The sequence below is a fragment of the Halichoeres trimaculatus genome, unplaced genomic scaffold (assembly GCF_033239565.1).
Source record: "Halichoeres trimaculatus isolate MK-OKI-2021-1 unplaced genomic scaffold, fHalTri1.1 fHalTri1_scaffold_2, whole genome shotgun sequence".
Classification (NCBI taxonomy): Eukaryota; Metazoa; Chordata; class Actinopteri; order Labriformes; family Labridae; genus Halichoeres; species Halichoeres trimaculatus.
Genome location: NW_027437180.1, coordinates 21634244 through 21756139, shown reverse-complemented (window position 1 = coordinate 21756139; position 121896 = coordinate 21634244). Strand labels below are relative to the sequence as shown.

Sequence of the window (121896 nt, the reverse complement as noted above, 5' to 3'; positions counted from 1 at the left end):
ACCCAATATTTCTCCCGTCTTATCTGGTGTTTGAGTTCATACCAACACATATAGGCACAATCACAAGGCAGGGGGTTCATAGGCAAATTCAGTTAACTTTCTTTTCTGCAGTGAAGATAAAACATGAAGAAAAGTGAATCCTTTTTTAAAAAACAGTGAAGCCTCAGTGTGTAATGGTAAGTCTTTCCACAAGGTTAGCAAACATTCAGCTATACAGATGAGTCCTCTTAAAGTATGCACTGGCACAGCACAGAATCTGATAGGTTTTTAGTTCAAACTAATGTGTAAACTCACTGCATGATGCCCTCCAAATCTAGCATGCAAGCCTTCTATTTTTGGTGGATGTCAGGGCATTGATCAATGTTGGGCAGTTACACCTGACAAGTAACGTGTTGAATAATATTACTTCGACTTATGACAAATTGTGTAACAAATTACTCTTGAAATTCCATTAAAAATATTGCAGTTACCTGTGCAAAAAATAACTCTTTACTCCATAACTGTTGTTATTTGCTAATGATTCAAACTACAACAACCATCAGATTAATTTCATCAGCCGAGTAGCATCTTTTTATGTGCTGCTGCAGATAGTTTGGCTGATGGGCTTGTTTTTTCACTTGTTGTCATACATACCTGGCAACCCTGGTTAGCTTGAAAAATGGAGCACTATACATTTATGCTTATAGCGGGTAAAAATATGCCCACCGCTTTTGTTGAGAGGAAAGATGACAACAACATCATTGTCAGATGTAAATTGTGTCCCTGTACTAGGTCTCATTCAGCTTACTGGGTTTCAAAAACTGTCTCTCTTATTCTCGGTTGACCCAGATGTGTATTTCACAAAGCCTGTTACTATGATGTGTTAATAGGCTGCAGAAAAAAATGCAGCTCCTAGCAATTTCACTTATGGCATTCACTTAGAGGCCATGTACGACCTTGGAATCAAAAGGAGAAAGGAAAAGAAAAATAACATATTACTTCTTTTCCATAACGGGCCCAACACTGGCAATGATGCATCATTTCGCACAAAGCAGATTAAGCGGGATAGGTAGTTGGGCAAGTGAATTTATTTTCAAAATAAAACAGCCAGTGTCATTAGCAGATCATATTTCACTACACTGTACAATTTATCCAGGACTTATGCTTCAAACAGTCTGACAAAGTGAGACAAGACCTCAGAAGGAAGAGGACATGTTCATTGTTACAACAATGTGACACTAAGTATTGATTTAAAAAATGATTTATTAATTCAACAATTATTTATTCATGCAGAATAGATAAAGGTCACTTATTTTGGACTTTTGGTAGCGCTTCTTTTTTCATTTGTATGAAACCAATGAATCCAACACTTTCAGCTCTTTTTAATTATTAGAACAATCCTCCTTTGCTCTTATAAAATAGCTAATATCTGCTTGTGGCAGTCACCGTGTGTTTCTGCATCTGCACTCAACAGCAGGTTTCATGAGTAAGTTTCAGGGGAAGAGCTCCTGAAAATTTCCACAAAATGCACAAGGGCATAAGGGAACGAGACTTGTGTGTAAGAAGATGGTAGGGCCATTTGCATTTATGGAGTGAGATCTTTTGTTCCTCTCCATTGCAGCAGAAATGGTGAGTTTTAAGAAAGGGAGGTGAAGTTTGCTTTTATATTTGTTCATTTCTTTCAGATCAGCCTCCGAGTTGCCTATAGAGCTAGGACAACTGCAGAAAGCCTGAATTTTGACTGTGTCTTCAATTCAGTGCACAAAAATTTAATGACTTGCAAAATCCTAAAGAGACTGCAAGGACAAGACCAAATGAGATGAGACCAAACTTAGATTTAATACCTCAAAGAAAGAATAATAAAAAAAAAAAAAGAGTAGTTTCAGCAGATTGCTCTTAGAATACCTTTGCACTTGTTCGGACAAGCTGTAACCATAAAGCATTTATGTAAAGCCTTTTGTAAAAAGATCCTGGAGAAAGACCGAGACAAGAGAAAGACAGAGTGAAAAGAGTCTGCAAAGCCTCAGCCTTGCAAAACATATCTACTGCAGATACAAAGAAACACAAAAAACCCTGTGGAAACAGAAACAAGCTGCAAATACAAATAAGTGGCTTTTGTGCTTTATAATAAAGACAACCTTGTTGTGCTGTTCGGAAACATGTATTTCTAACAGTTTATTGATGAAATATTCAGAGGACAAACAGGGGGCTGTGTTAACCTTGTGAATGCACAACAAAGATTTCCATGAAACAAAGAGTTCTTTCCCCACAACACAGCAGACGACAGTGTTCATGTCAAAGAAACACCGGCACATTTCCAAGGCTGTGTGAATGTCATAAAAAAGAGTGACAGACAAAAAGCAAAGAATTTAGAAAATACAGTTATCCCATGTGAGGTTTTACACCCATGTGTCAGTGGTGGTGTCAGATCCCTTCAGACTGTGGTTTGTCGGCTGAAGAGGTCGAGGGTCACAGTGGAGAGAAACACAGGAAAGCTCTTTTGGTGATGTAGATGAAGCGCAACCATTTCTCCAAGAGTTTTGGAGAACTCTGTTTCCATGAGCTGCATGCTTCCATTGGAGCTCTACAAACACAAACAGAAACACAGAAACATCAAACGACGATGCACAATATCACACAAGAAGAGGTTTTCCTACTACTTCAATCTCAAGAGACAAACTTTCAAAGTGAAGCAAGATCACTTAAAGTTATTGTCCACAGGGGATTGTCAAGTGTGTATGCGTGTATATTGTGTGTTTGTGAGTGAGTGTAAGTATTCACAGCAGGGTGAAGGTGTCTAAATCTGTGTGGATTAATTAAAAGGAATGAGGAGCAGCTCGGGGCGGTGGAGTGAAGGAGAAAGGGATGAGGAGAGAAATGAGGGATAAGTAATTAAAGCGTCGCAGGGAGGGAGGAAGGTAGCGAGGAGCAGAGTCCCACAACTCGCTGCAAAGATATGGAGACGTCTGAGAAATGTCCTGTGTCAATGTGTGGAAGAGAAACAGATCTTTATTTGATAATTATCTCGAGGAGGCTTATGCAGCAGATGGCGAAGGGGAAGGAGAGATTAGAATACAAAAGAAAGAATAGGAGGAGATTAATGTAGATTAATATTGAACCACATTGTTTGCTATATGGACACTTATTTAAACAAAACATTTATGCTTAAACTCAGCAGTTTACTTGAAAATCTGATAAACTTTAGCACAGCAACACTGAAAATTGGGGAGATGACGCAAGTGGGGGAAAAAAAAGAAAAAAACTAAATCCTACTTGATAAACTAATTAGTGTGCTTCCTCACACACATCGGGATGAGGTGAGCTCAGCTGTTCACTTTTGTGTGAACAGCCACAAATCTCTAATGGGTGACAGGAGAGGATAACTGAACTAATGACATTTGCAAGCTGGCTGCACAATGCTAAACCCAGGCTAAACGCAGAGTGGAGGCAGCTTGAGAGAAACAGACACAGACTGACTTGCGCTTTTAAGTATTTGTACAGAAATGCACCAAAAGTTCTGCAGTTTCAAGTCAGAGACGACGTCAGGCTGTAGAGCTGCAGAGAAAAGTTTTTGAGGTTTATTGATTGATTAAAAGCAAAGAAAGATCTTTGCTCATCTTCACTTCAAAAGGCTCGATCTGGTTTCTGTGATAGAATTTCTTTCATGTAACAGAAGCCGATTTATGTTATTTTGACAGTCTCCGCTCAGTGAAATTCAGCACTAAATCTTATTTATGTTCTTCTTAAGAATATTAAAAGAGCATTCATATTATCATGTGGCTAACTGAACATGCAAAAAGTGGAAACATGTTTTTAAGGAAGCAATCTGTTGCCTCTTCTGTTTATTAAGAACTGCATTTCAGGATACAGAGACAGATCTGAGAACTTTTTACACGCAAAAACACCACATTCACTCTGATGAGGGCCCTGTTCTACGAAGCAGTATTACTGCCTAGCGAGGTAGCTTTGAGGATAGGTTTCGGATTCCCTGTTCTACGACACGGGATTGCTCCTCAGCGAGGCGAGTCTCCGTGGCAACTTACGCTGAACGGCTAACCTGCTCCGGGGCAGGTTAGGTTCCAGATTGAACTCGCGGACTATTAAAACCCCGCCCACTGACCAATGAGCCCTCACGAAAAAATGGCTTGTCCGTTCTTAGAGGATCCCATGGACATTGGAGCTTGCATTGTCCGAGGTGCACTCCGGCGCGCGAGAGTTTTCATGGACCGCACTGACCCACTCTCTTTTTTGGATGACCACCTTTATGAATGTTACCGATTTTCCAGGGAGGGGTTGGTAGTACATGACACTTTCTACAGGTAGTTAAAAGGAATGAAGAACTCTCATTGCCGTAATAAGATCTTTGTTGCCAACACTTCTGTTCCATGACAATATTTTATTGCCCGTATTAAAATTGTGACAGAAATTCATGTAGGGCTCATGTGGGCTACATATCACACAAAAAATGTAAACACAATAGGAATAAACAAATGAATAAATTCATCTATGAAATAAATTAGGTATGGTGCATGTTACAGTAAAAGTGCATATTGAACAATTTCAGGATGATAATGGCACAAAATATTTTTTTTGCACTACACTTACGCATTTAGACTGTCAGCAATTTTCTGCCAGCACTCCTTTCGTGCTTTAGCAGCGGCGACGGTGTTGCTGTTAACTGCTCCATGTTCGCGATTGGTCAGATGCAGCGGGCAGCGGGCTGCGCCTTATATGTGTGCACGCGCTCATTGCCTAGCTGGATCCACTTATGAGGCTGACAACCTGCGTCGTAAAACCGCGTAGCGAGACCGCCGGCTACCACACTCAGTTCAGCGAGGTAGCTCCAAGGCTATCTCGCTAGACTGAACTTGCTTCGTAGAACAGGGCCCTGAGCAGCGCCACAAACAAGTCACATATCTAAACTTTGCACTAAAAGTAATGCAATTTGTGTTTGTTAGATTATTGAACAATGCTCCTTGGCATAAATCTTATACTGTGGGAAAACTGTTTACTTCCCTTTTACATGGTGTCACATTTGTAAGAAACATGCATTTGTATGAAGAGCAGCAGAGTTGAGTATGTGGAGAGCGCACATTTTAAAGACAGTCAGAGTTTCTCTGCTAATGCCAAACAACTGATCCTACCATTGACTCTTGTTTGGTTGATTTGATGTTTGCAGTCTGAAGAAATGAGACAAATTGCAATCACATCCTACAACCATCATGTGTGGTTCCTTGTCATGGAATTAAATTTAATATAGGAAAAAAAATGTTGCTGTTTGACACAAAAAGCAGAATAGTTTCAACTATGTGTCATTTTCTTCAAGCAACTGGCATGTCTTTATAGCACACAGTCAAGTTAAGTGGATAGAGACAGGAAATGACTGGGACTGAGAGGATGACACGCAGCAAAAGTCTCAAGTCGGATTCGTCGAGGTTGCTTGCACTACTAGGCCACTGTGACAACCATTGGGCTGTTTTTCAAGATTAAATGTGTTTTTTCGTCTTTAACTGGCATATTATGAAAAATATGAGATGAAAAAGAATTAAGTATTTAAAAGTAGTTTCTTCCTCTGTGTGACGCAAAACAATTTGTTTGGACTTCTGTTTTCTAAACAAAGAAGTACAGTGAAGAGGAAAGGTCCCCTTCTTTAAAGCATCTTCATTTACCAGCTCCTCAGTTTTACTTTAGGTCTTTTGATGTGAGGCAGCATGATAAATTGCCTAATCATTGAAAGGGTCATAAAATTTCTTTCTTACATTCACAGGTTGGAACATGGCAAACAGCAGATAGACACAGGGACTGAGATCTTAGCCAAGCTGAAAGCTGTTAAGAATTTGTCTTTTTGTCACAATTTATACTATTGTTGCTACACTGTGAGCGTCTTTCCAGGGAAACAACGTTAGCATTAACACTAAGAACATTATAAATAAAATAGTTCCAAAGTTGACATTTTCAGTGTCTATAGCTGCATTTCCATTACACCTTGTGCTAAACCTAAATATCCCAATAAAGAAAATGGTAATGGAAACAAGATTTTTAAAAACCTCTCAATTTTTGCTAAAAAGATTTACACTCTCATGAGGCCCTTTTTCTGAATTTTTGATATTGAATCCCAAAAGTGCAATGGAAAGACTTTTTTGCATACAGACTCTGGCGTTCATATTGTAACAGCTCTCCTGTTAGTTATGTGTTCAGTGCAGATGTTGGTATTTTTGACCGTCAGTGGCAGCATCAGAAAGGCTGTGAGCGGGTCAGAGTCATAGTGCAGCAGCAGGGAGGGGCAGAAGTGTGTGTGACTGAGACAGCAGTTTGTGCCTGTTGGTGTGGTCAGTTTGACCAGTAAACAAAAACACAAATGTCCACAAATCAGCCTGATCATCAGTGCAACATCCCAACGGACATTATGTATTATTTTAAACAAGATGTGCGCAATTCCAGTCACAATGGAAAGACCGGCGAGGCAAAATAGCACTTTATCAAAACTTCTGATATATTGCTTTTATTTTGTGAAAAGGTGTAATGGAAACACAGCTAATATTTCACCAGAGTATCAGATTCTGTTACATCTTCATTTATATGTTCACAGTGCTATCGCAGCTCTTTGGTGTACACTTGTGGGTTCAGTCTGAAATCGAACATGTGACATCTGCATGACTGCCCAACACTCATCTCTATCAGCCACTGAAACCTGGAGACATGCTGAGGTCATCTCCTGTTAAATTGATGTAGCAGTCTGCCTGAGCATGTAGTCTTCTATTTTCTCCTACAGCTCCCTGCACAATGCCCTAACGTTCTTTTCAACATCATACAGCACACAAAGAGCAGGGTTCATGATTTTAGTACGAAAAAGATTGGGTGCTGAAATGACATCTTTTTATAGGCAACATTTTGGCCATCACTGTTAAATTACTTTGGAGATATGACATCAAAATAATAACTTGTGTCCTCTTTTGAACGTTAAAAATGGACAAGCACTTTAGGACATATGGACGATTTTCACACCAGCACAGCTCCATGCTGGTACCAGTTCCCAAAATAAATTTTGAACCTTCAGCGTGTTCAGACCACAAGAAACATTGTTCAGAACCTAAAAAATTGGTTCACGGCTGGAACCAAAAGAAAGTTGGTTCCAGCTCTAAAACCGTGACATGGTTGTGTCATTCTCTGTTGATACAATGAGCAGGTATAAACTGGTATAAATGTGGGCTGGGTCCCTAAAAAGCTCCAAGGAACTATTTCCAGAAGAAGAAACATGCCAGTGTAAAAGTCCCTATGATGTTCTAGTTGTGTTTTGAGTAAATGTGAAGTGAATAACGGCTAGAATCAGGTTTAAGTTCCAGTTCTGGTTTGAACCTGTTTTAAATGTTGAACTCCTGGTTAGCACTTGTAAGGACAGCATTTATTAGTCTTTTTACAAGACTTCTCATCCATATGTCCCCTGATATATTTCAATAAAGGAAAAAAATGAACAAAACACACCACACACTGAAATTCTTCTTATTGTGACACACCCAGCTGGCTTCAAATCAGAAAACGCTAGTTTCCACAGCTGCCGGCAGGTCTCTGTAAAACACTTCATACAAGAACAACTGAAAACAAAACATGTCTAGTGACATCTTCAAGCATCACCCTTTCTTTGAATTTGTTCTGAATCGTCTCAATAGCGCAGCGAAACAAAGCAAAGCTCTTCCTGATCACACCGGCTCTCTCAAGTCTTCTGTCCATCGCTCTGTTTCACTGCCTCATTCTGTGGCTCTATTTCATGACAGTCTCTGGTGTTTTCTTTCCCTGCACGGCTGTCTGAAAGCTATGCCATATCCTCAGGCTGCTACTCTCATCACAGGCTCACACACAAACACGGGAGTGTGTGTGTGTGTCACTTAAGAAACCACACAGGCTCTGGGAACATGGAACACATACATCAAAGTAAAACAACACTGTGAGTGGTTGCCATGGAAATCTTAAGGTTTGAAACACCTTCTGGCCGAGTCTGTCCTACCAGTACACTTTGAGTCTGACTGTTTGTGTGTGTTTGTGTGTGTGTGTGTGTGTGTGTGTGTGTGTGTGTAAGGGGGAATCACCTCACAGGCCTTGCTAAAGGCCTGTCAGAGATGAGGTCACCATCATTTAGGAGAAAATAACAGAGTTCTTAAGAGGCCAGCTGTGTGTATAGACACGCAAGCAGTAACACAGATAACCAAAAAAAAAGGTTACAAGATTAGCAAAGACTATAAATAGTTAAAGATCTCAAGTAAAGCAGCTGTGCTCGATCGAAGACAAAAAAAAAGGAGAGTTGGTTTAAGAAGAAATCCTTCACTGCCAGAAGATCCACTATTTTGACTAATAACCAAATTCTTACAGCTGCTACAGAAAAAAAAATGAAAAAGAAAAAAAAATGGTGTAAAACTCCACATTCATACAAATTATTATTTGTATTAAAGTAGATTACAACTGAAATACAGTCAATATTATTTCAAAGCTGGTTTGACAGATATTTAAAAGGGAAATACTGAAACAGAATGTTAACTGTCAATGAGACTGATAACCAGCGTTGAACAGATATGCATTAGAGTAAAAATAAAAAACTTACAGTCAAAATTTTAAGATTTTAAAAAACTCAACACAATTTTTTTCTAAATTCCTTTTGCAAATAATTAACTTAAACTCAGACTTTCAATATCATCATGAAAAGATTTTAAATGGCTGAGAATAAGCCGCATTCACCTGACAAGTCTAAGAAAATGTCTTTACAAAAGGAAAACACAAGGCCTAATTTCCTTGAAGTGAATAAAAATGAATCTGCCAATGGTGAAATAAGAAAAATGCTCTTCAAGTTTCTCAAAGTAAGAATGATGTATTATTCAAGAAACTTAACCCGGAAATATATCTTACCCCATTGGGAGATTCCTTTTTATGTACTTAAAGCATTTCCTTATTTTGTCTTTCATGTCTTTAAATAAAACATTTCTGGACTTGTGAGGTGAAAGTGGCTCATTTTGAATCAGATAAGATGTTTTAGAAAGAAATAAGACTGGCTTCACTTGCTCCAGTTTTTGCCATGTGCTGCCAGGCAGCTTACTTTAAGGACGTCTTTTTGTGGTACAAACTAAGAGTATAAGGTTGCACATAGTGGTCATGTCAAAGAAAATGTTGGCAGAAATTAAAACTCTGATCAGTCGCTGTCCCCTGCTTCTATCTGCTGAGTTAACACAATGAGACAAGCTTTTGACTGAAGAAATCTCCTATGTCTGCTTAATTCTTCGAAAGCACATATAATTAAATGTTTGACATAAAACAGAATGGACAAAGAAAGCCCCCAAATCCAGATATCTTTATGACACTATGTGCAAAGCGTTCACAGAAGCATTTCCCCCACAGGACAAAAGTTTGACTCATTTTTTTCTCTTTCTCAACCAGCACCCTTTTTTTTCAGGCCACAGAGTTCATGACATATTTTTTCTCTCGCAAATGTGTAGTTTCTGCTATTAAAGAGGCAAAAAGGTATGGAATTTCATTTTAATATTTCCACACCATCTTTTTGGAAATAATGTATGATATTACTACACCTTTAAAATGTCTATTTACCTGCATGTGATTTTTTTCCTCAAAGTTATGGTATGTCAGTAATAGAACATCAAGGCCAGCTTCTTTTCTGATTTTCAAGTACAGCTGTAAGCTGTGAACACTTAAACTTTGAAGGCCAGATGTTAAGTTTTCAATGAAAGGAAAAATACACAAGTCTTCTAAGTTCTGAAGAGCTGTCCCTATTCAGATTTGTGGGAACCTGCAGAACAACAGCTCTCAAGAGCTGAAGTGTTAAACAAACAATCCAGCTAACTTGTAAATTATATAATTTAAAGAGCAAACCCAGAACGTTGAAACATTTATTTCCCTTTTTTTATGGCATCCTCTCTATGCTCTTTGCTGCTGCTTCAGGATGGTTTAACTATGCATGCAATGATCATGTATGGAAACTACAAAGCTACTGAAATGTCTGCTGCTCAACCCTTCGATGTATGGAACAATGAGTAGGGAGCAAGCTGTTACAGTAGAACAAGATGTTGATGCAAAGCTGGTGCATCAGCACAAAGAAAGAAAGAGCAGATCACTTCTATCAGCCTGATCTGATAGTTACACTAATTACAGCAATAACAGAGAAACTAAACTTAAGCTATTTGGATGGGTGATTCACAAACTATTATTTGATCATTTTCTCCAATATAAAAATGATTATACATATAAATATATCCGGTTTGTTGTAGGGATTTCTGCCTCCCACCCCCTTCCTTCGATTACCCACAGGCATTCAAGGTCAGGCCTTCAACACAACCTTGTAGAACCCTGTAGTAGAGACAGTCTTCACCTGTGTGGTATAGACAATGACAGGCCCCAGTGGAAGTCATACCCCTAGCATATTTGTGTCCTTTATTTGTGCTGACATAAGAAAGAAGATGTGTTTTGACTGTTTGGCACAGAGGAAAGCCATGTTGGTAGAGCAATCCTACCCTCAATCTTTATTGAATCAAAGCCTATGCTGTGTTGAAAACTGAGGTGAAAATGAAACAAGACTTTAAACAAATATTGATGTTTAACTTGACTGACAGTTGCTACATAAACACCAGAGCAGCTATGATAAATGAATGAATAATTAAATCTGCATGCTTGTTTTTGTTGTTAGTTGCAGAAGTCTCATTCAGGCTGTTTAAATAAAAAACACATTTTGTTTTGCCTTCTGTGGGTGGACCTGCCAGTCAACTTGCACCAGTGTGTATCTCTTCATGTAGACTGAAGTGTCCTGCACATTTAGATTTGTTGACTCATTTATTTTATTTTAAATTAAATTTGCCCATCACTAAACAATGCTGGTTTTTCTAAAATGTGAAGTCTCAGGGTAAGCTCATGCTGGCTCCACTCCATTTCGTCCAGCTACATATCAAATCCGGCAGGGCCTTCTAGATCAGGATTTACTCAAGATTTTCAGTTTTGCTGGATGCCGAAGCAATAACCCATTAACTTGCACAGAGCAGATTGAGCAGGACAGGAAAACTTACTCTGAAACAACATCAAGCTGTCCGGTTGACTTTCAAAATAAAATACACTGATGCTGGATTGTGTTTCACTTTACTGCAACAACAAGCTGACTTGCACAAAGTGCTACACAGCAGATGAGAGAGCACAGTTGAATATCAGCGAAGCAAAGACAGAATGGACACAGATCTAGTGTAAGTCTGGCGTTTCAGGAAAAAAAAACAAATTTTCATAGTTAAAAATGAAGCTGATTTGAAACAAAAGCCACATCAAAAGCAACATGCAAGTCAACACTTGTTAAATTTTTCTCACATACCTCTTTGGTTACGCAGGGGCAATTCAACAGAAGTTGAGAAAAGGTCAGGGGAGGTTTCTTTTGAAATCATCTTATTCAAATGCTGACCTTATCAATGCTTATTTGCATATTCACATTTCTCTAAAAAGTGTTTTAAACAATATGTGACCTTTATGAAACAACACATTTCTGTTTGTCTTGAAAAACAACCAGATTTCTGTCATTCTCCTGAAGGGGTGAAACAAGAGAAAGAAAAAGTAAGGTGAGGTTAAAGTAAACACAAGTACGACGTGTCATCAACCTCATCTTGTATTGAAACAAACACAAAACCACTTTTAGAACCTGACAAGACAAACTTTAACACAAAGTCTAAGGAGGACAGACCTCAACAATGGAGAGGAGGAGTACTATCCCATTCTTCCTCTGTTTCATTTGTCTATCCAATTAAAGGAAATCAATGCCTCCTGGCTTGAGATGCAGGGCGGGGCTTTATAGTGACCTCATCCAACCAAGAGACAGCACACGGCCTGAATGACAATCATGCTCTTCTCCCAAAGCAGACAGGGTCAGAGTAAAGGTGCACACCCACGCCCTGAGACGGCTCGACAGAAACACATGAAAGAACAGGACAACTAAGAGCAAAGACTAAGGTCTGTTCTCCTGCCAACACAAAGATAAGTTGAGCTACTTGTTTTTCTGACCTTCAAATGAGCCTGTCTCCACAAGAAGTCAATTTCTGGATTCATATCATTTTGTTAATTTCAACTAATTTTGCTGCACACTGCTCATTAGAAGGCTCAGAGTTGGGTGAATATTAAAACTATTATTTTGATAATCAATCAGACCAAAAATTACTTTCTGTAGTCAATTCAACAATAACAATTTAATAGAAAATTAAAATGAGAAAATCCCAACACAGCTTATCCAATCATAACGTGCAAAAAATCCCTAAGCTAGTAAGAAAACATTTTTACTATGAAAAAATAAAATACAAAAAAAACCCCAACCAATTAAAATCTAAGCTGTTTGATTTTGATATACTAAATGATACATAAACAAATCCCATTAGATGATTTGGTCTTGTGGAATTTTGTTTTCAGGATAGGCATTATAAATTAGCATCAACATTTGAAGACTGAAAGCAAGAAACGCCAAAACTCAGTGAGAATGTGCAGTAATGAAAGCTGTTTTGGGCCTTATCTTTTAAAAGCAACAGAAAGGCTTTATACTAAAAGCACTCTGTAAAAAAAATGGAAGATGTGTGTTATACCTGTAGCGTCTAATCTAAAAAAGAAGCCCTCAATGACATCAGGGGCTGCAGGAGATTTTCCACCACTTACTGAAATCTCTTCTGTTTAGAAAATCCTGTGGTCCATGAAATATTGATTTGTTGTCTTTTTTTCCTGCTGTTCCTAAATGCAGCACTTTAACAGTTCAGAATATTTATGGAAGTTTATGTAACTGCATTGTAAATGCACTTTGTGGGTTGTAATATCAAGTTAGAGAGGGTAAAAGCCACATCTATGAGGTGCCACTAGGGCCAAATGGTTTGGCCGCTCATCCATGCATGTCAGTCCCCACTCTCACCCTGCTTCTTGCTCTATCCACTGTCTTGTCCTATGTCAAAGTATAACCTAAGAAAAGAAAAATTACATGCATACTTCTTTTATTTGCTGTTTGATTTTTCTTAAGTGAGATATGTTGTTAATTGTTCCATATGTTGATGAAGTTGGTGGGAATATGTTTGTTTGATTCAATAATGGAGAGTCAAAGAACAAGCTGTCATTAATGTTTAACCCTTAAGTAGCTCTGTAAAGTCAAAAATGATCTGATGGTGACTGTAATGATGTTTATTACTTAAAATTGATACAAAATGTTTAATTATCAATATAATATTCCTGCAATACAGTACATTTTCAACATGAAGTGAAAGTAATACTTTACTTTATGTTTTTTTTTTTCATATGGAAACCATGCAAATGTGCACCAAAAATATCTCCTAATCTTCATTATTGACGAGTCAAGTTAAAAAAAGTAAAAATACAGAAGTAACTGTCTGCTAAGCTGTGTAGCTGAAATAACTATACTATTGATTAGAAGCTCACAAAGCTGGACAAATATTTGTCAAAATTCCTCCTTTTCTTACTTGAAGCTTTTTTCTGAATTGTTCAGTTCATGTTAAGTTTGTGCAGGAAAACAAGCTTTTTACTGTGCACTCACACCAAAAGCGGTCTGAGCGTCGGCAGTGTCCAGCCTCCATTCATTTTCAATGATCGCCGGCGTCGAGGGGCGTTCGAGGCGGCGGCGATCACGAGTGTCACGAGCTTGGTGGAGCGTCGCGTTGCGAGCGACGAGCTGAAGTTGTGAGAAACTCAACTTTATGCAAATGAGCAGCAGCGCGAACGAGGCGTCAGCCAATAACAGGTTGATCTGTATTCCCGGGCGGAAGATTTTGAGGGGGAGAACGAGGATAAACAATGGAGGACAAACTTATTATTGATATGTCCGGCTTCCCGGAGCTGTATGATGTGTCTCTGTTTATCTACAGGGACAAAAAAAAAAGAGACATGCAGAAAGAGACATGGTGGATCCCGCTCTCCTGCAGACTGATGTAGGCTATATGTGTGTGATGTGATTGACAGACCTGTGAGGAAAAATGTGTTTACCCCTGATTTTGTATGTTGCTTGTAGTTGATTATTGTAGGAAGAGGTAGAAAAGCCTGTGGGACACCTACAGAAAGGGAAAAAAAAGGGAAAAAGAGAGGTCTAGGAGCGGGTCTGAACGTTGTCATCCAAAGCACAGCTGATCCTCCCAGGGTGACACATCTGCACCGAAGCTTGTAAGCCCCGCCCCTTCGGCAGCTCGCAGCGCTTCCCCTGCCTGCATGCTTTTGTGTGTTCTCAACTGTCAAGCAGCGCAATGAGAGCGGCCAGAGCCTCGACACGCGAATTTGACCCTTCTGGTGTGAGTGCACGGTTAGTGTTTAATTGATAAGCCAGTGTTAGCCAGTCAATAAAGACATTATGAGATATGAGCTGGATTCTACTTTGAATGAAAATCATAAATATTATTGTTCCCACTAGAGCAACCTTTTTAGAGTATCCATCAATCATCTCTTAAAGAAAATGTAGAATCTTTATAAAATGTTTTCAATGCTGAAAGCCAATCTATCTGATCACATGGCACATAATAAGTATTCTTGTCTTGCTCCTGAGACCTTGGGCAACAACCGTTTTTTCTTCTACTTGGAGAAGATCTCGGTATTACCATTTTTATCTAATGAACCCTTTCATTCATGTGTAACTCTGATTGGCTGGACCTATAGTGTGACTGAAGAGATGATTTAATCAGCACTCCCTCACTATCTACATTAGCCCTCCCTTCCTTATACAAACTGAAAATGCTTTAAGACAGCTTCACCATCCTTCCTGACAGGACACACTGCACCTCACTGGTCTGTGGGACTTCACTGTAAAAACCGAAGCCTCGGACACCGTGTGATAGATGGCTCCATATTGAGGTGGTGACACACAGTTCACGGATCAGTTGACCTCTGTCTCCACTCCTCATCGCTAATGAGGGGACTTTTCTCCTCCGTCTTACTCTCTCCGTCTTGCTCTTAACTCCAACAGCTGAATAAATCTCTCCTCAGTTCTAACTTATTTGATTCTTGTTTACACTTTAGCCTCTTTTCAGACACTGCATCCATCCTGCTTCCCTGCATAAATCCACACACCTATGAAGTATTCAAGCACACACACCAGACCGTCCCACACAGAGCAGCATCATCCACAATAAACAGCTTCACTGCACTACATAGCTGCTGATTGGTGGGGCTAAAAAAAAAGAACCAGACGACAAATTAACTGAATAATCAAAAATATGCAGATGCATAGCTTTCAATTTAAATGCAGATTTTGGCATTTTTTTCTGCAGTGAGGAGATGGATGTCAGAGGCAGAAAGAGAAGTAAGAGAGAGACAGAGTGGAGCTTTCACATGAAAAAAAAAATTAGCTGCTATTTGATCCATATTTATATTCTAATCAACACTTTGTTTACTGTTTGTTTTTAAAGTATTGTTTGTGCATCTGAGCAACAACTGACTAATGACAACATGCATCTAACAGGAAACTATTTCTGTGAGGCGCATGATGATAACTAAGTGAAGCACTAACGAGTCACACTAGCATAACTGCATAAAACATGGGATAAGTTATAGTTGTCAATTAAAGACACCTTAAAACTAAACATGGGCCTGGATGTTCAAAGGAGTCTTTGTTGTTCTGTTAGCTAAGTATTTCTCTCATCTTTTTCTTCAGATTCTCAGAATTTCAAAGCCAGACTAAACTCACACCTTCCTGAATTTAATTTGAAAGATGTGAACTGTTTTTTTGTCACATCAGCTGACAAAAATACTATCAATTACCTCCTTTCTTTGAGCTTCTAACTGTGGAACTTTACTGTATCAAAGTCCTGGCTCTGAGGATTGGTTTTGAAATATCTCGGCTCATTTTGTTAAGGAGAGAAAAATAACTCCAGAAACACATTAATGCTTGCTCTTGGCTCCATTTTGATGTTTGATCGACAGGTCATTAATCAGCTAGCTGGAGTTGAGAGTGACACTGTGCTGACCTCTGAGTAGTGTTAAACAAAACTGAGGCTATCTTTGGAAAAACACGTCCAAGAGGAGTTCACCATTAAAAAATTCCAACTGTAGAAGACATTTATAAAGAGAGAATCTGTGATTTCTGCGAAACATCTTACCCAGTATGCACTTTAAATAAGACTAAAACAAAATAAAATGGGTATGATACTTGAACAGTCAGTATATCTTAAGTGGAAAACTGACATTTACTTAAATTACACGGGACACTGACATTTACATTAGATGTGTATCACATTGAAATAAGTATTTAGAATGCAAGTGAGGTACAGCTGCTCTGAGTGTTAATCCCTGTGTGACAAAGCTCATTGTCGATGATACTTATTAGGTGCATGAAAGTCTTTAAAACATGCTCATCTATTCAGTGTCAATGATGTTATGCTGAGTTTAAATCATTATATCAATAGTAAGTGATACAGTATCTTACTAGATGATTTAACCAGGTAGTGGTGGATTAGTCATCCAGTCTTTTCCATTTTATTGACAAAACAGGCACAACACTGACTGCATCTGTGTCAGGACGTTGCTTGTTCCCAAGTGTATGCATGGGTTTATTTGGTTTTCATCCCACCATGATGACTTGGAACAAAAATTAATTCTCATTTCAGCAAACTCTACAATAATTATGTTTCTGAAAGGTTTGGCTTTTGAAGATTATTGTGATGTATTTTTTGATTTTTACAAAGATTATTGGGCTGTGACAGAATGAAATGCTGTATTTAATGAGTGTGTATCTGTTTTGGACATGGGAAACCCTCACACTGTCCTTACAGTGTGATTTCTTCAACACAGATTATGATAACTACCACCTCTTAGGAACTTACTGAGATGTCATCAAGGGTTTGAAACATTAGTTGGAAGTTTTGTGTGATAGCTGAAGTTGAATTTATACCTCAAATAAAATTATTACTTCAAAGGTAGAATTCTTCATAATTCTGACATTAGACCTCCTCTGTTTGAGGGTTTTAGAAATGTTTAGCCTAAATGAGTAAAAAGGAGCCCTGAGTTCTTATCACTTTTTATTTTAGTAGAGTAATTCAGTAGTATTAGTAAATTTGGGTCTTAAAAATAACCTTTCACTATTGAAATGACTTCAATCTAAGCCAAACAATGCCCCTTACCTCCTGAGACCTGAGCTTTTGTGTGGTGTGCATTTTTTAAATTCTCTTTTCTATTTGAGATAAACAAGACCTAGTAAGTACAATGACTAAACTTTCATCCCACAATGGGGAAATTTACATTGTTATAGCAGCAAATATTAAAGTTTATAGTGAAAAGTATTGCAATAAGAATATGTCAAATAGAATATCATAGTAGAAGTAACTTAAAAGAAAAAAGTTAAAGCCACGAATGGTGATAAGCCGGCCCTCGCCTGTCAGGGCATGGCACGGCCACAGCATGTGCCGCAAGATCAGTAAACAGTAAACAGTCATGTATACACAAATTCACTTCATCGGAGTGTACTGTCTTCAGCCTCAAGTAGGGATGGGTACCTTTCACATTTGAAACGATACGGTACCGATGCCCGATACCTGGCAATCGATACCTGGCAATCGGTACCGGTACTCAACGTTACCACTTTTCAGTACTTTTTTGTGTTTATGTGGTAAAAAATATTAATTTGTTTAACAATAAAATATTACATTTTTTTCAATTTAACATATTTATTCTTCAACATATAACCTTGCAATACTGTGTTCATGTCCAGCATAGAAAATCGCCTACTCTTCCATTCCCTCACAGTCACAAAGATGCATTTAGGTACCTAAACATGGTACCTTTTGGTTTTACGTGAATCGGTACCCGGTACTTTTGACAGAATTTGGTCGGTACCTATAAAAGTACCTAATTCAGTACCCATCCCTAGCCTCAAGTGACATCACTTGAACGCAATTTATAGGTGCACACATATCTCCCTCTGAAGCAACACAAAGTTTTCACAAAAAATTTTTTATACATGCACTGGCTGTTTTTAAAATCTGTAAACTGAAAAAAAAGCAAAATAGTCCTACCTGAAGGGGTTAATCAATAATACTTAATAACTTTGACGTACACAACCAAAGGAGACACGTTTTGATAGATGGAAGTAAAATGTACACCGATCAGTAATCTCGACTGCTCATAAATCCAGCAGCTGACTGGGTCAAGTGATGAAGTCATGAAGCCAAGGTTAATGTGTGAAGAGCTGAGATTGTGTGACAGAGCTGTGCAGGAATATTTGTGACCTCAGGTGGACCTTTGTGCACTTCTGATGTATCACGTTACCATGGAGACAGCAGACATATGTTTCACACATCAACCAGAGGAGCTAGTGATGCCAAGATGCATGCACACACACACACACACACACAGACACACAGACACACACAGACACACACACACACACACACACACACACACACACACACACACACACACACACACACACACACACACACACACACACACACACACACACACACACACACACACACACACACACACACAGAAACTTGCATGCACAGGGACAGACACAAGCACACATACACACACACACATAGACCCTGAGGGTGGGCAGGACAGCAAACTGTCAGGAGAAATCAGAGTCAACATCCTCTTCTTTCTCCGGGAATTCAACTTCAAGATTTCTCTCTGAAGGTTTAAACACATAGAGTCACATCCACAGAAACAGTTCATTTATTCACTCTTGTATTCCCATTGGTCTTTGTGTTTACTGTTTATTAGTGCTTCTTCCCTGTTCATCTTCCTAGCTATCAGCGATACATCAGTGAGTGTTTTGTTTCAGTCAGTAAGTAAAGTGAAATTCAGTCCCAGCATGCCTTCCGTCTTTTCTCACACACCCACTCATGCATCTTTTTTTTTTCATTTTATATTCATATTATTGCTTTCTGCTCCATCTGAGACCCATGAACGGAGGCTCACGTGTGTGAAGAGAGATTCCAGAATACTAGAGCCAATGTATGATGGGAGCAAAACAGACAGTAATAACACAAAACCCATTTTCTGCCAGAAAAACTCACAGTACACACATGCTCTTCTATTCAGAGCAGCTCAGCAATATCATGACAGATTTTTTTATTACAGCTTTGTTGGTCTGCTGTCTGCTCTGACCTTGTCTGATCAAATTGAGCTAAAAATAGGACTACTACAGTGCTACTGCTCAAACTGTTTCAGGAAAGAGTACAGGAAGCACAGTATCCATGATTGAAGTTTGATTACCTCAGTATGATTCATAGTCTTTATATATGAAAATGACACTTTATATTTATGGTAAATTGTAGTATGCTGCATCTGTATAAGGATTCAAGACACTTTCCAGAGGGGTTTCCTGTCAGAGGCTAATACCATTAGTTAGGCAAAGCTGATAAAGGCAGTTCACCTACCATCCTCCCTTATAAAACCAACTCTTTTAGTATTTTAACACACTACTGGCAGGTGGTATAATGTTGAAATTAAGGTTAAATCTTTAAAAAAAAACCTCTAGTACACTCCTCTTTACTCTCCAATCAATAAAAATGGTTAAAATAACAAAAACATCTTTATCAGCTCTTGAAAGTGGCTGCCACCCTGCCTGCTACAAATAACACCCAAGCTTTCCATGGGCATCAAGTGTAATTGTTTGGGAAATGAGAGTCATCATAGGGTGAAAAAGAGCGACACCAGATGAGACTCTGGCCGCTGACCCAACTGGACCACAATGCACACCGTACCCATGGTTCAGACTTTCCTACCCCTGTAGTCAGCAGCATCAACCCTGTCAGCTGAGCTGTACTTCAAAGTTATTTTAAAATTAAGCTATAAAAGACAAGTGACTAAAACCATTCATGCAGCGATGGCTTACACTCTGTCTTACACACACGCATGCTCTCACAGGCAAACACATTTGTGCAGAGTTAATCATCCCCAAGTGGCTGATAAAACAGAGACAGGTCATTAAGGCCCGACAGTGTTCATAAACTGTACTTTATTAACTGTCCTCTTTCTTCTCCCACCCTCACGCACAGTCACAGATACAAATAAGTCTGTTTTTTCAAGGGGAGTTATTGCTTTGCTTCTGTTAATCATCGCCATCTTTTCTTAATGTCTGCTCTGCTTACATATAACCTCCCTCCATACGTTCCTTCCTCTCCCTCTATCCCTCTCTTTTCTCTCTTCTGACAGTTAATTGGGAGAACGTTTTAATGAGCTGGTCCTGAGATTCTATCTATTCCTTTCATTAGGGAGGAAAGACAGGGGAGACAGTCTCAAGAAAGTGAAGGGTGAGAGATGAGAGCAGGAGGAGAGGGAAGAGAAAAAAAGAAAAAGAGGGAAAGAGAGAGGAGTCAGATGGTCGGTAGAGAATATCTAGAAGTTTTAAGTCAGAGCTGCAGAGAACAGCTCTGTGCGTATGTGTTTGTTTATTTGTTAATGAGCTAATCAATAGCAGAGGTGTGTAGGCCCAGCAGTGGGTCTGCTTTGGGAGATTACTTACAGAGACGCACAACTTGTACAACTTGTTTGTCTACAATGAGCCTCTTTTGTTTTTTAAACTGCTACGGCTCAACTAAAGTTCCTCAACTAAAGTTTCTCAGGTGCAAATTAGAATAACACACACATCATGGGCCAATTTCAAGTCTTTATCTGACAACTGCACAGCTTCATTTCAGCGGCTCCGGCCAGCATTATCTTGCAAAGAAAATAATGTACTATTTTCTTACAGCTTAGAGGAAATTAAACAGAAAAAAAGAAGAAAACAAAAAATCGTGTTATTTCTTGGGACTGCAGCAACCTAATCACAGTTTGTGCAGAAATAATTTACCACAGAGTCCTTTTGCTGTAGTGTCAGGCTGACTTTTGGACTTTATGTTTATCTGAAGCTTTAAATTGAAAATTTCAGGGTTGTATAACGCAGGCAGTGCCTCTCTCTTGCTCTCACTCTCTCTTGCTCTCTCTGTGAAACTTCAGGAAGAAAAATGTCGAAATGACTCAGTCGCTCACACAGCTAAGGTGTTTATCTCACTGATTAGCAGGGCTTCATAAATACCTAATCACTGATGCTAATCAGCCCTCTCACCTAGGGGTAAGCTAAAAATACTAATTTCACACATGCTCAACTCGGGCTAATGCACACACAACAACATTTTCTGCACAATTTCCCTATCAAAATACTTCTGGCATCAAAGTCAATTAACATAACATTGCATTAATCCATTATTAAGTGACAAACAGCAGACTAAGTAGCTTTTGCACAACAATATAAAAGCACTGCACAGTTAGTCAACTTTGACATCCAGAACTTTTTACTTTACTCTGAACTTGATCAAACACTACAGCATGGAGCTGTCATCTAAATGAGACTCATGTGGCTTTGAAGTCGACAAATGTTTAAAAGTATTTCACACTAAAAGCTGTGGATGTGTGCATCCAGATATACCAAAATATAGAGATAGGACAAAGATAGGAAAAAATACCTTTGATGAAAAACTAACAGTCTATATGTTCACCCTAGAATGATAATCTAAATATTGAAATGTAAAATGTCAATAGTTGCTTCAAGCCTAATAGTACTAGTCTTAAAGGACTACTGAGTTTGGAAGCTATTCAAATGATGATGATGAATTCTTCATCATTTTCAGGCCTCTTTACAGCCAAAGAGAGATGTAAATGGAGAAAAAAACTTGCCAAACCAGGCCCCAGATCAATGCAATTTTAAAGCACAATGACACAGTCAAGTTTTAGTCAATTAAAAACCAAAGCTCACCCATCATCTATGTGGCGACTTTGAATGTGGTCTTTACAGCACTTTTGTACCTCATTCATTATAGATTTGGGTAAACACATGGCTACCATGAATGGAACAAAGAGTCTGATCTCTGCTGTCCAGGACAGTAAAACTCATTGGTTGCTTTAGTTAGCCCGTTCTGCACACGTTAATTATGGATATCCACAATTGCTACTAGTGCTGCACAATTATCGCAATCGCCATCGCAATGTCAGCACATGCAATTACGTAATCGCAAAAGAGGTGCAATTGTGCAATTATTTAAAAAAAGTGTAAAAAAATGAGCGTGTTTGTGTGAGTGATGTGTGTGTGTCTGTGTGTGTGCGTGTGTGTGTGTGACTGAGTAAGAGAGCGAGCGTGAGATGACTAATCAGTCACTGTTTCAACTGGTCATGTGACTACCTGCCCCCCTGGTACGGCAGTTTAATCAGACAAGGTGGAGCACGAAGAAGTAAGTGAGGTGCTCAAGGCGAAAAGAAACTCTACCTCTGTTATTTGGTGTTATTTTGGTTACCGGTTGAATAACACAGCAAAAAGATGTCATTTTCAAAACATGCAAAGCAAAAGAGGCATAAATGTGCTATTTTGAAAACAAACAAAACAGTACTGTTGTGCTGTACATTGTTGTTTGTATACAGTAAGTTTGGATGTTATGAGAATAATTACACAATCAAAATCCTCAGTAATTCATCTCTGCTTTTTTCTTGATTTTTCTCCATGATAACCAAGCAAGTCTGTAGACTCATGACACAACTTTTTTTATTAAATCGCAATCGCAATATTGTCCACCTAATCGCCAATCGCACCTTTTCCCCAAATCATGCAGCACTAATTGCTACTTTATATCCATGCTTGGAACATGGACAAGCATAGTACCCTTCTTTAAAGGGGTATCGTGGGTTTACTCCAAAAGCACCGTAGACTGTCTGGTAACTTCAGGAGCCCTGATGAGTCAAGTATAGATCTAGACCTGAATCAAGACGCCATCTCATCTCCAAATACATTCAGCTAAGTTTTGACCGTTTTTTAGTGGGATCTTTTTAGTTTTATACTGATCAGTAAGTTTGGTTAAATAACTAGAAAATCAGTTGAATCCAAACACTGCTAGACAATGTTGTGGGAACATCTGTAACATCTGCATCATCTTCATCATCGTTCAACACCAGTGGAAGTAGAAGAGACTCTTACTCCTCCCCCCCGATTGACCACACAATTAACAATGAACTAACCACAAAAAATGTTTTCTCTTCTGAACAGACGAAAACATTTTTAGTATACTTCACACACTCTAAGGTTTTTGATCTGTTGGTAGCTATGAGGCAATCATCAAACTCCTCCTCTGGGGTTCATGAATGCCTGCTTTAGAGTAATGGTGCTCCAGACAATAGTGCTTAAGACATAGACTGAATCCTTAAAAATCAATTTTCTTTCTATCTAAAGCACAAGTTTACACACAGTATGATCACTAAAGTATTATTTCAGTTGCACTTTGTACTCCGAAACCCCTCAATTAGAGTTTGACTGTTCTGACACTTTTCAAATAAAACAGAAAGGCAGTCATTTAAATCACATCTGAGCCAAGTTTGTGACAAAGCTTGAATAAACAAAACATTTCCTGTGGTCATAATTATCTCCATCTTTTTGTCTCTCTTACATCCCTGTCGAGACTCACACGAGACTGAATGATTAAGAGAGACAGAAAGCCTCTCATTAAACTTGAAACATTTCAATTAACAAATCTGAGGGATGTCGAAAGGCTGAGAAGTGATGAATAAAGAGGAAACAATCTGAATGCTAGTTTGGTATGATAAATTCACGAGGAAAGGGAAGAAGAAAGGGACAGCGACAGACGCAGGTTAAACAGCTTACACTATATTGGGGAAGTTCCTCTGCTAGAGAGGGGGATATTAGCAGGATTATCTGGCAACCCTGTTGCTGAGGTGAGTAACATAAGAATCCTATGTGTAATGACTGGTTTGCTCCCTGTCTGAAATCCTTAATTTTAATTCTCTTATCCTGCAATTAGTCTACTTTTTATTCTTGTAACAGATTACACTCACAGGGACTGGCATAGAGCATGTTATGCATTTATACTGTATTCATGTGTGTGTTACTTTATTTCTTTTATGTGTGTGTGTGTGTGTGTGTGTGCGTGCGTGTGTGTGTGTGTGTGTGTGTGTGTGTGTGTGTGTGTGTGTGTGTGTGTGTGTGTGTGTGTGTAAGTGTTGTATTCCATTAGTAGTACAGGCTTCTGTGCTCCCATAGGCCACCAGGCATGTGTGTCATACACACTCAGACAGCGGCAAACACCCTGCATACTAATGCAGGAGGTGTTAGCATCTGCTTTGTGTGTACTTGTGTGTGCATATGTGAGTGTGTGTATGTGTGTATGGCTTTGTACATCTGTATGCATGTGCGGCAGACAGAGAGAGGGTGAAGTGTGGTGTGACGGGGAATGCAGAGATTGCAGTGAGTATGTGTGCATTTGACTGTGACAGTGCACACTATGAGGGAATAACGACTATATGTGTGTGTGTGTTTGCATTTACGTGCCTGTGTGTTTGTGTAAATGCATGTGTGTATGAGCACGGACTTCTGAGGTTAATAAATATTGACAGGGAATTATCTCTTCTGGCAGGGTCGCAGGTGGGTTCGATGGGGCAGATTGGACACAGCAGTTAGGAAAAAAGTTCATACAGGCACGCATCCACGTATAAATACCCTATTTCCTTTCCTTCTGAATCTCTGCATTCAAGTGAGTCCTTGAGCAACTAAGGAATGACCAGAAACAATTGTCTTGCACTTGACCACGATAATTACCATGCCAGGATACTAAAGCTGTCTTCCTTCTTGCCAGTAAAGATTCTCCACGCTCTCTGTTCTAGCTGGAGGCCTCCCGTATCATAACAAAACACAGCAGCAACACGGTGATTAGCTTCCGCTACACACTCAGATCACAGAGTTACACTGAGAGGAAGGTGGGAGAGATAAACAACAAGAAAGATAAAAAAGAAAATGTGCAGCAGTGCAGGATGGAAAGAGGAGAGAAAGAGGAGGGAGGTAAGTGCAACTGGAGCACAACAGGATGTTTTCAGTGTAAAGCTACTTAAGAATCAGATTTGCTAAACTGCTAAGGGACAGATACACAGAGTTTTTATTTAGCCAGCTCAATGAGCGTACGGGGAGTGGTGATCGATTAATGCAGCCCAACCCTGTGACATTGCCCAGTCATCACACCACCACACACACACACACACACACACACACACACACACACACACACACACACACACACACACACACACACACACACACACACACACACACACACACACACACACACACAAAATCATTCCTCCACTCATGAGGCACACACACATTCATTTCACACGGCAGAGGAGAGAGTCTCTGTCGGCAGAGTGCTCCTCTCCCTGCATGGCCGCGCCAGGCACAAAGCTATAATGTGGCGTAATGGTGCATAAACATGAATGTGAGGAAACAGTAAAAATGGGGGAAAAATCTTGCAAGGTCACATTTACACTTCCTGTGGCTTTATGAAAAATCACATCAAGATATCAGCGCTGACGCAGATGCTGCAGCCTGTAGGAGTTCTGTTGTTTACAATGTTTCCTCTGAACTTCAATTTTCTACGTTAAAAACTGCAGCGCAAATATTAATCAAAGAGTGTGGCTTACAGACACCTGCAACCATATCTGTTCTCAAAATGTGTTCAGGTAAAGAGATAAGTTAGGATATGAATAAATCATTTTTTTGAGGTAACATCTTAATTAAGTCTCAAAGTTTTTTTCTCTTTCTATAGGTGCAACATGCTTTTGACTTTTCTTATATTCTCAGCACAATAGTAACTTCTTTCATGAAGTAAAACTTTGTCTGTAAAGCACCAACTTTATTACACTACATTCTTCATTCATTACATTCTTGTTATTTAAAAAGTGGGCTGCAGTCTATGCACTGAGCTACTTTTACACCAATGAAGACAGCTGTGTTTTAGGCCCCGTTTACACGACAACGTTTCATCTGCAAATGCTAAAACGCAGTAAAAAAAATCTGTGTTTACACGGAACGCGGAGGGACTGAAAACACTGTAGTAAGCATGCCAGGCCTGTAGTTGGCGCTATCACTGTCTTGTCCACCGAAGTAGAGTTGGGCCGATCATCTGGTGCCCTGAGAAATACTAAGTGCAAAAGTGGAGCAACAGATGCACATTTTGTATAAAGACAGTCAGCAGATTAAGCAGATTGAGCAGCACAAGAACAACACGGTAGTTTGTGACGATAGGTACTCTTGTCCAGTTGTAAGCACTCGCACAAAGCAGACTGTGACGTCAGTGTTTCCACTGAAAACGGCAGCTTACTGTTAACACGGCAACAGTGTCAGCAGGGTTTCAGAAAAATCCCACTCTGGTTTTCAAAAATTTGCGTTTTAGGTCAGCTGAAACGCCGTTTCTGTGTAAACCTGAGGCTGAAACGCAACAAAACTTTTGCGTTTCACCCTAAAATCGTTGTCATGTAAATGGCCCCTTACTGTGTAACAGTATTGGGGTCTCAAAGAAGCATTGAGCTGCCTTGCTGAGCAAAGAATGCTGGGTACAAAGTAAGAGACTAATTTAGCAGCACAACTTTTTCACTGAAGGGATTGGAATATCAGATTATACAGGAAAGATTTACAAATCTGCATAGAAACTACACATAACTACACAACCCAGAACAGAGTAAGGGACAAGTTGTTTTTGCTGTGTTATTGCTTTTGGTACTACTTCTTTCTTTTCTCTCTCAGTGATCAAGAAGGTTTCACAGCGAGAGGATCAATCTGTATTTTTCTCTGCTGAAAGTATTTCTTGGGTTTATTTTGTAGTAATGGTGAACACCGGAGCTGAACTTTTAAAAAGAGAAAAGGACAGAAGAGCAGAAGAAAGCTAAATGGGAGGGTGACAGAGCATAAGCTAAAGCACGGAATAAGCTGTTTGTGATAATGTGCATTTCAACCCACATTCAGAAGTTACACTGCAGTGGTCTGTTCAAACTTGAGAGTAAAATGAGGAGTGATGAGCACTAGTAGGACAGGGTTTACTGGTGCAACACTGTATGGACACATCTCAGAGCACTAGGCCGTGAGTAGAGCAAAATATAGCCGGCAAGTCAGCTACGATACAAACATTTGTTGTCGCGTTTCAATAACCGTACTTTAATAAATACATTGCCTCGTCTTGTCTTTACCTAGTTGTCCTAAACAAAGAATACTGTAAAAAGAAGATCTGTGTCCTCAAGACACTGGGTGCTAGTATTCATGGGAAATTGAGTCTTCATCCCAGAAAAACACAATTTTTTCCAGATTATCCTCACTGTGTTCCCAGTGTTCTCCGTGGACTATACACAGCTGTTTTAATGGTATGTGTGTCACAACTACTATACATCAACACATGTCAGGAAAAAGGTTGTAAAAAGTTGTAATTTTCCAAATTACAGCATAACTGACTAACTATTGTTTCTGCTTTCCCCTGTGCTCTGTCATAGTCTTTACCAACCTTTGTTCATAGTCAATACTCAAATTCCCATACTGATGTTGATACTGCCTTGAATGTTAGTCAGGGAGTACTACTCTAATAAAAAGGGAGCCTTATTGTGTTGAGATTCACTGTAAAACTCTAACAGGGGGAAGTAAACATGGGCTCTTGGGTTTGCATGCCTTAAACAGCTTTGTTACAATCTCACTGGTGACAGCAGTGACAGGCATTGAAAATAGCTCTACAGAATAAGCCTTAATTTCTCAATGGTGGGCTGGTTTTTAGACTGAACAAGGTATAATTATGTAATTAAGATTTATTCATTACCACTCAAATCTCTTTCCAGCAAGTGTATAGAACCATTTCATTGTGTCCACGTTGCTCAGCCTTTGTTGTGTTGAATATGTACCTTTTTGAAGAGCAGGGAGTCATCCATATGTTCCGCATAGACTGAGGAGAGTCTGTACTGGTTCTCAGTGGTGATATCTATTTGGTAGCCAGTCAGGAGGTAACACACAGTGCGAAACTCCTGAATCTTCTTTTGAAACACCTCCTTTAGCCTCTGGTTCCTGAGCTCTGAGCTTTCCATCTGTTTACGTAAATCTGAAACACACCGACACCGTGGAAAAACACACATTAGGGGTTGGCAGTTTTATTTTAAGAACATCATTCTCTATGTATAACAGAGACACTCAGGCTCAAGACTCCTTCCCAATGGAGCTCTACAAGTGAGCTCATCTCACTAAGCTAACACAGCAGAGATGGACAGCTCCATATCAAAAATACACTCCCTGAGGCTCTCCATCTGCTCACTTAGTGTCTACCAAACACTCTGATGCACAGTGTGTAAGGTGACTGAAGCAGTCAGCTGTGTCTCCTCGCTGGGAGCGAAGAGTCACAGTGAGGAGAAGCAGGGTGGGGGTTCACTTTAATTTGTTGAAAATCAATTTGAGATAATTACTTTAATTTGAAGTCTTGATTTGAGAAGGCAGAGAAATGAGCTGCCTGAGTAAAAAGATGAGCTGTTATGGGGGGAATTATTTACAATGTTATCACTAGGGATAAGGCTCAAAGTCAAACGTGTGCATGTGGATGTGCACGTGTAAAATATACAGAATGGAGAAAGGAGTAAGGACAACAGAAAAAATGCAAAGAAAAGCTTAAGGGTTTTTTATTATTATTAAGTTGCTGAAAGCATTTGTCTGACTAAAACATGTCTGATTTCAGCTGCAAACATTGCTTTTATCTGAGTGCAGACATTTTTAGCAGAAGTGCATGCTCTATCATTTCTAGAGAGGTCCTGGTGTCACAAAAAGCAAAAATATTGCTCCAATTAAAGTAATACTGTTTTCTTCATGTTATCACAAACTATTTTCTTCAATACTTCCCTTCAATTTACACTCACACATGGCTGTTCCTCACGGTTGTCAAAGTCAGAATAAGAACAACCAAACTGAAAAACTGTTAAAAACATGAAAATTAAAGATAGACAAGAAAACTTTGTTACAAGGTCAAAATCCGATAGCTGTCAGAATCTTAACCTTCATTGATAAGGGATTAATTGTATCTAAACAAAAGAGTTTATTTCCCATATCAGTCCTTTCTCGTGATATCACACACACACACATTCAGTCTATACAGTATTTGATATTCATGTAGGAGCAGTTAATAGAAACAGTGGTGCATTTTCATAGCCCAGGCCTCTAACCTTGCTATGACTAATAATCATTTCCACCCATCATTCTCCTCTTCTATCCATCCCACCCTATCACATTTTTATCCATCAGTGTTACACAAGAAAATGGCTCAAAAGTAGAAACTTAAGAGTCTGAGAGTGTCTGTCTGTGTGCCTGTCTGTCTCCTGGGTGACTGCCCTCCTCTTGAGTGTCAGTCAGTGCTGATAAATACTGTTTCAAGACTTCAGCATTGTGACAAAACTGTCACTCTATGACAGCTATTCAAAGTGCTCAGAAAATGGCGGTTAATCCTCAAGTGACAGCATGAAGGAGACGCTGTTTAAATGTACTGTAATACGCAGACAAAGGGCATGTACACAGGAACACAGACATGCCTCTACAGCTGAATGGGAAAGGGATCGATGCACATGTGTGCCAGCATGTCTTTTGAGTTGCCAAATCAAAGTATTTTGTGATAAAAGAGTTTTACACCAACTGTCAAGTTCTGAGGAAGTTAGTGACTTCTGACTCTTGCCCTTAATTGGTCTCTCTGGTCTGGGAAGTGTGGACTACAAGCTGTCAAGGAAATTCCACAGCTGAGGGAGCTTCTTCTTTATATATTTCTGCCCACTTATGTTTCAACCTGAACTAAGGCCAAAACTGTTCAAAAATGGGTAATGATACAAAAACATTTCTTGTACCACCAGGGGAAAACATCAAAAGTTTAGCGGTGTTAAGTAAAGTTTAGAAGTGACCCATCTACCCCATAGAACCCAGAACGAGCAACATCGGCAGCCCAGTCCATATCTGTTGGCTAATGTAACGAAAAGTAAACACTGTCAGTATGTATGTAGTCTACTAGCAGTCTATATATCACACAGCTAGCAGCCTGGTTCTCTAAAACATGCCTGTAACGTGTAACGTTAGCGAATCCCGGTTAGCTGTGTCCTGCCAGACATCTACCAAGCAGAGCTAACGTGACTTCACTCTTCATTTTAATGATGGACTCTAAAGTTTGTACAGACCACTGCAGAATTACTGCTGCATGTGGGTTGGAATGGAGATAAACACTAACAGTTTAGCACCTGTGTTAGCCTTTAGCTTGGACTATATCACTCTCCCCTTTAGTTCTCTAATGCACTTCTGTCCTTTTTCTGTCTAACAGTTAGACTCCTGTGTCTACCATCAAAATTAATTACAGAAATTGTTTTTAGCAGAAAAAACACAGATATCTCTGTATTATCTCTTCTCACCACTAAACTTCGTTGGCTGGCGTGGTGTTGTCATAGAGACCAGGGTGTGTCATAAATCAACGCAACCTTGAAGCTAAGAAGTAGCAATTTAGAACAACCTGTAACTAGCAATATTGGTGCTGATACCCTCATTTTAAAGTGTGGATTACGATCAGGCATATATCTAGAAAGGAGACTTTTTCAAGATCACTTTCAAACTCCTCACAGCCCCTTTAATTAGTAATCATCTGTTTGAAAAATTAGAGAAATACAAGACAGCAGAGTTGGTCTACTGCTGTCACAGAAGCAGGGAAGAACATAGCTGTGGCAGTTTTATCTGAAAAAATCTGGTCCAAGCCCTGGATACATCATGGGTCATTGGCAAACCTGTTATCTAAAAGCCTTATGGCAGGGGGTCTATTGAATTGTGCTGAAACCTATATATTTTCATTATTTTGGCTCTGTAATACAGTAACCCCCAGGACATTTCCAGTAAGGAGTGAGGGGAAAAAATCATTCACAAAATGCATTCATGTTTAAAACTGTGAGGTAAGACTGAACAGCAGCACCTCAATTCACTGCTTTAAGTCACGCGTGATGACTTTTAATGAACGGGTTTCTAATGTGGTGCATTAAAGATACATTTGAATATCAGTTACTGTGTCTTTAATCCTCCGCTTTATTTTCTACATGTTTTTGTATTCATGATAGTTTAAAATCTCATTAAAACACTTGACTGTAGAGAGTACTTCGCTCTGAGGTCACTGGCCCTGCAGCACTGATCACCTATACACCCGCAGCAACACAGGCTGAATAATTTTAGCTCTTTTTTGATTTTATGAAAGATTTTCATGACCCAGGGTTCAAAATGTTAAAGCAAATACCATTACTGCATTACTGTTTCTGTGCCGAGCAGAAACCTGCAGTCTTAAAATAAGGAGGGAGTGAGGCAGGGAGATACATACACACTCACTAAAAATGGCCTGTCTCATGGTGGTTATTATTTCATGGTACCTTATTTTTAAGGTTAAACTGAAAGTTTTGCCTCTTTCAGGACATGGCTGACCTGACTGATAGGCAAGCACAGGTTGAGTCCCTATTTTGGATACGGCAACTATTGACAATAGACTCCAAAGCTCTGCTTTGAAGGGTGACATCATGGAGACTTTATCCACGTACTATACAGACAAAGGTTTGCGCTAAGGAAGTTAAGAAAATAATCTTAGTGAGAACATGGAACCAACTATCTTCTCTAAAATTGAATGCCATTTTTACATTCTCTCAATGACTTAAATAAAAACTCTGTAATCAATCTGTGCCACCTTTAAAGACATGAAAATGATTCCATTCATCTTTGATCCTTTCTCAGACCTACCACTGCAGTGGCCCTGGTCTGAAGATAACAACAGATACCACACATTAGGTCCATATTATCTGCTCGAGTCAAAAAAGAACACACTGTTAAGAAACTCAATTATTGCTTCACGTGGAGAATAAAAGAGCAGACAGACAAAACTAAAGATAGAGAAAAATGACAGAGGAGGAGAAAGATGTAGAAGAGTGAAAAGGAAAACAGAGGACAGAGTTAAAAAGAGAGGAGATGAGAGGAGCTAGAGAACAGGAGTGTACTGTGAGCTTCTCAGAAGACAAATTAGACTTTTGGCACTGAACTGCCCTGAACCCCAATTAAATATTTAACCCTGTCATAACTACACTTCCCTGTTCCAACTGTCTGTCATATACTCCTGAGAGGACAAAAGCCTCAGTGGCCTCTAATATAAATATCAATGAAGCAATTCCCCTCTTAGTCTGGTGTTCTCCTGTTTAATTCTTTTCATTAGTCTCAAAGGAAACAGAACCTGAAAACCTGTTAGAAATGTGCCGCAGAGAATGAAGCAGAGAATCAAACTGCCTCCTTCATGTTGACTTTGACAGCCCAAACTAAATTTTCTTTAGTAACCATAGTAACTTTCTGTGTGGGTTATGAAACAAGTCACCATTCATTCATGATGTTGAAAACTGAATACCTTGTGTATGATGGTTAAAAAAAAACAGGAAGCATGCTGGACTTGCATGTCAGACATCATTTGCTAACAACTGTCAGTAACTAATTAAACCTTCAGCTGTGATCTTTATAAGCATGTTCTTTCCCTGTCCTACATTAATGTGGTCTGTGTTAGCAAAGATTCATTCCTCTAATAATGTTTTCGCTGAACTAATCTCAGCTGAGGCACCTGTGTTCAGCTACATAAAAATTTATGGTGATGGAAATTTGATGGGCAATGAAAGAGGCAACAAAATTGCTCAACCTGGCTTCATTTATAACAAGGCGTGCACAAGATAATGAGGCAATTTAGTAAAGAGAAGCCTAGGTTGTGGTTTCTTACCCAACACCTCTTTGGATGGCGGCAGACTGAGGCCAAGGCCTGAGATCTGCATGCTGGAGTCGTCCTGAGAATGCACCAGAGCACCCCCTTCCTGCAACGAACGCACCAGTTCTCTGAGACTTGTCACTTCCTCCCGGAGAGATTCAACTTCTTGCTGGCGCTGTTGTTTGGCAACACTTGTTGGGTTCATTTTGAAGTGGAGGACTCTGGTTTTGACTGGATCATAGTCTCCCTGGATGACAGAAAGACAAACATCAGCTGCTGTAAGAAGAACTGTTTTTATAAAGAGTGTTCTTAATGTAAAGGAATTAAAAGTTAATCGTTTTTTCTGAACTCTGGAAGTCTCAAGTGTTTCCAGAGAAAGACATACAGAGTTGACATGATGGTTTATTTTCGGGCATATAAGGCTGTCAATTTGACACATTGTTGAAAAGTTGTATAAACATGTTATCATTATGCAACTGCAACTAACAGTTCCAAATTATATTGATTATCACATGTTAAGTTCACAAAAAGCACACAGTCACGTCACATATTATAAGCTAGGGCTGCATGATATGGCCAAAATCAAATATATAGATATTTTTGAGGTATATCTTGATACATGATATATATCTAGATATTCTGATTTCTCCTCTAAATCACTATATTGATGTTAAATCCAACCCTTTGATTAATAAAATGACATCAGTTTAATGATTCAAGCTGACCTTTCAGTTGGATTTTTAAAATTTGCAAGAAAAAGGGGGAAAATCTCAATCAGGTAGTTTAGCAAACCTTTTATTTTACACCAAACTTTATGTAGTTACATATTTTTAGTTCCAGTAAAATAATTCATTCAGATTTATTTAACTGGTTGGTTTTATTTCATTATATTATATTATATTATATTATATTATATTATATTATATTATATTATATTATATTATATTATATTATATTATATTATATTATATCTTATCATATCATATTATATCATATCGTATCATATTATATTATATCATATTATATCATATCATATTATATTATATTATATTATATTATATTATATTATATTACATTACATTACATAGTATTATATTACATTACACTTTGAAAATATCATGAACTGAAGTTCGAGATAATATTACTTTCATTTCCATAAAGCAGCTACCTGGATAATGTTGGTCATGCTAAAAGGACTCTAGTGACTTCTGTCTTTGAGCCTAGGGTCTGGTTGAATTATATTGGATTTGGGTTTGTCTTCTGATAATATCCAAGCATGCAGTATTTTGGTATTCAGTTGTAAAAAAGCATCAAACTCCTCTGCCGTCATGTTTTACACACAGCTGAGTGCCGTGGGGTGGGCTGAAAAGTGAAAATGAAAGTCAACAACAAATCGCGTTTGTCCCTCGTTGTGGAGAGCTGAGAAAGAATCAGGGATCATACGGACAGCTTAGCAAGCTCAAATAAGCAACTAAACTTTAGAAAACAAGCTCCAAGAACGTACAACCTGCGACTGATAAGATGTGTAAGTGCAGGAGAATTTTTCTGGGTGGGCGGGGGAATGTGATGCTCGCTGTGAGAGGAGCACCAGCTGAGCAGCAGAGAATGAAAGGAGCGAATCACCAAAAAGATTTACGTACGTTTGGATGTCTGAAAACATTTTGGTTACCGTTTGTATTCGATAATTGGGATATGGTTGTTTTATACATCTCACATGCAAAAACCTGTGATACATCGAGTATATTTGTTCTGTCCCCCAGCCCTATTATGAGCACAGAAAGATATTATGTTCACTGAATAGCACTATGCTTGTATACAAATTTATGAGATCACTAATTGTGTTCAAAAGTTTAATCTTTGCTTGAGGGAGCTGTACACCCTACGCTGTGATTGTCATCCATGAACAGCTGTGCGTAAATCCATGTGAACTTTATGTGAACGCTTCGACTTATATCCTGAGGAGAGGTTTTCCCCTGGATGATGAGCGGCCTGAGGAAATGACCCTCTCACCTTTCTTGTACTCGTTTTCTGAGAGTGATAAAAGACTCTTTCGAGGTACATGTAATCATAAATGAATATGCCTGTTGTAGTGTGAAATATATTTGTATATGGGTGGACACCAAGAGGCTATAAAAATGTACACTGAGGGGCACTGTGACCATTCTGCCGCCGCCTGCAAGTCAAGGCATAGGAGGAACTTTTCTGACACACATCTTTGACATTTAATCCTCACATTACTTTGTATGCTGCAGATCACTGTAAGAATTGTCGCTTTATTTTTTTCAGGTTCAACAGTTAAAACATGTTTTATACCTCAAATTTAACCTACAGTTGAATTTTAAGAAATTAAGTATTCTTCACTTTTTTTTAAGCTCATCCATCTTATTGGAAATAGGACCACCAGTTTAGTATCAAAGGCCATCAAAAGAGCCATAAAAAGTAATGATGGGCTCCTAATACAAAGACAACTAAAATGAAAAAAAAGAGAAAAAAAAGGACAAAGACTGCTTCAACAAGTTTCCACTCAATTAGCACTTATCAACAAAAACATTTAAAAAAACATTATGTGTACTTAGTGGTATGTCAGCTTACAGGTCAGGCTTTTGTTATATCCTTTTTCCCTTGCTGACTGAGCAATACATACTAATCTAGAGTGAACATCCACACAAAGAGGGGAAAGAAGTCTCTTTGGATGTCCGAAGGTGCATTTCATTTAGTCTTCAGATCATGTCTTCAAATCAGGTAGTCAATTTAGATCTGTCTGGTCTTGGATGCAGACACAGGGCTAAAAAGTATTGATATCTAGAAGAGAGTGTCTCTCTGTCCTTCCCCACAGACTTTTCACTCCCTGTATTGATCAGGTAAACTGCATTTGAAGTTTTCACATACCTCACAAGGCTCAAAAATATGGGCAGTCTCCAAAGCTACTGCACTTCAAACAGCAGATGCATCTGTACAAGAATTAAAATCATTCTTTGTTCACAGTTTTTCTGTAATAGTATTTCTTTGGTATAAAACATGCACAAATCATAAAAGCCTGAAAAGAACAGACTTTCCTAATGGAAAGGCCAGGAAGTGTTTTATGGAAACTCTAAGAGATTGTGTGCTGACTGTGATTCAGAGGAGGCAGTGGGGAGGAGATGATAAACGAAGTGCATCACATAAGTGCTTTCCAAGAAATCAATCCTTGCTTTAAGTTACTGTGACTCAAGACAAATAGTACAACTTAAACGCCAGAAACTTTGGTCATTTATCATTTAACTACACTTTTCTGTCTCATTTTATCATTGAAGAGCTGCTGAGAAGCACTTGAGCACAAAGACAAGCTTTCATTCCTTTTTTTTTTTTTATTATTAAAGCAGTGGGAAAAAAAGATGGATTGTTTTTATGTGATGCCCAAGCATGAACACAGTTGATGAACAGTCTGGATGCTGTAAATAAGGTTACTTCATCACAACAATATCTATTTCACAGTATTTTGGTTTATTGGACTGGCTGCTGCAAGCGGTTGTAAAAGTCTGACCTTTTTTAGTTATGCATCAAAGCAGCACTGACGAGGTAAATGTACAAGAATATATACATCTTACAAAGGGAACAAAGGTCATCTGCTTATTCATGTTGGTGCAGAGTCACGCAACAGCAGCACAGTACAGTAGTTTTGCAGAAATATACATGCATACAAGCATAACATTTCTGAGGATTCGATGCAAGTCGCATGTCAAGTGTCGATCCATATTTCTATAAATTTAGAAAAAGAAAATGCCGCTCGATTTAAAGTCTTACCTACTGCTGTGACAAAAACAGAGCTCATAGTCCTTTAGATGTTCAGGTAACTTGAAGAAATACAGCACCAAAAACCTTTAGAAGTTGAAAACATATAACTCATTTCATACCAAAGTTTAAAAGATCATAAATCAAATTAGTCTCATCAGCACAACTTGATATCCTCTTATTTGCTTTGAAAAACGTTGTGATGAGAGCAGCGTCACACGTTATACTCCATTCACACTCAGGAGATTTTGAGGCTGTTTTCTAACTTTTGGTTGAGTTTGCTGAATGTCAGCCTCAGTGGAGGTGGAAAGACTTACACATGTATGAAATCATCCAGTTTCTCAGGATATTGCAACAATCTAATGAGTCACTTAGTAGCTTATGTTCACATTTTTCTGTTTAACAAATAATGATGCCAGCATTGCAAGGATGAAGCAATTCTCCTTCACGCTTGTGTGGGAAACAGGGAGCTTGGATTTCAATCAAGAAGCTTTATTTCCAACTTTCTGAACCTAAAGATATGTATTTGCTGTAACCTATGACTGCTCTGCTTCTTACAGCCTGCCAAAGCGCTCTCTACAGAGGCTGGAGTGAGCAGTGAAGTTATGAGCATCAAACTGCCTACCTGCTTTATTTCCCAGCGTGCCAGTCTTTGCCCTCAGCTCAGACTTGTAAGGACCGCAGCAGCAGAACAAGCTGCACTGATACGTGGTGTGCAGAGCATCAAACACATCTGATGTGTTCTTTAAGAGAGCTCTCAACTGTGAATAAAACAGACAGTGTAGGACACACAAGAAGCCAAAACAGCTTTTAATGAATTTGACATCAAATTCAAATTTTGAAAGTCTGAACTTGCTAAAACATAATTCTCAGTCTCATCTTCATATTTAGGAAAAGAGAATGTTAAATTAATGCAGGTATCGGATCAGCTCAGCATTAGACAAAGCACAGGTACCAGTATTGGCATCCAACTATTCCAATTATTGAAAACATATTTCAAACCGATCTTCTTTGAATCATGCCGTACAACAGCAAATGTTACCATCTTAACTCAGTTGACTGTGTATGAAAACAACAGGCAGTACTCTGACTAAATAATTTTATATTGGGATTTTTTTTTCATCAGGAAATAAAAGGACTTGAGCAGCGTCTGGTAAATGATTTTCAAACAAACATAATAGCACAGCACCTATTCAAAGTATGATTGTTCTCATATTTTCACTGTCAAACACATCTGTTTGGTTAGCTGTTAGCTCAAGGGCTCCTGTTACTTTACTTTGGAGTATGCATCAGCTTTCTGGGTTGTGGAGCCAAAAATCTCTGGAAGAATTACATCACGACCTTAATTTTAAATTATTGCACCAGAAGAGTTTTATTATATCAATGTTGCACTGTAATATTTTACTACAGGCTAACAAGATTTAAAGGTAGTAGTGCAGCCATGAGGCATAAATCCAGATTAATGTTGGCGACATGGGAAAACACAGATTAAGAAGCTTATGGTAAAACAATGAGGACGCTCTTTCCTGGAAACATGTTTCTTTTCTTTTTTTGTTTCTTCCAGACGTTATGTTATGAGGTCTGGATGAGAAAGAGGAATCTCTCCAAGATTAATGCAAAAATAAAACACACACACACACACACACACACACATACACACGCACACACCCCAATCTACGCTCTTGATTAGGGGCTAAATTAGATTTTGTGTGCCCTCAAGTGACAGCTGCCAAATAAACTGCAGGCACGCAGGAGAGCAAGAGGCAGATGAGCAGAGAGGGGATGTGACGACGGGATGTGGGGAAGGACATGGAAAAGAACATGATGAAAAAGCAAAGGGGAGGGGTCTCATAGCTTCCAGCTGATGGAAAAAAAGCAGCATGGATGGAGGGGAAAAGCCTCACACGAATAAAAATAGAGCTTTGTATAATTCAAAAGGAAGAAAAGCACAGAGTGATCCAAAATGAGGAAGGAAAAAAGTGTGTATTTATATCAAATATTTTAAAATTGACCGGGCGCGTCACTACTAAAGAAAGTCCTGGCTTTTTTGCTACTTGAATACAACTTTTTGATGTTTCATATCTGTATATGGAGGGTTTATGTAAGGATCTTTCTTTGTGTGTGTGTGTGTGTGTGTGTGTGTGTGTGTGTGTGTGTGTGTGTGTGTGTGTGTGTGTGTGTGTGTGTGTGTGTGTGTGTTGATAAACAGTGAGGCAGAGTGGAAAGGAGAGCCAGATAGTGTGAGACAGATATGTAGATTAGAGTTGTAAACTCAGCACAAAAAGGCAAGTTTAGTCCTAAAAATGCAGCCAACAGCGAGATGCTGTCAAAAAAGTTTGTTCTCTTTCAAACATACGTCCTCAAAATGAGGTCAAGCGGAAGAAAAATTTGAATGATTTGGCCGCAGATGTCATCTTTCACTTTTTTGATGCCTGATCTAGGCTGAAGAGCAAAGTTTTAATTGACTGCTTACAAGCCAAAACGAAGACAATTTATTACTTTCAGCATTTGAGCACATTGCTTTTACAGGGAGCCAAAAAACAGCTTATCATTCTTTTAATTGGCTAAACTCTCAAATCAAACTTAAAGAAAATGGAAAAATGCCATTTCCAAGAACCAAGTTTAAAAAAAAACGTGAGGGCCAAGTGTGAACCTTAAAACCAGAACAAAAAGCAAACAACCAAACGGAGATAGTAATCCATAAGATAGAAGAAGCTACAATCGCCATTAACTGCACACTCAGGACGCAAAAGAGAGAACATTTCCCTGGGTGTGGATTAACTTGGGACAACATAAACTTTATCAGTTACACCTGACATTTCCAAAAGAAGATATCTATTTGGGCAGTGAGTTTCCTTTGCCGTCTACTTAAACTTGAAGCTTTCTTAAGGGAACAATAGTTCCTTTTTATGTACAGGGGACTTCTAATGATGGTTGAGTTTTTGCTCATTTGTAAAGCATCGAACAACTTTCCTTAAACAGATAAGTCAGCCATAATGGATCACAAGATCAAATAATTTCTGACTTTAAGAAGAGTTTTTAAGATAAGTCTAGCTGGGATGTATTTACGCCATTTATGTGGCATGTAATTTAAGTAAATGCCCAAAAAAGGTCTACAATTTGATACCGTTGCATACTTCTAATATGAAGAGGACTTGAGGCTCTCTTGCCTGAAACTTGCAGAGATGATGACTGCAGATTTGTTGCTATCTCCACTTTGTGTATAAACCTGGCAGAGCTGCCCTGTTGCATTGGGACAGCACATAATTGCGATAGTTGCTCCACTGCAGAGAGGCCCAGTTGCTAAACAGCATTTCCACTGGTTGTTCACATGAGAAGCTTTCATCATTGAGCTCGGTGCTGATAATAGTTCTAGCTTTGTTTTTCACAATTTGGACTCAAAGGTAAGTATATATTCAGGCTGGTTGGTAAGACATGAAGTTAGTGGGTTCTGGACCACCTTGTAAGACCAGTGACATAGACAACAACCTATTTTAATTTAGACACACTGCCGCAGCCAAATTGCTAGATTTTCAAAGTGGTTTAATACAAACTGTTTAATATTACAGTGCTGCAGATGGCCCATTAGGTGTGTGTGTGTGTCTATATGTGTGCTTTGGGGTGGGGGGTCTGCGTCTGCTACATGCATATATACAGCCTTTTGTTCCACACAGTATTTACAGGGCAGCAAGGTGTAGTTCCAGGCCTAAGGCTACATATCTGTTATTCATAGAACAACAATAACAATGCTTCACATACCAAGGAGCCTAGTCTGTTTTTTTATTTAAAAAAAAAAGAAAAAGCACAAGACAGAAAAGAGAGAGCAGCAGGGCAGGGGATGAAGAGAGGGAGAAAATAAGAGGGATGGACGGTATAGAAAGAGGGAGAGGGACTGAAAGTCCAGGAATGATGTCAGCTTTTGCACAGCTAAACAAATCACTCTGGAGCATTCACTTAGGTACTATATCGAGCAGTGACCACATGGGACACATGAGTCACTGACGAACAGGTGACATGCTGATGGGGAGTGAGTGCATTAGCGCTGGGATACCAGCATAAAAAAGGAACACAGATACACGTAACAGTTTTTTTTTTTTGCATGAACTGTTAGAGTAAGGTCAAGTGATGAGGCAGAGGAGACTATTTCAAGCTGGGACACATTTCTAAAAACAGACTGTCTTTCTTTTTTAACAACTACTTTAGAAAAGTTATTTATACTTAACCTGGGTAGATGAAACCTTGGTGTTACTGGTTCCATCATGGAAAACTACATACTGGGTTTCGATGTCTTTTGCGGGGACTCGATACAGCAACTTCATTAAATGAGCTCAAGTAAGGGAAAGCAATGTGTCAAAAAAATATTTATTTGAAGAATCTCATTATTACTTTTCTTATATATTAGTCTTTTTTGTTCTATTTATTCATATTACTTATATTATTTTACAGACCAGTAAGATCAGGCTATTTTCTCTACCTTAAAAAACAAAGCACTTAGAGAATAAATAATAATCTATTAAAGGAAAAGAGATCGTTTTTAAAAAGACCTCATTTGTGGGTGCATTTTTTTTCCCCAAAAAGTAATAATGGTTTGAACAGGTAAACAACCAAAGTGCACAGGTTGATAGCCAATCAGTCCATCTTCTTCACTTTTTTTCATGATAGCACCGTATCAAACTGTTCATTTGGATGACTTCATTTTCTTTTCAAATTCAAAGTAATAGTACTCACATGATAATTTTGTGATACTAATGAGGCAGAAGGTAGTTTTAGAAAATAAAGCCAAAACTAAAACTGTTGAAATCACATTATCTGTCAAGTTGTAAATAGAAAGGGGCTGGTAAGCACTGTAGTGTGACTATTTCTTAAATGGAGTGAGATTCTTCAAGTTAGCTATCTCTGCAGAACATCATGTGTATCAGAGAGTGACATGTACACTGCTCTGTTACAAACTATAAAACACTGTAGACGTGCAAAGAAAACTTCTAAAATGTTGGCCTTCCATTTGCATATTCAGTATTTGTAGCACAGTTATGCAGTGGATTGACTCAATATATGAACACTGACATGTTTCCATGTATGAACACAGAACTGTAACAGATGACGACAAAATGTGCCTGTAATGATACTTCTCTGGATTCGCAGATCGTGTACACATTATAACTCTTTACAATCTAATACCATCCAGTTTCACATGCCAAGGTTCAACCCACTGAAATTCAAAATGGATCCATTTAACGTAGACATACACATGATTTTTGAGGATGGAAATTTTGTGTTGTCGTTTTTTAGCAACATGAAAGATTAAATAAAAGAAAAACATCAATAGAGCTCATATGATACAATATGTGAACTTACATATGGCAGAAGGGTACCACAGTGTATCTAAGGGCTCAATTTATTTATTTTTTTGATAATGATGCAGCAGGTACTGAGCCTCTGTGCCTTGTGCAATGTGGATATGGATACTTTTTGGTTGAGGTTACACTTTGGTGTTTTCCTGCATGGGTGAGATTTAAGAGGGCCAGCCTGTTGAGGAAAAGATATCCTGATAAAGAGTCTCTCAGATGGGGCCCAGTGAGGTTGCTTGGTACCCTAGTGGAAGACAGACATCAGCCAAATGGTGCTTGAAAAGGCAAGATGGAGCTCAGAGTAGTAGTCGATGTGCAACAGTATGCACTTTGCACTGAAAATGTTTTGTTGGTAATGGGTCTTTCAATGAATGGTTTGTCTAGAACAAGTGTCTGTGCAATCTGATAAAATTGTCAGTTTAAGGGCTCTTGCAGGTCTATTCAATGGTATGTAGTAGTGGTTTCAACCACAACTGATACATGGAATGCATTTTCTTTCTAAAAAGACATCAAAGCTCATCTTAAAGGCAAGTCATAATCTTACATTGCATTTGTCAATGATAACCTTACAGTATAATTTGTGGTCCTCTTCCTTCTCTGGATCTAGCATCACTTCAACCCTGCCTAAGATTCCCTCTGGAACAGTACAATTGTGCTTTTTTCCCTCATCACACAGCTTGGTTACATGAAACCCTCTCACCTGTATGAACCAGGTGTTGGAGTGACCTTTCTTGTGTCTTTGGGCTCGTAATTGGACTCACAGTTGTTTGTTGTAGCATGCCAGAAGCTGGGCAGATGGTTTTCCTCTGAAATATGAGACTGCATAATAAAATATAACTGTAATTACTGCAAGGAATCGCTGATAGTGACTTAAAAGTCTGTAAAGAGAGAGTTTCTTTGAGTACTTGGGATCTTTCTCAGCTGTTTTTCCCCCCATCTGTAAGTTGTAAAAAGGCTGCAGGAAAATACTAACATGTTCAATCAAATGTGCTTCAGCATAGATGTCATTACTGACATTTCTCTCACAAATTGCATCTTATATCGAGTAGGCTGAAGGAGGCTAAGGCACTTTTTTTTCTGAAGTCTTGAATCATTTCACTTATTTTCTAAATGAGAACGGAACCAGACTGCCAGCATCTCTTCTACTCAAACGTCAGAAAGCTGCCATCAATTTTACTTGGAAACTCAATGTTTTTTTTACTCCTACCAGAACGAACAGTATACCAGACAGAGTGCGATCGAAAGGCACAGGCTGGTGGGATAGAAGCCTACACAATAGGATACAGTAACTGGGTACTCATGTGTCATAGTAATAAAAGAGTGAAGACAAACTCAGAACTGAGGTTGGCATGTGGAAAGGCTGATTTCTTCCGTCTACTCAGTTGCAGCTGCCATTCTTTAGCTACTAATATCCTCATCAATCTGAGATAAACAGCTCTCATTCATGGAAAATGCCAACCCACAACATGAAAAATGTCCATCCCGATGTGGTTTAGTGCTTTTGGGGCTCAGCTTCACATTATTTTGGATAATAAATTTCACTTTAAACAATGAAGTGCGAAAAAAGGCACTTCACGGTGTTTCAGAAAGTTGTAATTTTAACCCAATGGGAGCATAAAAGAATAACTCCATTAGTGATGTTAACTATTAATCGAGCATCAGGAGATTTATTGTGTAAGAAAGTGCATAAAAAAACCCTTTTACCACATTTCCTACAAGGTAAATATAAAAAGTGTTTGTTCTCACATGACACTCAGCTGTCACAGTGGTGCCAATTCACACTTGTTTCAATGCAAACCAACTGGCCAGAGGTGTTGTGCCTAGTTGAAAAACTCGGCCAGGTGCTGCCACCTTATAGAAGGTTGTAAGGGAGCGATTCACAACACCTGCCAGTGACAACACTAACAAGGAGGTTGGGGACTGCTGGCTCTGCTGCTGGACTGATGGTAACTTGGTGTTGCTACCACCTGACACCTGACCATGATAACATCCTTGTATGTCAAAAACAGACACTGTGAGTCTGAGAAATCTTCTTGTTCAGTTATCTTTGTTGCAGTAATTTTACATCAAGTAGTTTGAGCATCCGTATGACTGTATGTCCCTAAGAATTAATTTTGTAACCCTGCTCTACATGTTGATATTCAGCATGTTAAACAATTTGCATGCCTCATCTGTTCGGTAGCTATGTGATGCTGTCAGGTACATGCATTATGTAACAAGAAAAGTAAAAAAAAAATCTTTTTGTCAAAGGAAAACATGGAATGTAGTTGCTTTTTTATTAACAAACAACAACAGTTGATAGACTTCTTTGTAGTACACTTACAAAATACAACTACAGGTCAGGTTTCAAATATTCAGTTTCGTTTTCATGAAATCACCATACAAGCAAAAAGGTCAGGAACATTGTATTTGTTCTTCCAATTAACATGTTTCTTTAATGGTAAGACCACACCAAGCGCGAATTTGCGTCGCGATTACATACAAAGTCAATGCAAAGACGCTTTTATTTGCCGATTCGCCTCGGGCGGCGCATTTGGGGCATTTGGGGCGGCGCATTTGTGCGTTTGGAGCGTTCACGCGTTTGGGCGGTAGACGCGAATTCGCTTGAGTTCAAAATATTGAACTTTTGACGCAAATTCACGTGAATGCTTGCAGTGGCTGCCAATCAGATGACATTCCCCCACGACGTCATTGATTTGATGACGTTGGGGGGGGAAACCGCCCCCATCTCCGGCTCCAACTCCGCCTGAAGATGGAGGAGAAAATAATCTGTGTGGTGTGTCATCATCCAGAGTTATACGATACGATGTGTGCACTCTACAGAGACCGGAAAAAAAGGAGCAGGCTTGGGTGAAAGTCTCTGAGGAGACAGGTTTTGAATGTAAGTTCTGTAAACATTCGTTCCCAGCTGGACTTGCCTGCACGGGCTATCACTGTGAGTCGGACTGTGTTTTCCTCAGCGGAGTTTTGAGCCTGACAGAGCGGAGGAAAGAGCGGGGCAGGGGCAGAGCCAGGGAAAAGATGGAAGTTCTCTGCGGTCCTCTCTTTCCTCCATCCCTCCATTATCCCCAGGGAGACCTCCGGGAACATGGGTTGGGGGGTCGGGGGTTTGGGTGGTAGGGGGTTCGGGGGATCGAGGATGAGATTGTAGGGAATAGCCAGGCAGGGCTGGTGGAGGTGGATTACCAGGGAGAGGCAGCAGGCATTGATTGTGATCTCCAAAGCTTTCACACACTCTCCTGTCATACTTTTGAAACCACAGCTCATTGTTTTCAGATGCTTTTTTGGGCTTTCGGTCTTTAAATGAATGGGCTCTCTACTCCGCATGCGCAGTACCGCGCTAACTCTTGTTCGCCCCTCGGCTTGTCAAAATAGTCCAGCGGCGAGACTCAGGCATTCACACGGCGCGACAGGCCATTCGCGTGAATAAATTTGCGTGTTTGTGTTTGGTGTGGCCGCGGCATAACACGACTGCTAGCAAATGTCTTAGGCAATTTTTTTTTTTTTTTTCCAATTAAACTGGTTGTTAAATTTTTAAGTATTGCCACAAGGGTCTGTTGTTTAAGTAACCCTGATAGGATTGTCACAGCTAGCATAGGCAGCAAAAATTGGCAACTATGTACACCTGCATCTGTGAAGAACTAAGTAGCGCTTATAGTCCCAAAACTGTAAAGTAAGAAACACGCACACAAGGAATTATTTTTTGTCCATGACTTTGTCAATTTAAATCAAAATGTCACACCACAGGCTTTTGCAGGTAACATCCAAACACGTTTTTGAGTATTGGAGATGTTTACATTTTTTATGACTTCAAAATTAATGAAAAACAAAATGAATTTGATAATTTCACAAAGCTTTGAATTGGCAAAAAGAATTCTAACCTCTGAATCACTTCAGTCAAAAAAGGCACAATTCAAGCCAATCATTCACTCAAAAACAAACAACCAAGCTGCTGCAATAGTGAAATAAACTGCCAATAGCTTTTTCATCTCACATCTAAAAAACCATGACTCCTTTTATCCATAAATGTGTCTAAACCCAAGTCACCTGTGCCTGACTAATATTCAATTGGGTATGTCCATGTAAGCGTATAATGGAGACTATGTTGATGCAATCTCCTGCAATGACAACAATTATCTTTGTCTAGACAAAGCAATGGCAGCAAGAACAAGAAGATGAAGTACAGCAGTGTTAAGTCGGCCTTCATTGCCTCTGCCGTTGAACTAGAAAAAGAAAATTCAAGACATCAGACAAAAGTTATACAAGGAGCATCTGTGAAGAAGTGGTTGATGGTAGGAAACAGATCTGTTTGTTCTTAACTTCACAGCAGCTGTTATTGTGTTTTACTTGCTTAGGCCACGACAGTGAAGTCATTCGACTCCATGTGCTAATGAGCGTGATTTCACACCAGCAAGAAAAACACTTTTCAAATCAAAGAGGGGCTACTTATGGAAAGAATAAGCTTATAGGAGAGCTGTACAGTCCATGACAGATGCTGAAAAACATCTATAAAAAACATTATTGTTATCAATTAGACTCAATCGTCACAATGACAGCCCTTTCAGAGAGCCTTGTCAGACGCATTTCAGCATAAACTACTTTCAAACATACCACACTTATACGCTCCCTTTTTTTCCAGCACTATATCTTTCAGAATTTTTTTCACTGTTTAAGTTTGTTTTCCTCTACACTCTCTTTTTCAATTTCATCTTTAGGGACTTTTATTCATTTAGTAAGACAACAGAGTTACTAACAGAAGAGAGAAAGGACAAAGAGACAGTACTAACAAACATGCAGCAAAGGAAGGTCAAACCTAGGACCCATGCTTATGTCACCTCTGTGATTTATATTACTTCCAATCTACTCATAGTGTTTTAGTCAGCCCTACTGCCAAACTTGTACCACATATAACCAATTTATGAAGCCTCTGCATTTAATATTCTGAACAAGAAAGGGGGGTGATAAAAGAAATTTGGTTCGCAGGATGTAACATGTTTAACTTTCTGTCACCATCAATAATGAATGTTTGGGATGAACAGAGAAGCAAGGGGTTCTATTAAAAAAATAAATAAATAAAAGATAGCTCTGCAGTTCTGCCCATTCCCTCAGCCAATGTTTCAGCTTGCCTTTCTTTTCAGAGGGAGCACTCATTATGACATTATGACCATCAAATACAAACCCCCACCTCAAATTCAAGTTAATTTTATTTTCTTAATAGTGCCAAACCACATCAGAAATAAATTAAAGCTAACTCTATCGTTGATCAGGTCTATACCTTGGTTCTTTTGTAATTTAATGGGCTAAATACCTTTATTTTATCTTGTACACATATTTTGTGGGATTTCAGTCAGAAACTAGTGTCAAAACTTTTTAGTGAGGATGTTTTTCCAATGGAACTCATTTAAGCTCACACTTCACCAGTCCAATCAGCCACACCCATAGCGGAGGAGGGGGTGTGCACCGAGAAGAAAATGAAAATTAACAGTTATCTCAGATATCAGGAGCTGTAGGAAAAATATTTCAGCTTCCTGATATTGTTCTAATATTCTCTGTTTATTACCATTTGGGCCCAGGCATTAGTCAAGGCAAAATGCCATTAATTGGCCAAATGAGTCCTTTTAGCCAAAAGAAGACAATAATAAGGAGAAATGTGGCATAAATTTTCCTATGGTGTAACTCACAAAGTTTCAGAAGGCTTGACTGACATGGAGAGCTCTGACAGGCGATTGGTTGGGTCTTTATAGTCTCACTGGTCTTTATGATGATCATATATGTCCCCTTTGAGTGAAGCTAATAAAGTCTAATGTCAGATAACTGGTTGAGTAATTGAGTTTGAGTTTATAAAAAGCTGTAGCGGTACAGTGATTGTTTGACAGTCACTTTGCTTTAAGTGGTCTAAATATAGGGACAGGACTGAAATGATGGGTTAGGCCACACGCATCTGACACACAAGTTGATACAATAAAAATTCCCATCGTGGGCTTATCCAAGCATTCAATTCTGTAAGTCATTCATGCCCACTCATTCAGACACTCATTTCTCCTTTCAAACGCTCCTCCTTTCAGTCAGTCATCTTCACACAGTCTGATGTAGCGGTCTCTGGGTGTGCATTAGACCATGGCGGAGTCATAAGAATTAACTCTTAAGAACTGATCCATTGACCGTGCAACCTTGAAACCTGTGTGCATCCATACACATACACCCCCATGTCCACACCGCACTCCTACGCATACCTTGCTGTCAATTGCCTTAAAAGTGGTGGTCATGCTTGAGAACACATGGATTTCATTCACCCCCCGGCTAAATGGAACCAACACGCTTGCCCACACACATTTCAATAAAGTGCCCTGGTAAGCTTAGTTTGGCACAGTTTGAGTCAGGCGAGTGAGAGGACCTGGCTGAGATGAAACACATACACAAGTATAGATAGATGGGGCCAATTTAAAAAGAAGAAGGGATCAAGAATCAGGGAGCGAGTTCGTTAAGTAACTTTGTGAGATGAAAGTGGCTGGATTAGATGCACATGCTCATGCATGTGTGTTTGCGTGTGAGCCGAGATTTATTTCATTCCAGTTTCATTCCCAGCAGACACCAGGGAGGGTATAAATTTATTTTTGCGATATCTCTCCTTCACCCCACTGCTCTGTTCATTCTAATCCCTTCAGCCAATAAAGAAGGAATTTAAAACCAACCACAGGTTCTAAGACTTTTCCATTGGTCAGTGTTGGAATCACACCTGGGTCCAATTGTGTTTGAAAAGCTGTCAGATATGGGAAGCTTTTGTGTGAATCAATCTGCGATGTCATATGGACTCAGCTCCTGCCATTGGGTTTATTAAATTGGTTCCTTTGTGCCAGACGGGTAAATCCATCACAGAGAACAGTTGGAGAAAAGTGCTGGTGCCTCACCTGTAGGTTGTGTCTCTCCAGTCTCATCTCCAGGATGTTATTCTGCTCCTCCAAACGCTGCCGCTCTGCCTCTAAATCCTCTATTTTCTGTCTGTAAAATGCAAGCACACACATTTAGGTACTTGTTTATTAATATCTAGCTTGTAGAGTAACAACTGTGCTCATTGTCGATTCAACAGGGTAATCCTGAAAGAAGAGCTCTGCTCCCAGACAAAGGATACAGGGTCTGACTGAGTTAATCCAGCCCAGGTTTATGGTGGATCTTTCATTTTCCTGATTTTGAACTGGTTGCTTTTGTACTGTGCCATGTTTACTCTGTGTGTGTGTGTGACTGTATATGTGTTTGCATGTGTGCGTTTACCTGAGAATGCTGACCTCCTCTTTGGCCACTGAAGAACTGCTGTCAGCGGCAGACGCCTGCTGTTTCTTCACAGACTCCAGCTCCAGCTCAACCTGGGACACACAGGGGAAAAAATGGGTCTTGTGCACAAACATCCAACCACCTTTGGCCATGCGCCTAGCACAAACCTTTTGGCTGAAGATAAATCTAGCGCACTCTATTTGAGTGTGCTGCTATCTTTCTCAGCAGACATCCTGACAAATTCTTTTATATGTATATATATCCCCAATACACCATTAGTTCATTGACTTATTTCCCTTTTACTTCTACCCTGCATGTTTAGTTGGTTTTTCTTTGCAATCATCCCTCATTTACATTTGCATTTTCCTCTCTTCCTGACAGCATCTGTCTGTCTCTCAGCTCATCTCAGCTCCCAGTCTTCCCAAGACGGATAAGTAATTACAGCTCTACCAGACAGGTGGATTTCACGCGTCAATACTCATTGCCATGGCTATGTTGATGTCTCCGCGGCAACAAGGAGTCATGAAAAGAAGTGAGATCAAGGAACAATTGAGGATACAAAGACATGGTCACAGAGCGTGTAGGAGAGTTTAGGGTCACACCTGCCAGCTCAAGGCTTCAACCAGCGATAATGCCATGAATAAAAGCGGTTCACTGTTAAAAACTTTTTTAAAATTAATTTCCTGATGTCTGAAATGCAACAGATGAACTGTGCCCGATGAATCCAGAAAAACTTGCAGATTAAACTACTTAACGTTATTCAAAGACCGCAGTATCTTTACAGTGCACCTGGCAACCAGTCACTTTAAGAAACAGTTTTAAAAAGCATGTCCTATTATTGCTAGTTTTCTTCATGTAGCCTGTCAATTAATGTCACCTAAGTCAGGATGTAAGGAGAAGAAACAAGACAAGAAACCTTCTGTTCTAAGATGAGAAATAAAAATCCAGGCACTAAATTGCACAATGCCTTTGCAAAAAAAGACACACAGCTCCAGCATCATTGTTCTGAACAGCAGAAAAAAAGATGTTCCGTCAGCATGTTAGTCACAGAGGCATTAGAGAATCTTTGAGGCACTGCGCACCTGCAAGGATAACAGCCGTGACTAAAAAGGAACCTGAGATAGCAGACAACTGAGGTTATGAAGTCTGTGAACATCTGACTATGTATTAAGTAGTAAAAAAAGTTTTCTATACTGAAAGACATTTTTTGAATTTAACAGGGAAATGTGCAACTGATTTTCAATGTGGGCACGTGTGTGTATATGTGTCAATACAAACTTCTTGTAATTGCAGCTTTAGCGTTCCTGTCTCCTCCTGTGCTTTGGTCAGCTGAATCTAAATCCAAGAACAGAGAGACAATGAGTAAATGTTACAGATACAGAATGCAAGCAATCACTTCCCATCATTAGCTCAATGATATCCAGCACTGACACTGACAAACTGATAAATTATCCAAAGTATGGAGTTTATTTAATAATGTTTCTCTATTTTGTCTAATGTTCCTCACAAAATCTCTGTGAAGCATAAAGTGCAGTTTAGTCAGTTTTCACTATTGATGTCTGTCAAACTGTGCACCACGTATCTGAGAAACCTACAGCTGTGAGCTCATACTCATCCCCCAGTTTATTTACAAGCCTGATTTGTTTTGTTTTTGTTCTTAAGCTCCAAAGTATTTTTATTGATTTTTACTATTTACATGCATAATATCTAAAATGCTGTACCCATGTGTCACAAAGTAAGGTGGATAATAGATCAGCTCTAACATCATGACCACGGGGTGAAGTGATAATCACAGATTTTCTCTTTACAGTGGCCCTTCTCATTATGCTGTTAGACAGCAGGTGCACATTTCCATCCCGAAACAGATAGCAGGGAAGCAGGAAAGGTGGTTTCCATAAAGATGTAAGCGACTCTTAAAGGAACTGGACATTGATAGCTAGGTGATCAGGTCAGAAGAGCTACTGGAGCCCAGACTGCTGAAAAAAGTTGATGCTACTTCTGGTAGGAAGGTGTCAGAGCACACAATGCATTACAGTTTGTTGTGTATGAGACTGTGTAGCTGGACATCAATCAGGGTGTCCACGCTGACCCCTGTCCACAGCTGAAAGTGCAGTTGACACTTGGCACTGCCTCATCTCAAAACTTCCAGGATTTAAAGGATCTCCTGATGATGCCTTGGTGTTAGATACCACAGCACACCTTAAGAAATCCAGTGGAGTCCTGTCTCATCAGATCAGAGCTTTTTTTGGCTCTTATTTGATAAAAGGGGGTTCTACACAGTAGTACGTAGGTGGTTGTAATTTTATGGCCCATTAATGGATGTATATACAGGCTTTTGATTTCTGTCAAAATGTATTAAGACCTCTATTGCATTAATTTATATATTAAGTCTCTGTATACAGATAACTTTAAGGCAAATACAGGTATTATTGTGACACATATAGAGGCAATTTAGAGAATTAAAGGTCCCATATTATGCAAAAAATCACTTTATTGAGTCTTTTAGTGAAATTTGTGGGTCTTTGGCTTTCCTCTCAGCCCACAAAATGTGATATTCAATGACAAAACCTGTACTTAGTAGTGCTTGTGAATGTAAAATCCTGACCTAAAACGAGCTGTTTGGATTTTTGAGATTTGCCGATGTCAGCGATTCCCTTTTTTGAGCAATCAGGAGCAAGTCTGACCTGATTGGTCCACCGGAGCAGATACCCCTGCTGTGTGCTGTGGAGCAGATATAAGAGCTTTTCCTCAGTGTCCCCCGTGTCTCTGTGTTAGCTTCAGGATGCTAGCTTCAGGATGCTAACTTTAGTAGCGGTTGCTTTAGCCTGTAATGTTGCGGTAAATTAGCTTCGCTGTTTTCCAAACATTGACCCAGAAGAGCGGGGCGGAATCAGCAGTGGCTCATTTACATATGAAGGCCACACCCACTAAATCAGACCGTTCTGAACAGAGGGGCTATGAGAGCCTGGAAACAATGCTGCTGTGCTTGATTTATTGGCTTTTTGGACCAAAAAATGTTACTACCATTTCATGAAGACATCAATGATCCATATTAAACTGCAGACAAGGAGCATAATATGGGACCTTTAACTAAGGAAAGGCATAAACAATATGAAAATTCCACCACAGTTCTGATAACAATATTTGACCACAAAAAAAAACATAAACAAGGTTGGAGAAGTCTTAACTAGAATTCTGTCTGGGTGCAGTGTATGTAAGTGTTGTACACACACCTCCATTTCTGCATTGTGGCTCTGTGTCTTCTGCAGTATGTCCTCTGCCTCTCTGAGACGTTTGCTGAGCTGAGGCGAGTACTCAGTTGAAGCCAACTCGCTGTCATAAGACTCGAGTATGGAACGCATTCCATCTCGCTCCTGCAGGGCAAAGAGAACAAAACAAATTTTCAGTCCTGACGTACACTTAACAAATTTTCATACAACCAAAGAAGTCATGACTAAAGCCAATTTTATGAGATATGTAAGAGATGTGTGCATGAGTGAGCAAACTGAGAAAATCAAAGCTCTTGATGTTTTTCTGATCCGTCTGCATTGCTTTTTCTTTGACAGCGTGTTGTGTTAATATGACAAGAAAATGCCTTTGTAAATGAGGAACAAAGTATGAGGCAGCTGTGCCTTTTTTATCCAAGCTGTGACGAGAAGCACAGGGTTATGGTCTTGCTCATTCGTGTTTCCCCTCATGTAATAATCAAATCAAAGACAAATGTCTTTGTAGACAAAGGATAGAGAATAAATCAAGAAATTAAATCAAAGAGTCATGACAGAGAAATGTCTTTGGGAGTGAAGTATATAATATTATTCTGCCTCGTCTCTTTTATCTGAAATGTGATGAGATAATTTAAAAATTCAAATCATTTCACTCTCCTCTATAATACTGGTATGAAAGATGTGTCCTCAGCACTGCAGTCTGTCCAGCTAATCATCACATCGAGTCGTTACTGCTTTTAGAGAGGGGAGGATAAAAAGCTCCTCATGTCTACGCCTTCTCAAGTGTCACTCAGACTGAACTGCTGTCTCCAAATAGCTCACAAGTGTCTGTCATGTGTGTGATGTTCATTAGCACAGACAACATGCATGTCTTGGTTTGGTCCCTAAACCCACAAAGACAGAACATATACATAGATGAAAACTGTTTTCAGAATGTTAAAAAAAAACTGATGACATTGAAGAAATGTTGAAAGTAAAGGGTATCTGAAATCCAGAACCATAGATTCTAAAATGTATGGATGTAGTGTCAGTGATGGCCCTTATTTTTTCAGATACAGAGTTCTTGACAGAATAATTTATTTAAATTTGTTTCTTTTTTTAGAGAAATTAAGTTTAAAAAAATGTATTTGATATTAAAAAGACGGATCAAGATTTCTGAAGACAACTTCAATGTTGATAAATGTGTCAAATGTTCAAGTAAGAGCAGGGGATGATCTCTGTCCCACTGTGCTACAAGCATTATCACTTTATCATGCCATGGTTCTTCCAGGGCAATATGTCAGCACCCATCTATTTTGGCTCCATACCCCCAATGGAGGCATGCAGTCCATTCCTTATATTGTCCTGGAACATTCATGTATAAAACATTTATTATAAAAAAGCATATTTCATTATTTCTATTGAGTAATATAAATTAAAACTGCACATCCCACATGGCATTTAAAACATCAAAAGATACATCAATTCAGCTTTTTATAATAATAAATGCTTTCTGCACTTAATCTGTGCATTACATCCTAAATGTGTCTGGTTGCCAAGCAACATAATAAGCAAAATCAATCCAATCTGTGTAAAAACCAGCAAACAGCCTGTTTATGAATGCTAAGTCACTGTCAGTCAAGATCATTAGAATGGTGCATCTCCTCCCCTCTCCTTTTCTCTCCTCTCCTCTCTGTGCTGGTCTGCTCTGCATTATAAAGCAAAGCAGGCAGCTTTTTGAGGCAATCAGGCTTTTAATAACCATCTCACAAACAGCAAGGCTGCTTAGGACCAGCCTTGAATTTTGAGGGTCATTGAAAGCTCAACAGACAATTATTAACGGGGCTAATTTAGGGGAGCGAGTGCAATTTAGGTTGAAGTCAGGTGATGAATACCGGCAGTAAATATCAGATCAGATAACAGAATGTACTGTATGTCCATTGCTAAGTGGTGCGGTGTATTAGACCTGTCTCAAAAGCATCTTATAGTTCTTGTATATAAAACTACAAATAATGGGCTGAAACTGTCCTGGTTATCAAGTCACCTTAATCACATCAAAAAGGTGACTACTCTGAGATCCAAGCCTGGGATTAGCCATTTCAAGAGCAACATGATCTATTCAAAAAAAGACAGACTGGTTCATTTAAAAACACTTAACACTTGATTTAAAACCATGCTTAGTTTAACTTTATTTGTTCTGGCAGCATCATTTGTCATGCAATGTTGCAAGACTGCCTCCCACATCTTTTGATAAACTTCGAGAGGAAGGGAAAGAGAGCCCAGCAAGAGAAATAAATAAATGAATAGAAAAAAGGAAGAGGTGCATTTAGAGGTCAGTGTGGGAGAGTTCGTTTTCAGTCCTAGCCAGCAGGCCCTTTGGCTATTTACCATCTATTAACACTCAATGGAATTCAGTCAATCTTAATCAAAAATCTGTCTCTTCTTTTTTGATTAAAAGAGAAAAAAAGAAAACCTCTCACTTCACAGTATAAACAAACCGCCAGCATGAGGACAGAGTGATAAAACTGCCATTGTGCTCTTTTTTTATCAACTGTTTTTTAAATTGCTTTTATGTCAGCTGTTTTATCTGCTGCATGACTCTTCTGATGAGACGGTGAGTGTGTGTGCAAAACTATATGAGGAACAAAAGTATCTGAGCAAACAGCAGCTTAAAGACGAGGCAGAGAGGAGATGAAATTGAATATCTTCTCCACTTCTTTAACAACTGCTGTCAATGCACTTCATCATCATTGATTTATGAGCCTGTTTGTGGCTGCAGTCCCTCAGGTGAAATAGGAGACTGAAGATCCAGTCCAGCTAAAACGGTTAGTCAATTAATAAAAACGTTGATCAACACTAAATGAATTGATGACAGCTTTGATTAGCAATTTATTATTGTGTCCTTTATCACTACGTAATGTCAAATGCTTCCCATGTAACTCTCTTTGCTACTTCTCTTTAACATTACAAATGTATTGGGATCAAAACAGCAACCTCTGGTCTTAAAATATGAGACAACCTGGAAGTGCTAAAATCTGCTGTTTATCGAGTGCCCGCTTGAGAATGGCTCCCTAAGTACCAGAAGTCACATACATACCAAGCCAAAAAAGTGGTTTTAACAGCAGAAATTAACCTATTTACAGTCTGGTACAAAAATATCTCCCATCTAAATCACTAATTGCACTATAAGCACACACTGTACAGGGGGTGAATATTTTTGTAACTCTGCAGTTTAAATTATATTAAGATCAGGATTTTGCCAAGTCACAGGCACTGCTTCCAATATGGCTGCACCAGCTAATTTGCTTCCAACATTTGTTTCTGAAACAGACAGTTGACATCTTGGAAACTATGACCACTAATTAAACAGTCTATGGCTGCGACCAGACGTGGTGACTGTCCAGGGTGTGTTTGAACATTTTTGACTTAAGTGGTCCTCCAGGAAAACTTACTCGAGGAAGCAAAAACAATGAGTTCATCCTGTCTGCTTCAGCCACCAACATTTAAGTATCGCATTGATGTTATATTCCATGGCAGCAACAATAGACTATATGCATATTCTATTTACAGTCTATGCTCGCAATGTTTGAATCTTCTCTGCTTCATTCTTTGAGACACAATAAAATTATTTGTCGATAGTTACACTTGCTATTGCACTGTCCAACTTTCAAGAGTATATTTTTGTTTTGTTTTGTTTTTGTTTTTTTTTTGTTATTTTTGTATGGTTTTTCCCACAAGGTGAAGAGGAGGTGAGGACGACATGCTGGCTCTCAGGTGAGAGCTATGAAGTGACCACATGGACCTGTCCTTCCATCCATTGTTATTGGGAACGTAAGATCTATCTCCAGTAAGATGGACGAGCTCGCCATGCTAACCCAGCAAAAGAGGGAATACCAGAAGGCAGAGTAGCATCATGCTATTCACAGACATAGCTAACGGAGCTAACATCAGACACCAACTCCATGTTGGAAGAGCTTCGCCTGCTGTGAGCAGACAGGATCTAGGAAACAGAGATGGCACATGCAATAACAATTAAGTTCTATTCTATTCTTTAATGTTGCAATTAAGTGCACTATAGCTTGCAGTTCTTGACGGCCTTAAAGTTTTCTTAGAATCAGTCTTATTACACAAATGGGATACTTAGGTAAAGAAAGATATTAGTAGCTTTTTATAACAGTCCAAATAGTTGCCTCTCACAAGTCAAATAGCTAATCAAAGAATATGATTGTTGAAATGGCATTCAGATTACACCTTACACTCCTGGCTGCTTCTTAGTACCCTCTTCGGTATTTGTTAGTTTACAAGATATCACATTGTGATTTTTATTGCAACACTGTTTGTATTTTAACATAGCAGAAGCATAAGCAAAGGATAGAGCAGACAAATAAAGCTTTATGTTGGCAGTTTCTTTGATGTTTTTTGGCTTCTTTGTTTTATTTTACTCAGCAAGGAGCTGAATTGTGTTTAAATGCAGCCCAGGTGCCTGTTGTATCATTGACACACTGTGTGGCTGATCTGCTCCTCAGCTTGCCTGTAGCTCAGTTTGCCCCTCTGGCAAACAGACAGACAGATGCCAGCAGCTCTTAAATATCCTCCACTTAGAGCAGAGAGGGGAGACAGAAGCAGAGATGTAACCTCACTAGTAAGGTGTTTTGAGTTCCAACCTTACACCCCACAAGCTGTTTGCTGAGGGAAAATATCCACAGCCGACTGACTGACAGCCATAAATAATCTAATCACATCAAAATGAAAGTAAAAAGTAAAAAACAGAAATGTTAGTTTCTGTGCAGATAGAGACAGTGGTCTGTTATATGAGACTTCAATAGTGGTAATTGAGGGACTTTGTTTTTGAGTTATCATAACTTTCACCAAGGAGAATCCAAATCATTACGTGCCTTTTTATGCTGATTTTTAGATGTGTGTTGGTGTTCTTGACTTTTTTTGTCAGTATTTTAAGTGGGTTGTAATTTTAAACAGTGTTTACTAACCAGCATCATCACATATCACCTAGAAGTGTTAAACAATGGATCAGCCAACCCCTCAAAACCTCTTAAAAATTATAAGTCATTCTGGACAGCATGAGTAACAACAGGAACACATCTTTATGTCAAATAAGTCACTAGAAAGGAGTTCAGTACATTTCACCTTTGCTCACAGGCAAAAACACTAATTTGCATTGGCATCCTAATAATCATGAAAACATTAGTTGCCCTGAAGATGCTCTAAGCTGTAGATCTTCACAAAGTAACTTAAGCCAAAAGCAGTTATGGCAAAAACAAAAATATTAAAAGTTGTGACTTTTGCCTCATTTAGTTTGAAGTATGTCAACTTCAGAGCAGAGAGAAGCAGGAGAGCAAAATGTCCTGAGGGAGCAGCTGAAGCCACAACACTTGTTTCCTCCAATAAATTAACAAATAAATGACTAAATGCACCAAGGCAGCAATAGATATGGTTGGTTAAGATGCATTTCTACACATCTACTGATGTTGACATAGCTAAATTACATTTTTTTTTTTCCGGATGAAATCTAAGTGTTCAGTTGACCGTCCCTAATAAATGAAAGGGGAATCACTGTACAGCACAGTGGCACACAGTAACAGGAACAGATAGCTTTAAAAATACTTTGTGTCTGGAGGATAAATAACAATTAATCACTACTTGATAAGGCGGACCCTTGAGTCACATTTGCAGTGTTCCTGTAACCATGCTGTGGTGGTGGTGTGTATGTGTGTATGTGCTAGGGCTGTCCCTTAACGAACACTTGATCACACTCACATGCTTGGGTGCTGGGCATGCTTAGTGTCAGTGTGTAAACGTGTCCTATTGCTTCAAGAATCTAAAGTGCAGTGCATTTGATGAGCACTCTATTTGTATTTGTACTTTCATTAAGACCCCAGCTGAGCGGCATTAGCCTTAGCATAAATCCCATAATACATTGCTATGGTAAACTGTACTCCTACTCAGTTATTATACACAGAGAAATGATTGCTCCTGGAAGCCACCACAGAAATTTCAATGAAAGAAAGATGTTGCCAAGATGCAAATGCTATAACGTTTCAATAAGTTTTATGAAGGGAAAAGATTTATCAAAGCAAGGGTAGAGTTTACTGACTAACAGCATTGATTCACCGGTAGGCCTAACTGTGAGCAACCAAGAGCACTCAGTTAAGTGTGGAGAAATGGGACAGGGCCTTTATGTGTGTATGTGTGTGTGTGTGTATGTGTGTGTGTGTGTGTGTGTGTGTGTGTGTGTGTGTGTGTGTGTGTGTGTGTGTGTGTGAAAGGAAGTGTGTGTGATTTGTGTACTAAGAGACTGAGCATGTTGACCTAGGGAATTACACACACTGAGAAATCAATATCACAGAGAGGTCTACTCAGGAACTGCAGGATCAGAAGAAGCCAAGCAGACAGCATGGGGAGTCACATGACATCCCTTAGCCAATCAGGGGAAGAGAGGGGTAAGAAGGGATTGGGAATTCAGTGCTGGCCCTGAGTTTTTTTGAGTGGTTCATGGTTCATAGTTTCACAAGTCAGATTCTTGGATTTTGTGATGGTGGAAATCTTGTGGCTGAATTTGTGTCCAGGTTTGTTTTCTGAGTGTGTTTCTGATATTAGGCACCTTGGTTAACAGCAGCACTCTCTTCTGCAGTCGACGAACAAGCGAGTCCTGTGTCTCTCTCTTCTTCTGCTCCTCCAGAGTCTTGCTGCGCTGCTGGGTCAACTCTGCCCGGAGCTCTGACTGCGATCGCTCTACACTCCTCACACTGACAGACCAGGACAAATGAACAAAGGAGGCTTGTGAAGGAAGGTTAATAACAGAGAAGAGGAGAGGGCAGAAACAGAGGGGAAACAGGTTGATTAGGGCTGGGCGGACTATTAGGAAAAGAAAGTCACAGCCAATTTAGAATGATACAGATGACTAACCTGACTGACACCTAAGAAGTCTGAGAAAACCGTCTAGAAATCACTTGCATTAGTGATTTTGGCCTGCTTCAATCAATAGAGCAATGATTACACCAAACACATCTTTCACCAGTATCCACTACACCCTCTCTTTCCTACTCTGCAGTTTCTAATATTTCATAATGAGCCCAATACGCCAAGCACAAGAGAGAAGCTTGTTAGCTAATGAAAGCTTTCTTAGCTGGACTGAGCCGCAGCAGGAGCTGATCAGAGCATGCGCGCAGCTCTCCCTGCAGACATCACCTCTGCCTAAACAGGACAAGTTTAATTAGTGAATGCCCCTCTCTCTCAATCACAATCTCTCTCTCACACACACTCACACACCAGTGGTTACTGTCAGGAGTGCTATCAGAATCAGGACCAGTTTAATTAACTTTGTGACAATTAAGGACTTCTCAGAGATACGCTCTAATAGATACATGAGGGGAGTGAGGCATGCAGGCAGAATGAGAGAAAAAAGGTCTGAAGGCAGAGAGGGGGATTTTGTGTTCACATGAAGAACTGTGTGTATAAGTGTGTGTGTGTGTGTGTGTGTGTGTGTGTGTGTGTGTGTGTGTGTGTGTGTGTGTGTGTGTGTGTGTGTGTTACCGGCTGTTTAGTGTGTAGTTCTGCTCTTTCAGAGCAATTTCTCTCTGCTGGATCTGAATCACCTCCCTGGACAGATCCTCTGGTTTCCTACAGGCAGACACAAACACAGAACAGTTAGCATGCACACGTGTACACACATACTCACAGTAACTGGCGCACACATACCAACAGACAGATACACACACACACTGAAAAATCAATACATCTGAGGGAGCAGAGAGGACAGAGAATAGATGAAAACGACGGCTTTTCCATATTCTTTTGTTAGCGGGCCGATGGGGAGCTGGGAAATAAAATGACAGGAGCAGCAGAGGGAGAGATGAGAGGAGGATAGTGGGCTAAATACTGGTCACCGCTCTACAAAACAAACTCACTCTGTGGGGGAGATTGACAGATTACAAACACACACGCACACATACAAACACAAGGGTAAAGCAACAATAGAGAAGGTCACATACTCATAGATAGATCATGTGACCTGCAAACTACATATTTAGTTCTTGTGAAATGTGCATGCATTACAGCAGTTTAGCTTCACGAAATGTGGTGTAACTCTCTTTAAAGGGCCAACATCATGAGGTTAGATCTGGTCAATTCTAGGTTTCTCTTTTAGTGGCAGTGTGAGAATGAGCAATCCTCTGAGTCATATGACAAATTTAACACATGAAAGAAAAAGGCTGAGAGGTCGGGGTGAGCACTGAGGCTGGAAAGCCAGAGTTCTCCACGTAAAATATGGATGATGTGGATTTATCAACATGTCCACTTCCGCTAGGTGGAGCCTCATGCATGGAAATAATCTCATGACTAAAATATGAGTTCATGAATCACGGTGGAATAAATGTGATATCCAAAGGAGGTAATTCCACATCGCTCTGAGCAGAGAGGGAAACGCTTTTCTCTGAGCTGCTACGAGAGGTGCCATCTCTCTGTGTTCTGCTGCTTCTCTGAGGGGTTTCATGGGTCATGCAGTATCCATCTCTGCTGATGTTACATATGACAGGTTGGTAGTAAATTATTGGGTGAGATGTTGTGAGCTACAACAAGTGAAACCACTTGCAGTGTGGTGAGAGTCAACTGTGGGTCCAGGCTCAGAGAACACACTTGGGTAAGTAAAGGGCGGTGATATGTGCAGAGCCTCTAGATTCCCATGAGATGATCATTGTATGTTTGTGCTCTCATAATTATACTGTGTGGGAAAGATAGAAATGATTACATGAAGACTTCAGGGGTTCAGTGGATTCGAACAAATTTAAAGACAGTGTTTAGGAAATAGCCACTGTGGTCTCAGTTGTTAGTTTGTGTGAAAACATATCAAATCCCTAAGTTCTGTATGATGGCTGTGGCCTGTGTGGCTAATAATCTGGAAACAGATGGGAACATGGTGCTTTAGAAAAGGGCAGATTCTTCAGCTAATGTTAGAACCACTTTATTTTGTAATATGAAATCAAAATCGATTGTTTGATATGAATGTCAAATGTGGTTGGTGAATAAACTGACACTGTTTATTGATGTCATACAAATACTCATCCAAAGTAGTCTTAAGATAACGAGTATTTGAGAAGTAGGGTCATTTCTTCATGAAATTTAAGGAGTTGTCTTGCTTGCCATTTAATGTAAACTAGAGATAGACCGATGTGCTTTTTTTTCAGAGCCAACATCAATTGTCAGTAGTCAAGGAACCTATAACCAATATTTGGGACCGATATTCATTTGCAGTAAAAGTGAAAATATTGGCGTCAAAATTTGGGACAATACAAACCTCAAAACTTAACTTTGTTTGTGTCAGTAATAACACAGTCTTAAATTTAACTTCTTATCATCTGCCGGACTATTAAAAAAAAGAAGGCTCATCCCAGTGTGCCTCAAAATGCTAAATATCGGCACCAAAAATCGTCCTGTTCAATAATTGGTCTATCCCCAAAGTAAACCACTGCTCACGTACTTCTAGACTTACAGTTTCTTCATGTAAGTGTACCAACTGAAGCACCCAATTGAGACACAGCGTGTAAGGCTCATGCCCTTTGACTTCACATTTAAAACCTTGAAGCTCAGTCTAAGCTCAGCCCCCCTTCCCAAAATCAAGGCTGAGGACCCAACGTCTAAATACATCAGAATGGCAGACTCTTTGTCCTCTTTTAAACCCCTTTAAAAATCATTTATATCAATGTGCTTTTATAGAAGGTTTTAGCTGAGTGTGTTTAATCATCAAAATGCAATGCTTGTTTTACTTATAACTTTTTATCTCACAGTATCATAGACTGGATCTTGAGTCCTTTATTTTAGTTTATTTAGTGGTGGTTTAACCTTTTATACTGTTCTACTTTCCTCCTTCCTCCTTTCCTCTTTTGTTTCTTTTTAATATTCATATTTTTTTGTTAAGGCACTTTGTAATGTGTTTTGGAATAGTGCTTTATAAATAAAGTTTATTATTTTTGTTTATGTGAAGGGTCCGTGTTCAACACGAGAGTTTATACCAGAACCTTGTTCAAGTGTGGTGGGGCCACTTTTAGTTATAAAGAGCCCACTCAAACTAATTTGTGTTTTGATTTTGTGGCTGTTTAATTATTTCAACAAGGTTCTGGTTATTACAGTTAATTTGATTTATTATAATTATTGATTCTCTCTGTAAGGTAACACTTTCCAGAGCGTTGGCAGCAGTTTTAATAAATTGGCATTTCTTGTTCACCTAGTAGCACGGTAAGTCTCTTGATCAAATACTTACTTTATTATCTTAGACAAAATTATTCAGCTCAAGGATGACGCGAGTATAGAGTTAACTCACATTTTATAGCTTCTATCTCTGCCCTTGCAAACACTAAAATGCACCAACTGGCCTCAAGTCCCCCATCCGCTGGAAATGAATCTGTTATAGAGAAACAATTTCCAAACTTCCTCCCTGAGCATTTCCATCATCTGTCCCTTCAACGTTGCTCCAAGTAACAACACGATTTGATGAAAATATTTTTGGACAGTTTCTGTCAATCTTATTTTAATTGTCAACCACATGGGTACACACATAAACAGGCACAATATTATCAGACTGTGCAACAGAAGGAAAGAAAATAAACACCAGCAAGCAGCCAACTGCTGGCAGAGTGGCGCTGCGGCTGTGACGCTCATCTTCTCCTCCAGGCAGTCATATTGATTGTTGTTGTGGAGAGTAAAGATCTGTCCAAAAAAGTTATTTTTGTCCAGCAAAATAAGACAAAAAGCTAGTAGGAAACAATAACCTTTGCTGCAAGAGACAGAACCCTTCACAACAGGTCCAATGTGTTTACTCCTCATTAACAACTGCAGCACAACCTGTTCTTTTCACACCACTAATGACCACCCTCAACTGGGTAGCAAGAGAGGACCATTATGTAAAGTCAAGCAAAACACTGTATGAAGTACCAACAGCTTGCAGTCATGAGACACAGATAATAGGCCAGAAATATTAGCAAATCAATACAAACACACACAAGCATGCAAAACACTGCAGTCATTATGAGATTTATTATACTAAAGGTAAGGGAAGCTGACAAACACACACACAACTCTGAGAGATTCTCCCACACTATGAAGTCATGGTCATGATATCACATTCATGTGAAATCTGCTCTTAAAAAATCTAAAAATGTTTAAATATACAAATCACGATTCTGTTTCTCATTTTTAAAAATGATTTCTTCATTTTGTCATAAAATAGAACTACCCCACGACTAAAAATTTTTAGCACAATACAAATTATGAGATAATGACTGCCTAACAGCCCATAAAGCAATCATGATGTGCTGTTAAAGCATAAAGTCAATACTCATTTTCAAGTGAGAAGAATGGGGGTGAACAGATCACTGAATGAAACACTCCTCCTTGTACATTTGCCTCTACATCACAGGACCAAGTCAGGAAACAGAACCCCCGCAATTAAGTCAGGCCCATTTAGTTCACAGTAAAAACAGCTTGAAGGAGTTTCTAACCGTTGATTTGCAAGCTGCGTTAACCTTTAGTTTTGATCAGTATGAGCCTCACTCGTATGGCTGCCCTTTAAAAACCGTATGTGCAACGCAGCTCTCTTTTTTTCCCAGCAACAGCACTCGGGCAGCCAATCACATAGCAGCCCAGACACCTGAATTTGGAAGAGGGTTTTAAATTTTCAACTCCAGGATGGCAGCAGCGCCTGATGTAAAATCTTCAGAAAAATGATGGACAGCCAAACCCAATAATTGTATAAATTAAACTCCAGCTGGTATTACATTTCTTATGATCCTCCCAGGGCTTTTAATAACTGTAAATTGAACAAATGCTATCAGCTGCCATAGTACATTACATAAGACCCAAAACCCTCCATGAGCCAAAATGACATTTTATAATTTTTAAAGTATGTCTACCTTTTTCTTGTTGCCCTGCAGTAAGACAAGGTGGATGCATTGCGAGGATGTGTCCTGTTTAACAATCAGCTAACATCTCAGCCTGAGCTAATGATAGTGACAATGGTCTGTGCGTGTGTGTGTGTGTGTATGCATGTTTGTATGTATGTTTGTGTGCATACATACATTGAACAGACAAGGCTGTAGTGTTCATGGTCCGTCAAATCTGCACTGAGAAACATGCAATCATCCTCTCCTTATCATATTTGACTGGATACATGGGGAAACACTCAAACCACACAAATAAGCACATACAAACAAATGAACACACACAGGCACATATACACAAAGCTGTGCAAGATGCCGAAATCAATCTGCAGTGATGATGCACATTTCTCTGGTGTAACAACAGCTTCATCTAGTGGCATTTATGTATACTGCATGACAATACTGATTCTATTGTAAAAGCAAGTTTCAGTTGTCTATCTCGCGCTGACTGACCTGATGTTGAGTCCAGTAGATTGTCCAAGGTTTTCCCAGGCTTGGAGCTTCTCTGCCAACCTCTGAGAGTAAAAGAAACCGAAGTTCAAACATTTGAGCATGTGCAAACTGCATACACACACACAAACACACACAGGGATTTCTTGGAATGTATTAACAAAATGCGGCAAAATTCTTAAGGCTGTGTGAACAAAGTGCATTTTTACAGTCTAATAACTGTGATATGGTTGGTAAATAAAGTGTCAAATAAGAATACGCCAGTGGAGGTAAAGGACAAGCTATTAAACCTGATAACATTTATCAGCCAGTGGCAGCTATTGATAAGGAGCTGGCAAATGAAAGGGGAGGGGGGTTGCTGGGTAGAGTGGAGAGAAGTAAGAGTTCAGGTAGCTCAAGGGAAAAGATGATAATACACTCAATCAGAAGAAAAGTTTACTCGAAGAGTTCGGGAATGCAATACAGTGCAGAAATCAATGCTGCCATTGCCCCACTGGGACTTTGAGGGTGGTCACCCAGTTCATGAAATGTTGTATTTTCTAATCTTTTTCTTCTGTAAAAACATTATATCTTTCCATTGTTCTGAAATTACATACATGCATTTTTGTGACTGACTATCATTAGAAAATGAACAGTATAGGAAAACAAAGTGTGTTAAAGTGATAGCTTTATTAATGTTTAAATTTTGTTTGTCTAAAAATACAATATGTCAGTTTGTTCTTCTGTTTCTATGTTTGTCTTTACTTGTGATTGGTTGTTACCAAGAGGAGACTATCATTACCAAAATTAAAATTATAAGAAAATCAAAACACTAATAAATCTTTAGACTCCTGTTTTTAAAACTTACTTAATTAAACCTCTGCTAGGCAACACTGCCATTACTGACCAAATGCCTTTGGAGCCATCTGCTTTTCAACTGTGTATAGAACAGCAGCACACTGTCATCTAGTATTCTGAATTCAGACAGGGTTTAGTTTTTAAATGCATAATTATCTGGTTAACTTTGCGGAGAGTATCATAAGAAATTATCCCATGACCATGGTAGAAGACATTACAGGTTTTCAGAACATGTCTGGAACACGTACGAACAAACTAGGGCAGAACTATTTTGGAAAATAATCTAACTGCAATTTTTTTGGACCAAAATTGCGATTGCAATTTATTTTTTTACTGATCACAAGTTGTCAGATTAACAAACCATACAGAATAAAGTAAACAAGGGGTCTGGCTCTACCAGCCACAATCATTCCACTATATCGATCTCTATAGCTCACAGAGGTTTTTGACAGAAAAACCTGCATATTGACTTTTGCTGGTTTTAAGGAACAACCAGTACAAGTTACTATATTCCCTCCATGTCAGTGTGCATAAAACTTTTTTTCTAATTCCAGCCTTTGCGATTTGAAAACTGCATTCTTTTACATTGCGATGTCAGTTTAAAATCGATAAATTGTTCAGCCCTAAAACAAACTCAGGTTTTGGAACAATATGAGAAGGGTTTCCCTGGCTCAGAAATTATGTGTAGGCTTCACACTACTATGAGTGGCTCAGCTCTGACCAAAGAGTTAAAAGCAGTATTTTTCCGAGTAAGGAAACCTGTTACATTGTTTTCAGAAAGTTATTAAGATGTTTCAGGTGGAGTAAGGTTATAATAACACATTTAAAGCAGGTGGGTATGAAAGAAATCAACTGGATCTGCACAGAGCCCACACCGGGACTTCACCGAGTTCTTTTGCTATGTAGGGATTTCAAACAATAGCTTTTAAGGTTTGTGGTTAAATGTGCAGGAATTCCTCAGAAACACCCTGAAACCTGTGGAAATGTCCACAGCTACAAATCTTTTAGAGGATGTCTCAAGATAAACTCCACATTATTTTACAACAAATCTGGATAGCGTGAGTACCATTAAGGTCTAATGTAAACAAGTTTTTAACCTTTGTAATTCAGTTTTATTTATGTCAATATTAGTAAAAGCAGAAATACCAATATGTTCCAGAGAGACAGGTGCAGTTTACCTCTTTCTCTAGCTCCATGTTGACCAAATCTTCCTTTGTTTTCTCCATCCTCTCCAGCTTCTTTCTCAGTCCCTCTACCTCCTCCTTTAACAGGCTGCAATTCTCTCTGCTTTCTCTGGATGGGGACAAGCCAAGAGAGCAAAGACAAAAAAGGGAAACACAAAATTTAACTTCAAAGCCTGTCTGATGTTGAACATAACACTTTTAATCCATGACTACAAGCACACTAAATCTGATTAGACAAAGTAGGATAACAACATCTCTTTTGTGAATATGCAAGTTAACAGGAAATTATGCAACAAATTGACACATATTGCATTAAGCTGATTACTTTAAAAGCCTAGCTTACATGACGTTTTCTCCCAAAGGATTAAAAAGAAACTACAGCAACAATGAATTAATCTTCTCACTTAAGATGTTACCACTATAATCAGAGACACTTTGCTTTGATACAACTTGACGGATATCACTGTTCCAATGTTGCATCTTTAACATGTGCATCATTCAGTTAATAAAAATAAATAGTCATAAATACATGCAGACAAGTTCCTGCAATGTAAAGTTATAAGGATGTACTTATTATGGAATGAAACTAAAGCAAGTTTCAATTCTGAACCCAAGATTCTGAAACAAGAACACTGAAAACAGCTTGGAGTAAATTAGTTGAATGAAAAAATACTGATTTCCTGATATTTGTTTCACTTGCCCTGCTGGACTGCAGAATGATGCGTTATTACTTTCCTCCTCCCTTAAATGTTCACTGTGATTGACTTCAGTGAGACTTTATTCAGAGTGGTTTAACATACCTGAACTCATTTGTGTCTAGCTTGGAAGTTTACCATAACTTTGTCCTCTAGTTTCTAAATGGTAGTATGACTCAGACTTAGAGAGTTAAAAAAAAACCAATGAGGGATCAATAAAACATATATTATCATGTCTCAGATACACTTCAGGTCCTGAAGGGGTCTCACTAGACTGTGGTCTTACACACAAAAGTCAGACTTTTTTATAAAAGGGGTTGAAGACTGGAACCCTTCAGAGAATGACACAAACTTTAAAACAGTATTTGACCTGAGGAAGGCATTGTCCTCTCTGAGGCGTTTTAGCTCCTTCTCCAGGCCTGGCACTTTGGCTACCTCTGACTTCACAGTCTTTACAATGGCAATGTCTTGCTCCTGAAGGGCCAGACGCCTCTCCAACTCCTGCCAGCAGAAAAGAAAGAGAGAAATCAGCCAGAGAAAAATCAGCTCTGTGCGCCAGTTGCAGTGCAAAAGCATGGGGTGTCTTTTAGCACGACAATAATACATTACCCAATCACACACACGAAAAAAAAAAACAAAAAAACAGTCAGACAAAATATTTGTCGAACTTAAAGCAATTAAAAAGCTAACAAAGAAGGAAAGAAGTGTTTTTTCAATCAAAAATCCATTCATACAAATCAAATAAAAAAAGTATTTGTATAGCAATAAGACTAATATCAGAATATTCTACCAACAAGTCTGAACCATTTTTTAACTCTAGGGATGTTTGTTTCTTTTCATCTCTGACATCTCTATTAAGTGCAGTCATTTTTGTACTTTCCTTGTTGGTAGCTCTTTTCAAGGGCACTGTCATCTGTATTTCTTTGCTTGTAATTAAATGGGGGGTGACAGCCATCAGAAGGAAAATGAAAAGATGGTCAATCATGCATAAGGCTGTCTCAGTTATGATTTAGCGGTTACATACTGCTAAATCACACAAGTGACAAGCCAACCATAGCAGAACACATTTCTTCTTTAGCCTTTTAAGCTTTTCTGCTTTTGTAAAAAGCTTCAGAATGTTAAATAGGTCAAAACTGGGGTACAGGCTATACTTTTCTCACATTTTGATTGCTTTAGTGCTAAGGAATTCATATCACAGTTTTCTTAGGAGAATCAGTGACAACTGCTCCACAACAAAAAAACACAAAAGGTCTGCTCCAGTTAGGCTGTTTCAACTTTAAAAAATAATGAGTATCAAGAAACAAACTTTTTTTCTTTCTGAGCAACAAGTTTCAGTGCAGTTACAGGGACCAGTTCCAGCATAACAACAAGTGAAGGGCCTTGTTGTCAGTTACATGTATTTTCTATCATAAAACTTTAGTAAAAAAAATGAATCCTTCACAAAATCAACACCTTGGTACTAATACTTGTACAGAACCGTTTGGTCACCCTTAGTAACTGTAGTCCACTGTGGTCAAAATACCTTGATCTTGATGACGTGATCAGAGCAGGAGGACTGGGCAGCTTGCAGACTTTGGCACAGCTGAGAGACTTCCTGGTACTTTCTACAAATAATATCAAACAGATAAAACTGTACAATCAGCATTTATCCCATGCAATAAAGCACACAAAATTATTTGCATGAAATAGTGTTTAGTATACCGCAAAAAAAGAGGCATGAATACAACAATCTGTTTAAAATTACATTACATAATGTAAAAAAAATTATAAAAAAATGTGTTGGGTGGAAATAGTGTAGTTTAAATAGTAATAATCAGAGAATAACAGCCTCGCTTCTCATCCTCCCTCATGCTTGGAGAACGGGAAGGTTGCATCTTGTTCTTCTAGGACTGATAAAGGATATCTTTATGATACATACCTCTTTTATCACTTCTGATCAGAATTATCAAACTTTAAATTTAATCAGGAATTTTGCCATACGAAGTGGCACTGCCCACCCAACTTACCCAGGTTCATGAATTATTATAAACTTATTGACTGTACTTCTTTTTTCATTTTAAGAAAGTGTTTTTATACCAAAAATCTATAGTTTGGTATAATATCAATGCAGATTAAAATGTGCCTCAGGATATGTTACTGTATCGGCGGTTTAGGATTATACTGTAAACTCAAAAGTACAACAAGTAAAAAAAAAAAAAAAAACTTACTTGTCTAAATGTAAGAATTTAAGTATTGGCTAGTGTTGAATAATTTGCAGTGTAGTAGGATCAATGTGAGTTTGTGTGTGTGTACCTGCGTTGTAAATCCAATTGCTCCTGCAGTTCTTGATTTTCCAGATTTTGAGAAGAAATTGTCAAATCTTTGTTCTGAATCCTCTGCTTCAGCTCTCTGATCTCATCTTTGCAGGAACTGATGGTCTGGAAGACATGCAGACATGAATAACCACAATGGAATAGAAGCAAGATGAGTAACAGTGCAGTAAAAGTAAGCAACTGTGTGTACCTGATTAGCACTATTCAGCCGAGTATCTCTCTCCTCCAGTTTCCTATTCAGACCATCCAGGTTAGTACGGAGTGACCGATTAGTTTCCATCTGCTCAGATAGGTCCTTGACAGTGTCTTTTTCTCTGTCCTCCAACTTTTTCAATCTTCCAAGGAGGCCCTGGTTCTTGTCAACCTCATGCTGTAACATCAAAGGGTCGAATATTACAAATCTAAATTGAATATTCGTTCATTCAAGGTTTTGTGGGTAGCAGAACCCCAGAAAAAATCTTCTTTGAAGCCACTTGGTTGGATTTGTTCTCGCTATGTATTAAAATTTCTTTCTGTAATCAGTAAGAACTGCCTTTGAAGACCAGAACTGTCCAAAGTTTATATCTGACAAGTCTTCTATAAATAACTCAATACAGAGATTATAAAGGGAATTATTCAGTTGATACTTGCTCAGCAAAACCGATACAAAAATATATTTGGAATCTCATGTGTTTTAGCTAAAATCTGAATTTTTTTCTCCAGAAAAATGGAATGCGTTGGATAAATTTTCTCTTAGTAAATGGCACAGAACTTGAATATGGACAGGCTTTGAAAGGTATTTTTCTAGCTCAACTCATAAATAGAGGGTGTTAAAACAGGCAGTTGAACTATAAGTGTAAGGAATTAAATCAACTGGATTACTCTTCAGCTGTTCATAATCATATATTCACAATGATCATGGAGTGTGTAAGTACTTGTGACCATTACCTCCAAGTCTCTTGCACTGTCAGAAGCAGCTTTCTCCAGCTCAAATCGAGCTCGCTTGTGACTCAGCTCCATCTGCTTCTTCTCCTGGTCTAACTGGAGATAGCGATTCTGAGAGTGAACCCTCTCTGCTGCTTCCAACAACTACACACAAGGACAAATCAGTGTAAAGGTCCCATTTCAATGTAATCATCACACAGCGCACTGCGATGATGTTGGTTTCTGTTTACCTCCATGCTGCGTTTGTACTGAGTCTGCAGGTTTCCAGTCCCTGCTGAGTGCTCTGACAGTCGCTGTGGAGGTTCAGTGCAGCTTATGAAGGAGTTGAAGGACTTTAAGGTTGTTAACACAGTGGTGTCGTCTTCTAAATCCATGTCTCCGGTGTTGGACTGCACAATTTGAAAAGTGAGAGCAAGATGATCTTGGTAACTAACACAAGACACAGTTAATGTACAACTTTGTACAGTTTCAAACTCTGTTCTCTTTCAAAAACTGAAATTTACCACCAAGAAAATGATACTGTTCATACAAATTTGATTTTTTCATTTTTTTTTTTACATTTCACAGGTTTGGGAGAAAAAAAAACGTTGTTTTTTTCTATCTTTTAAAAATGAGTTCTTGTATTACTTTTGACAATGTTGTTGTAGGATTACTTTCTTTTATCCTTTTCTCTAACTTTTGTTTTTCCTATATTCTAATATTTAAGAATTTAAACTAATCAAGAATTTTAAATGAGCAAAATTGTGTATATTTGTTTAAAATAAGTGTCTTAAATAAAATTTAGGGAAAATAATTATCAAGCTTTGGGAATACCATATACTTTTAAATGGTCTTACTTTTAAAAAAGGGCAAAATGATGGAAGAAGTCATGCCCCAAGAGGTTAGGTAACCAGTGCTCTACTTTATACCACACTTCGTGTAATCTTTAATATGCGAGTCAAATAGAAATAAAACATTTTAAAACAATTCAATTGGACATTTTTAGATGCTGACTTAAGATCTCTACCCTCTGTTATGTAATGAGCTATATCACAAAGTCTGCTGAAGTCTTTGACAAATGTCAGTCATGTGAAGTTAATAAAACGCAAAACAGTCAAACAGAGAGACAACATCCATCTATGTAGCATCACGATTCATGGAGCACGAATATTTTTTGCCGGGCAATGTTCACCAGCTTCGCTTCTGAAAATGCCACTGTCTTGCATGAAAATTTAAGACGTGAAAGCTGCAACAGTCGCAGACATAACATAGCTGCCTTGCACACTAATTCAAACACAACACCAAAAGTTCAAGCTAGCCGGCAAACCGTGAATACAAGGCAGAACCTAGTGCTACAGTAAATGTATTCTGGCTATTGTTCATCCCTGGCTCTGTTTGAGTATTAGTTTATTACTGTTTCTGTGTTACTCCTCAACACTTCTGTGTCACCACAGACGTTTGACACAATGCTAACTTTGATCTGAGGTGTTCATAAAAAAAGGGCTGTTCGGAGACTGCTGCGCAGCGAATTATAACGGAAAACCACGAGACATCTGCTTATTTTAAACATCAACTCGGAATAAAATTCCCTCACCTTGGTGTTGACTTGTTTACGAAGAAGAGAAGGTTATTTGCAGGAAGTTTATCTTTGCTCTGCTAACGTGTTAGCTGCACACACTACACACTCCAGAAATCCCTCCAGTTTAGCTCGAATGTTATGCGCGTAGTACCGCGCGACTATTATACTTATCGCGAGAGTCTCAGCAGCAGCAGGAGGGTTTCATTCATGTGAAGCAGGGGCTGAATCACGGAGTTAATGAGAAGTTTCACATTTAAGCCGCAACTCTGTTGCAAGTTAATTTAAGCCTGTTATTTAGAAGCTATACATCACATTTTCACAACAGTAAGCGGATAGGATAAAAAAAAAAATCAATGCCTAAAAGATTACCTTCAGCTTTTTCATCTCGATTTTTTTAAGCTTTAGATTTGTGTGTAAAACTTGGTAAACACTGCTGCTCAGTTTTTAGTTAGTCATGTACTTTCTAAAAAAATGATTCATATTTATTTGTATACATGTTTAAATACATGTATAGGTAAGGCAACAAATGTTGCCTTGTTTAGGGGGGTGCACATTAAAAAAATAAAAATAAAAAACACTTGAATATTCCTCAGGATCAATAAGTAAAATCTATCTATCTATCTATCTATCTATCTATCTATCTATCTATCTATCTATCTATCTATCTATCTATCTATCTATCTATCTTTCTTTCTTTCTTTCTATCTATCGATCTATATCTATCTATCTATCTATCTATCTATCTATCTATCTATCTATCTATCTATCTATCTATCTATCTATCTATCTATCTATCTTTCTTTCTTTCTTTCTTTCAAAAGTGCACTGTGAAACAAAGGGAGCCATTTGAAGACTACATAATAGTGAAATACTAAACAAATACTAGAGGCTAAAATGTAGGTGCTTTGTTTGTCCAACAGAGGGCAGCACTGCAACGGACAACAAATAGCTATTGCCAGCTCTTCTGTATTGAAATTCACAAGCAGTTACTCAAAGTAAACCAATTCATGTGGACATTTTACCCACAAAATACATGGATGTAGCGGTAATAGAATGTATTGAGTTTAAACTAGCACTGATGGCAGATTTCAAACCAGGTAAGGGCCCAATTCTCAGCACACAAGTAGGCTGTAGGCATCTCTGACCACAACAAACAACTCATAATGTTGCACCTTGTGTGAATTTAAACTAGCATTGAGCAACCAAGGATACCAAACCTTGAAAACCGATCATTTTTCATTTTCATCCACTTTGATGCAACTTTTAGTTGATTCCTCAATAGTAATTTTGTCCATTACTTAACCTGAAAGCAACAGGGTTGCACCTATGGATTAATCCTGTGGTTCAGTTTAAATACAGAGAACACGTTTTTAAACACACACAGTATATGTATTTGGATGTTTGAAGCAAATGAAATACTGTGCTTATCTATATGAATTTGTATAAAATGTGGAAAGCCTCATGAATATTCTACAAGTGCCTCACCTGTAAGATGACAGTAATAAACACTGAGCCAGTACTTCAGTAAAGAGTGGTAAAATGGACTGCACTTATGCAGGGCCTGTATAGTCTTTTATCCCCCCAAGAGCACTCAGTGCTTTTAGAAGCATTGCACCACTATAGTATGCCCCCTGTCACACACATTAATGCTACCATATTCATCTTTCCCGAACAAAGTCTCCTCGTCTAAAAAATTGTGGCATCCCCCAGAGGAGAATCCATGGGCCATTACTATTTTCTTTTATTAACTAATGACTTACTTTATGTTTTCAAAAATGTAGTGCTGCTCTTTATGCAGATGACACTTCTTTGTATTTTTTTTTTTTTTTTTTTTTTTTTAGTTCAAATGAATCAAGGAAGCACTTTAATCTGAAACTAGCAGACATGGCGTATTGGATTAATGAAAACAGACTTGTCTTAAATAGCCCCCCCAAAAAAAAGTATACATCAGTGAACTTGGTATGCATGCCAGCCTCTCCCTGGAAGTTAAGAGGTTGGCATGAAACCTGGTGAATTGTGTGTACTCACAAATTAAGTTTGTGAGAGATCAACATACTTGACTTTCAGTCAATTTAGGGTTGAAGCTAGGATCCAGACCTGATGCAGAGTGCAGATCTGTAATGCCATCACAATTTAGATTTATCACAGATGAATCCCTTGCAAAGACAACTTTCAAAAAACATTAATGACTCTGATATTAATGAACTGAGGTGAATAACTGATTGATTGTGATGTGATGTAATTCAATGCTGTAGAACAATTAACTTTCATATTTTCATGGTATTCTAACTTATTTTCAGTGTCTAATCTGATTTATTCACACAAAAGTTCACACATGAGTGTTTTCAGCAGCTGTTTGGGGGGTCATGGACTGCAGAAACTGGAAATCATAACTGTTCATACTCTGACAGGACAGGTAGTTTTATCTCTGAGCCACAAACATCCCAGTAGTCATCAAAAATATGTTCACAGCATTTAATTGTCCTGCTGTTTATAGGGAGTACTTGCGCCACCTCATCAGCTTTCGGCTCAGTGGGTGTGAAAAGCTGAGAGATGGGTAAGATGCAGACAACATAGCAACACTTTCATATCTTGGGCTTTAACTGAGCATCAGACCCAGAGTGCTTCACAGCATCAGCAGGTTAAATTACTAAATTGCCACATCAAGTTCCCAGAGGAGAGCAGCTGCTTAGCAGGTAAGATAAGATGCCTTCTCTGTCCTTTTTTTCTTTTTTCCTTTTTTTCTTTCTTTTTAATTTTTAAGAAAAGTGCTGGAAAACATGAAATAACAGCTTGAGGGAGCATTTGTGGGAAGCTTTTTAAGTCTTGGGTGAGATCCAAGAGGGAGTGAGTGGTGGGGTGTGAATTTGTCTGAAAAGGTCAGACAGAAAACATGTCCTCCTCAGAGTGACGCAAGGGCTCCCGTTTGCTCTGTCACTGTCTCTTCCTCTCCCATCCTCTCACCCCTGTAAGGACTCTGCTTCTGCCCACTGTCCTCAGCTGCCTTGCTCTCCCCCTGCCTTCTTGGACCTCCTATCTCCCTCTCTCACAATCTAACAACACTTTTATCCTCACTGTCTTTCTGTATCCATCAAAGTCTGAGTCAGTTTTCCCCCTCTCTCGTGGGTATCCTGTCTCCTTGCTCTACCTGCCCTCTCTTTTCTAAGCAGACAGCAGTGATTGCTATGAGAGATGATGTACACCAACATAAAAATACACAGTGGATGCACATAAGTCTGAGTGCTCACACGGATACACAATGTGAAGTAGATCAGCAGAAGTGCCTGCAGATGTGCTCCTCATTGCCATCTGTTGTGAAACATGTGAAGCAGTACATAGCACAAATATAAATAATCCAGTTTTATATACACTGTAAAGGCTCAGGTGGGTGTCATCCAAAAAAAAATCTCATTACATTGTAAGCCTGTGTAAGCCTGTGTAGCAATGTGAACTTTTTATTTTCATTGGGGGGGGGGGTTAATGACTGACATCCAAGCCACCATTAAACATGCTTTTAGCTTCCCCAGCCATCTAAAGCGCCATAGAAAAATCATGTAGTTTATAATTACTGCAGACTGTTCAGCTATTACCCATTTTAACCGCTTCAGTGCATTTGAGTTGGGTTTTATATCCAGAGACACATACTCTTAGTCTTACAGTCAAAAAATGGCTCAGGGTCCTCTTTTTATTAAATTTACCTTTTTCATTGTTGTTAATCTATTAATACTGAAAGGGAAAAAAATATCTTCTTTGCTAAACTTAAAACTAAAGGTAGAAGTTTTAAAGTGGACTTACATGTTATTTCACAAAACTGCTGCATTTCTACCTGATTTTTCATTATAAACTTTATAGACAATAAGTTCAAATTTGTCTGATCAGTAAACTTAAATCCCATATTTGTGTTTTATTGATTGATTGATTGATTGATTGATTGATTGATTGATTGATTGATTGATTGATTGATTGATTGATTGATTGATTGATTGCCTCATTTATCATTCATTGACTCATTCATTCATTTCCCATAAAGTTGCCAATAGCTAGTGTATTAATTCATGGTAAGCTCAGCCCTCTGTTTAGAGAACACCGGTGGAAATAACCCAAAGGTATTGCATCCACAGTACAGCGAGGTTAACTGCCATGAATTTTAGCCCAGTTCACAAAACTCCAGGCAAAGCTCAATTCTTAGTGTAAGTATATGATTTACTGGGGGATTTTTCTGTTTTGTACTTTTCTGTCAGGAAGCCTATTTGTTCCTGGCTTCTCTTGAATCCCACACATATGTTTTAACACACCTGTAACACTTCTCACCATATTTGGTCTTTCCTGTATGAAATTCATGCTGTGCATTTCTCTGTTTTTCCGTGCTCTACTTTGCAGTTGAAAAGCTGGAGGCCCCTTTGGGTACATGAAGGAGAACACACTTCCTGGATTATCTCGAGACACACATGAAGAGTTCATTCACATGGCTCTCTGTATTATGAATGTTGATATATGGATATGAATGATATGGATATGGATATGGATATGGATATGGATATGGATATGGATATGAATCTGGTCTGGATATATTATGGATTTATTGTGCTTTGCAGAAAGTCCTCTCACACTCCTGAAAGAGGCAAATAGCAAGCTTACAGCCAGCCCGTGCTGCTGAAAATCAGGCTTTCGCTCTAAATCTGCCTTAATACGGTTGTAAAGAGAAGTTGGCTCTATCTAAGCAATTATCAGCCGTGAAGTTATTGACCAGGGAAGGCTGAATCTGTGAAAACCTCTCCAACTTTACGGTGGTCAGAGTAATAAATGATAAAAGCCCTGTGCTATATAATGTTCTTTATAAACGTCACTTGTTTGTGTGAAAAACTGTCAGCTGATGAGTCTTTATATTTAAGGCCCAGAGCAAAATGAGAAACCACGAATCTTGTTCTACATTGTGTACTCCACTGCTTGTGTTTGTGAATTCAAACAGTTACAGGAGTGTACAGCATGAATTTTGCCAATAGACTGTTATTTAATAGAGTGTAGTGGATATAGTATCCTCGTTGTCACCTCTCTGTTTCTGAAGCAGATTTTTTAAGCAAATCGGCTATAGCCAACATATTGGAAGTGACACAAGCTTCAGGTCTCTACACTAACAGTTATGGGGTGCCCGTCAGTCATGTGACCTGAGCTGTGCATCTGATTGGACAAACTTGCAATCTGAATACCCTTTTAACTGCTGAGTTAGAAAAGAATTCACCCTCAGTGCAGTGTGTGCTGATAGTGAAATTAAGGATTCAGACAGGAGATGTTTCTTTTAACCAGGCTGCAAATAGGTTAATTTCTGCTGTGAATATGGCTTTTTTGACTTGGTGTGTATGTGACTGGTACTTCCAGAGCCAGTCTCAAGCTGACACTTGAGAAACAGCAGGTTCCGCATTGCCTCATATTTTTCGACTGGAGGTTTCCGCTTGATTTTGACAGGTAAGGCTCACAGCAGTGTTGCAGTAGATTCTTTAATGTCCATCTGCTTACACATACAGTGTAGTCTCAAAAATGAAACATTGGTTTGTCAGAGTTTTTTTTCTCTATCACTGAAATTTTATTAGCTCTTCTTAGAAAAAGAGAGGGAGAGAGCAGTGGAATAGATAAGGAAAAGGAAAATAGAAAGGAAAATTTTATGGAAAAAATACTTGTGTTTGGTTGACAGGCAACTTGCCACAGGTTCACCCTGAGTCAGCTTAGATTTGTACTATCCAGAGTTTGAGGACAAGATGTTTTCAAGCTGCAGGAAGAAAGAAAACTGCCTGCTGTGTGAGAACCGAAATTCACCAAATCAGTACACACACAGAGGGCCATACCCAGGTCACAAAGGCACAATATGTTGCCTCAGTAACTAGTCTAACTGTATATCTACAGGGTCAAGAAAGCGGACAACTAGGAGGGAAAACGATTTCTAAGAGGAGCAGAATGTTCAAGATCAGTCCATAAAGTGGATAGAAAGGAGACATGGAATAAAGGAAGACATAAATTGGGGACAGTGAGAAGAAAATTAAAGAAAAAGAGCGAAGAGAGGGAGAGAAAACAATGTTAGAGATCAGATGAGGCAAAGGTTAAGGAGAGGAATCAATAAAGTAGTGATTTTATACTCTTCTAATGAAGGAGGACAAAGTCGATAGCTGATTCAGGCTTCCTGTCTTCCTCCATGCCTCAGGGAATACTTTAACAATGTTAGTGTACGGGTGACGTCCATGCTCACATGCACACCTACACACACCTCCTCGCACACACAATCACACAGCAAGAGGAAGGCGAAGTTACACAATGATACAAAAATAAACCTTGATCCGGGGAGAAATTAAAAATAAATCACCCTTACTAATTAAAAATGAGCAGTCAGTCAAGCAGAGCAAATGTGGAGGAGACATGGGTGTCATGTGATATTCTGAAATCTGCACCCTGGGGTTCTCCAACACCAAAAATATCTTAAGTGCAGAACATGTGATAGAACTATGATCGTTTTTTATCTGCATCAGAAGGAGATTCATGTAAATATATACAACAGATAAAAAGGAGTGATTTATTAAAAGTGTGACATTCAACACAACCCTGTCAGTGTTGAATTGTATTTTCAGAGCATTAGATTCTCAGGAACTGCAGTTAATCAGCTGAGCTTTTCATCTCATCCTAACACAACAACATCCCTTTGGGAGTCCAATTCTGAAGGATAGGACTTTATGAATGTGTGTGTGTGTGTGTGTGTGTGTGTGTGTGTGTGTGTGTGTGTGTGTGTGTGTGTGTGTGTGTGTGTGTGTGTGTGTGTGTGTGTGTGTGTGTGTGTGTCCACATGTGAGTCACTAGCTGGAATAGATGTCTTATCTGTGGGGTGGCTTGACTGACACATGAAAATAAGATACATCAAGGCCGTGCTGCAGGTGAGAGGGATACACGGGATGAAAGGGAGCAGAATAACAATATAAAGAGACACACAGTGTGAGGAAAAAGGAGGAGGGGTGAAGGCAGGGTCAAGAACGTGCAGCAGAGACAAAGGGAAAAATAAAGGAGGTAAGGAGGAACAGAAGAAGTGCCATGGAGTGAGTGTGACATGGGAAAAAGAGAAGATCCAACAATAAGATGAGCAGCGAACAGAAATTATTTCTGTGTGAGGTGGTGGTGTATGTGTTGGGAATGTGCTGGGCTGTTTGTGCAGGCCTGCTTATATTGGATTTTAAAGGCTGATAGAAATCCCAATATATACAGAGTCAATAATAGATGGTATCATCATCTGTAACCCTGGAGTAACAAAGTTCTTGAGGTTAGCACCTTTCCACATAGAAACCAACAACAATCATTCTGATCAGTGGCGGACTGGGACTGAAAAACAGCCCTGGACTTTAACGCGTCCTCACCGGCCGTTCATACACTGACATGAAACACCCCCCCCCCCCCCCCCCCCCCCCCCCATCGTTGACTTGTAGTCAAGACCGCCTTAGCAGAGACCAAGACACTACCAAGACCAGAAGGTAACGAGACCAAGACAAGACCAAGACTCAGTCAAACCAAGACCATAAAAAAAGAAGAAAAAAGTCTAGAGTTGGACTTAATATTACACCATAATCTGCATGAGTTGAAGAGCAAAAGCACCACCCTGGGGTTCAGCTGCATGGTACAAATATGAAATTGTATTATTTCAGTACAGAGACGGTGCATGTCTTGTGTGTGAACTGTGAATTAATGTGTCCGTCGTGGTATGGCCCAGTTCAGGCAGGAGGCATATACTTAACAATTCTATATTTGCCAGATGCTGGAGCAGTGATGTGTTAATTTAACAAAAAGCAGATGGAGTGAGACAGGAAGTTGTGCACTGACACCACCCAAAAATGCCCATTTTCTGTTTAAAATAATCATATTCTACATATTTAACAAGGTAAAGATATTTATCAACAGTTAGGTAGAGCTACAGTTTGAAACGTAACAACAAGCTAACTTTGTCAGTTTGTCGCATAGTTTAGTAGCTGGCTATATTTAGCTCTACTCACAGCCCGGTGCTCTGAGACGTGTCTGTAACGTGTAACGTTAGTGAATCCTGGTTCTGTCCTACCAGAGCTCATCTACCAACTCCAACCTCACCAAGCAGAGCTAACGTAACCTGGCTCTTCATTTTATTGATAGACTCTCAAGTTTGAACAGACCACTGCAGAATAACTGCTGACTGTGGGTTGGAGGCAACATTAGCACAAAGTTTAGCCAGTGTTTGAGCTGACACTCTTTCTCTCTCCTGTTTCTCTTTCTTCTGCCTTTCTGTCCTTTTTCTGTCTGATAGTTAGGTTCCAGTGTCAAAGGTCAAAGGTTTCTTTATTTATACCTTGCGGTAAATTTGGTTTGCAGGCAGGAACTCAGTAGTCCAGACAAGACACACAGATAAACAACAATACAACAATCAAATACAATATGTCCACCATCACTACAAAATAAATCACAGAAATTGTTTTCAGCAGAGGAAAAAATAGACCTCTCTTCTCTCTACTGAACTCTGCCAGCTGGCGTGGTGTTGTCATAAAGATTTCGGCATTCTGTAAATCAATCCAGTCCTGTCCGACCAAATGGGGAAGCTGAGAAATAGCATTTGGAAATAAGCTATGTTGAAGCTGATAGTCTTATTTTAAGTTGTGTATTACAATCAGGCATAGAACAGAAACTATTTCGAGGTTATTTGTAAAGTCCTCACAGTCCCTTTAATTTTTTATTTTGTTTCAATGATAATTATTATTATTATTATTGTTGTGTTTATTATTATTATTATTATTATTATTATTATTATTATTATTATTATTATTGTCATTTATTTATTTAATTAATTATTTATGTAATTGGTTAAAGCTGTATCCTTTCAATCCTGTATTTTTAATACATACATAGCGAGTGCCCTGGTCGGGGCACCCCATTCGAAAATATCTGGACACACCCCTGCACGTCAGCGCAAATCTGTAAATCTGCAAATCTGCAGGTACGTTATGTTGCTTCGCTCATCAAAAGATAGATTTATGCTGAACAGAGGGTTCAACTCGTGGATTAGAGGGAGTTACAACGCAAAATGGGACTTAACTTTCCTCAGGTAAGAGTCAAACAACTCCCCAAGCATGCAACGCGTCTCTCGCTCTCTCCAGTTAAATTGATGTGGATCGCCCATCTGCGTCCCGTCTGCCTCTCCGCAGTCACAAACAGGATGAGCACAGACGTTTGTCACAAAATACTCAAAGGGCGCGTAAAAATAATAAAAGCCATTGTAGAAAGTTGTGCTGTACAAAGCCAGCAGTGTGCCTGGACATATCGTTCGTTTCTAATCCCTCCAAGACCGACATGTCAGTCCGAGACCCATCAAGACCGGTCTCGAGACCAAGACCAGTCTTGAGAACTACAAGCCTAGTGTATGAACGGCCGGTTCTGCCCGAAGACGGCCGCCGCTGTCGTGGGGGGTGCTGTCACCAGTCGAACCGGCCGTCAGCAGACCGGCAGCACCGGCCGTTCTGGACTTCTCCAGAACGTCCAGATGGCCAGTCCGCCCCTGATTCTGATTGACAGTTTTATTCTTGTTTCCAGTTTTGTTTCACTGCTTTTTGGAAGAACTTTTGAAAACAAATTCTCATATTGTTCAAAAAACTAGTATTCACAACACTGGCAGCATAGAGTATTGACCCGTAAGTAAGCAACTTTGTTAACTGCAAACGTGTCCCTTTGTCATGGGTCTTTCTCATGTTGCATTCACACCAAACATGAACAATTGTTTAATTTGGGCATTGAGGAATGGGCAAATGTGTTTGTTCGCTTCACTGGCCAGTTCCCAGAGTTAAAATATCGCAAGAGATGAAGGGGTCCTCACCACTGACGCTGTACACTGTTTTCATCTGACAAGTCACAGTGTCACAGTGTCTGTCACAGCTCCTCAATCACTGTCCTCAAATCAAGTTAAATTTCATTCATTCTTCCATGAAAAACAGGTATCACAGGGATTGGTGTCTACTGGCATCTTTATATTAACTTTACATGTAATAACTAGCTTGACTAATTTTATTTACAGATGGTGTTAACACATCAAAGAGGCTCAACATCGCAACATACAGATTAGAATTATAAAATACACTTTTTTTTGTAACAACGTATCGCATTTTTCAAATGAGTACATATGCAAAAGGATATACCATGTAACTAATTGGCCCACTGTACGGGGCTGTAGAATTCTTTCCTTCTTTGGTTGCCTGTCGTTAAGTGAAGGGAAGTTAAAGGAGCAGCACTTAGACTCAGGCTGTGTCTTAAACGTGGTACTTCTGTACTTAAAGTTAGTATTTTCTGGTGCACCCAAAATGGTCAAGAAATTGGGTGTGACACTTCACAGTCAATGGTTGCCATCTTGGCTACATAGCAGAAGGAGGCAGGAATATGTTGAGGATTCATTCAGAGTGGATTCACTTAGAGTGAACTGCAGAGCAGCCTGCAGAGGTCCAGGGGCCTGCAGGAGCTAACCTTTGACCCTTGGACAAGTTTAGCCTAGCTGTGTACTTGAGATGACTCTTCATTTTGCTGGGATTGAAAGATTTAGTGCCCACAGCTGTCTTGACCAAGGTCTGCTCAATGACTACAGGTTACAGAAAAACAACCTACAGACAGACTGTCCATTTGCCATACATGGATAACTTGCATGCATTCAGGGACGCCCCAGTAGTATAAAGGGGGCTAGGACATCAGGTTTAGAGAGAGAGGAGAGGAGGGTTTTGTCTGTGTGCCATCATTGTGTCAACTTCAAATAAAGATGTTGGACTGAAGCTGCCATTGGATCTCCTCTTCTTCATTGAACTCAGTCTCTTCTTCATGCCAGTATTAGGAAAGTGGCCCACAAATTTATTACGCAGTCAGATCAAGAGGACCAGGAGTGAACCTCACTCTAGGAAAGACACGTCAAATGAATCTAACAATAGATGATAACTGCAGTTAATGAGTAGCAGAAGATCAGCTGTGATAATGTGATCATCCCTTTCAGTAAGTTCTTGGCGGCACTGTTTGGTTTGAGACAACACTACCCAGTAAAATGACAGTGATGTCCGATGTAAATGCTAGAGTACTCTACCCACATTCAGATATTTTTGTGTTACAGGGGCTGGTAATGCAGATAAAACATAACTCTGAACATCTTTAGAAATGAACATTTTCAAGTGCGCAGGTCAGTTATATTTCTTTAAGTTTACACAGCGATAAATTGCTCCCCTATAAACTTACAGTTCTACAGTTCTACAGTTTCATTTAGCAGATGCTTTTGTCCAAAGCGACGTACAACACAAGCAAGAATTTGAACAGAAGGAAAACCTAGTTAGTGCAACAACAGTGCTATAAGTTATTTCGACTGCAGGTGCTGCCATTAAGTTTTTTTTGTATGTTTGTTTGTTTGTTTGTTTGTTGTTGTTTTTTTTGTTTGTTTTTTTTTTATTTATTTTTTTTGGGGGGGGGGGGGTACAATAACCAACAAGCCAACTGCATGCAATGCTGCAACAGTGTACCTCAATCTTCAACAAAATTCAGTAATAGTGCTAAAAAATCACAAGACCCGAGTCTTAGACCTACTGACTCATTCTACCCCTGAGGGCAAAGAAGAGAAGGGTCAGCTTAAGTGCACAAGTGTTCCCTGAACAGATAAGTTTTTAGACGTCTCCCAAAAGTAGAAAGGGACTCTGCGGATCGTATAGAGTTAGGTTATAGTTAACTTGCCTATCCTTAAGTTGACTGATAGGCTGTTTTGATTTCCTATTCGAATGTTCTGCAATAATATCTCTAAATCTAACAGCTTTATTGAAATGTTTTTGGCTGAAAATCAAGAGGTTAAAATCTGATGTTACGCAGTCCTAGTCAGAACAATGCTTTTCAAGGTGAGTCAGTAGTCACATGCATGCGGGACATACAAAAATTATTAAACTCCAAAAGGAGATGCCCAATGGACATTCCAGTAAGTTGCCTGGACCTCCTCAATTGGCTCTTTTCAGTGAGGCTGTAGCAGCTTTAGTTTGAGCTTCGTCTAGATCTCTAAAAAAACCTGAACCTGTAACTAAAGCTGAGCCCAGAAACTGGTTGCGACCAAATGTTTCTAAAGGCCTTATTCTTTCGGTCACTAGCTCATCACCAGGTGTTATTATCGACCAGTAAAAGCTTTGTTTTCCAGTTATGGAGATGATGTAGTTCTGTTGGGATATCAAGCAGGCGCTGGTGTGGATTCAGCAGAGTGTGAAACGATGAGGGTCAGCAGCACCTCCAAACCTGAGGCCATGGTTCTCTGTGGGATAATGATGGATTTGCCTTCTTTGAGAAGGGGGTGAATCTCAAGGTCTAGTTAACAAGTGACCACATATCTAAATGGATTAAATGAAAAAAAGTAACTGGAGTAGGAGCAATAGGAGTAATAGGAGCAAATTAAATCTGGCAGTGCTGAATGCCTCCAATCTGTTCTTAGTCATAATTTGGAGAGCCAACTTTATTTCCAGCCAGTGAGACCTTCATATCTCCATCAATGAATTCATCCACTGGTGAAAGAGGGAATTTACAACAGTTACAGCCTAACTGCCAACATCTGGAGCAGTGAATGACCTCAGCAGTATTTGGATAATATTAAAACTGACATATCCTTTATCTTTCAACATTGTAACTCAATTTGAATAGAATGTTTAGCTATAATATCAAAACATGAGCATGCCCATTAACATGGCTGCAGTAGACTTCATAGTCCAGGTGTATATAGCCCTGTTTTCACTAAGCAGTTAAGTTCAGTTCATCTAGCATCAACCAAGAATGAAACAAGACTTTGCTTAAAGGTCTGTTATTGACTTTGGATAATTTCTTGACAGTTATAGATTAATAAATATTCAGCTACATCATGTTTATCTACCATGAAAATTATAAGAAAGAGAGGGGGTATTGCATTTGCGTTACTACAGGTAATATAACATAAGCAAAAATGTTGTAAAAACATCCAGCAACATACAGATATAATATGATATAGCAAAGCATAATAAGCAAATGTATTGAATGAGAGGGCTTATTATGAGATATATCCTTTAAAAGACAGGGTCTGCAAGATTTTTATAAAAATAAATTGCCACCTTTACTGGAATAATTTTGCTTGATCGTCTTCCATGGGCGTCCATGTGTGTCAATGTCTCTGTCTGCTTCAATCCACTCCTCACTGCCTGTATGATGTTGCTTTGGTTGTTTCAGGACGTTTCTGGGTGGAGGTAAGTGTGGTTACCTCAACCAATCACAGCAGGTCTAGTGCACAAGTGGCTTTGTGTGTTGATAATAGCAAGTGGAAGAAGCTAATCAGAGTAGCTACGATGTTGGATGTAGCACCAAGGAAAAGAAACACAACCAAAGTGAAACAAAAGGCCAAACAGATAAAGCATTTTACATACTAAGAGGGTGAAGCTTGGCTCGACTTTCACTAACTTTTGGGCACTTGGAGAGCAGCACAAGACGGAGAGTGACATGAGTTGGCTTTCTGCTAACCAGGTACGTGTCAAATCTCCATGATTAGCTTGTGCTAACATACTTAGTCAGGTACTAGACTCAGGACTGGCTCTAGAGTTTCTCCTTGTAGAAACACGGTGCTACAGGTGGTTGTTGGGTCAGTGAGTGCGTTCACATAACTTTGGTCAGAAGCAGTGGATGTGCACTTTGAACATTGTGTTTACTAACAAGTAATGGAAATACCTGCAATCCCTACCTTAAAGATTATTCCTGCAATCATCATTTATCAGGATAAACTATGGAGAACACCTTATCTAAAATCCAAGCTTTTCGGAGAGAGAGGATCTGTCATATGCCCCAAAATACTTAAAGCTGATGAGAAATCCTATTTAGTCATGTCCCCTTTAGTTCAAATTATAGTCCTGATAGCAGTTAGGAAATAAAGTCACATTCATATCAAAACACAGAGGACTAAAGGTTTTTGGTATTTCTGAAGCTACAAAGCCTCTCTTTATGAAAGAGATTGTTGAAGGTTAATTATTCATAACATTAATTAATTAAACACCACTTCTGTGACAGACTGTACAAAAACACTTTGTCTTGAGGCCGTGTAGAAATATAACAGCATGAATCCACCCCCAGTTGGATTTTTTGTTTTGTTCTTTCAAACATATTCAGCTGAAAGGTTTTTATCACTTGTCTGATAATGAGGTCACACTAATGAGTCAATGCTTAACAAGTGTGTTTACTTCAACAGCCGTACAGTCATTTATTTGATGGCATTTTTAGAGGACAGCTGTATTGATGTGCTTCGGCTGTAGGCATAGTACATGATGGCAGCTGAACTAAAGCCCAACTTTTGCAACACACCAAAATGCCGACATGTGCAAGGCTATGAGGGCCCCATTACTCGCTGCTGAAGGCTTTAATTGAAGTAGAAGACCTCATCCAGTTAATAGGCTGTCAAAATACATCAGTAGTCTGTGGAAAGCCTTATGTTAGTGATGTTGAGATCACATCACACAAGACCTCTGCAAAGTAGTTTCCGCCTTGGGATACTGTTCCAGATATGCACTTAGCTTATGAAATCTTTGGTCCTCTACCTGTAGAAAGGGGTGGGTCATCAAATTCTGTTAACGAAATGATCTTTCCTTGACATGTTTAGGTTTTGGGTTGGCTCTGAAAAGCTGTATGCACTTCTCAAATTACTGTTGTTTATCACTGATTTGTCGCTTCATGCTAGCTGTGGCTGCTGCGGATACAGATCTCGTCACTACATCTTGGGGTCAGCCACAATCAGACCCCATAATGAGACTGTGGCTGAGCAAGCAAATGACTGACATGCTTGAGTGACAGCCTGAAAAAAAAATCTTTCCAAGCTTTTGGATAGACATTATCTAATTATTGCTCCCAGTCGTCTCCCTATCGCAAACATTGTTACAGAAGCAAATCAGTTTTGTCCTTGTGATGTGTGAAGGATCATGGTGCTTGCTGTCTTCATTGTCATTGCTTATGATGTGCACAACCACTACCTTAGAAATCTTCCCAGTGTGACACAGACTGAAATTGTGTTTCTAAACAAGATCCCTTCGACTTCAGACGTTATAATACATGCTTATCATCTTGTTCAAATTATATTTTTTAGATTTAACTAAATTCCTGAGGGGTGTTACCCTTACAGCTTTCTGACTCTTTTATATGCCATACAGTGTCTCCTTGCAAGAGGACAACCACAGATTTAGGAAGGCATATGCAATCCATACATGTTTATCTGCTTCTCCAGTAGCAGTCTAAGTAAGTTGACCTCTCCCACCAATGGATCCTCCTAGGGCATAATGAGGCGCTCTTCAGCCAGATGGGATATAAAATCCCTCCAGTGAGCTCCGGGTCCCAGAGGTCTCCTCCCAGCTGCTGCACCCAGAACACCTCCAACGGAAAGGAGTGTAGCTTGTGTATCATGTGGACACACTATCTCAACTGAATCCTTTCAATGCAGAGAAGCAAGTGTGGTAGCACTTTAGATTACAGCCCGCGTCTTACAGTGTAGTTTCCCGTCTCTTACAGTGTAGTTTCCTCAACTGTAGGGGTAACTCTCACACATGTACCTTGACATTTTGCGGTACCTATCGGGTAGTTACGCTCTCGTCTTACAGTGTAAGTCCTGGAGTCTTACAGTGTAAGTCCTGGAGTCTTACAGTGTAGTTTCCCGTGTCTTACCGTGAACTTATCAAAACAGTGTAATTTTCCTGGACATATGCTCTAACTATGCAAACCTTGATGTATCACTTCCTCATCAGCATGGATAAAGATTATGTAGACCAATGATAAAGTTAAAAGCTGTAATGTATTGATGAGTATGGGTTTCACATAATGATGATATTCAGACGTATAAAATATCTTTATTTTTTTATACACACAGAGACCCCACATTGTAATTCTCCTTTTAAGTTACTGATCCATTAAGATCACACTTGTCTTTGCTTACTGGCTAACTATCCAGTATTTTCTGTTATAAATTGCCTCTGTTCTTCGTTGATGTGTTGTAAGCATTTATTTTTATATCATTTTATTCAGGCAACTTAGAGGGCTGACCGGGGTCCTTAGGATTTTGCGTATTTACGTTCATGCCTTTATGCGGGCAGCTTGGGGTCCTAAAAGTTGTATATCCCGAACGGAGATTTTTCGCGATTGTTTAAAAGCATCTTCAAAACATCTTATAAGTGATCAGTGATGCATTCTTGAGGAAGTAAGTACTTTAATATCTTACAAGTTATCTTTAAGTAGTGTTGAGAGGGGAATAAACATTTAGTTTGTTTGTTTATGTGGCAGGAATTTTGGTTCTTATTTCCCTTACGTTGCACTGCTAATGCTAAATAGCTAGTGGGCGCATCATTTACGTCTGGTAGACACTGTATTTGATTCACCTTCTGTTATTTATTGTTTCAGATACCATACACTGCCAACCCTGTTGAGATGCACTACTGATAAGTGGCTGTTGGACGTTGATGTCACACACATTGTTCATCCTCTTCGTTCATTCAATCTCCATGCATCCGGCCGTTGCTGTAATGCTGTTTCTGAAAGGATACATAAAAGACTGAACTGTGAACTGTGTATCTGCCTTTACTCTCTGACCGGAGTATCTGTGTGGATAAAGTGTCCAAGCATTATTCATCATAGAAACACAGATGTCAGTAGCTTCAACAGTTCCACTGCAACAACCCAGCACTTTACCTGTAACTACTGGTCAACACCTGGAACTGGACTAGAGTATAAAATGCACACTAGTAGAGGGTAGTTACACAGTAAGTAAAGCCAACAAGTGTGGACTTTATAATCCAGCCCGGTTCCAGGTGTTGACCAGTAGTTACAGTAAAGTAGTGGGTAGTTACACCGTAAGTAAAGCCAACAAGTGTGCACTTTATAATCCAGCCCGGTTCCAGTTGTTGACCAGTAGTTTCAGGTGAAGTAGCTGGTAGTTACACAGTAAGTAAAGCCAACAAGTGTGGACTTTATAATCCAGCCCGGTTCCAGTTGTTGACCAGTAGTTTCAGGTGAAGTAGCTGGTAGTTACACAGTAAGTAAAGCCAACAAGTGTGCACTTCATAATCCAGCCCGGTTCCTGTTGTTGACCAGTAGTTTCAGGTGAAGTAGCTGGTAGTTACACAGTAAGTAAAGCCAACAAGTGTGCACTTTATAATCCAGCCCGGTTCCAGTTGTTGACCAGTAGTTACAGGTAAAGTAGTGGGTTGTCGCAGTGGAAGTACTGGACAGTTAGACAGTAAGCAGATGCAAGTGTTAACTTAATGGCCGGGTTACTTAAAAGGTGAATTACTATGTGGGGTCTCTGTGTGTTTAGAAAAATAAAGTTGTTTTTTTTTTTACATCTGCAAGTCTTATTATTGTGTGAAACACATACTCATCAATACATTACAGTGTTTAGGTTCATCATTGGTCTACTTTATTCACAATACTGATTGTTAAGAGGAAGTGGCACATTAACAGCAAAAGCATATGCCCAGGAAAATTACACTGTTTTGATAAGTTCATGGTAAGACACGGGAAACTACACTGTAAGACGAGAGCTTAACTACCCGATAGGTACCGCAAAATGTCAAGGTACATGTGTAAGAGTTACCCCTACAGTTGAGGAAACTACACTGTAAGACTCCAGGACTTACACTGTAAGACGAGAGCTTAACTACCCGATAGGTACCGCAAAATGTCAAGGTACATGTGTGAGAGTTACCCCTACAGTTGAGGAAACTACACTGTAAGAGACGGGAAACTACACTGTAAGACGCGGGCTGTAATCTAAAGTGCTACCGCAAGTGTTTATGCACCCTCTAAATGTCCAACTCCTGACTTTATTTCCAAGGTTGAGCTCAGCCATCCTTCACAGGAAACACATTTTGGGTTTGATTTTATTGGCAATGTCACTCTAACTGTCACTTTCCATGGTTTGCGACAACGTGGGTTGGATTGTACACCTACTGGTTTGTCTGGAACAGTGCATGTTTTACTGCTTGCACTGCACAAATCCACCCGTTGTTAACATATATAATGAAGTATAATGAAGTACCTTAAGAACTATGATTCACATTGGTTTGCCCCTTTTAAAAGCAGGGAACAAATTGTTTCACAATAGAAAAAAAAAACAGGTTAAAAAGCCAACAAGCAGTAAAAGCATCCAAGCAATACAATAAATCTAAAAGCATACCTGTTTGTAAAAAAAATAAAAATAAAAATAACAACAACAACAACTAAGTTAAAATTAAATCACAGAATAAAAGCTTTCCCATGGCTTGAGAGGTAAAATAAAACAAGACAGACTCTGTGTGTTACATCTCATCTGACAGGCTGTTCCACAGTGCTCTTAAGGAAAGCAAAAGCTTATTTGATGCAAGTCAACAATCCAACCATATACAGCGGATGAATTTGCTTTCAGCATTAAAATGAGAGAAAATGTGCATCTTCTGTCATTAATATGTGTAACTACGCACCAAAGCATCTGCCACTAAGCTATACTATTTTTTCAATCCACTCAGGCACCTTCACACTCCTTACCACATGTTGAGAGCAGGTTAAGTGTCTTGTTGCTTGTACAAAGCCTGAGTGAGCTGGGATTGAATCACCAGCATTCAGAATAAAAGATGACTGACTCCATCACTGAACCACAGCTGCACATCACTAAAGGAGTACAGACATTTAAAACAGATTAGCAAGAAATTCATTAAAAATGAATGTAACAAAATCAAGAAATTGTGACAAACATTCCTGCCAGTTTTCAAATTTGTTTCATTTTATTTTGATCAAACTGACAAATTCTGCCTTCAAACTCCACATATATATAGCTATAGGCTTTGTTAGCTGTGGTATTATTTTCCACAGGTTAGGCTTTATGTTTGGGTTTATAAATACTGTATGCACCAGGAAATTCCTTCGCCACATTTCAGACCACAGCAATAGCTCATTGTGTGCTGTTTGGTTCACTGAAAGTCCATGGCTGAAACTTTTTTAACATGTTGCATCCATTCTGTACCCAGGGTGACGGGTTTACTTAACCCACAGACCAACAACGACCTACTGGTACATACATACATACATACCTATGTGTCATCACCTATGTTCTGACATGTCAGAACATGGGTGACACATTTCAGCGTATTTTGAGACTGAGTCACTCTGTGGAACCAGCAGCAATGTGAGTCACTGACACTTCTGTGTGATCTTCAGCATATGATTATCCTCCTGATGTCAGCTGAGACAAAAAAGACATGTAAAATTGTATTCTCTGTCTACAAATCTGTGCACACATAGGATATTTATAATCCAAACTGGACAGGACGATTTTGAAATGTAAGCATTTCTGAAACCCCCTGAAGCTTTCCCTCTTTTCACAGTGTACTGTTGGAAGGCATGTAATCTTGTTAATACAACATGTTTTTGTACATTTAAAGACAAAAACATGAACAACTAAACAGGTGCAACTTTTCATTGTTGTACTTTCTCAATAACCACTCTGTTATTACTGATTATTTTCTAATTGGACAGGAAGCATATGCTACTGGTCTGAAAAACTCATTTCATATTGAATAAGGTGTGCCTCAAAAGGTTAACTACTCCTCTAACTGTGCTGCAGAGTAAACATTGCACATTTAAATGAAGCATAACACATTTATTTGGAGGAAAATTGGCCCTTTTCTGTGCAAATGAACCTCACCGCAAAAAATCTCAAACTCATTCACAAACAGGGCCATTAACAGCCACATTGCACCATGAGGGTGAAAATGTACTCTCTGCTGAGAGCTGGTGGTTGGTGGCACACTGTTACAAGCACAAGGATGGTCTGGTCCATTGCATGTGACAGTGGGATAAGAATTGTTTTTGATCCAGACAAGTAACCCGGCTATCCCACTCTAGGTTCAGAGCTTGTGAAAACAGCAGGACTTTTACTCATCTAGCATAACAATTGACTTCACAAAACACGGACAGAGTTGAGCTCCAACAGCATGAGAGCAGCTCTACCCAGCGGAGAGTTTTTAAGGCAGCTGATCTCCACAGTTAGATGCAACGTTTGCTGTGTGACTTGGAATTGGTAATAGAGACAAAGCAGTGGAAAATGATCCAGCCTTTTGTGGCCCCAGTCAGTTCTCAATTTATGTTAGTTTAAAGATGTTATGAGGAGAATCTATTTTCATTGCTCTCCCTCGCCACCTTGTGGCCCAGAGTCTCTGCAGAAATCGTTTCCAGCAGAAAAAAACACAGACCTCTGTGTCTTATCTCTTCTCACTACTAAACTTTGTCAGCTGGCATGGTGTTGTCATAGAGACCTGGACGTGCCGTAGCTCAATCCAGTCCTTGCCAGCCCAAACCTAGAAGCCAAGAAGTGGCAATTTAAAATAACCTGTGACCAGCAATACTGGCACTAATAATCTCCTTTTAAAGTGTGGATTACAATCAGGCATATATCTAGAAGGGAGACTTTTTCAAGATAACTTTCAAACTACTCACAGCTTCTTGAAGCAGAAATCCTTATTCCGGTCGGAAACACTAATATCAAAAGAATTAAATATTTGCACACAATAACGACAATTTGGTGGGATTGCTCTGTTCTGGGAACTCCCTCCCCTTCTATGCACTTATGTGGAACACCAAAATCCTGAGGTGGGAAGAGCACACCTCCCCTAAGGCAGGGAGGGCAGCAGCACAGACACTAGGATGTACAGTGCGGGCATTAGTGAATATACGTATGACACTGGTAAAGTCAGACACAGTGTGAAAGGACCAGCTGGAAAGGAGATGGGTCGTAAAGTTGTTTGTAGGAGAAACAGCAAGATAGAGATAATTTGGCACACAATAAGTCCAAATATAACAAGCCATTGAAGTGGGTTGCCCATTTATATTTTCAAACACTTACATGAAGTCCCCCACTCTTATTATATACCATCATGTGCTCACATATATCATCTTTTGAGTTTTTGTTTTGTTGAGAAGGGGATGATGCATCTCCACATCAGGTCTGAAAGAAGCCAGTCTCACTTTTATAAAGTGAGGGGCAGTCCCCAGAATTTAACAGGCTCTGAATAATTGTCATCACAGAGGTTTATGACAAAGTTGCAAGGTTGACCGCTTCTGCACTAATTTGTGTCTCCTGTGAAAAATAAGAGAGAAGTCACAGCTCTCAGAGAAACCTCTGTACAGTGTTTAACCTTAGAGAGCGTGCTATCTCTTTAACTTGATGAGACCTGTTAGAAAAAGGATAACAAAACCATTTAATAACTGGGGGCTAGGCTTGTGTGTTAATAAGCTTCGAGACAAGCCGGTGAGGACAGTGTCAAAGGCAGAACAATTAGGAGCCTGAATCTTTGAGTCTTCCCAGTGCTTCCTCACTAAAGGGACACACATCTTCATTACTACATTGCACAAACTGAAGAGGGTTGGGACAAGATGATATGATCATATTCTCAATTATCATGTCAAAACACTTAATTTCATTATAACATATGTTAATGTGACAGGTCTAAAATCCTTGTTTTTCAGTGGGACATGATACTTCTGTAATCTGTGTGGTTCCATCACGTGTATCAGTAAGAAACTGGTATTTCATTCAGAAAGTGGGTTAGACCATTTGAAGTATTTGACAAAGATTAAACATGATGCCTTTCTTGCTACTGCTACTAATTAACATGCTTCTCATGCAGCTCCACACTTAAGACTTGTGAAGCTGAACTCAAGACAGAAAATTGCAGGGACTATCCATCATGATTGGCAAAGCCTGAAAAATTACAACCGCTTTTCTTTGTGATCGGCTGTGACTCTTCGAACTTTACAGATCTGATAGCTTGGGCTGGAAGAGGTACTAGCCAGATAGAGGTTGACACATGTCAGAGGAAAGGCAAGTGCTCTAAGGTGGGAGGGACTGGCTTGAAGTAGATCTAAAGCCCCTTTGGCTCGTCAAGTCACTTCATCAATCTTCAGATTTGCTCCATTGATTTTCTCATTCCTCCTCCTTCACCCACGCCTTCTCCATGAAGACCTTCAGCAGTTCAGCGGTAGGGAAACATCACGTATTGGTGAGCACAGCTACACTTGCGTGCAAAGCAGACAGCAGCTGCAGCCACAGTCTACACTACAGCAATGAAAAAAAAATGTAATAAAAAATAATTACCAGCCACCTGTTTACAGAACATGCAGAATAAGATTCATATTAAAAACACGAGGATCCAGCAGCTGATTCATCAAATTATTTCTAATGAATCAATACTGAGATGGATTTTTTTTCCGTCAAGAAATAAGATTAAAAGTCGCAGAACATTAAGCACAGATGAATACATCACAAGGAGGATTAAGACCATCATCATTTTTCAGTCCTGCACCAATACTGTCTTCTTCATCTGTAAAAGTCATTTATTAAATGCTGACAGTCAACCAACAGAGTGCAAACATATCAATCAGTCACTGAATTATGGAACAAGTGAAACACATTTATACCAATGAGAAAACAGCATGAACATTTTGCCTCTTCAGGGTGGGTAACTAAATCCACTTTTGTTCTGAGGCCTGGAGGAAAAAGTGCATTGTGATTTAAGAGGGATTTTACAAATCTCTTGAGCCATTCCAGACCATTTACAAACCTCTTAGAATAATACAGTCCATCAGGGTTGGGGTGAGACAATTTCATGTAAATACTGTAAACATGCATAGAGTGATGAGCTCAGAGCCTTGATGTTCTGCTGCAGCAATAAACAATTTAAATGATTAAAAACATGAGATTTTTGACTGAGCAACTGTTTCTTTTCCTTAAGTATGAGAAAATCACAGTTTTCTGCATTTCTGTCGGATTGCAAATCAACATGAATGGTGCTCTGGAGTTTAAGTGTGCTTGTCTCATACTCAAATACATCATCACACCATTTCCCTCAACATCACAATGCCTGTTTTTTCATTCTAATATATATGGAGAGAGTTCAAATAGCTATGTACAAGTGAAGCTATCTGGCCTTCAAACAAGAATGACTGGTTAAATTCAGAGATTAAACTCGTGCGTTTTATAGTCAGTGGACTAGACTGTAGTCTGTATGAAATTCACATTGACTGAATACTATTCACACTCTCTGGAGTCGTGGGCTTGAGGCTTGTTTTTGGTAAAAAGCTCTTTCTCCTCTCACTGTCGGCTGGAAACTGACTGAGACGCTGCATGGCAGTGTTTCACAGTCCATTGTGGTTTTCGTTTTCATTTTTCTTTGTCACTGACGCAAAGTCTCTGGTGTTTTGACAGTGAGCCACAAGCCTGTCGTAATGGCTAATGTCGATGAACCAAACACTTATGTCAACGTGAATGTACTATAGTCACATTGACATAAGTGTTTGGGTCACAGCAGTTATGTACATTTGGTTGTAATGTAGTTGTAAAGTGCTGAAAAGGTCCTGACTATAGTACATTCACATAAGTGTTTGACTAATGACGATGACCCAAACACTTATGTCAATGTAAGTGTACTATACTCAGGACCTTTTCAGCACTTTACAACTACATTACAACTAAATGTACATAACTGCTGATTCTGAAAATGACAATACTGTTTACTGTATGGATAAGAGTTTGCAGAAGAAGGATAGGTCTTGAATAAGACCTGTTTCGCTTTTTTTTCTAATACAGCATTTTAGGGAAAAACTAAACAAAGAGCATACCAGGGGCTCACGCAGCTGCGGTCTTCATATTCCTGGTGTATGGGATGCTGCTTATTTACTGACTTTCTTTAATTTTTTGAAGCTGGATTTTGGCAGATTTTCTTTTTTTTTTATCGATTCCAAAGTTTGCAACATGTGTTGGCATTTACAATGTATGTTGTGTTATCTGTTGAAGGTAAATACTGACCTGGAATAAACTCTGTGCTGGCTGAAAAGTCGTGTGCATTTGGATTGGCATCTTCTGTGGCAAATTCAATCAATATTGACAGGTACCTCATACAACCCTACTTAAAAAATAAATGAGTGAATTAAGAGTACAACCCCTTTAGGACGAGCATTGCATTATGTCCCCATTACACTGCTTTGTTTACGGTGTCTTGAGCCAGTGGTGTGCAATAAACACTAAAGCATTTTTAAATTATTAAGAAGTGTGTGTGTGTGTGTGTGTGTGTGTGTGTGTGTGTGTGTGTGTGTGTGTGTGTGTGTGTGTGTGTGTGTGTGTGTGTGTGTGTGTGTGTGTGTGTGTGTGTGTGTGTCAAGTACCATTTCCCACCAAAAACAGGTTCATACATCCTCAGCCTACAGCAGAACAGAGGTGTGTTTAGAGGTGGTAGCTTCTCTTCAGGCTCACTTGCACACAAAAGTGGAGGGATCATTGGGGACTATCTGGAACCTTGAAAAATGAAATGTGTCCTCTTCTTATCTCCTCCCCTCTCCTTTAGCTCTCAACTGACTAGTGATCCTTTACAGCTTTTCTCATTATCTTTAATGTCAGAGTAGACTAAGAGAAAGGAAGATATTATACTCCAGATACCTTTTCATCATGTGAGGGCTGGAAATCAATTTTAAAACATGTGGCTCAGGCTTTTGAGGATACCAGGGAGTCATTCAGCCGTAGTCTGCGTAGTTCCCTGTTGTACTGAACTCTGCCATTTGCAACACCTTGAGCCAAGAGAAATACCTTTAATTTTTTTATTTTGCTGGGTAGAGTTGGGTTGTGCTCTTTATGTTGTGTTACTTTTGTGGATATGTCAAATTGAGTGTGTTCACCTTATTGAGAGTGCTGCATATTTCGTATCATATCACCCTTGTGAAGTTGTGGATTTTCTGTAGAGGAATGTGTCATACCATTTAAAGGTCCCATATTATGCTCCTTTTCTGCAGTTTAATATGGATAATTGATGTCTTCACGAAATGTTAGTACCATGTTTTGGTCCAAAAAAGCCAATAAATCAAGCACAGCAGCATTGTTTCCAGGCTCTCATAGCCCCTCTGTTCAGAACAGTCTGATTTAGTGGGCGTGACCTTCATATGTAAATGAGCCACCACTGATACCGCCCTGCTCTTCTGCATCACTGAGAGCAGCGCCACGAGCTCTGAATGCACAATATTTAGAAATCAGCAAAGCTCATTTACCGTAACATAACATGCTAAAACAACAGGCAAACCGCAGCTACGGTTAGCATCCTGACGCTAACACAGAGACATGGGGGGACACCGAGGAAAAGCACTTACATCTGCTCCACAGCACACAGCATTTAAAATACTCACATTTCCAGGGTCCGAGGTTTGTTGGTGGATGGTTGGTAATGTGCCTGGATTCAGGACCAGTCTATTAACTAACCCTCTGTTGTACTGTCCAAAGTTGGAAAAGCAGTTGGCTGTTAAGTGACAAGCACACACATGCACAGTTTTACTGAGTGTAGCTGGCATATTTCCTTGATAAATGAACTCTGGCCACTGAGTCTTGTCTTCTTCCGAGATGGGAAGCTTGTGCAAGGAACTATGTGGCTGTGGGCGGGGAGGGGGTTTGGGGGTATCTGCAATGGTGGACCAATCAAGTCAGACTTGCTCCTGATTGGTCAAAAAAGGTAATCGCTCATGTCGGCAAATCCCCAAAATCCAAACAGCTTGTTTTAGGTCAGGATTTTACATTCACAAGCACTACTAAGTACAGGTTTTGTCATTAAACATCATATTTTGTGGGCTGGGAGGAAAGCTAAAGACCCACAAATTTCACTAAAAGACTCAATAAAGTGATTTTTGCATAATATGGGACCCTCTAATGTTCAACTATAGGTTGATCTCAGCTAGTTAAGCAAGACTGTTCCAAGCTGAACTAAATTTTAAATTTCTGTGTTCAAACTTTTTCTTTCTCTCATTGCTGTTTTTTTTTCTTTTTCCTAAAGTGGCTGTGAGGGACAAAATATGTATCTGTTGCTTTTACAACCAACTTTCAAATAACTCATTATCATGTGTACAGAAGGTCATATCTTGTGCACAAGATGGCGAATGTTCTCTTTGCAAGACTTAAAAAAAAAAAAAAAACACTTTCAGCAACTTTGAGCTCCAAACTCATTTTAAGAGTATTTTCAGTTTTGTTCTGAATAAACATCTGACGTTGATTTGTTTGTTCATCAGGTGTGGCTCATTTTCACCTCCTCACTTCACCACCAATATTACAGATCCACACACGAGCAGTCACGCCTGTTGAGGAATAATTAGTACTTATCAGGATGTCACAATCTGAATGCACATTATGGGAGTCAGTGGCTTGTGGCTGCATTTTGTGGGGCAGGGTGCTATAATGTTTTCTAATTATATTCTAGAAATTAATGAAATCAATTTGAGTCCAATGCAAAACAGTGTATTGCACAAAGACTTATAAATCAAATATGACAAAGCGTAGGATGTGTTCCAGTGTATTAGCTAATTCATAGTATAAAATTATGAAATATGATGAGTCACACTTATTTAAAAAAGGTAACTAGAAAGCAAACATAAGGGTTAGATCGTAGCGCTCTTTGCTGATGGAATAAACAAAGACGAAGACAGAAAAGAAAAGTAATCAAAGAAAAAACAGTTCAGCACGTAGACCTTTCTCATCTCACATGAAAGACAGCTTACATTTTCAGAGGGCCATGTAGTAAGAGGAGTGGTTCTTGTTCCCCCTTCCTAAATGAGAGTTTTTATCTCTTCTTAAATGTCTCTCATAAAATATGAATGTTTTTTTTTACCCCTTTGGCTCATTGAGGATCTTTCCTTTTCAATTATTTTGTGTCATTATCAAAAGAACACTAATTCTAACACAGAGCCTCATTCAGCTCCTGCTCCCTTCAAGCTGAAAGGTTCATCTTATCAGCTCCTTGCTGATTATTTCCAGCAGCAGTCTTTTTGAAATGTGTCCTTTACGGTCCTTTCAGCAGTTGCCCTCTGCACTTCAAACACTAAGTACTCAGGGAGAAGCTGATGTAAACAACAGGGACAGGTTTTGAAAGATGTGGAGGAACTCCTTATGATTGCTGTTTTTAGAATAAGTAGCTTTTTCTTTAAATAAAATTCTACAGTAAAAACTTTCACTCCTCTAATTGAAACTTTGCTTCTTTTTAAGAAATGTTTGAACACATACACAGTCTATTAGAAATAATGATTTAAAAAAAAAAAAAATACAATGTATTTATTTCTTATACTTGCATTTGATGGAGGGATCTGAAAAAACAATGCTAGTCAACCTTGTGTTAAGCTTTTGGATTATAGACAGAGGTGGGTAGTTACAAGGTGAAAGAGTCCTGAATTCCTTTTATAAACAGCAGAGAGGGACCTTAAAGGAGGCAAAACGTTTGACTTTCAAAATACTCATTGAGGACATTAGCCTCCTCCTTACCTAACTTAACATTTTCCTAATGAGTTAATGATCTTGTCCATCATTTCCTTGTCTTCTGTATGTCATTTATGGGGTCAATTTTGAACCATCATCCAGCTTTAAGACTCCAGTCCTCACTTGGAACTCCTGGAAAAAAAATCTTCTAGTGTGTATCATCCATCCTGGCTTATTCATTATGTCCAAAAGTGACACCTAAAGATGCTGCTCATGTTATTCAGTTTGCACCACCATGGAGAAGGAACTCCTATGTGGGGTTAAGGATGGATGAATGGGTGGATGGGTGGCTATAAAACTCTGTGACAGGGAGATAACTGTAAAACAGCACATTCGCCCAAAACATTTCAGAATAATCTGCTTTTGTCTTTTTTTCCCTTCATGTCCTCACCCTTCTTAAATAGTACATAGTAGTCATATGGAAGAAGGAAGAAAGGATGTTTGTCTTATTTCTTTGTAGGAGAGAGTAGGAACCAAGTTCAGAGTGTTTTGCTGTTGAAAATCTGTCCTGTGATATTAAAAAAAAAGAATTCAGAGCAGCACTGCATAATTCATGTCTAGATAGGAACAAGACATTAAGTCCCTGTGACTTTAGGCTAAATAAATCCACCACCAGGCAGCCAGTGTAAAAAAACAATTCTGTCTATAAAAATTAGGGCAATGTGACAAAATATACTTTTGATTCATTTTGCAATTGCAGTACTACCAATGCCACTGAACAGCGACGCACCATCTCTTAATCTGTGTGCTGTGTCACAATTGCAGGTTACTAAGGTTGTTTAAAAAGCTCTAAAGCCAAAGATGCATTTAATTTGGACGTTACATTTCTGGAATATCACAAGGACTCTTTCGTAGCACCCCTGACTACCATTATTAACAAATTCCCTGACCCCCGGAAGTCCACTGTCATCACATCAGTTTTTAAATCGGGTAACCCTGCAATGGTTAGTGACTACAGACCGATAAGCATACTTCCTGCTGTCTCCAAAGTTATGGAAAAACCTTTGAACGAGCAAATAATTAAACACCTTAATAACAGTCCATATACTTTCTAGATAAGAAACTCAAAACGTTCCATCACTGTCAGATTTTGAAAAAGCATGAGGGCTTGAGCTGGGACAATATTATTAAACACACTGATGCTATCTTGATATACAGCATTTTTCATGGCCAAGCACCACCTCCACTACAAGAATTTGTAAAAAAAAAAAAAAAAAAAAAAAAAACTCAAATAGGTCAACAAGAGCTGGTTCCAGAGGTGACTGTGTTGTTCCTTTAAGAAAAAAGTGCCTATAGTCAAGCCACTTTTTCTGTCCGCGCATCTCACACCTGGAACTCAGTTCCAAGCACAATACGTGAACTCCCAACCCTGACCTCTTTCACCAAACAGCTTAATGCTTGGCTATTGGAAAACCAGCATTGTTGTCATAACAAGGCCTGAACATGCGTACTGTACTGCATATTTATTGTGTTAGGGGCTTCTTTTTCGATTTTTTTTTTGCAACTGACACTTTACATCTGTTGATGAACTGATTTGATATACGTCCGCTCAATCTGCAATGTGCAATGCAACTGGCACTATATTCTATTGGATGAACTGATTTGATATGTGTGTGTGTGAGTCTGCTCAATCTGTGTATGACATGCTGTGTCTTCTCTTTTTTTGTTTGGACTTGATGTTGTTATAAATGTAATGCATTTTATTGTACTTTAAAAATTTTATTTTTAGGTTGCATATTGACAACTGGCTGGGGGCTGCAGCTGGCAATTTGCCACAAAGGCTAAAGCTGCCTCTTTAACTTTGTAGAGTACATTAAAGAGGACTGTCCACGAAATAATAAACAAATACAAATACAAATTAAAAGATGTACACAAAGCCAAAGTGTTCCTCCGTCAAACCTCTATGACATGCCCTTTTCAGTAACTGTCGCTTTGCTAGCTTAAAAATCAAATCTACAAAACCAACAGCATCATCTGTTGAAGTTTTAACACATCGGGCTCTAATTTCGTGGCACAGCGCAGGGGGCGCAAGCCTGGCGCACCCTGCGCAGTGTTAATTAAGTGCTGCGCACCACTGTGCGCTGCCAATTTGACAATTTGGTAGACCGTCTGCGCAGAGACGGGTGTGACTGCACGCCAGGGGGAGGTGTCAGCAGATTCATGTTGGCGGAGCAATGCTTTCGTGCCAAAAAAGTGCGCTGAAAGCTCGCCAGCTCCAACCTGGTCTATCCTCGGCACAAGGCGGAGCGCACCCCACGCAGCTGTAATTTGGTGACAGTCGCACATGTGAGCACATGTCAACAAAGCCTCAGAGGCAGGTTTCCAGAGCGTCAGGCACATTTTAATGCAATAAACAATCACAGCATTCATTTAATTCAAAGAAAAGAGGGAGAGAAAGGAAGAATAAAAAAGAGACAAAATAAATGTATGTCACTCAGGATTTACCCGTGATTATATATATATATTTCTATTGCCAAATTGACCGAAAATAAATAAATCAAATCAAATCAAATCAATCAATAATTGAACAAAAAAAAAGGCAGGGCTTTATATCGAAGTAAAGATGTACTTGATAAAGAAAGACCTTATCATACCAAAAAAAAGGTTTGGTGTCAATTTAATGGAGGTCATCAGTCTTCAGTGGACATCCCGGAGCTCAAGTCTCTCAGAGATCAGCACTCTTCTGTAAACACACTTCACACCATAAAACCCCTGATATATGGACTGTGACACTGAATCTCTCTGCATGACAGTGACATACCTCGGAGTTGTTGTTCCTTCTGAGACTTCATGAACTACTTTCAAGAAATGCAGCAGCTTCACTCTTTTTTTATTTGACATTAAATTGCTTGAGACTATTTTCTCAACATTAGATGCATCAAGTATCAAATATTGGGGCAGTGGTGGCTTAGTGGTAGAGTTGGTCAAATCTCCCAAGCGCATGCATTCTTCGAGGCAGAAAGTGTGGCTGGCATTTAATAGTCATTTGTTCTGTATCGTCGGAGCAGTAGCTTTTGACCAGTCCACAGTTTATACAACCACCTTTGTTGACATTAACACACAGTCCCTCTACATGCTCAGAACAGGTGTCTGTCGAGGTGGAAGGCTGAGTCTGAAATGTTGATGTTTAGCCACATTTCCGTCAGACAAAGCACAGAAAAGCTCCTCATCAGCTTTGAAACCCTCAGCCTCAGGCGTAGCAAGTCCATTTTATTGTCCAAGGTGCAAACACTGACCAGTAAGAGGGACAGAATCAGTGGCCTATTCGCCTCTTGCCCCTATTCTAAGCACTCTGCTTCCTTTTGCCAGCTTGTCCCCATGCTCTGCTCTGCCACCATGCTGTCTCTAATGTATCGGTTTGAGCTATACTGCACTCACATATTTATCGCTGATTCAGTACAGAAGTCAGCTCCAAACTTGGTTAAACTGGGCTTAGTCCAAGTAGCTCAAAAAGCTGCTGCACTGCGTTGTGCCACCATATTAACCATGTAACCATGACCATGTAAATGATGTGTGACGATGGAGGGAACAGAGCCAATGTCACACAGACTGTCCCTGCATCATACAGTTTTTTACTTGCCAGGGTCATTTGTATTACATTTGCAAAGCTTGAGTTTGCATTGTAGAGTTGTCCTTGTAGGTTTTTGTTGATATCAGTGTGAGAACAGTCACCATTATGTCTGTAACAATCTTTTTACTCCCGATTATAGGCAAGAAGTAGCCTGCCTTTGTCTAAATGACACAAGGTACAGAATGTCTGGTACATTTCTTCTTATTAACTTCTGTTTGCTATATGGGCAATAAGACAGGAAAAGATAAGCAGTAGCTCATTTCCTGTAATCTCTTATGGTCTGAGGTCCATGCAAGTATGATTTGAAAAAAGGCCTGTTTTAAAAGATGAAATGAGGCAAACATGATTTCTGACCTTGTTCTTTACAGTTATTGTATTAGGTAGATTAAATGAAAAGTTCTGGTTAAATCTCCCATTTCTGAGATTGTTTTTAGAGCTTGCTGACCATTTGCATTCAGTGTAAAATGGTGAGAGATAATATTTCACAGTGGCATGGCATAAAGTTATGGTTTTCTTTTATAATGAAAGTAAAATAACACCTCTTAAGTACTTGGATTGTTTTCGACTTTTTTTGGACCGACTGGATTGTTTTTCACTTACTGTCACTTACTTGCAGTTTCAACTTTCTGTCACTCTTTTGGCGTAGAGGGGAGGGTTTGGGAGGAAGAGCTAGGACAGCGTAATTTGCAGCACTGGGCTGGACCATAGGCTGTATTTTACAGTCCATGGCTGGACCCCACAGGACTCAGGAGACCCAAAAGCATTACCATCCACAAGTTCACTCGGAGTTCCTAAACCACAAGTAAGTCTGTTTCTTTCTGCTGTTGTTTATCAAAATGTGTGATGGAATACAGATAGTTTTAAAATGATAAAATAAAGAGTGACAGGAAGTTGAAACTGAAAAGACAGGAGCAAAAAAAGAAAGTGTAATCAAAAAGAAAAACATAATTGAAATTATAAACTGTCCTTGATAAAACAGTGACATCAAATATGTAACAAATGATTTGAATTCAAAAACGTCAAAATGCAAAAAATAATAATCATAATAAATGGATCAGCTAGTTTTTGTTTCTTTGTTCTCATGTTTGCAATTTTTTGGATTTGAGAAGACGAGGAGGTCAAATAGTGCTAGGTCCCTTAATGATCAACATTCATGTCAGTGTATGTGTATTTTACTTATACTTTTATATTTTAGCCTGCACACATAGGTGATGCTTGCAGCAGCAGAGGTTGTAAACAAAAGCATCTTTTACATGGCACCATGATGTTTTCATTCATTGACATAAAAGGAACTTATTTTTGGCACTGGTTAAAAGTTTCTGTAAGCCTTTCGACTGTATAAAGACATAGTAACATCCAGTACAGAACCTCAGTATGAGATCATTGAGTACACTCACTTAAAGTCACTCTCTTATATAATGAACTACATTCAGTCAGGTGTTCAGAAGTCCAGACATGTCTGGACAAATCAGATTTCCCTGGAACAGCTGCAGAGAGCGGCTGCATGATGATGACTGTGTTCAGTGGAAAATTTGAGGATTTATGAATTCACCTAGTAGATCAGGCCTACGGTGAGGAACACAGTTTTATTTACCAGGCAGTAAGTGGTCACAGCAGGCTCAAGCCTCAGGCAGATGTGTCTCTGCTGATGAAATATCGGAGCAGAGCGTGTGGGCGTCATTCAAATGGAGGTGGATGGAAAAGCCAAGTCAGCAGGCAGCAGACTGACGCACAGATCTTATCAGTCTGCATGATCTTCATGGTTTATCACACCTCTCAAAATCTTGAAATGAACATAAATTAAAGGTGCTACAATTTTTTTACGATCAAGCCCAAAAGTGGCATGTGATGAGCCAAAGGACTTGAAGATTACCATCAGGCAAAGTTGACACAAGTGTGTTATTTGCCCCCTCACAATATTTTCATTGACTGGAAGAAACATGAGCATAGTCTGTGTGACAACACACCTTCTTAAGAGGTGTCATGAGACCCAACGATGGCAGTGGCCAACAACTAACTTATGAAGATAATGACTTTTTGATGTCTGAAGGGGTCAAAACTTCAGCTATGTTGCAGTTCTATAAAGGACAACTGTATTTTTCACTATATGCATTTCAAGGCTACTTAAGCCGCATTTCCACCAAGCAGTCCGGGTCGGTTCGTCTCGGTACGGTGCGCTTTTAGCGGCATTTCCACAGACTCATCCCGGGACGGATCCCTAAAAACCGAGACGAGCCGTCCCACTTTTTTGGGACCCTTTCGTATGGGTGCCAGACTGAACCGATCCACTCTCGGGAGGTGGAGCAACACACTGCAGACGGTTGATTGGTCAAAAGAATCGTCACTCACCCTGACAGCTGCTGCATTTCTCCTTGCGGCTCACAGACTTCTCTGAAAAGAAGCTTGACTGCACTTTGTAACAGAGAGTTACATGAAAATCACAGAGAGGACGAAATGCTGCATGTCTTCCATCCGTGCTCTTTGTTTACTGTGTCGCGTTTCCTCTTTGTTGGATTTAATCGGGGTAAGCTGCTACGGCGTCGCGCTATTGCTTACCAGCTGTGGCTTCCGGCATGCGGCTTACACGCCGCCCACCACGAGAGGGCATAGTTTGCTGTGGAAACGCAAACGGGATGAGACTTTACTGTCCCAAACCGTACTGAACCAACCCGTACTGCTTGGTGGAAACGCAGCTTTAGTGGGTAAGAGTCTTAGCTAAGGCTGGCCCTGCAGGCTGCTTAGACCTGGATCATAGTTTGCCCATTGTGTTCATCTGCAGCTCAGACAATAGCTGTGTTGTTTGATTGCAGCCAGTAACTGCTTCTCTGTTGCCTTTCTTTGTGTTTGCTTTCTGACCCCTACGTTCCTCAGGAGCCTTGCAGTGTCAGCTGCCAGACTGGAGCAGCCTTTTCTGTACATTTGCTTGGTCTACTACATCTCTTCAAGACACCATCAGCTTAGTGATGAAGTGTCAGCAGTTTTATTAAAGGATCTGATCCTGGTGCAAGTTTGTTAATGCAATTTCAGATTGGAAGATTTGTTTCCAAGCTGCTGTCTTCGACACGCGTCTCTCAGTCTTTTGTTGGATTTTAGGGGCATGAGTTGGGTGGCAAATAAAATTCACTTTAAAATGAAATAATGATGCCTTTATTTTAAGAGATAAAAAGAATCAACCAAACAATTCTATTTTTTTGGAACTAATATGTTTATTAACCCTTTTAACAAAATCCACAAAAAATGTTGCCATATAATTTTTTTATGATATATTTTTTGTATCATATTTGATATATTGGGCAGTTTTGGCATCTTTTTTAACAAGGTTTTCAGCAAGTTTGCATTCTTTCAATGCAGAAAATAATCTAAAAAAAAAAAAAGAGCAACAATTTAGATGTTATTCCTATTGCAACTTCTTTAAAATTAGGAACGACTTTCAAAAAGAAAAAAAATTGCGGAAGATTTCATGAGAGCAGCCATTTTGGAAAGGGCTGAAGTGCAACATCAGCCACCTGTAGTGGAAGTATAATCCACAAGGTGGTAGAATACATTTTTAATTTTTTTAAAACAGGTTTTTAAGGAAACTTTTTATCATGTTTATGATGTAGAGGTCTTTGTAACTCATGTGTCAAATGATATTTTAGGCAGTATAGGGTTAAGCGATACAACTAATATCAAGAAAAGAACTATCTGTGAACCTTTTCCATACCATAATCATTATTATGACTTCTTGATTACTTGAATAGAATATCAAAAGTCTTATTCCGAAGGAGGTTTCACGTATATAATAATTCATCATTTGAAAATGTCATTGTACCGTTTAGAACAATTTAAAAGCCTACTTAATGTAATAGACCAAATATAACACCACTTATCCCAACCTAAGGCTTTTATTTATAAATAAGGCTCCCAGGGAGGACAGGCATGATGCCAACTGCAAAGTGCATTAGAAAATTGCTTTGAACAAAAGCCAATATCAACCACACTTCCTTCCTGCAACCCGTTACGTGTTCAAGATGGTCATTGTCTGAATTAGTTAAATTTACCGCAAGATTTGTTCTGCTTATTGCTGACTGTGTCTTCTGTCCCTCTGTCTCACACCAATCATGGTGTCTTCCACTCATTCCAAAGACTGCTAAATATTCTAATAGAGGATTACATGAATCACAGTTTCTCTAATACCACAAGAGTTATTAATACAGAATCCTACTGAAGTGTGAAATTAGCTCAGTGTTATCAACTAAATATGTAAAATAAAGGTTTGGATTTTTTTTATCTTAAAAAAATGCTCAGTTTCATTATCCCCTGTGGGTGTAACAATGGGATTAAGCAATTGAAAACTCAATATGAAGTCACAAATGTTGGTGGTGATATGATTGAGTTCTGAGGACAAGGGTTTTTATTAGCATAAAGTTTTCCCTCCTTTGTGGCTTTTTGCTACCAATAAAACATCTCCAAAGATTAATGTTGCAAGATGTTTTAACTGGCAGCAGTTAAATAATTCAAATGCTTCTCTTGACTCCAGATTAAAAAGGGATGTCTTTCTTCCCCAAAGAAATACATGACTGATCTTACTTTTCAATTTCACATCTAGTGAGTATAAAACAACAGGAAACAATAGCTGAAGGCTTAGGGAAGCATTCGAGAGAAGCCTGATTATGTAATCTAGAAAAGAAAGGAACCTGCCACTCTTAACCTCAGTTACTTGTAACATGCAGCACAAGTGACTCCAGCTCACACACAAACAAAAACATAAAACACATCTATAAGAGGGTCGTGCTATGTGCTGTAGTTTTTACAGTTTGACATTCAGGGGAAAGTCAGCAGTTACAATAATTTAAGCCAAACAGATGATTTTGAAGCTCCTATATGAGGAGTTGTTGTTTTTTGTTATACATGTCTTATGAAGCAGAATTAAATCACCAGTGATCCCTCTTTATGTCTGACTGAAGAAAATCTGAACATTTACAACAAGAATGACAATTTCTATGGCATATTCTCTAATGCCAGAAACCTAATTTGAACAAAACAAAAACTAAACAAAAATACTATCCCTGCTGTAACTTTTTTTTAGTTTGTTCTAGATTTCAAAACACAATGAGAGGTTTTTGTCTGGAAACACTCTTGTTACATGTACAGGGCGAGATGTAAGACAAAGGGTGTGCCAAAATCACTTTTGTCAGAAAATTTAACAAGAGTTTTAAGGAATTGTAGTATTTGAGGTCTAAGTAAATAAGTGTATAAAAGAAAACTTTTCTGTTAAAAATCTGGCATGCAAAATTATTTTTGAAAGAATAAGACACCCCTTGCTAAAACAGTTTAAAGACACATCATGTGACTTTTCCTTACAGCAACCTTCCTGGCAATGAGTGAAGCCAGAGTTTAAGAGTAAAAGCTCAACATTTTATCAAAACTTTCTTTATAGCCCAAGGTATTTTTTTTCTTCACCATGAATATAAGTACAGTTTTGAGTATTAAAGCAAGATATTATTTTTGTAAACAGCTGTTTTGAATTGTACAGAGCCCCCAGGCGTTAGGTCTAGAAATCAGAAGGAGGCCGTGGACCAATCCATGCAGATAGAATATAACCCTCACATATCAATGAGAAAAGATTCACAATTTGTGGACATGGAATACTAATAAGTTCCCACAGATGTGTTATCTGTGTTCACGAAGATTAAAAATGCTATCAGTGCCATGGGTTATAATTCTGCTCCTGTAGGTTAGGAATCCATTCTCCTGGTTTACAAATATGTGCACAGAGTCCTACATGGTCCTTTTTCTTCTTTACCTGGCCCCAGAGGGGTCCAGGGAAGCTTAAATGCTGAATTGTTTCATGAATAGCATCCTGGGTTTGTTGGATTTATATATTACTAATGGGTTTAAGTTTAAATAGGATCAATGAGAGAGAAACATCATTTTTCTTTTTTTATATCAACATTTTAAGTCAAAACTCATTCTGACATACTGAAAATTAAAGGTCCCATATTATGCTCCTTTTCTTCAGTTCAATATGGGTCATTGATGTCTTCATCAAATGGTAGTAACATGTTTTGGTCCAAAAAGCCAATAAATCAAGCACAGCAGCATTGTTTCCAGGCTCTCATAGCCCCTCTGTTCAGAACGGTCTGATTTAGTGGGCGTGGCCTTCATATGTAAATGAGTCACCGCTGATACCGCCTCACTGAGAGCGGCGCCACAAGCTCCGAGTGCACAATATTAAGAAAACAGTGAAGCTCCTTAACCGTGACATCACAGGAGAAAACAATAGGCTAACCCCAGCTACACTTAGCATCCTGAAGCTAACACAGAGACAGGGGAGACACTGAGGAAAAGCTCTTACATCTGCTCCACAGCACACAGCATTTAAAATACTCACATTTCCAGGGTTTGAGGTTTGGTGGCAGATGGTTGGTAATGCACCTGGATTCATGACCAGTCTATTTACTAGCCCTCTGTTGCACTGTCCAAAGTTGAAAAAGCAGTCGGCCGTGAAGTGACTAGCACACACATGCACAGTTTTACTGAGTGTAGCTGGCACATTTCCTTGATAAATGAACTCTAGCCACTTAGTCTTGTCTTCTTCAGAGATGGGAAGCTTGTGCATGGAACTATGTGGCTGTTAACAGCCAAAAACAGAGCAGTGATGGTTGTTCAACTTTAGCATCCTCCTCCCCGCAGCAGGCAGGGAGGGGAGTGGGTGAGGAAGGGGTTTGGAGGTATTTGCTCCGGTTGACCAATCAGGTCAGACTTGCTCCTTATTGGTCAAAAAAGGGAATTCTGACATCAGCAAATCCCCAAAATCCAAACAGCTCGTTTTAGGTTATTTACAAGCACTACTAAGTAAAGGTTTTTTTCATGAAATATCACATTTTGTGGGCTGGGAGGAAAGCCAAAGACCCACAAATTTCACTGAAAGACTTAATAAAGGGATTTTTGCATAATATGGGACCTTTAAAGTCTTAGATATAGTGCACTGCAACACTTTCCGATATTTACTTGGAGTGCCCTGAGACAACTTCATACCATTCCATCTACTTTTATAATACGTGTTAAGAGGATTAGAGGTTTGAGGGGAAACATAAAGGGTTCAGAATTAAAAATAGGCTGTAGATGATTTCATCCAGTTGATAATGAGTAAAAGGGTATCCAGACCATGGATTTGGGGGCCTAGTTGTTTATTTGTTAGGCATACAAAATAACCTTTCCTGCCCAGTAGCAATAACAAAGAGCAGGGTAAATGTGAGGATAATTGAGCTGTTCTGTATAAGCGTATAATGTGATTTTTGTTATGAAAAAAAAAGTATTAGAAAAGCCAGGTGAATAGCAATAAGGGGTGAGACAGACACAGGGAAAAGTAAATGTGAGACTTTTATACTGCAGGGGGAAATGAAATGTATTCAGGATTCAGTGTCTGGTCATAATATGAGCTCAGGGTAGATTACTCAGTCTGAATGTGCCTCAGGTGGAAGTTCACTCACTTGAATACACAATAAGTCAGTTATCCCACCAAAAGGCACTGATGTACCTGTCACCTAAACACCCTGCTCTGGACTGATGCACTGCTCTGGGAGAACAGGTGAGCCCATGTGGAAGGATCAGGTTAAACCGCTCAGGTTTGTCCTTCAAATCTGTTTGACTTGAACAAAGTTTTTCCCCACACTAAGCCTTCTACTAAACAACACTTAATTTTCCTCAGTGTTCACCCTGTGTCAGGTATATTAATGTATGTACATGAATAGAACATAAAAGTTACCAAAACATTAGATGAAAAATTTAACTCCCTGGTATATAAGACACAGTCTTTTTTGTGGGGCTCCTATAGAGGGTAAATGGTTAAACTGTTTTCCTGAGAGAATACTTCTTGTGCATTCAGCTATGTGCTATTTCTTTGCAGCTGTGTAGCTCTTTCCAGCACCATCAGTTCTCACCACCCTGTCAGGTTTTTAAGTTGCATTGATGGTTGTTGGAGACTCATTACCTGATACCAGTAGCCAACACTGATGCCAACCCCAAACCACTACCACTATTTTTTTCAGTCACGTGCCTCTTTGAGGGCCATCCTCTGGCTTAGATAATACAAGTTGTGAGACCTTTTTTCTGCTGCATTCATGTTATCTGCTCAGAATGTAGCTCACTTTTGAGATGACAACAATAAGATACTGTATGTGAGGTGCATTTTTTTTAATCCATGACAATTACTGAAAATTATACATGCAGTTAAATAATACTTATTCAAAATGTTGCTGGTGATTACAAAGTACTGTTATTGAGACATGGGGCTCTAATTTCGTAGACCAGGCGCAAGCGCAGGCGCACCTGCCCTGCGCTAGCCTTCGCCGTGCGAACAGGGCATGACCAGCACACTTTGCAAGTTTCCTGCAGGGCCAAGAGAAGCGCAGTCGAGGCGCAGAGCTGCGCGTCCACGCCTCCCTCTGCGCAAATGGCAGAGTGGGAGGAGAAAAGCCGTGAGTGGGTTTAACACAGCCGAGCGCTGTTTTCACCAATCAAATGAGCGCCTCTCCTCGCCTTTAAATGCCCTGCGGCCGAGGCGCAGCGTCTGCTTGGTCTAAGTGGTCCCCAGCAATGCAGAGACAGTGCTGGTAGTGGAGACCGTCAGAGCCTCTGTCCCTGCAGCAGGAGAATGGACAGCAGGGCGCATCGTAGGACACAAAGCGAGTCACCTTGTGGGCCAGCTCCAGGGACAGATTTAATCTGTTCCTTTGTCTTTATTCGGAGTAAAAAATTACGAGACAGTAACACAGCTTGCTTATCCATTCAGAATACTTTTGATCCGCCTGCACTCCTGGTTTGTCATCGCCAAGCAGGGCCTTTGGTGATATACTGTATACTCTCCCAGTGTCTCCACCTCATCCTCCTTACAACAATGTACACCATCTTTTTAGATCACGTTAAAAATAAAGACCAAAACAGACATTTATTTTGTCTCTTTTTTTCTTCGTCTTTTCTCTCCCTCTTTTCTTTGAATTAAATGAAATGAGAGAGGCCAGATATATACTCAGTATCAGATGTTAAGGTTGTTTATTGTTTTATTGTAAGATGTGCATCAAACTTCCAGCTACCGTCAGGTTAACTTTCCATTATGACAAACGGCTTTAATCTGACATCAGATGTGGCGGGAAAATTAATTTAGATACAAATGTATATGCTGGTTCAGACGGTTATATTAAATAGCGATTGCTGTGATTGTTTATTGCATTCAAATGTGCCTGACACTCTGGAAACCTGCCTCTGAGGCTTTGATGACATGTGCTCACATGTGCGCCTGTCACCAAATTACAGCTGCGGAGGGTGCGCTCCACTTTGCGCCGAGTATAGACAAGGTTGGAGCTGGCGAGCTTTCAGCGCACTTTCTGCACTGTTTTGGGCACGAAACTGTCACTGCGCCAACATGAATATGCCAACAGCTCCCCCTAGTGCGCCGTCAACCCCCCCCCCGGCGCACAGTCACACCCATCTCTGCACAGACGATCTACCAAAATTGGCAAATTGGCAGTGAACGGTGGTGCGCTGCACGAAATTAGCACTGCGCAGGCTGTGCCAGGCTTGTGCCCCCTGCGCTGGACCACGGAATTAGAGCCCATGGTGTCTTACAATACATGTATTAGATGATGTTCTGCGTCTCCTCACCATGATGGAATGTCCAGGCAGTGAAAATCAACAAAGCTGTTGGGACCATTTATCGTGTTATGTTAACATTACATAATGTTAGGATGTCTTGATTCGTGAACTTTGTCCATCTTTTATCTGCCTATCAGATTGATTTTCAGTGCTCAAGGCTATGCCAAGGTGAATTTCTATCAGGGAACACTGTCAGTGGAGAAAAGCAACCAATACTTCTCTAATAAAAACCATGAAAGGACAGTAATGTTAAGGTTTGTTGGACAATCAAAAGGTAATGAGATGATAAATTATATTTATCAAAGTAATTTGAATTGTCCAATAACTCATCAAATTAATCAGGGTTACAAGTTATTTGTGACTAAAAACATTTCAGATTTTACCTTTTGACACCATGTGTAACAGCTTAACACAGTGTTACCTGTCATGTATTTTTTCCTGTAAACAAATCTAGAAGAAAATTACCACATTTTTCACTCTTTAAAGTCGTCAGAACTCATTTTTTATAAACATAGGTGGATTTCTTTTCGAGTATTTCACTGCTTCACCTGTGGCCGTACAGTGAGTCTTGCACAGACCGTTATGATCCTTGATAGTGCTATTTTTGTTCTGAAAGCAGCCTTTGGGAGAAAGACTAGACAGCTAGAGGGGAGAGGCAGAAACAAGGAGCTGTCATCAGGTCCCAGAGCAGCACTGTGTTGTTGGGTTGAATAACTCTCTGATGGGGTCACAGTAGGGTACGAGCAGGGGGCTGATGGCACTGAACTCAGGCCAGGATAATCCTTTTTTAAGATCTCCTTTTTTTCTTGGATATGCTGGCTGCGGTCATGGTCTGGAAAGAAAAACAGGCTTCTTTAAAAAGGCACTGCCAGTTTCTTTACACCACAGTTCACAGGGCCTCAGGTCGACTCCATTCCACCCAAAGCCACCTCAGCAAAGATTAAAACGGCCAACATGAAGGATGCCAGGGTAGTGTGGGCGGCAAACTGTGCTGTGAAATGTCAGTGATTCACTTTTTTCTATGAATATCATTCTTAAAGAAAGCAGAGAGGAAGCATGGTGGAAAAACAGTGAATTCAAATATTTCTTTAAGACACAGTCAAATTAACTTCTTATATTATAATCAATATTATAATTATGTTTATTTAAATTTTTGCAAAGAAGTAGATGTTCTTTTATTAAATATGAAGCTCAAAGCTCATTTATTAGACACTTAGGTGAAAACATCGACAGGTGTTCAGCAAGTGAATAAGAGCTTTACAGTAGGACTGTGTGACAAGAATCTGTCAGCCTTTGAGTTGATATGGAAACTTCAGGAACAGGTAACCTCCCCTGGTGGCTCCCTTTATCATCCATTCATGCATATTTTAGACTGCTTGTGTTGTCTAGAGTCACAGGGAGCTTGAGTTATTTTAAGATAACACTTGGCAGGGAGCAGAAGGTCAGTCCTGTAACACAGAGTTTGGTGGATTGGCGGTGGATCGCAATGGTCCTTTCCTGTGGCAGTTCAGAGCAACTGTTCCCTAGCAGAAGGTGCTAAAAGAGACGATGACAGCATGAATGGGAGGCTCGTAGTCAGACCATCGGGTGGTGAACTGCTCTACTCTTCTGGGTAGTTTTTGAGGTTGACAGTAACTGTTTATGTCCAAACTTTTGTTTGTTGACAGCATGCTCCTAAATGGTAAAAGTGTCAATGTTTTTTTTACTTGAAAGAATCAGCAAGTATCAAAGCTTAGGGGTAAAAAAAAAAAAAAGGAAAGAAAGAAAACCAACAACTAAAGTTTTAAAAAAACATGATGGTATCTTCAGAATGTGCCCCAGCAGCTATACTCCAAACAACTTAAAAACATGTTATCATTTCTTCCTTTAATGATTAAATATGAACTTTTTGGTTAGCCTAAGTCCCATGTCCTGCTTATCAAATTTGTCTGCTCCATCCCATCCCAGCCACTACACCACTAACTGTCCTTTTTCACAAGTCAGCATATAATGATGCAGTGTTAAAGGTGGCATATAACCTTTTTCAACCATTTAACAAAGTCCCCTGCTGTCTAAATGGAAAATCCTTACGTTTCAGTATAAAAGTATATGAACCAAGCACCACAGGAGTCTTTCTCAAAACAGCCTTTCTTTTTTTGGCGTGTGTCTTTTTAAATTACAAATGGGCTCTTTCTTACTCTACCCCAGTAGAGCACGATGCTACCACAGCAACCCATGAGTGTGTCCCAAAATGGAAGAAGTGCATCAACCAAGAAGGCAGCAAGACGTGTCTGAATGTTTGATTACAAACTTTGTGTCATAAATTATATCACTGGTTTTATACGTGGGTAAAGGCCTACATAGTATGTTTATCTACCTAATGAGTTATATGAAAGGGGCAGGTATATTGTATTTAGATTACTGCAGGTAACATGGCAACAGAAACAATGTGAGATCTCTATAACTTCGTAGTTTCTACTCAGAGTAAATGACAGGCTTTCATAAAGGGGAGCTACCAAGGTAAGGTGCGGCTCAGGAAGCGATGGTGGAGATATCAGGTATAATTTCAATTACTTGGTTTGTTGTGTCAAAAGACAAGCAGATTTTGAAGTGGCCATCTGATATCAGATGTAGGTGGACCCCAAACAAAGGGCTGGTCTGGTTTATTTCACATTTTGGGGTAAATAACCCAGGTAGAAGGAGCAAAATATAATGAAATGAAGGTTTTTCATGATTTGCTGTGACACATAACATTTAAGAGGTGTTGCAGAAAGAGCAGAGGGGAGCCATAGCTGTATCAACTGATCTCTATATTTTTCATGAGTCCTGACCTCACAGCTGAAATGAAGCTTCACACCACTGCACAAACAATAATGATGCCATGAAAAGAGAGACCACTCTCCGCAGATACACTCTACCACCTCTCTTTATCCATATATCCATCTATCCATCCATTCATTGCCTTTACTGTGTTTTCCTTTTCATGTCATTGGTTGCCATTGTACAGACTGACAACACTCACAACCTCATGTGGCTTAGAGTGACCAATCTACCTGATGAGCATGCAAGAGGAGGAAAACACACATTAAATCAAATTTCCTTTCACCACAATTTACAGTATGTCAGATGTTGGAATGTGCTCAGCAGCCTTTTCTGTACCATCACAATACACAGGTTTGAAAATCAAAAATAGCAGTGTCAGCCATGTTTTACCCATAGACTGTATAATTAATGGACGTAGTCTCCCCGATGTCACCCGTCTGTTTCTGAAATGGATTTTTGAAGCAAATCAGCCCCTCCAGTGTGCCGTTAGTGAAATTAGCGTCCTGGATAGGAGACATTTTTTGAACCAGGCTATAAACACGTTAATTTCTGCTTTGAAAACGGCTTTTTTTTTTTTTTTTCTTATTGTGTATGTGACTTCCGGTACTTCCGGAGCCAGCCTCAAGCAAACACTCGATAAACAGCAGATTTTAGCACTTCTGCATTGTCTCATATTCTCAGACCGGAGGTTGCTGCTTGAAAGTACCTTATTTGAAGTCATGACATGCTTGATGTTATGACAGTGAGGCAACATCTGCTTAACCCATCAAAGACTGGGCTTCTCTTCATCCTAGCCATTATTTCAGTGCAATCACAGTTCAGTACCCCACTGGGATCAGGCAAACACATGCCTACAAAGTCTGCCCAGAATCTGTTATGATTGATGACCAGCTGACCTTTAAGGTACATCTGGCCTCAATCACTTGTTCATGTCTTTTTGCCTAGTAACACATCGATTGCTGCAACCCCTTATAGCAGACCTGTCTGCAAAGCACAAACCTCTGCAGATGATTTTAGACTCAGCAGCAGATCTGGTGTTCAAATTCAAAGTTCTGCTTCGTCCTCACAAAAATAACTTCTACTCACCTGGAATCCCCTCTCCAGGTCTGCACTCTTTCTCACTCGCTAAACACCCTAGTGCTCCCATCACAAGAGGGCTCTAAGTCACTCGCCAGAGTCTTCTTTTCTGTTGTCTCCAGGTCATGAAATGAATTACCTAACTCTATGAATTACAGGTATCAATCTTATCATTAAGAATGATCTTCTTCCAAGAATATCTACACACTTCAGCGGGACTCCTCTTTAATTTCCAGCGTAGAATGACTCAACCATCCATGTTGGAGCCACACAGTCCCTCTCTCTACTTCTGATTAACACCCAAGCAACTCAACACCAGCTAGTTCAGCACTTAAGATGATGATGATGATAATGGCATTGGCAGTGAAGATGCTGAGGTTACCGGAGAATGTGTTGTGAAGTTGATGTGGATATAATTTAAACAATAAACGAAAAATAAACAAATTAAAATGAAATGCTTATATAGACACTGTGCATCGTATCTAGCACAGCATGACATCACCTTGGTCCAATCACTCTTGCAAGAGTTTGTGGGTCTTACTCTTGTTGTCTTGATCTCTGCTTGTGTAATTACAACAACACTAAGCACTGACACTTGACTAAGTGCCTCAAAGTCAAGTGGTCCTTTAGCATGGAGATGGGAAGTGGGAGCACTCAAAAGGTTTTTTTTTTTTTTTTTCAAACTGTTTTGCAAAAGTTCAAGGACAGCACATATTTATGCAAGTAATTTTGTGTATATTATACTTTTACAGGCAGAAAGGAACCTGAAATCAGCATGTTACTGATAGATATGTATGTAGGAAAACTGCAAAAATACTTTTGGCATTCTTTATTTTTGATCCTGTTATTTCAAATTTACCAAAAGCTCTTGCAATGAAGCTGAGAAAAAGGTTAATTTCAACCATCACTGCAGCTCTTGCATTCTCGTTATGGAGGATTCTTCTGCACAGCCAACGTGACTCAAGTACTGCAGCAGCTAATCTTCCTCTTTTACCTCATACCTGAAAGACAGGAAGCAGCTATTCCTGGAGCTCATTTGTCTCCATAACCACACAATGGTGCTATATAGCAGCTCTATGACCACGCAAAACTCAGCAGGTTGTCATTTCCTTTTGGGGCCAGGTCATAAAATCTTGTTCCTGCTTCACTGGTTTGTATGTTGAGTATTGGAAATCTGTAATGAAGGCGACACACACCAATGTACTTCCAGAGCCTCAGCTATCTCTGGAGCACTGCCCTTTACTTCAAGCTGTGCTGAGTCCATCAGCCAAGGAATATAAAATGATAGAAAGAAGAACAGAATTTTATCATTGCTTTAACCAGTGTACACACACCCACGCACACACACGCACACTCACGCACACACATACTGTACATGTTATCTGAGCTCAAGACCCCTAAAATTATCTTTCTGAGAGGCACTGGCTGCATCACTTTGAAAGTAGCTGATAAAACTTTCTTATTTACACATATGCAATTTCTAAGATGGGACCAGGGGTCCTGCTATTTTTGTGTTATTACATGCACTGGCAGAGTTTGCTTTTTTGTCACTAAAGAAAATCCTGTTGTGTGTAATGGCTCAAGGTAGTGTCTCAGACAGCCTCAGACTGATTTAACCACAGATTCTTATAATAAAAACAATGTTAAAGTAATAGAAACAGACTTTGTTTCCAGATGTGCTTTTGTAAAAGCATCCAGGGGTGAAATTGTCTTGATCACTGAAAGTTAGAAACCATCAGGACTTATTACTATCGTGGCACAGTTAACACCAGCCTTCAGCAGACAAGAAATGTTTCACTCACACTGCTTTGGGCTAATAGCACCACTGTTTGTGTATTAGGTGATGTTTGCAATGAGGCTCATTTGTACGGAAAAAGAAGGGCACAGAGGTGCTCTTTGCTCTGCTGTGCAGTTTGTCGTGCATTCCACCTTCTTGTGTGTGCAATGTAAACAAGACATTGTCATTTTAGAAAACTTCAGTACGCCAGGCTTTCGGTGTTAATTAGCAAGAGACGATTGTCAACACCAACAAACTTAAAGAATGGCTGATTGCAAATGCAGCAGAAAGTAAATTAATGGAGGTAGAGACAACTTAAATATAAAAGAATGAATGACAGGGGCAATGTTAGAACCTTGAAAACTTTTGTCTTTAATTGACAAAGCTGTTTGTTCACAGACTAAATCACTAGTGTATGTAGGCGTGAGGCAGTAAGCAAAGTGAGTGCATTCTCACTTGAAAAACTCTTGGTCAAAAGTTGAAGAGGATTCAGAATAAATAAAACACTTTTTTCTCTCTGTAAACACCCTAAATGAAGAATGTACTAAACACACCTCTACTCTCATTTGTTCGTACCCACAGTAAAGGACACAAACAGCATTCTGAGTCAGGCAGTGGCTCAGTAAGTTGCTCTTCTGCATAAGTTATAACAAAATGATTCTAAAGGCACTTTAATTTCATAGTCTGACAACATTACTGTAACACACTGTGCAGTGAAGTGCATTGTTGTACAAAATACAGAGTGTGAACGCTGTTTGAAGCATCCTCCACTCTTTCAGAACACAAGAAAATATTACTACAATATTACAGGCAAAACATGTGGTTCATCACGTGAATTGTGACCTGCAAATCAGTTTCAGCCAAATGGAGTCCCAGCTGAAAACATCTGCCCGCTTGGGTTGAGCATCTGTGATGTGCAGCTGAATCTAAACCCACCTCAAAACATGGTAAACAATACAGAACATACTGTATGCAGAAACTACTAGCAAAGTGATGCACCATTTATATTCTAGTCAGTGTGGTCATGTCCAGAGTCAAAAAGTGCAAAGCCCGGGAAACTTAGAGACACTTGCAAATCACTCTCTTTACAACAGAAAAACAAAGACATGTTTTGTTTTTCTTGTGCTGGTCCTAAAGCCAGACTGAGGAATTAACAGGTAGATGCGGAAATAAAATAAAAAAAATCTAGTTGAAACTCAATCAACATCTAGAAGTTTCTCTCTACAGGCTTTCCCGTTTCCCCCCATGATTCTTGATTTAAACACAAACAGGGTTGATTTTATCAAGAGGGTTTCTTGAAGTGGCATTGATGCTGCCTTAAACTACCTAAACTCCAGACCATAAGGTTGATTGTTTGGTTTTAAAGTAGGATATAACTGTCAAATTACCTATCTAAGTAATTTTCAGTGTTGTTGGTTTATGACCAAATAATTTAGAAATAAACACACTGGCTCACAATCCTAATTATTTTGCCAAGTGGCTCTATAAATAAAAGCAAATTAACATGCCAGATAGAATGAGAAACCCTTAAAACAAATACACAAGTTGTACTCATATTCAGGGAAGGCATTCTTCAAATGAAGCATTTATAATAATCCTGTAAAGTGTCTTTCAGCATCTGGAAAAGTGTTCTAAAAACAAAATGTGTTAGTATTATAATGATAGGAACTCATTTTTTAAGAGCATAGGTTAATCAATTTTCTTTCATCAAAACCTGAAACAGATGAACCCTGGTTTATTTCTTTTGCATGAGTTGTATTATTTTTTTGTTACTCTTGTTAATGTTTGTATGGAGTGTTGGGTTTACTGTGGGCAGTTTTGTGTTTGTTTCTGTGTTGCAATCACAGGAGATGTTGAGAAGCCACTCTAATTACTCGCAGCTGTCCCACATCAGTGGCAATCAGTGGCTGCCTATTCTCCAGCTCAGTCTCCTTTGGCTGCCAGCGGTATAAAGTCTCTGTTTTTTTGTGAAGCTCTTTGGGCTGCATGCTTGTATTTATGGAAGGTGTTGTTTAAGTCAGTGTTTCTCAAACCTGGTCCTGGGGACCCCCTGCCCTGCATGTTTTTTATGTTCCCGACTCCAACACACATGATTCAAATGATCAGCTCGTTATCAAGCTCTGCTCGAGCCTGATAACGAGCCATTCATTTGAATCAGGTGTGCTGGAGTGGTGTAACATCTAAAACATGCAGGGCATGGGGTCCCCAGGACCAGGATTGAGAAACACTGGTTGAAGTTAAGATGAAGTAATCTGGGTTTCACCATTTAGCGACCTACTGCCATATGGACCAATCCTGTTCAAAATCCGTTCTGTCCATCTCTTTGGTCCACCTGAATAAACTTCACAAAAGCCATCTTTGGATATTTGGTGTCATATTATCTAATGACAGTGATGATGGTTAGGCTATATGATGCTAAATGCTACCCATACTAGCTAGCCAGCTGTTGTTGGGTAAATAGGAGCGTGCAGTGTGACCCTCGTGTCAGAGAGGGAACAGCTTGTCATGCCTGAACTAACCAAGGCTGGATCCTTTAAACTAAAAGAATTGGACATCATCTCACTAAACTTGATGAGAGGTCACTATAGATGCTGCTCCCCCTGGTGACTGGCTGTTACAGTTAAGGTCAAAAACTCTGTCTCTACAGTCATTACAGACAGGCTGTGGTCAAACTTTGACACATAAATACACCATGTATTTCATGTGTTTTTTACATCCTCACGCTGTGGTGATATGAAGATATTATTGGGCTGCACTGCCCCCCCCACCTTTATTTTTCAAGTCTCTTTTTTATTACTTATTAGGGGTCAGGGATTTGAGTCTCAACAGTAATTTTTTTTTTTTTTTTTTTTTTCGTCACCTGGCCCCACTCAGATTCTCCCAGTATCCCTCATTGTCCCTACTGCCAAGGCTCTGGCTGCACAATGGCACCGCCTGTGATAGGGGTATTTTGGGTTCAAAACCATACAATTGTAAATGACGCTGTCTACTCTATATGCAATCTATTAGCTGAAAAACAGCATGCTAGCATTCTAAACATATCAACATGCTAACACTTGCTTTTAGCTCACCACCGATATATAAGTATCTGCTGACTTTGCCTCGCTGCTGACTTTAGGACTGTTAAAGTATAATTTTAAGTTTAAATAAGTTTCCATCTCAGTGTGTCAAAACAAATGAATTTAAGTTTAATCCTAACACAGTTCGTTAGCTCAAGGGAGCTAGCAAGGTTTTTCCTCCCATACTTTTATGACTCCAGCTGTTTTTGCCAGCTGGAGTCAGCAAAAGACTTTAACACTGATTCATGTACCTGTCAGTCATACTGCAATAGCACTAAAGAGTTTATGACCTTAAAATGTTCCAAAAAAAAAAGGAAAAAGGAGCAGCTGGGAGATGTAGCTGATGACAGATGGGTCACCTGCACATGAACAGGTATGCTTTTCTAATTGTCCTGATATTGTGAAGAAAATTGCTTCCTGAATGACAGATTTTATTCAAAGCTGCCAGCAAGCTGGAGCTATTAACGCAGGCTGCAACAGAGCCTTTTTGAGTATCATAACAGCTGACTGCACAGAGCCAAAACTGGCAGAATGCTTTCCACATTTTAATTGTTTGTAATTACAGTCATTATAATCCTGTGTAATCATGGCCCATTTCCCTGTAATG

At 39.3% G+C, this 121896-nt stretch overlaps 1 protein-coding gene across 1 annotated transcript; it reads right to left on the bottom strand.

Moving 5' to 3' along the window:
- Positions 1-1224: 1224 nt before the first annotated feature.
- mad1l1 (mitotic arrest deficient 1 like 1) lies at positions 1225-72202 on the bottom strand. Its single transcript, XM_074663141.1, has 18 exons — positions 72049-72202; positions 70706-70864; positions 70479-70619; positions 69742-69921; positions 69532-69656; positions 68762-68843; positions 67610-67740; positions 66539-66653; positions 64527-64588; positions 59677-59763; positions 58745-58889; positions 52156-52296; positions 50201-50257; positions 48923-49014; positions 48562-48652; positions 32550-32781; positions 27664-27857; positions 1225-2563 (listed from the first exon to the last, which is right to left on the bottom strand). The coding sequence occupies exons 2-18, from the start codon at positions 70847-70849 to the stop codon at positions 2414-2416; spliced, it is 2169 nt and encodes a 722-aa protein (XP_074519242.1). The 5' UTR covers positions 70850-70864; positions 72049-72202; the 3' UTR covers positions 1225-2413.
- Between the last annotated feature and the right edge of the window lie 49694 nt (positions 72203-121896).

Bases quoted from the DNA above. Each gene is read 5' to 3' on its own strand.
- mad1l1 (XM_074663141.1), bottom strand. From the start codon at position 70,849: ATGGATTTAGAAGACGACACCACTGTGTTAACAACCTTAAAGTCCTTC. The intron at 68,844-69,531 runs GTACACACACAC...TATTATTTGTAG, and splicing joins CAATTGGATTTACAACGCAG to AAAGTACCAGGAAGTCTCTC. The intron at 27,858-32,549 runs GTAAGAAACCAC...GGTGTGTTTCAG, and splicing joins GCCATCCAAAGAGGTGTTGG to ATTTACGTAAACAGATGGAA.